At 45.4% G+C, this 144,179-nt stretch overlaps 1 protein-coding gene and 1 pseudogene across 1 annotated transcript; both read right to left on the bottom strand.

Moving 5' to 3' along the window:
- Positions 1-24,112: 24,112 nt before the first annotated feature.
- Gpr156 (G protein-coupled receptor 156) lies at positions 24,113-117,111 on the bottom strand. The gene is made up of 10 exons (XM_032900190.1): positions 117,039-117,111; positions 90,691-91,138; positions 89,793-89,929; positions 55,693-55,822; positions 55,372-55,482; positions 42,062-42,187; positions 41,088-41,183; positions 37,816-38,052; positions 32,177-32,335; positions 24,113-26,278 (listed from the first exon to the last, which is right to left on the bottom strand). Exons 2-10 carry the CDS (start codon positions 90,784-90,786, stop codon positions 24,992-24,994), a joined length of 2,379 nt encoding a protein of 792 aa, XP_032756081.1. The 5' UTR covers positions 90,787-91,138; positions 117,039-117,111; the 3' UTR covers positions 24,113-24,991.
- Positions 117,112-122,021: 4,910 nt separating this feature from the next.
- LOC116897984 lies at positions 122,022-122,454 on the bottom strand (annotated as a pseudogene).
- Positions 122,455-144,179: the final 21,725 nt, after the last annotated feature.

Below are 144,179 nucleotides of genomic sequence, written 5' to 3'. Positions count from 1 at the left end.
ATACCATGAGGGTACCACTGGGTATTGAACCCAAGGTGAGACTCTCTCTCAAGATAGATAGATAGATAGATAGACAGACAGACAGATAGATGGATGGAAGAGGGCCTGGGGTTGTTGCTCAGTGATAGAGAGCTTACCTCATGTGTGAGACCCAATCTCTAGTAAAACAAAGAGACATATTCTTGAGAAGCCCATGCCCACACTTGGATCTATTCAACTTTTCCCTAAGCTTACTCCTATCACACTTAAATCTAAAATCTACTCAACTTTTTCCTAAGCTTACCCCATCATGCTTAAATCTATATTAAATTTTTTGTTTTTTCCTCCTCTCTTTTTTTTTTTTTTTTTTTTTTTTGTTTTGTTTTGTATGTGAGTACACTGTCACTGTCTTCAGACACACCAGAAGAGGGCATCAGATCTCATTACAGATGGTTGTGAGCCACCATGTGGTTGCTGGGAATTGAACTCAGGACCTCTGGAAGAGCAGTCAGTGCTCTTAACCACTGAGCCGTCTCTCCAGCCTCCTCCCCTTTTTTTGTTTTTCAAGACAAGGTTTCTCTGTATAGCCCTGACTGTCCGAGAACTCACTCTGTAGCCCAGGCTGGCCTCGAACTCACAGAGTTCCTGTGTGCTTCCTGTGTGTTGGGATTAAGGACATCCTTTTTATTATTTTACGCATGGTTCGTGAGCTTCTGGGAATGGCCCCTCTGCAAGAGCAGACAGCGAGCTTAATCACCGAGGCTTCTCTCCAGCCCCTAAGGCCTTTCTTAATAAACTCCAGGTTTGCTTCATCCTGACTCATCCTGGAAGTTTTCTTTGTGGTGTAAAGTCAAAGATTTTGGCTTCATTTGAGTACAGTTCCCTGAAGACAACTAAAATTGCCCTCTGCTGATGCTGATGGGAGTCATAGACTGGGTGGAGAGCTGTGCAAGGTGAACCGGACAGCTGTCGGGTACAGTTCTGCGGGGCCCAGGGATAGGTGGGCTCATTCTGTGGCTGAATAAACTTCATTTGGGAAAACACAGGAGACCACGCTCATCCCTACCCCACACTAAAAACTCCCAGAAATAGTGGTGAAGGATTTGAGTGTGGTCAGATTTCCCAGAACTGAAGATGTCAACAGTCAGAGATGCCATTTTTATCGTCACCATGACCCTGTTTTACTCCACAGAGGTATGAACCAAGACAACACGGGTTATATTCAGCCCTGCTTGCTAATTTAAGACACTACGTTAATTGTAAATATTTGCGTTTGAAGAGAATTTGTATTTGGGTAAAAGGTTATGACTAATTTTGGTGGTGACAGTTTTTATAACAAATATGTGGCTTTTATATGATAGAACAGTTACTACAAATTTGAAATGTTACTGAGTTCTTAATCACAAAACTCATATATTAGTTACATATTACATATTTGACACATATACATGTTTATATGCGTAAATTATTGACAGTTTAGGAAAATTTTCTGACAGGACACTTCACAGGCCAGTGGTGACTTCTATGTGACTAAGTGCTGGACTTCTAATATTCTGGCAGTAAGGATCAGTGTACCCGGAGACAGAGGCGGGGGAGGGGCTATTAGGACCTGTTGAGAGAAAAGGGAGATGAAGCGTCAGTTCCTGTATGCCAAGAAAAAATAGAAAAGGGGATGGTGAGATACCGCAAGGGCTGTGCACTTTCGACTATTCTAGAAGACCCGAATTCGGTTCCCAACACTGTGTGGGACAGCTTACAATAGTCAGTAACTCCTGCTGCAGATCTGATACCCTCTTCTGGCCTCTGTGGGCACCCGTATACACAGCATACAGTCACACAGACATATGCATATACACATACACCCAATAAAAATAAGCTGGGTGGGGTGGCGCACACCTTTAATCCCAGCGCTCAGGAGACAGCGGCAGATGGATCTCTGAGTTCAGGGCCAGCATGGTCTACACAGTGAGTACTAGGACAGCCAGAGTTGCATACAGAAACGGTCTTGGGGGAAAAAAAAACTTAAATAAAACTGGAGGGGTGGGGGTGGGGTGATGGTGGCTCACTCTTTTAATCCCAGCACTTAGGCAGAAATGGAACTCTGAGTTGGAGATCAAGCCAAGGGCAGCCTGATCTACATGAGGGAGTTTCAGGACAGCCTGGGCTATACAGAGGAACCCTGCCTTAGAAAAGAAAGAAATAAAAACATATAAATATAATATAATTAATATTATATATATTTCCTTTTCTTATAAAGAAAGGAAATGGTAGAGGAATAAAGTATTCCAAGTTCGATAGACACCAAGTCCTCAGAATAAAAGGAGCTGGGAAACAGGTTTTCCTCTCCAACCCTTTCTTTCATGTCCTTAGACCTCATCTCCCTCCCATTTCTCCTTCATGCTTTCATAAATATTTGCCAAAATGTCTCATCTCTCTAGTTCTAGTTTAGGCACTCGTTCTCTGCCTCTGCGTTCTCCGATCCAGATTTCTCTTCTGTTTTACTTGTTTGGTTTTGTTTTTGTTTGAGACAGGGGGCTCACCGAACCCCTGACCGACCTCTAGTTCCTAGAGATGCCCTGGCCTCTGGTTCCCCAGCAGCACCCCCAAGCCAGGCAGCTTCATTGCAAGGGTTACCTGAAGGATCCTGAACCCCATGCAATGCTCTCAGTCTTAGAAAGTCCTCCATGTTAAGATGGCCTAAAACAGACAGAGAGCTCAACTCTCAGGCTGCCACCAGCTGACTGACTCTGTGGCTGTTCACTGGCCAGGGGTAAGCTTTGCTCGGGACCCTGGCCATCTATTCACAGATGGATTGGCCTGCTTTCCCAGAAGCTCCTCCCGGCCCTTATTCGTCCTAAGAATAGTCTCTGTTCTGGCCCATATCGTCTCTGGTCTTAGGAAGACTTGGGAACGGTGCCCTATCTCATGTAAAGAACTCATTCTTTGGTCAACAGAAGCATTGGGCAACCTTGCTGGACTCCAGCTGTGAGGGTTTCCGAGGTTTATCATGGTAGCCGCAGAGGTCCCTTCCTCCACGATGAGGGGCTGGCTAAGTCTAGGGCTTATCTGATGTGCATTGTTGTACATTGGTTTGTAGCACAGGCTGTCTTTGAACTTGTGCCAATCATTCTGCCTCAGCCCCTAGAGTACCGAGGATTAGAAGTGCAAGCCACCACACCCAGCTTTGTCTGAAGCTTTTAGAAAGCAAACCACACCCAGAGTGCAGCAAGTGTGCAGACTGAGAGATCTTTAATTTGGTTACACGGACATTACATTTCTCCCAGTGACTTTGTGTTTCCACAGCTGGCAGAAGTACAGAACAAGCTCATACCACAGAGGCCCTAATCTAAATGTCTAAGTTTCTGCTAATTAAGGCTTAATGATTAACTCTCAAAAGCTCGAAGAACTGACTGAGCTACTTAATACCCCAGCATCACCATCCAAGCTCTTCCCAACGAACACCTAAAGTATAGCAGTCGACTAATTAGCACGATCAGACCACACACGGAAGAGTTTACAGTAATGCTACCACGCCCATTGTGAAGCGCTCTGGCCTAAAGTAACACTGGAGTTTACACTTCAGCGAACATGCATGTGAGTCACCTGGGAATTTGGGGGAAACGTAGATTTGTATTCAGTAGCTTTGAACGGAACTTGAGAACACAGTTCTAGCAAGATACGAAGTGCTGCTAATCCCATGGGCCCACGGATTGTACTCTGAGCAGCGTGACGCTGAAGAAAGGGCAGTAGATGGAGAATGTGGAAGAGCTTCGATACCATTCTGTCTACACAACTTTCTTACATCAAGCAAAATGGAAATTCCATTTATCAGCCAGACAGTGGTGGTGCGCACCTTTAATTCCAGCACTCAAGTGGCAGGGAGATCTCAGTGAGTTCAAGGGCCAGCTTGGTCTACGGACTGAGTTCCAGGACAGCCGGGGCTACACAGAGAGAAGCCCTGTCTCGAAAAAACAAGAACAAAACAAATGAAAAGAAACTCCATTCAGTCATTTGACCTTGGTCACAAAGCTGCTGCTAGGAAAATGACATTTTTCCCCCCGGAGCTGGAGACCGAACCCAGGGCCTTGCACTTGCTGGGCAGGCGCTCTACCACTGAGCTAAATCCCCAACCCCATGGAAAATGACATTTTTAAAAACTAAGACATCAGAAGAAAAGTATCCCTCCCTTGGCGCCCTAGGAATTATTTTCTTACATTCTCTCTGGGAGGAAACAAAGAAAAGGAGTCAATCAGTGCTCAAGAGGAATTTAGACATCTGTAGGTATTTCATGCGCACACACACACACACACACACACACACACACACACACACACACGCATGCACACACGCAATATTTCTCAGGAGGCAGAGGTAGGTGGATCTCTGAGTTCAAAACCAACCTGGTCTCCAGAGTAAGATCCAGGACAGCCAGGGCTACATAGGGAAACCTTGTCTTGGAAAAACAAAACAAAACAAAGCAAAAAAAAAACAAACAAACAACAAAATACCCACCCAAACAACAACAACAAAAAGAACTGAAACCATGAAATGTTTAAGTTTATGAGCTTCTCTAAGGCCTTTGCACTGGGAAGAGACCAATGTCAGGTCTTGGTGCTCCACAGATAAGCCTGCTGCTATATGGAAACAATTATAAGAGGAGAAAGGGACATAAATGCCACCTAGTAATCCAAACCTCCAGTGTCAGTGCAATTCTTGACGTATACAGTTGAAAAGAACGGGGTTGATACAGGTCACTTGGTAGAGCCTCTTTTGTTCTCTCCCAGTCCCTCAGTTAATTGCTTGGGAACATTGATCTAACTCTGGAAGATATCAGATAGGTACTGTTACATAAGAAGTCAACTCACACTAATGTGTGAAGAATCAGTTTAAAAAAAAAAAAAAGAGTCCGAGGCTAACGTCTCCTTGGTGAGTAGAAGTGATGGAAGATCCACAGAGAGCAGGAAGTCCCGGGGTGGGGTGGGTGAGTGTGTTGTCCCCAAGAGAAGAAACAAATACAGGAAGAGCAGACGGCCCAACAGTCTTTGATTTTGCTTATTTCCTTTCTCCTAGGAAGGGGCGCGCAGAAGTTGCTTGTGACGTTATTTTTAGAACTATTTTCTTTTCAGAATGTTATAATACAATCTCAGGATGAAGATACCTTTAGGCAGAGCGGCAGAGCCCTCACAAGGCAGGTGCAGGTCAGGATTACAAGGAGGCCAGGCCCAATATGATAGAGGGCCAAGCCAGGACTTTCATAACCAGGGAGACCTGGTTCTCATCCTCACTGCTTGCAAACAGTGAGACAAGTTAGGAATGGCAGCCAATCTTCCCAGACCAGATAGATATAGATAGATATAGATATAGATATAGATATAGATATAGATATAGATATAGATATAGATATAGATATATAGATATATATGTCTTCATTGACCACAGCTCTTAAGTCTGGTCAGTGAACTTGGACTGTAGTTTTTATACTGGAAATACTATCATCCTTTCAAAGCCTTACTTACTGTCCTCTAGGAATAATTATGAACAAACTCTTAGATGTTGTTGGGTGTCATCAAGTAAGAGGCCTACCTTAAAATGGTTCCTACAGTCAATTGTTTGAAGAGATCGCCGGAAACCTTCCAGCTGAAAACTTTGAGTTGTCACGACCATGTGACTTTAAACCAAGGACAGATAAAAGAATGAAGGGGTGAAGAGTACAACTGGACCATATTTGAGAAAGGGCTATTTTTGGAAATACTGAAACCATGTTACCTGGATGGACAGCAAAGGAATCTGATCCCTTAAATAAAAATTATTGTCTTCACAATAAAAAAATGTATTTATTCATTTCAGATTTATTATTATCTGCATTGGTGTTTTGCCTTCATGGATGTCCACGTGAGAGTGTCAGATTTTGGAGTTACAGACAGTTGTGAACTGTTTTGTGGTTGCTGGGAATAGAACCTGGGTCCTCTGGAAGAGCAGTCAGTGCTCCTAAACGCTGAGCCATCTCTCCAGCCCCCCTAGGTTAGGTTTCTATCCTATGAAACGGAAATGAAAGCACCTGTTGGGAAGTTCTGAAGGAGATAAGGGATTTGGGGAGGCCGAGGGTAAATAAAGCAGAATCTGGCTGTCTCCAAAATCCCTCTAAACACCCCTTTCCTCCCTTACCACCTCGGTCTCTCACATTGCTCTGAGGTACTCCTCTGCCAGACAGGGGTTCTCACTTGCGGTGGGAGAAAACCACAGTGAAGATGTGGTAAGGATGACAGTTCTGAAGGAGGAGAGTGGTCAGCTCTGCTTTCAGGGGAACTGCTGTCTTCCTTGCTTGAGCCCAGCACCTTTGGAATCACTCCTTTCTTCCTAGAGCAGTTCCTTTTACCAGGAGGAGTTGGGAGAGGTGGCTTGGCCTCTGAGAGAGAAATGTGGTTTTTTTCTGAAGCATCGGTTCTTTGCTTCCCTTTTCCCAGGGGGTTGTTTTCACCACCCCACTTACAATCTCACAGGTTAAGCAGCTAGGCACACAGTGGTTCTCAGACTTCCCAATGCTGTGACCCTTTAATACAGTTCCTCATGCTGTGCTGACCCCTCAACCATACAATTCTTTTGTTGCCACTTCATAACTGTAATTTTGCTATTGTTATGAATTGTAATGTAAATATCTGCTATGCAGGATATGGGATATGTGACCCTACAGGTTGAGAACCTCCCATGCCATAAAAACACAGTTCTAGAAGGATAGAAGGATCCTCAGCTCCTTTGAAATAAAAGCTTTATTATTCATATTTATGTGTAATGTATATGTGTGTGTCTGTATGAATGAAGGCTGTGTGTGTGCATATATATATACATATGTATATATATATGTATATATGTATGTATATATTTATATATGTATATATGTATATATATATATATGAGTGCAGGTGTCCATGGAGACCAGAAGAGGGTGTCAGATCCCCTGGAGCTGAAGCTGGTTGTCAGTTACTTAACAGGGTGCTGGGAAATGAATTCAGGCCTCCGGAAAAGCAGCAAGTACTTGCTCTTAACCACAAGCCATCCCTGCAGCCCCACAGTCAGGATTCAACTTCTAAGCCATCTCTCTAGCCCTGCTTAGCTATTTTTTAACCCAAGTTGAGATTTCTCACATTTGGATCGCTTTGATTATAATAAAATATAGAAAAAACATAGATGCCATAAAATTTTACATTTCGATCCTTTTTTAATGTGTCAATTTCAATGGTGATAAGTGGTTGCAGTAAATCCTATCACACTGCGAATTCTGGGATTGTGTTATTTACAGGAAAAAAGCCTGTTTCCAGTTGGGGTGTGGCTGAGCCTTGGTATATACCTTTAATCCCTATGGCTGAAATACGGACCTGCCCTTAATACATACCTGTAATTCTAAATAATGAAGGAAAAGTTAGTTTATAGAATGAAGCACCCATGTTTGAAAGTGATGGCTAGTTGAGGGGCAGACAAAGTGACAACTCAGAGAAAGATTTGACAGAATAGGATATGTCCAACTCTCACGAGAAGAGAGAGGAAAGGGAAGCTAATTTGGAGGGACAGTGCAGGGAGAGAAGGAAGCAGTTTTGTCAGGAGAGTTTCACAGAGGCAGGCTGGAGAGAGAACAAGCTAGACACAGGTGAAGACAGAATCAGCCAGATCCGGAATGAGAAGGAGCCGGAAGACTGGAACAGATTGCTACAGTTAATTTGAGGTCAAGCAGAGCCATTCAGGAGAAACTTGGATCAGTCAGCCTGGAGAGGAGTTTGCACCGGGACAACTGAGTTGAACCAGCCAGCCAGAGTTCAGAAAGAACTAGAAAGGGTGAGCAGCAAGTTTCAGAGGCTGAAAACATTCTAGGCCTAGATTAGATTATGTGGAGGCTCCAAGCTTCTGGGACTAGACCTAGGTCAGCAGAGGGAAGCAGTAAGCCTCAAAGACTGCAGCTGAGAATAAAAAAATACATTTACAAGAAGTAGACTGCTGTGTTGTGAAACCATCACTGCTCATTTTCTATAAATGTTTGCTGGTCTCATACTTAACCTGTACGCCCATCTACCAATACCTCTCTATCCCTTGATCTCCCGCCATGTTGGTCTCCTCTCCAGTGTGCACTCTCTCTGTGAATTCTAGACTTATCTCTAGGCCATAAGTCATATAAAAGTTGAGGTTTTCCTATGCAGGAGTATTTTAAAGAAAAAGGTCATATTACTCACTGGCTGTACTAAGTATTCTCATGTTATACACACACACACACACACACACACACACACACACGTGTAAAAACCTGAGTTCACAGCTCTGGTCACAGCTTATACAATTAAAAAAACAATTTATCCCATAAAACCTCATACAGTTTAACGAGAGAGATGAAGCATCGCCAAGCGCAACCTCAACGTTATTCAATAATAGAAAAAGCCTTCGTTCTGGTTCTATATTTAATTCGTGTTTGCGTTTTAGCCTCACTTATTTCAGTGCAGAGGGCATCTGCCTGTGTATGTTACAGAAGGTGTCACTAGTAGCATCGACTCACAGCTGTGTCTGACAGCGCGGAATAATCAGCCGTCTCTCTCAACTGTAACACTGCAGGCAAGCAAATATTGAAGGGGGGCGGGTGGGTCAAGCTTAATGAGGTGTTAGTCGCTAATAGCATAAAATGATCTTTTCTTGGCGATAGAATTAAAGCAGTAACTAACGGTGTTATCGAAGCACTGGGAGCATTTAAGCTAATTCCCCTTGGAACTGAGAACTGGAAACACCTGAGTCGTGTTAAGTCAGGACTTACAGAGACCAACCCCGAGCAACAGACCAGGAGCACGAGTTCAGCAGCGAGGGCCAGTTTCTTGTGAGTTTAGCATAGCTGAAAAAGAGTTCTGATTATTCATTACTCTGAAATGAGCATCTCAAAACTTAGGGGCTGAAAGTACTATTTGGCTCACAAGGGGAAGCCAGGAGCTAGCCTTGATGGAGACGCTTTACCTTTGCTCTGCTAGACATCAGGCGAGCTTTTTCTGGAAAGGACCAGAGAGTAAATTTATCTATGTCTTTATGGTCCTCATCATTTCTGTAACTCTCCTGCAAGAACAGCTATAGTCAAACGAGTGACTTTATTGATTAAAAATGGACAATAGGCTGAATTTGGGCCAAAGCCTGCTGCTCTGGAGGGTGGTGGCGGTAGATACCTTTAATCCCAGCACTCAGAGGCACAGGTAATGAACCGGCTGTCCAGCCTAGTCTACACAGTGCAGTGGTTCCCAACATCCCTAATGCTACAACCCTCTAATACAGCTCCTCTTTCCGGGCTGACTGCCAACCAGAAAACTATTTCCACTGCCACTTCATAACTGTAATTTTGCTACTGTTATGAATCATAATGTAAATATCTGTGTTTTCTGATGGTCTTGGGGGGTGGGGGTGGGGTCAAAATCCACAGGTTGAGAACCATTGACAAAGTAAGTTTTAGACTAGTCAGAGGTACATAGTGAGACCCTGTCTCAAAATAATAGTAATAATAGCCAGGTAGTGTGGGACCATGAAAGGTAGCATGGTTCTCAGGTGAACTAAGACTAGAAGCCCCGGGGACCCTAAAGGGATGGTAGGAGCTTTGCCTGCTCCCGGGCAGCAGACCCCTGTCACTAGCTGCAGTGGCCCCCCTCCGACACCCCCCTCCCCTCCATGGATTTGTGGCTATTAATCACACAAGGTCAACATTTCAAGCCTTCCAAAGGTAGATGAGGAAAAGGATGTGACCATAGGTTACCTAGGCTCAAGATAGATCTCCATGCTAATGAGATACCTAGAGGCCTGGAAGGCATAGCCAATAAGCTTTCCTTCCCAGACACTCCTCCCTGCAAAAGATATTAAATCTCAGAGAAGTGGGATATGGTTTTACACATCCACTTCCCACCATAACGATAAATTCCCTAAAACCATGAACTGCCTCTTTTCATCGGGATCTGCCTTGGGGAGCCATGGAGAAGGCCTTCACCTACATAGTCCCCATCTAATCTCCCAAAGAAGGCCTCCCTGTGCTCCCAGCCACGACCAACACCAAGCCCAAGCCCAAGTCCACTAGCATCAAGCCAAGAACGCAGGCCCCGGGGACCCCCAACCAGCTCCGGCTGACTCAGACTACACTTTCCCACCCCTTGGTATCCTGGGGCTTCCCTACAGCCCGACACCCGCCCGGGTGATGGCGTGGAGTAAACACAACCAACCTTCCTGAGTCCCACCTCACCAAGCAACTGAGCCCTGAGGCAGACACGGGACCCACGACCCCACAAGGTAGTGGTGGCGTGCACCTTTAATCACATCACTCAGGAGACAGAGGCAGGCAGATCTGGTCTACAGAGCAAGTTCCAGGACAGCCAGGGCTACGCAATGAAACCCGGTCTTGAAAAAAACCACAAACAAGCAAACAGACGAACTAGCAAAAGATACTAAATTTAAATCCTACCGGCATGAGCCACCACAACCGGCGATACTAAATTTAAAAATAAATAATAAAAAGCAGAATTAAGAAGAGAATCTGCAGCCCTGTTTTGAAGGTTGGGTATTCATATTTTTTTTTTTTTCCGGAGCTGGGGACCGAACCCAGGGCCTTGCGGTTGCTAGGCAAGCGCTCTACCGCTGAGCCAAATCCCCAACCCTGGCTATTCATATTTCTGAGCACTGATGCTGTCTAGGGCTTCATTTGGACCTCTCCATCTTGTCTAAATCTTGTCTAAAAAGTTGACAAGTATTACTTATACTGTATTCTTCGTTTTATATTTTTATTTTCATTTATTATTTAATTGGTGTGTGTACTTACCTCCTGAAGCCAGAAGATGACTTTCTGAAGTCGGGTCGCTCCTCCTGCCAGGTAAGACCCAGGGATTGGTTTTAGATTGTCAGGCTTGGCTACAAGCACCTTTTCCTGTCCCCATTCTTTGGTGAGGCCTTCACCAAGGCCCACTGAGGCCGTGAGGGGAGGAGATGGGGGCTCCTCTTTCTGACAGGATGGTGGCCAAGTTCTAGGAATATTGTTGAGATCGTTAATGAAAAAGACAACCACTTCTACTGACCACGTGCTGTGGGGTGATGGAGTTTCCCAGCTGCATTTTATTTTCTTTTTATATCTTTTACATCAAGTATTTCAAAGTTCTTATGTACACAGCAGCTCTCTGCAAGTAACAACCTCGTTCTGTAATCTCTGGTCTTGGATTCAGGACATAGGCATACACGACCTCTTTATAGTGCCTTGCAAAGCCTGATTTCCAAGAGCAAAAGATCAAAGTCATGTCATCACAGGCTGCTGTGGCTGCAAGAGCCTCCCAGGAACTCCCATGGGAAGGAGTAGCTCAAGACTTGTCCCTGGAGGCCACGGAAAGCCCAGGATTGTTCTGGATGCCAGCATCATGGCAGCTCACGGGCCTGCTGCCTTTCTGCAGCGAGCAGTTGGGGAGGAAGGGTCTTTACTTGTCGTGTGTGACTCTAGTTGATTTGCCTCAGGCTTGGGAAGCATCTTCTAAAAGCCATTCTTGGGTATTTGCTCAGTGCCCACACGGACTCGTGACTTAAGCTGAGGCTGGCAAAGAAGCACGCGGACCAGGACTGCTCTTCACTCTGGGTAGCAGAGCCAGGAGCTCTCACGATTGCTGCTTTGTATGACAGAGTCCCTTTATGTGTCTGAGCAGGTGTGTGTATGTACATGCAGCTGCACTCATGGGGACACCCCAGAACAACTTGGGGCAGTGAGTTCTTTCTTTCTACCATGTGGAGGCCAGAAATCAAATTCAGGTCATCAGGCTTGGTGGCAAAGGCCTTTACCCAGCGAGTTATCCCCACTCGAGTTTGAAGAGATTTTTGTTGAGCGTTCTTAGTGATGGGAGGCACACCTTCCAGGGTCTTTGAATGTCCCATGTAGACTTGTAGGCTGGCTAGATTAAGACACCCTATCTGTCCCTCTAGGGGACCATCCTAGCACACGGTGGAGCCTCCATATATAAATGAAGGTGAAGTCCCATTATGCTACCAGTCCCACTTACCTCTCCTACCCATGGGTGTCTTCGCTCTGGGTTGTTGGGTCCTGAGTTTTTAATTGTTGGTTCAGTGACAACTATTAAGTAGAATGCCAGGTTGATATAGGACTCTGGGTGCCTTTGCTGAAGGGGAATAGTGTATCTTGAAGGTGGAGAGAGACTTGGCTGAAGGTTTTCTCGTTGTTCCTACTTTATTTGGCCACTGAGAGGCTCATCTGGTGGCTCCCCATCTGCCACTGCACCCTGAGGAAAGATCTCAGGCTAAAGATACAGTTCCCTCTTTCCTAGTAGTCCTTCCTCTCCAGAGAGCCAGGCCTTCTCCATGACTCATGGAGCTGCTGTAGAGATAATTCTTAGGTCAGAAGCAGTGGGCCATTGATTAGGGAATAGTAGAGCAATGACTATTCAGAAACAAGTCTCCTCTCATCATGCAAATACCCTTAATTAAGAAACCCAGAGTCAGGCTCTGTGTCAGGGAAACATAATTTCCTTTGAGTCAGAGAGTTCCAGGAACTGCTGCGGGCTATAAACCCTTTTTTAGTGTCCTGGGTTAAAACAGCTTTACCCTTTGCGTTTGTTTTCTTGGACAAACTTGAATTCAGCCTAACATTTAGGAAGCCTCTCCCAAGTGTCATGCACGGCCCTAGTGATTCATTTGTGAGAGGAAAGTCGTGTGAATCAGTGTAGGGAAAAGATGGCCCACTACAGTTCAAGGAGGCAAGGAGATAGGTCTTTTCCTTGTGTCCTTCAGGAGAATCCAACTGGTTTTCTAACCCTTTGGAACCCTAAGACAATAAATTTTGCTTGTTTAACCCACCTAGTCTTTATATACATATATAAATGTATATATAATATATATATATACACATATGTGTGTGTGTGTGTGTGTATTTGTAATAACCATAGCACACTCATAGGACATCTAGTGGCTCTGTAAACTCTAGTTGGGGAAAATTCTGGGTGTATATAACGTAAATTTTATTTGTGTGGCTTTCATTTAATGCAAATTTGATACATTTATCGACCTGTTTATTTGATCATCTACTCTCCTCCCCTTTGACCTGCTTTATTATTATTTTATATTGCACTCGTCACTGTTGGAAATAGTATTTATCTTGTGTTTACTCCTTCATTGTTACTTCGCTAGTTCGATGACAGATGTGGAGGAAGGGATGGTCCAATAAGAATTTAACCTTCCTTGTTTATCCTTCTATTCAATGTCTTCAGCACCTTTCTACTGTGTACACAGCATCCCATACTCCTTAGGTCAGGAGAGGAAAAGGTACAAGGAACGACTCTTGTCTCTGAGGAGTCTGAAATGTCATGCATGTGTGAGGGACTGTGTGTTAGACAGCATTCCCTCACTGTATCATATTCCTGAGATAGTCGATTCAGAAAGCCAGGCATGCTAGCACACACATGCTAGCACACACATGCTGGCACACAGATGCTGGCACACACATGCTGGCACACACATGCTAGCACACACATGCTGGCACACACATGCTGGCACACACATGCTAGCACACACATGCTGGAATTATATACACCTGTAATCGCAGTGCTTGGGGAGTGCGGACGAGAGGATCGGGAGTGAAAAATCATCTTTGACTCTACGAGAAATTTAAGAACAGCTACATGAGACCCATATCCAACCCAAACGAACAGTCACGACCAACAAAACAATGGGCTACAGAGATGGCTCGGTGGTTAAGAGCACTGGCTGCTTTTTCAAAGAACTCCAGTTGGGTTCCTAGAATCCATATCAGGTGCTTCACAACTGCCTGTAACTCCAGCTCCGTGAAATCCAACAGCCTCTTGTGGGTTCCACGGGTACTAGCAAGTACATACAACACACACACACACACACACACACACACACACGCACACACACTAAAAATTAAAGAATAAACTTATCATAACACAAAGTTTTCTTTGTCTCATAGTTTTGGGGTTTGGGTTCATGATTGGTCATGAATTCTTGGCATTTGGTGGGGATCCTAAGATAGAGCGAAACCTGTTGCAAACATGGTCAAGAAGCAAAAAAAAAAAAAAAAAAAGGAAAGTTGAAGAGGAAGTGACAAGGGTCCACTGTTGCTTTCAATGACATGTCACCATGGCCTATTGTCCTTCTGGGTTACCTCCTGTAGGTTCCACCAGCTTCCTACCTTGCCATGTAACACCAGCAAGGCTGCACTACAGCTCAGTAGCCATGGCAAGGCAAGAGTAAGATGGCCTCAGGCCAGGATTTGGCGAAGCCTAGAGCTGGGGATGACAGGCGGAACCCCAGAGATCAGAGGCAGGACTCAGAGGATCTCAACCCTGTCTTCTCATTAACTTGTCCTTGAAAACTTTAATTGTATAATGTCAGGACCCAGGACATCTGAGGATCTATAATCAGAGACAAGAAGTAAAAATACTTTCAGGGCATGATTGATGACTTTGATTCCGGATTAGAATCAGGTTATGAGAGTTAAGATCTGCAGTTCCACGTGAAAATATAATCACAATAAAATAAACATCCAGCTATGTTTTACTGGTATGAACACCCTTTCCTCAGAGTAAAAGTGCCTGTTTGTAACAGGATGCACCATGGGACCTGTGTCCTGTTTCTTCTAGTGTTTTCTGTATCATATGTCAGGACAACCTTCAGGATTAACTTGGTTACCCACTCTCCCTGCCCTTTTAAAATTCTGCTTTCTGTAACTGTTCATAGATAGGAACCCATTTGGGTACGTGTTTAGTTGTCTAAAAATGTTGGAGAAATTGGGTCCAGGATTTTAAGAACTGCTATGGCTTAAATGTGTGTCCTCCCCCATACCCCCGACAGAAGAACCATTAAAACTTATATCAAAGAGGCTTCGTGCTAAGCAAGATGGCTTCTTTCATATAACACTTGGGGGTGTGTGTGTGTGTGTGTGTAAAGGAATTTCTGAGTTCAAGGTTATCCTCCGATACATAGGAAGTTGAGTCTAGCCTGAGGTACACAAGACCCTGTGAACAGAGCTGGAGAGATGGCTCAGCAGCTAAGACTGCTTACTTGCTGTTCTTGCAGAGAATCCAGACTCAGTGCCCAGCACCTACCTACGTGGTGGCTCATTGCTATTCGTGATTCTAGCTTCAGGGGATCTGATACCCTTCGCGACACTCTCTTCTGACCTCTGCAGGCACCCGGCATGCATGTTGTACGCATACATTTAAGCAGGCAAAACTCTCATACACATAAAGGAAGGAAGAGGAGGAGGAGAAAAATAAAAGCAAAACCCCAGGACGGAGCCAGGGAGATGGAGCAGTACTTAAGAGTAATTACTGTTTTCCCAGAGGTCCTCAGTTTGGTTCCCAAGCACCACACTGGGTAGCTCACAGTTGCCTTTAACTCCAGGGCTATTAAATGCTCTCTTCTGGCCTCTATGGGCACCTGCACTCACCTTCATGTATTCACACGGGCGTAGATAATTGCACATAACTTTTTTTTTTTTTTTTTTATGTTTTGATTCTTTTATTTATTTATTTATTTATTTATTTTTTTTTTTATTAACTTGAATATTTTTTATATTCATTTCGCGTTTTATTCCCTTTCCCGGTTTCCGGGCAAACATCCCCTTCCTCCCCTTTCCTTATGGGTGTTCCCCTCCCCACCCTCCCCCATTGCTGCCTCCCCCGACAGTCTAGTTCACTGGGGTTCATTCTTAGCAGGACCCAGGGCTTCCCCTTCCACTGGTGCTCTTACTAGGATATTCATTGCTACACATAACTTTTAAAACCAGACTTTTCACAGATGTTTGGCTACCTTCGACCTTCTGCCATCTCAGGACCAGCCTTCCTCCCCTACAGAAAAGGACAGCACTTACCGGGCCATTTAACATGCTGGAGCCTCCACCTCTGATAGCTCGGCCTCTAGAACCATGAGAAACATATTTTGTAAGTCCCAGTACTGTACCCGGTCCACAGCAGACTCTTAGCAAGTGTTTGGTAGCCTCCTTTTTGAGACAACAGTCAAGGGTCTCTGAAATGCTAAGTTTCAGATACAGTTTGAGAGAAAAACGCCACGGGATCCCTTTCTTTCTGTTCAGGGTGTTCTCTTTACAGACAGATAGTAGTAGCAAAGGGTTGGCTCATCTGCAGAATAAACCTTGAAGGTTTGATCAGGACCACAGGGCATCCAGCATTGTAGAAGACGCTGTGGAAACGCAGGGGTTAAGCAGTGCTTGTCACCCAGCTTCTGATAACATTTGAAGAGGCAAGATATGAGAGACTGAAAAGTTAACAATGAAGGATTTATGTGATAGCCCAGGATCAACAATAGAGCTGCTTTCAGAAGCCTATCAAGAGTAGAAGATTTATTACCTAATAAGTCAAGACAGCTGGCACTCGTTGGAAGGGAAGCTACTTCAGTCTAGGGTAGTTCAATGGAGGAGAGAGGGGCAAAAGGCCTCAGCCAGGCGGGGTGGCTGTGGAAACAGCACACCCAATGGACAGGAACAAGACTTAGTTGAGAATTCTGGGACTCAGTATGGAGAGCCCCAGACTCCAGGTCAGTGAAACGTTGTCCTGAGGGAAATAGAGAGTGAGGAAGGCTTCTCAGCTCTGTAGAGGTGTGAGCTAACATTCGGTTTACGATTTGAGCTGCATGTGGCATATGGGTCCCTTACTCAGCATTTTTTTTTTCTGCTAATCTGCTTAACGGGGGAAATCAGTAGCTTATTGGCTTTCAGTATAACCTGGGCTCAGACTTGAACTCTTGCAGGGGCTGGAGGGACCAGGCAGGTAGCTTCAGAAGACAGCCTTCCAGCTTCAGGGACTGCTCAGTGACTCAGCACCGAGGAGGATTTTGCAACAGGCTGACTGAACCAGACCAGCCAGCTTTTTCTCAGGATACCTCAGGCATGGCCCCTGCCCTGATGTGTTGAAATTCACTCGGTTCCAGAAGCATACCTGTAGCAGGTTCCCTTTAAGCAACGCTGGAGAGTCCAAGAATTGCTTAGAAATCTCCAGCGAGATTTCAGTGCACTCCGGGCTCTGTCTCTAAAGGTTACCTAACCTCTACCCAGGAGAGTCTCCCCCCGGAGCGTCCCCACCCCCCGGAGCTGGGGACCAGAACAGGGCCTTGCACTGCTAGGCAAGCGCTCTACCGCTGAGCTAAATCCCCAACCCCGGGAGAGTTTCTTTTTTTTTTTTTTTTTTTTTTTTTTCAGGAGCTGGGGACTGAACCCAGGGCCTTGGCTTGCTAGGCAAGCGCTCTACCACTGAGCTAAATCCCCAACCCCCCCGGGAGAGTTTCTTAACCACTGAGTTGATATTTACTTTGCAGATGGTAATAAGTATTGAAGAGACAGGATTAAATGGCATGTAGTGGCTATCAGACATGTGGGAGTATCTGGATTAATATGCTGTTAATTCTGAGATTTGAGTGAGGAAAAAAAACCAGCTTCACAATTTTGAGACAAACTTGAAGCAGGTTTTAATTAAATACCGACCAGTGGTCAGGACCACTCCCTCGAATTCCCAGCGGATTGGCCATCAGATATGTTTTGTAGGGACTTTTTAGAGACAAACCCCAGTAGCTACTGTATTTTTTCATGTGGTTTCGTTATTTTCCAAGAACTTTCAATATTCCAGGAAGTTACCTGGTCCTTGGGCAGGCGGGGCTTACAGGTACAACTTTGAGTCTTACAATGCCTATTTCTAGTGCAAATGTAATGTTTCTACAGAGGAAATTGCTCATGTCTCTTGGCTAGGCTTTAAACAAAATCGCTTGCCCTGGCTTTTGTACACTTTTCCCTTGGGCCCCACCCTAGTATCTAGTCTCCGGGTGGGAAAGGCCCTGCACTGAAAAGTTGGCTGCCTGAAAAGTGGGCTGAGCCAAAGGGCCATCCTCACAGCGCTCGTCTGTCACTTCCCACAGGGACAAGCTGAAGACAGTGACTGACAGGGGACTGCAGAGCACTGGGAAGAGGGCTTCTGGACATCAAGGTGTGTGTTCCGAAAACTTTTCTCAGACATTTGTGAACTGGGATGGGGCTTGTAAGTAGAAACTGAGGAGGCCAAAGCCACCACAGTCATGTTAATGGAAGAGCCGCGCGTCCCTTTTGCCAGTAGGAATTATCTTCAAGCCCTTGAGGAAATACCAGTTCTTGTCTAAATGCCAGACTTTGGGGAAAGAAATTCCTTGGGGGACCTGATATTTGTAATGGCACAGTCGGCACATTTTACACATTAGCTAATCGAGCCTTCCTAAATACCTTATAGGGTAGGTGTCGTTGTTCCAGTTTACAGTCTGGAGAACTGAGCCGCAGAGCACAAAGAGGTCACCGCACTCCATGCTGAAGGTCACATGGACACATGGACAGCATTGCAGCAAGGAAATTGCTGTTGTTGTTGTAGTCTGAAAGTTGATGGAAAAGAAGCCCATGCCGTGGGGTTGGGGATTTAGCTCAGTGGTAGAGCGCTTGCCTAGCAAGCGCAAGGCCCTGGGTTCAGTCCCCAGCTCCAAAGAAAATAAAATTAAAAAGAGTTTGCTTTCAGGGGCTGGGGATTTAGCTCAGTGGTAGAGCGCTTACCTAGGAAGCGCAAGGCCCTGGGTTGGGTCCCCAGCTCGAAAAAAAAAGAACCAAAAAAAAAAAAAAAAAAAAAGCCCATGCCATGTCATTTTCTCATTCTTTCTCTTTTTCCTTTTTCTTTTTTTAGGATTCCTCTGTGTAGCCCTTGCTGTCCTAGAACTCGCTCTATATAGACTACTGATTTCAAACTTATAGAAATCCACCTGCCTCTGCCTCCCAAGTGCTGGGGTTAAAGGTACTGCCACCCAGCTTCATTTTAGCATAGCAACTTTTTTTTAAAAAAATTTATTTACTTTATGTATATGAGCACATTGTCACTGTCTTCAGACACACCAGAAGAGGGCATCGGATCCCATTAGAGATGGTTGTGAGCCACCATGTGGTTGCTGGGAATTGAACTTGGGACCTCTGGAAGAGCAGTCAATGCTCTTAACCACTGAGACATCTCTCCAGCCCCTGGCATAGCAACTTTTATTTTTTTAAAAGATTTATTTATTATATATAAGTACACTGTAGCATAGCAACTTTTAAAAAGCGTTTTTTTTTGATAGTATAAAACAATGGGGTTCATAAACTGTCCTCTTTAAATTGTTTCCATTACATTGATTTGTGTGTATATGTGTATAACATGAGAATACACAGTATAGCCTGTCAGTGATATAACTGTGTGACGGTCAAAGGAGCAAACCTGACCTCAGTTGCTTCTCTTCGACCATGTGGATCCTAAGGACTGAACTCAGGTCATCAGACTTGACCACAGTGCCTTTTTCTAGTGAGTCTTCTCCTTAGCACAATTACCTTCTTTTGATGAAGGGCATGGTCATATATCACAAGGGAGAAGACTGAGGTAAGTCAGTGACGCTGTGTCCCCTGTCCCCCAGGTGACCTCTGTGAGCTAACTTGCTGGTGTGTTATTCTGGCTGTGTCCCTTCCTTTCCTTGGTTTATTTCTTTTGACGAATATTTTCGGAGCAGAAACCTTGTGGAAGACATGTAGCTAGGCTCGGGAGCCACCAAGACAACTACAACATGCTTTGGCCTTTGTGGCACTCACAGTCTGGAGGGGAAAGTAGAGAAGTAAACAGATGATTGTATACCCCCTGGGCTGCAGGAAAACAAAACAAAACCAGACAGCCTTACCTCCCAGGTCAGCTCCCCTCCCCCCCCCCCCACCCCTGAAACCGCCCCTCCCTACGCCCCTGTCTCCCCCTCCCCACCCCATGCTGCTTTAGAGGAAGGTGATTGGCAGGAACTATCTGCCTCGCAAGCCACACCTAGTGCTGTTTCCTTTCTTTACACCGTCTCCTGCCTCTCTCGGTTCTTAGGACTTCTCTTCTTTCTTCTTTCCCTTTGCCTTTTTCCCCAGCCCCGTACAGTCCTCCACAGGGCCTTTTCCAAGCACTCACTGTCTGAGAGCCACAAGCCTTGGGAAACGCAGACTCAGATCTGGGAAACTCGCCCCAGGTATTTCTCCTAACACCACTGCCATCTGTATTTCCGGTCTCGCTGTCTCTCCAGGAGTGAACTGATCATGTCTCAAGGTGTTTTCCTTTTCCAATGTGGTTGTCTGAGGATGCTGAGATCAGGAAAACTCCTGAGAGATCTGAGTAGGTGCCCGAGGCTAGGGAAGGCAGGCTTGTGGGCAAGGACAGTGTTGCCTTGCTCTCTGCCTCTGGTGAGGCCCCATGCAGATGCTCCTCGGTCAACAGATGTACTGAAAGTACTGTCTGATGCCCAGGACCCAGGCAAGGAAGCAAGAATCTCCAAGAGAAGACTTTGATCAAAAGAGCCTTCTCGTTTCCTTCCCAGTAACTCCATTATCCGCTTCTGCCCCTCCCTAAGAGACTTAAAAACCGCTGTCATTTTCTGAATTCAGTTACTTCTGGGTCTGGGAGATATGTTATGTCATGCTCTGAATGCACTGGGAGGCAGCGAAGCCAGATGGCCGTCTCCCTTTCTGGTTCTGCTCTTGGCTCAGAACAAGGTCTTTGCCCTTCTGTCTGTGTTTCCCTCATCTCTGTTGTTTGCATCATTGGCCTCCTCAGAAAGCTGTCCGTCAGCCATGTACGGGGTTCTTTTTGGGCAAAGCTCTCTGAGGTCTACCGTCAGATCAGGACAAACAGGAGGAAGATGTGCTCAGCTCTTTTGGGGGGAACTTGTAACCCATGGAGGAAACACATGTAAATGGCGCTGTGTATCACTTTGAAAGTGAAAGTGATACACACAGTTCTTTTAAAAATCGTGTCTTGGGGCTGGAGAGATGGCTCAGTGATTAACAGCTCTTGCCTTTCTTGCAGAGAACCCGGGGCTCTATTCCCAGTACCCTCATAGTGACTTACAACTGTCTGTAACTCCAGTTCCAGGGTGTCTGATGCCCTCTTCTGACCCCCATGGGCACTGCATATATGTAGTATGTAGACATCCATGCACCCAGAAACACTCACAAGCATACAAATTTTTAAAAATTTCAAGTTTTAAAGAGCCACGTCTCTTACACAGGATGCTTGCTTTCTTTCTTGCACCCATTGGATCCAAACTGATCCTTTTAGGAAAGGGGGGCTTGAAACAACCCAGGAGATATGGACAGCTCTTTGTTGTGAAGAAAGGCACCTCCAGTCCCAAGATTTTTCAATCAGCAAAAAACATACTGTGGGGGCGGAGCTGGGCCTGGCACTGGGCCTGGCCTTAGAACCAACAGTTACATAGCGTGGTGACGTCAGCCGAGGGAATGTTTACTTCTGAAGGATTCCTCTGAACATTTTACTGACTTTTCTCAAGAATGTAGCTACAATGTTGCCAAGAGCAACCACAGTGTATTCATCCCTGTAAGGATCTACTGCCTTGGGTAGAAGCACCAGAAAATCTGTGGGTGAGGAGAAGAGGAGATGGACCACAGGCGACTGGTAGGTCTGGAGGCAACGTTTTTGAGTAGTAATGCTTTGTATGTAATATTCGGACCAAATTATAAATAGGGAGCATTGAGCATTGACATTCCCCCCTTTCAGCCAGGTCTAGAATAGTTTACAAAGTCATTGTAGACGAAATGCTGCGTTCTTCACCTAAACCTCGAAAGGCAAACTATTCACACAGTGCATGGAGTTGTAGGAAAGTCTAGAAGGAAAAGGATGGGATTGTGGAAAGGCTGGACTTGTGGAACTGGGGGTCTAGATACAGAATGAGATGGCTGGGCACTTGGTTGTGAACCCTTAGGTTCAGCATTAAGGAACACAGGCCTGCTAGTGGTAGCATTTTGGGAGGAAGGAAACTAAGGGAAGCCTGGCCAGAGGACCTCACTGGTTGGAAGGAGTCTCTGGGGGTCTTCACTATTTCTTCCAACCACTAAAGGGGCTGTTTTGGGGAGAAGAGCCTGTACAAAGACAGAGAGACCATCAGAGAGTCTATTACAAATGGAAGCTTGCTAGGGAAATGGATGGAACTACAAAGTATCATCCTGAGTGAGGTAACTCAGTCATAAAAGAACACATGGTAAGCACTCACTGATAAGTACATACGCCCAACCCAGAACACTATTGCAGAAGTCAAGAAGTGCTTGCTGACAGGATCCTGATATAGCTGCCTCCTGAGGGCCTCTGCCAGAGCCTGACAAATACAGAGGTAGATGCTCACAGCCAACCATCAGACTGAGCACAGGGTCCCCAACGGAAGAGTTAGAGAAAGGACTAAAGGAGCTGAAGGGGTTTGCAGTCCTATAGGAAGAACAACAATACCAACCAACCAGACCCCCCAGAGCTCCTAGGGACTAAACCACCAACCAAAGAGTACACATGGAGAGACCCACGGCTCCAGCCGCATATGTAACAGAGGATGGCCTTATCGGGCATCAGTGGGAAGAGAGGCCCTTGGTCCTGTGAAGGCTCGGTGCCCCAGTGTAGGGGAATGCCAGGGTGGTGAGGTAGGAGTGGGTAGGTGGAGCACTCTCATAGAAGCAGGGGAAGGGGAGAGGATGGATTAGGGGGCTTTTGGAGGGGAAATTGGGAAAGGGAATAACATTGAAATGTAAATAAGTAAAATATGCAATAAAAAAGAATAATTGAGGGTTGGGATTTAGCTCAGTGGTAGAGCGCTTGCCTAGGAAGCATAAGGCCCTGGGTTCGGTCCCCAGCTCCGGAAAAAAAAAAAAAAACAAAAAAAAAAAAAAAAAAAAAGAATAATTGAATAAACTATTTGATGCCTGGGGGTGGGGGTAGGGGATGGAATCTTGCCAAAAGATGTGCTTGGAACTGTCAGAGCCCAACAGCAGTTCTGTATTTTAACCCCTTCTAGGGGCTCGGTCTTCTCCAGGTTCCTCCTTTCCAGCCCAAGACTATGATTTTAGAAGAGACTTATTTTGACAATCATCTCTCTTTTATTAAGATACTTGTGGTCATCATACAAACAACACACACTGAAACTACACTCCCCAGCGCATACACACAGAATAAATTATGAAATTCGTATTGAACAGTAGACGGCAGAAGATGCTGTCCTACCAGCAGGGCCATCATGGCTAAGCACCTGACCCAGGAGGTGTCAGCAGACCCGAGGGTCCGTGAAATGTCTGTGAGGTGTTTAGTGTCAAATGCCTTCTCTGGAACCCAAACTCCTTCGCAAAATCTACACATAGTGCAGATGCGATGTGGGCAGCAGGTGACAAGTTAGGCAATAATTGAAGTGGACCTAATTGTCTGTCCTGCAGCCTTAGTGAGTGTAGGAGGTTTAGTGAGGGAGTTCCTGGAGCTCATACTTCACCAACTCCATGGCTCCCCCTGGGACTGCAGGCGTGCCCCAGCTGTGAGAAGAGGGGTAAAGAACTCGGGTTTTCTCCTCTAGGGACATCTTACCAGCTTGCTCTGCCTTGGTTCAGCTGTCCTATCTCTTTGATCTTGACTGCCACTTCCAGAAGAATGAATAAAGAGATATATTGAAACCAACCTGTTTCAGCAGCGTACGCAAATTCTCCACTGGTCACTTTGCAGTAGTATGGTATTGGGAAATTGGGTACCTCATTTCTTTCTTTCTCTCTTTCTTTCTTTCTTTCTTTCTTCCTTTCTTTCTTCTTTTCTCTTTTTAAAACTTTATTCATTTGTTTATTTTTCTTTTTTAAAGATTTATTCATTTATTTAATGTACATGAGCACTCTATCTGCATGTACTATGATAGAAGGCATTAGATCTCATTACAGATGGTCGTGAGCCACCATGTGGTTGCTGGGATTTGAACTCAGGACCTCTGGAAGAACAGTCAGTGTTCTTAACCACTGAGCCATCTCGTCACCTCATTTCTCCAAGCCCCAAGGTCTCTAGCTGTAGAGCTAAGAGTATCTATTTCAAAGGATTATCATTAGGAACTACCGAAATTTGGTATTGCCAAGTACCAAGCCAGACTCTGGTGAAATGCCCACAACCTGTTTGTTCCTGTTTTCTTTCTTGCTTGATTTTTTTTTTTTTTTTTTTTTTTTGAGACAGGATCTCTCTACATAGTATCCCTGGTTGTCTGGAACTCTATGTAGACCAGGTTGGTCTCAAACTCAGAGAGATCTGCCTGCCTCTGCTCCTGAGTGCTGGGACAGAAGGTGTGTACCACCATGCCTGGCCCTTTATTTCTTCCCAGTTCCCTATCTTCTTTCTAGGTTTAGGGATCTTTAGTGGTCACGTAACCTCAGTAGCACTAAAACTACCTTTGGACCAGTAAGTCTCCCAGCACAGACTTCTGCCGCTACGTGTTCAAACAGAACATTGTATCGCTGGGAGAGAGCAGGGTGGGCGGGCTCCAGTTACTACTGAGCCCAGGAGAACGATCTGAGAAGCTTGTGGGAACGTTAGGAAATTATGTTGAGGCTCACGGCGTGTGAGGTGCCATGACGGTCTGTGGAGAAGAAACGGGGTGGGCAATGCTGGGCCAACTTGAGCCAGAAGCTGAAACCCTGACATAGTGAGGCTCACAAGCCTTCAGCAGAAAGCAAGTCTCCCTTCCTATGAGAGACAAAGGCGTAGGCTCATCTACCTGAAGGTCCGTTCGCTGACAGGCTGGTTTGGTGGGTCACAGTGGTTCTGCAGAAATGTATCTCTCTATCTTTCAGTTCATCTGTCGAGCTAGCACTTGGTACACATCGGAGGTTCGTAAAGAACAGGCTAAGCTGAATGGATAAGCCTATCCGCTCATTTAGAACCCTCAGCTGAAGGAGTTGTTCTTAGCCCTTGCTAGAGTTGTTCACAGTAGTGCTGAGGTAGTAGCAGGGTGGGGAACGCCCTCCTTTCATAGATTAAAAGGTCTTCAGAGTAAGTAAGAACACAGCCAAAACACAGTGGAGGCTGGTCAAGGCACGGTGCTGATCTGGTCCCCAAAGACTAAACTCTAGCTCCCCTCCCATGATCCCTGGTTCTGTGGGGACCCAGACTGACCTCTGTGGTCAGCCCACCTTTGCTGCTTTTCACACTAATGTGGGCTTCAAGTCGTCTTTGAAGTTCACAACAGGCTTTGAGCGGGCCAACAGCTTTTCCCAGGAGGCCAATCCTGACGTCTGCTCAAGGTCACTGTCTGAAGTGTCACTGTCATTGGAGTCCAAAGAGCTCTGGAAGCAGATTTCACAGTAGGGCCTGTGGCAGCGGCAGAAGAACTCATCTGAGCTGCTAGACTCACTGTCAAGGTTGTAGCACCCAGAAGACAAGGAAGGACAGCCAGGGGACAGAAGGGGTAGAGGCTGACGCTGCCTGGGCAGCGCTGGTGAAGAGGATAGGCATGGGGCAGTGGGAGTTTGTGCCTGGGCAGAAGCAGAGGGTTGGCGAGGAAAAGCTACACTGTATCCCCTGGCCTCCTGAGGCTTCGCCTCACATTGTTTGCCGCCCTCCAGGCTACCCCGTCTCTGGTGAGGTTCTGAGATTGGTGATGGTTTTACAGAAGAGGACCTTGGTTCCTTGGACCTTGCATTGTGGTGGTCCAGCCTGGGGCTGTCTCTGTTCTGTACAATAAGCCCATTTTGTGAACCAGAAACAGTACTATTTGCTTGATGCCCCATCTTGAGGCCCACAGAGCCAGGGATGCGGGAGCGAGCCCGCTGGGCTGCCCGTCTCCTTCTCACCACATACGGGCTGAAACCCAGTTTAGATGGGGACAGCTTCTGGGGGCTGCGGGAAGTGTTACTCTTCCAGGGCTGCTGGGGACAAGGCAGTGGGGAAAGGGGAGCCTCGGTGCCCAGGTCCAGCTCTTGTAGAACTTCCTGAAGCTTCTCTCTGACCACGGAACTAACCCGAGGTAGCCTCTCCGGGAGTACCTCTGAGTTCTGCCTGGGCCTATGGGGTTCACGGGCCACTCCATCTGTCATTAAACTCTGGCCGGGGGCCATGGGTTCCTGGTTTCCTCTTTCAGGACCCTCGCTTTGTTCAGCCTTTGGCTTTTGGCTGCAGCCCATGTCCAGATGATCACAAAACTGTTTCACAGGCGTGTTGTACTTTTGGTCTGGAGAGGGACTGGCGTCCCTTCTCGGTGCCCCAGGGCCTTGTATGTGCTGGGAGGCTGCTGAGGCAGGTAGGGAGTCCTCAGCAGCTGCTCCGCTCTCTTTCTCAGAAGCGGCGGGGCATTCTGCAGGTCCACGGGCAGAGGCTGCAGCTGGGATGGCCCACTCTGGGGAGTCCAGGGCGCACTCCGCAGACATCAACTTCACCAGCTTCTCCTTGGCGTTGCTCACTTGCTCTTGCAGGCTTTCGATTACTGCGTTTTTCTGTGGAAGAAAAGCAGGTCCGTTAACAAAAGATGCCGCTAAGGGTCGCCTAAAGCCTTCCATGGTGGGGAGGTGTGGCACTGGAGAGCCTGGCTTAAATCCCAGCTCTTCCAATGTGCTAGTTGGTGGCTTCAGGCTTGGAAGCGGGACTTCTGCCAAGGGAAGTGATGCATTCCACGTGTTTAGCACAGTGACTGATATGCGGTGCCCGGGAAAGGCCCTAGGATGTCCGTACCGTCACTGTGGGCTTCCTCTCCCCTTCCCCATCCTAGACCCTGTACTGCTGTCTGTGAGGACGAAGGTGGTCTAGCCTCAAGGCTTGCTGGTACCAATACCTTATCTCACCTTCCTCAGCCCCAGAAGGGCCAGGTTCTTCTGTGGGACATCAGTCTGAATAGTGTTTGGAATCATCCAACTCTTGTTTCTCACCCGTGGGCAAACCATAAACGAATTGGAAGCACATCTTCCAGGGAGGATAAACAAGAAAACAAACGTTTTGCCTCTTATGAAACAGCTTGGACCGTGGAAAGGGTAGGGAGAAGAAAGGTGGGAATTCCTGGGACAACCATTCATCCTGGACCTAAGAAGAGCTCACGAGAATCCCAAGTTGATTTCAACACTTCCTTGGAAGTGGCAGGGCCTCCTGGTGTGACAGGCCCAAGAGACCAACTGGCTATCGGTTGCTCTTTTTTTTTGGTTCTTTTTTTTTCCAGAGCTGGGGACCGAACCCAGGGCCTTGCACTTCCTAGGCAAGCGCTCTACCACTGAGCTAAATCCCCAACCCCCTATCGGTTGCTCTTAAAGAAGTGCATGCCAGGATTATTGTAGCTTAACACGAAATAAAAGCAAGAACGGAAAGTGGTATTCTATCAACGCACAGTTCTACTGAACAGCATAGAAGACAGTTGACAGCAGAGTGACCAACAGAATCAGAGATTTTTGTTATCGATTCATCTACAGAGGATCAATGTGCAGGATATATAGAGAGCTAAAAAAAAAAAAAACCCTCAACAATATGGAGTTAAGGAATCCAAGTTAAGAATGTGCAGGTCATCTAAATAGGGACTTCTCAAAGAAGACATGCAAGTGGGTGGGAAATGTATGCAAAGATACTTGACATCTTTAGCCATGAGGGAAACTCGAAAGTCAAAATCGCCTGGGAATCTACCTTATCTAGTTAGGACGACTATAACTATAAGTGCTGGTGAGGATGTGGAGAGAGAGAGCACAGAGCCATTCTCCGACGTTGGTGGGGATGGAGTTAGTATAGAGATCAATCAGCATGGAGGACTTTAAAAACGGAACCTACATGAGATCCAGCTATTTCCGTCCTGAGTGGATAGATATCCAACGGAAATGCCATTGGCGTGAAGAGCTATCCCTCAGCCCATGCTTGTTACAGCACTGTCTATGGGACACAAAAGGCAGAGCCAGCCCGGGTGCCCATCAATAGATGACCTATTAAAGAAAGTGCACTGTATATCAATCGAAGATTATTCATCTATGAAGAATGAAATCCTGCCATTTGCAGAAAAATGGGTAGAAGTTTTGGACAGCATGTTAAGTGAAATAAGCCAGTCAAAGATTACATTTTTTTCCTCATGTATAGATTAAAAAAAGAAAACTAGCAATGACCTAAAAGCAGAAAGATGACCGTTAGGAAGTGGGGGATAGTGGGGAGAGACAGAGGTGGAAGAGAGGGTATGGAGAGCTAAGACGGATGCACGCTTTATGCATGTGTGGAAATATCAGTGAGTCCCTTAACTCCCAAATAGGCGATAATACGAAAAAATGATTTTTATAGAAGCTTAAAGCAGATAGTTTGATTAAGTAGCTCTCGAGTGCAGTCCAGAAGATGAAGGAGGCTGGGGCAGTTCTGTTACCGAGATGCTGTCCTTCTGTGCAGAAGTTAGTGGATACACAGGCTGTGCCCCAGAGGGCAGACAGGTGACAGCTGTGGGGCAGGAAGCAGATGTGGGTGAGAGCTGGCCGTGGGTGTCTGGGCATGCCTGCACTCTTGCCTTTGCGGAGTGTGGCAGTGAGCTGCCCAGCCCAGCCTGTGTGTGTGTCTTCCTTTGGAGAGTTCTATGCTCAACTCAGAGGGGCAGTGATAAGAGTCCCACGAGGAATGGATGGTCTGGTGTGGATGGAGTGAACTGTGAAGAAAGTGGTGAGCACTGAGCTCCAGCAGAGGCTTGTCTGGATAGCACAGTGCTGCCCTTGTGGCTGCTGCCTTTCTCTTTTAGGAGGTAATGACCCGTGCTGGGACATCCCTTTACCATGCCGTAGGAAACAGAGGAATGGATGCTGTCTCATAATACTAAACAATCCAGTCTGCCCGTGGGCTGAGCCCCTGCTTACCTGTCAACTTACATATAAAACTTGGCCAGAAATTCTTTCTGGTTTTGAGACAGGGTCTCACACGGTACCCCAGCCAGCCAAAAGCTCCCTATGTAGCACAGGCTGTCCTCGGATTCATGGCAATTCTTCTGCTTCGATATCTCAAGCGTTAACATTATAGACATGTGCCTGGTCAGAAACAATGACTTGAGGGGTATTGAGTAAAACCTTCCAGTAAACTTGCAGTGACCCCGTGAGTCCCCTGTCCCTGTGTAGAGTCAGGAGGTGGCGTCTCCTGGTGCTGGCTCTCCTGCTTTCCCAGATGGTTTAGTCATCTTCATTATCACCAGAAGAGGGGCCAAGCCCTGTGAGAGACTAGGGAAGCAGACAGAGGGGACTTTCAGGGGAGTTCCCAACTTCCAGGTCTCCCTCTGCCGACCTGAGGCATGGGAGGCCTGGCTGTGGTTGGGTGAGTGGTGCCTTGAACAGTCTGGAGTAACAGGGGCATTCGGGTTCCTTTTGCCATGAGGGATGTGTCAGACATCTTTAGGGACCTCACAGGGTAACTAACCGTGATGGCTGCTCAGTGGGAATTTGGCCCCTTTCTTCTTCCCTTGATACCCACTCCGGAAACCCACCCTGTGTGTCTTTATGTCAGCCTCAGGAAGCAGGGGGTGGGGGAGCCTTAGAGATGACCATGCTTTAGGGCAGTGTCTCTCAAACCTCTGAGACCCCCCCCCCCATAAATAACAATTTTGCTACCTCATAACTGTAATTTTGCTACCGTTACAAATCATAGTGAAATATGTGACCCTGTGGGGGTTGCAACCCACAGCTGCTCTAAGGGTAAAACAGGACTTCTGTTTCCTTATGCCTTGTCTACAAAGGGCTTTGAGTATAGGAGAATCGTATGAACTTCCACATGGGACGAATACCTTTCAAGCTAGGCAAACACCTGACGCTGGCTGACTACAGATTTAGAAACATCAACATAAACAGTCAATTTCCCTTCTTTTACAAAAGGAAGCAAGACTCTTTCCACCATGGCTCCGTGTTAATTAGAGGCATGGTGTGAGGTCCTGCCATGGTAGTCTGACCTCCTGGGGCAGCAGCTTTTAAATGAATTTTTTAAAGTCATTATTTTGGTCCCTGGCGGGCAGCAAAATGTCAAAGGTATATTGAAGAGGGCACAGGCCCCGGCGTGCACACCTCCCTTTTCTAGAGCCAGGAGGAAAGAGAGAAGGCAGAACTGTTGCGGACCATCAAAGGAAGAGTCGACGACATGAGGGACAGTCAGTCCACCCACTCTCGTGCGCAGTGGGAGGTCAATGGCAGATCTGTTCTTACCACGGCCAGAGCAAGAGGTCAAGAGCCAGAAAAAGCTGGTTGTGAAGGTGCATGGCTGTTATCCTAGTACTCGGGGAACTGAGGCTGGAGGATCACAGTTTGACGGCAGCCTGGGCTACATAGATACGGTCTCGAAAACAAGAAGAGAAAGAACCATCCACAAAAGCAATGAGAAGCTGGGCTGTGCTGTCAGATCTTGGGAATTGCAAAGGGGGTCCAGTGAGCTCAGCCCATACCCTGGCTGGATAGGGGCTGTCCTGTGTAAGGAAGAGCAGGGCTGGCTCCCAGGATGCAGAGCAAACCAGGACCAGCAGCTGCTCTCAGGCCTGCTCTAAGGCAGACGCTCAGGCCCAGCCCGGGCGGCAGAGGCACCTTTTTGCTTCTTATGTACTTCAGCCTGCTAAGGGCTTTCGCCACGCAGGCTCAAGGTTTCTTTTGGAAAGAGCACATTCAGCCGCAGCGTGGGAAACAGGGTCGCATGGCACAAGTACAATAAGGTGCTCAGATAATTAGCATAAGGCTAAAGAGTCCGTTCCAGTCTGTTCCGCTGTCCCAGTGCTCGGCCGATTGTAAGCGAAAACCATCCTGCTGGTTCTAGCCAAGTTTCGGGCCTTCTGTTTGTTAGGGAAAAAACGTTTCTCTAAAGATTTTACAGAGCACTAGAGGCAGGGCTACTCCCCTGCCAGGTGCGGAGAAATCCAGCTTTGAAACAATGTCCAGAACGTTTAATAAATGGTGAGGAAAAGGAGAGTTTTTTTTCTTTTTCCTCTGATGGATAAAGAAGACCCAGAGAAAGTATATTGTGGGGGGTAGGGTGAGCTGGGGAGGGGAGGGCAGGTAGAAAAGCAAGGTCCAGGGGTGCTGGACAGGTTTTGGCCCTTCATCTGGGTACTTCTAAAGTTTCCTCTCACTGTTCTCTCATAGGGTCATTTGTGCTCAGGACACAGTCACTCTATCATAAAAGTAAAATTAAATAAAATAAATTGGTTTTTCTAATAGCACAAACTCAGGTATGTTCTCTCTCTCTCTCTCTCTCTCTCTCTGTATGTGTATACATATGTGAATATATATATTATATTTATATGTATATATTGATTTAATTCGTGTCAAAACACTTATTAATTCATTCACCTGGGCCCTGTGCTGCCTTCTTGTGGTCCTCAAGTCGAAAAACTTGACTCAAGCCCACATTATGCTTGTTTGGGAGAGGGTCAATTCTGGTTCAAGTACAGAACAAAGAGGGGCTGGGGCACCTGAGGTGCCTTGATACCGTGGTGATATTCAGAGGCCCTTGGTTTACCCCACATCGGTAGCACATCTGGAAGTGCTGAGCAATGAGAAGGTTGAGGTCTCTGGTTAGTACCCAGGGACATCAGAGAGGCCCCTCAGATCTTGGATACAATGGCAAGGCTGTCTGTAAGGAAAGCTCTCCCAGATCCTAATGTCCTTCCCATCCTCCCTTTGCGTGGATTTTTTTTTTTTATCTCCTCACCTGGCTGATTGTTCATCATTTATTACCCTTCAGAGTCTTGTCTCCCTAGTCTGCAACGTTCCCCACCTCCTTCCCTGACCATTATTCTCAGCCACCATCCCGATTGCTTCTTTCCTGATTCCCATCACAATCACATTTCTTCTTTCTAGTTTTTGAGCTAAAGCCCCCATGTACCCCAGACTGGCTTTGAACTCTGTGTAACCAAGGTGACCTTGAACTTCTGATTCTCTCGCTTTCTACTTCCTGCATGCCAGAAGCCTCGGCAGGTGCCACCATTCCCAGTTTAGTAGTTAAGGGAGGAAAAGCCAGGGCTTTGCCCATGCTAGAAAGCATCCTGTGGGTTGACCTGCATCGCCAGCCCTTCCTACCCATCACGGTTTAAATTGAATGTTTACTCAGTCAATAGCTGTTTGTTCCCTTCGACTGTGAACTCCGTAAGGTCAGGGAGCAAGTCTGTCTTGTTCATCAGCATGTAGCGCTGTGACAAGTCTTCGCCTGTCTGTTGCAGGAATAGGGTGGGCAAGGGTCACTGGGGTGTTGGCGAAGTCTCGCTTGCTGTTGGGGAAAGTAGCTGGGCAGAGAATGTTGGCAAAAGGAACATGTGGGGTCACGAGAACATGAGGGGCCATGAGGGAAGGCTGGGCCTTGAGAGCATGTGGGATTGCTCCCACACGGCCGGAGATCCTTGCAGGGAGCCTGCTAGGCAAGGTGTGGCTTACTTCCGTGAGGAGCCTCTCCATGCAGCTCTTCTCATCTCTCAAGTGGCAGCTCTGGTCCTCGTCGAACTTGCTGTGGAAGGTTTTGCTGGGAGTGCTGAAGTATTTGGCCATGTGTCTGATTGTTTGGTTTTCTCCTTCAAATGCCTTCCACTGCTTCAGCTGTTAGTAAAGAAGAACACGTGTTATTTATTTAATTACACACCCAGAAACACTTCCCTTGCTCTTTCTCATAAATACCAAGGAACGACACATCGGTACCGGCTGTTTACCCCTCGGAAATGCCATTCGCTCTGCAGCGTTCATCGGTCGCAGTGACAGAAAAACTCGGAGAGCGTTCAGGTTTCGTGCCTTAAATGTGCCCGAGAATAAGACACAGTATGATCTAGAACAGCCTCTCTGTGCCAACGTGTCAAAGGGAACCAGAGGAAGGGACACGTCTGGAATGAGATCCTAAAGCTCTAGGTTGGGAGTTGGCTAAACATGTGTCTGTGAAGCTGTTTCTGGTTGTAAATAGGTCATCTCAGTCATCTTCTAGTCGTTGAGGAGTGATGTGTTTTTTTATATCGGGAGCCTACTTCGTCATTAGAAGCTTTTCTAAGCCAGACTAATGACCAAATCGCAAATAGAGACCAACGGATGACAATAGGAACAGAACGTCACCTCTGGCACACGGCCATATTTCCGGACAGGGAAAAGGATAGGAGTGTGACTTCTGCAAGGTCACACATCACTTTTGACAGACCCACAGCTGTAACCAGGACGACCACAGCTTGGATTCTCATCTAGCTGGGAAGAGATTGTTGGGGGTCCAGAAACTGTCCTTGGGGAGCAATCCGGGAAGACATGATCTGGCCCACTTTTATAATAACAGAGGTGACCTAGAACATTCTCAGACAGGAGTCTGCTGCAGAGTTGCTGGGACACTGTGCCTACCTAGTGAGTCCCAAGGATGTGAAGAACAGGCACCCGAGTGGTAGGGGTGGAGACCTTCTATCCTCTGTCTCAGCACCCCTGGGGGAGCCATCTTTGCAGGGATGCCAAGGACTGGCTCAACACGGGCATACGGCCTTATCAAGCCTTTGGGTTCAGCACCCCTAAGTTGATGGAGCCACAATGCTCTTTGATCAAAGGTCTCCAATCCCTTTTGGTCCCTCCTTTCTGAAGGTCCAGGTCCTTGAGACTTGACTGTATTTTCTGGGATATCCATTAATCCACCCTCAAGGATCAAGGTAGCTCCTCCAAGGGACCAACACATTTTTGTTTCTGGGCTCTGGGTGATGTGGATGCTGTCTGCTGGGCTGTGTCTCTTTACAGCTCTTCCTTACCTCTGGGTCCTTGGAACTGGCTGACTGTTACCTACGATGGCAAATAGACTTTAGTGATGGTGATGTTAAGGCTTGGGGAATGGAAGGATTTTTTCTGGAGCCAATTTTCATCACGAGAGTTCATAGAAGAGAGGAGGAGGAGCCGGGTGGTGGTGGCGGCACACGCCTTTAATCCCAGCACTTGGGAGGCAGAGGCGGGCAGGTCTCTGTGAGTTCCAGGACAGCCAGGGCTACACAGAGAAACCCTGTCTCACGAAATGAGAGGAGCTGGGGTGGAGAGAGGGAGGAGGGCCAGAGAAGAGGGTAGAGAAAGAGAAGGAGGCACAGCCATCAGGATGTTCCAACGATGGGTCAGAGAGTGAAGGAAGGGCCTTAAAGAGGGCAAGCGGCCCTTAGAAGCTGAAATAGCCAAGAAATGGAGTCCCACCCCCACCCCCACCCCTTGTCTGAAAAAAAAAATTGCAGATCTGTTGATATCTTGGTTTTCGTCAGAAAAGTTAACTTTCGCAAAGAGTGGGCCGGCAAGATGGCACAGTGGGTAAGGATGCTTGCCACTAGGCCTGGTGACCTGGGTTCGATCCCAGAGACACCCATAGTGGAAGGAGAGAACCAACTCCTCCTCTGATTTGTCTTGTGATCTCCGTGGCATGCACACACACATATGCACATGCACACATATATATGCACATGCACACACACATATGCACATGCACACATATATATGCACATGCACACACACATATGCACATGCACACACATATGCACATGCACACATATATATGCATATGCACTTGCACACATACATAGGCATATGAACATACACACAAATAAAATAAATTTTAAAATAATAAAATGAAAAGAGGAAAGTCTGGAGATTCCTCCCTTGGGGAGTTCCTTCTCATTTTTTTATCTTATCCCTTCCCATCTGCTTGCTGCTTTTCTCTCAAGACTGTCCTCTGACGCTCATTTGGTGTGAAGGTGCCACGAGTTTTAGGTAAGTCTGGGGCGGCTTCCAAAGCATTCAAAACACATTATAATTCTTCTTGTGAATGCTCCCTATGAGACTTAAGGAGGAAAAGGACTCTGTGCTTCCCCACCTGCCCATAGTGGCTAAGATGTGACCAAAGAATACCTGCACGGAAGGAAGCTGTCTCCAGTCTTGTGGACACTAGATAAAGGGGACAAGTCCTAAGTGTGTCATGGACGTCAGGCAGGAAGAGAAAATGTCCTTGGAATTTTGCCTTTCGGAATGGAATGGAAGGGTGGGGGTGGGAGTGGGAGTGGGGGGATGGGTCACACTCAGGTCACAGAAGCAGGGGTTGGCTGGTGGCTGGCGATGACCTCAGCGCTTGGCATCAGACACACCCAGGCATTTCCTGACAGCCTGTGTGCAAGCTTCTTGGATCCCTTGTCTTACGCTCATTTCACTCTGCTCTCTAGCGCCGCCTAGAGACCCTTCTGGGTCACAGCAGATCTGATGGCTCTGGCCAGCCTGGGACTCATCTCCCCGCGGCTACAATCCGTTCCTTTCCCAGGTCCCCTTGGACACTCCCCTAATGTGTTCAGCTGTCTCAGGGCCCTGGGGATACAGAGTCTCAAGAGGAAAGAGCCATGCGTCTGCCAAACATCTTTGAGCCAGAGGAGAAATCAATTTAGGGACAGAACTCGGTCTTTTTTTCTCTGATGAAAAGAACTTAGACACTAAATACTATAAGATATGGTTTAGTCTCATACCACGGTCAGTTCAAGAGGAAAGAAAAACTAGAGGGGAAGGAGGGGGGGTGGGGGAGAGAGAGAGAGAAAATCAAGAGGTAAAAAGCAAAGCCCAAGAAAACCAGGAAGGGGTGAGGCAGGGGAGAGACAGGTCGCCCACTCATCCACCACGTGTCACCCACCCACCACATTCCAGGACTCAAAGCAGTTCCCTCCCCACGCCCTTTTCTGCACAGTTGGCAACGTAGGTAAGTTCTGAGAGTCAGAAGTCAATCTGCGATCGCAGCTGCAGGGATTCAAACGCTGCAGAGGAAGCAGGAGGCTTGGTCTGAGGCTCAGGACTAAGGGGTTAGAGTGAGGAGCAGAAGTCCAAACTAGGACGGTCCAGGGAGATTGTGGGTTCCCCCCACTTTCAAAGGGTGTGTTGCTCAAATCAGAAAGCCTTTCCTTTAAATTCTCTTGGTGATAAGTTCTCTCTCCCCTTCTCCCATCCTCTTTCCCTCCCCCTCCCTCAGAGAATGCTATTCCCTATGAACTCCACCCCAGTTTCTTATTTTTATCTGTCTTTTGTTTTCTTAATTTGTTAGCTCAGTGTTTTTTTTTTTTTTTTTTTTTGGTAGCATCCAAATCGCCTATTCAATGCTTCATTTCAACCTAACATCTTTTTTTTTTTTAATCCTTGTTCAATATTTCATCATCTAAGACTAGATTCTTGGCCTTGTGGTTTGCTTTTGTTGAAAAGAGGCAATGTCCTTGGAATCCTATTGACAAAGCGAAATAAATATCTCGGAACATTTTCTACTTTGGAAGAAAGCATCGTCACCAGATCTTCAGATGCTTGTTCTCTTTGGTACCTGTGAGTTTTCCTTAAGAGTCCCCTCCTCGTGAATGTGTACCCCTACATGGAAGGAGCTACAGTCTCCTAGAGTAATAAATAGAGTTTATTGATCATAAGCTGACCTCCATCATACCAGACATACATATATTCCAGCCAGAGGGAAGATAAAAGGGACATGCCGACAGTGTTTATCTTTTTTTTTTTTTCCAGTATAGTACAAAGTCTGTCTCTCAGAAGCCTTCCAGGCAACCTCTAGTGTTCCAAATGACGTTCTGGGGACACCTCTAGCTATAAGGGAGGCTGACAGAGCAAATGCTTAGTTCTTTTCTAGGCAAACAAGAGAGGAAAGGATGGGGGGGGGGGAAGGCTAGGCATCCCAAAAGTTTCTCTTTGCCTCCCATCTCCCAGGAAGGCCCCCACCCCCACCCCCATCCCCGTTCTTCCGGCATCTCAGACAATGAGCCTCTATTCTCAGGGGTGGGGGATGGGAGGTGGAAGGGGGGTAAGAGGGGGTGGGGGAGGAGGGCTCCTTCAGCCCAGTTCCTACCCTGACAAGATGCTGCAGACGTTTCTCTGGTTTGTGACTCAAAGGCTGCAGAGACCGTGTAGGTGCTCAAACTGCCCCCCCTCCCCCCATGTGTATATTTGGTCGAATGTTTTGTTGAGAATTAGTGAGCAGAAAGGAGCCGGAAGTGCCTAGGTGGCCCTAAGTTGACTGTAACCTTCTATGGTCAGCTGTGGAATGAGTCATTAGTTTTTACCCCAGGAAGGGGACCAGAATGGGGGAACCCTGGGGGGGGGGAAGAAAGGAAGAGCAGGAGGGAAAAAGAAAGCATCCAGTGGCTGGATCATTAACATGATGGATGAGGGCCTGCAGCCCATCAGCTCAGATAACCACGGAGCTTTCCCTTGGGCGTAAGGGTTCCTTCCATCTCTCTAGCCCAGACAGTCGTCCCTTCCACCTCTCTAGCCCAGACAGTCGTCTCCACTTCTCTCTCCTTTATTAAGATCTTATTCTTAACCTCTGCAATAGGAAATACATTAAAATCTCTCCCTTTCAGAGAGAGAGAGAGAGAGAGAGAGAGAGAGAGAGAGAGAGAGAGACTATGTTTCTCTCCAAAGGAAAAGCTTACTGTGTAGCCAAGGATGGCCCTGTCTCCTACCTCCATCTCCCAGGCATTGAGATTACAGGGGCATAGGAAAAACATTTCATGTCCAGGAAGTAGACTTTATTTTCCTATGAACCCGAAATCCCAAATTCGAAAGTGAAGAGGTTATACTCTTTGAAGCTAGCCTGGGCTACACAGTAAGTTCCATAGCTATGTAGCGAGTCATTAAAAAAGAAAGTCTTGGGGGTTAGGGATTTGGCTCAGTGGTAGAACGCTTGCCTAGCAAGCGCAAGGCCCTGGGTTTGATCCCCAGCTCTGGAAAAAAAAAAAAAAAAAAAAAAAAAAGAAAGTCTTTTCTCTTAGACTAGTGGGGGGGGGAACTATCCCAAGGACTGAAAGGACACAGAAGAAGGAGGAGCAGAGTGGGAGCTGGGTGGGTAGCAGGGGTGAGGTTACTTCAAAACACAGGTCCCACCATGGTGGCCCTCTTTGGCCTGACTGGGGAGCAGAAGTGTCCTCACCTAGGCACTGAGGAGGTACAGAGGTGGCCCCAGTCCCTTCTTCCGACCACCATAATCACAAGGAAAGGTATCAGCAGAGGGTAAAAACACCCGCCACTCCCAGCAAGAGCCCTTTCCAGCACTCCGAACTTACCTGGGGAAGGAAGACACAGCAGTTCACGGTGGTGGTGCAAACGAAGATACCTCCAGATGTGAGTCCAAAGACCAGATTGGGCCAGGAGTGCAAGTATCTGGTGACCACAAAAAGCAGGCCAGCAGTGAGGAGCAGGAGGTTGACTCCGACCATGATGGTCAAAGACTGGTTCACTGGAGGAGAGCTGACATGGTTGGTCAGGCCAGCCAGGTAAGCACCATACAGCAGCAGCAGCCCCTGCAGGAGGAGCAGGGACCAGAGGCACAGAAAAGGGGGGACCACAGGTCAAAGCGGTACCACGGGGACCAGCGTCCTCATCAGAAACACTGGCTGCGAGCTTCCGCTGACATGTGAACAAGAAACCAGGAGCTAACTCCTTACACCTATGGCTTCTGAATAATGTCACTTCCCGTCCTTTACTGAGGATGGTTTATGAGAGGTTGGCAAGGAGACATCAGATAACGCTAACATTCTCCTGGGCGAAGGTACAGGAGCGTTGTGTATGTGAACAGGAGGAGCTCCACAGCAGGGGCAGTGGGCACTAGGAGGTCAGCGGAGCCAGCTCCTGCTGATGTATGTGTGTGTAGGGGGTGGGCTACAGATCCATGGTGGCTTGGCAGTGAGTGTGGCTGAGTGGCGTGTGAGAACTGAAAGTGACCCGTGAGCTGCTTGTCCAGCCCTGTGCTGCACTAGGGCAGAGCCAGAGGGAGAGGACTTATTTGTTTTCCCGGGTGCTCAAAGGCACCATCTGCTTGCCAGGTTCTGCACCTGCAAGACTGCACGCATCTGCCTGGAAGGATGGACTCTGCTTTCTGTTCCACACAAAGAACTCCATAGGCTGCCCGTGGCTCTGTGCAATGGGGGAAGGGAAGTGTGTTTCTGGGAGATGAAAGAAGGAAAAAGAGGAGAACAAAGGCAGGCTGGGACCCCAGCAACAGTGCGGGGAGGCACAGGCAGCGGGCCCTACATCTGAACTGCTTTGTGACGCCTCTACCACAAGGAGCCGGAGCCCAGCTCTTTCCTCTCCTCACAAACATAAACCCGCCTTCCGGGTTCTCTATTAGGGAGAAAACAACATAGTAGCCAACCAGTGCTGCTTTCCCCAGAGGCAGCTGCGTGCATATGGAGGTCAGAGCTTTCATCTGCAACACTCAGTAAACACATGACGCCACACACACTAGCCTTTCTAATTTGCTCAAAGCACTAAGCTGCAAACCCTAGCTACCAAGGACATTCACAGCGGGGCATGACGGGGGACCAGGCATCCCACAGTGGTGAGGTTAAGGCGGAAGCGTTGCTGTGAGTTTGGAGCCAATTTGGGCTACACAGTGAGACCTTGTGCTGGCTGGCTAGTCATACATGAACCTGACACAGGAGCTAGAATTATCTGAGAGGGAACCTCAATTGATAAGATTCCATCTGGTTTCATAAGAATCAGCTGTCAGGCATTTTCTTAGTTAGTGATGAGTGGGGGAGGGCCCAGCCCATTGTGGATGGTGCTGGAGGTCCTGGGTTCTATGAGAAAACAGGTTGAGCAAGCTATGGGAAGTAGGCAGCACTCGTCCAAGGCTTCTGCATCAGCTCCTGCCTCCAGGTTCCTACCCTGTTTGAGTTCCTGTCCCGACTGACTTCCATCATGAACAGCAATATGGAAGTGTAAACCAAATAAACCCTTTCCTTCCCAACCTGCTTTTTGGTCATGGTGTTTCATCACTGTCTTAGGAACCCTAAGACAGACCCTGACTCAAAACAACACCACCACAGAGCAGGAGGCCTGGCTGATGGGGGAGGGTAGAGGAAGGCAAGCCACACCCTGTTTATAACTGGAATGTGGAGATGCCATTGGGTATGAGGTAAGGCTGAGAGCCAAGGGGATTCCAGAGAACAAGGGAAGTCGGGCCAGGTGTCCTGTTGATTCTGAGATCACATGACCTGGCCAGCACCACCCTCAGGCAGGGGTGACTTTTGAAGCTTTGGCTGTGCTGGACGGTAAGCAGCCAGTGTGGCAGAGGTGTTTCTGACATCCAGTGTTGCAGAGTGATGTGGAGGGTCAAACCCAGTCACCTCAGGATCTTTGCTGAGCAGAAGGACACAAGGAGAGGCCAGTGGGGCCTGACTCCAGGGAAATTGATACCATTAAGCGTGTTTGGTAATTGGATCGTTATTAGTTTTATCAAAGGTGAATAAAGTTAATTCTGTGATTCTGAGAATGTTAAATAATGATTATAATAATATTTTAATCGAATTAGAATTCTTGCCAGAGAGGGAAAGGGAAGTGAGGAAAGCCACGGTGCCCATCTCCCAGTGTCAGCGAGGTCAGGGGTGGGGCTCAGTCCTACTCGGGAGCTCCTTGTTGGCAGGGACCTCGAGGTTGGTTCAGCTAGTTTTCTGATGCTCAACCACTTGTTCTCCTGTATCACTGTAATGGTGGGAAAGGGGGCAATGAGAATGTGCAGAAGGCAGCGGAGGAAAAGGCAGAAGGCTGGGCGCACGCTGGGGCGGGGAGGTGCACCGTGTGCTCTGGGATCTAAGAACTGAGATGACAACCTGATGCTTCAGAACCGTCCAGGGCTAGAGGCGGAACACAGGTCCTAATTTTGAGCCGTTAGTAAGGGCAGGAGTGGCTGGAAACTCTCATGTGAGTTCTGAGCAGCTGAGAAGAGCGGCTCTAAGAGGCTGTCATCACTGTCTCTAGTTGAGAAGGTTATGTGTCTGAGAGGTTAGATGAGGTTGGGGTTCAGCTAGGAAGGGCCCAGGGCAGTGTTCAGTGCCATTCTGTAGCATTAAGAAGCTTCTAACCATTTCTGGAATACAAGTGAATAGCGGCTATTTGCTTCCTGGATTATCCTTTTTAAAAATAATACTCCCAAGCTAGTTACAGTGGCCGATGGTGTGAGTTCCCGGCTAGCCTGGCTTACTCTGGCAATGAGACCAAGGAAGGTTACATAGCAACACCCTCAGAAAACAAACACCCTCTGCATACACACACCCACTCCCCAAACAGAAAAACAGACCATAATATGAGAGAAACTGAATTCCCAGTGATTTGTGGGCAGGTTAAACGCAAGCACACGGGGAGCTGTACATGTAAGCTCTTCGAATATAAACAGTAGAGAAACACAAGGTTCACAGCTTTGGGACTTCTGCAGGAGCCCAGGTTGGCTCTGAGTTCCCCATTCTCTATCGTCACCTCATTAATTCCCCAATTCTCTTTCCAAACCCATTTTGTTGGAGACAGAGTGTAACCCAAGGAGGTGTGTGTAGTTACCAACCTTGCATCCCAAAACCAGGGCAATCCAGACATCAGAGTACCGTGAAGCACAGAAGTGTGTGTTGGTCAAAGAGCAGGATACATCTCTCCCTGTCACCTGCGAGGGACACCGGGTCAGAACCGAGGGCATTCAAATTCCTGGGGCCACACAGCAGAGCTCTGTGAACTTCCCTGGAGTGGGAACTCCCCCACAGCATAGAGTTTCCCTCTTTAGTATGTCAGAACGGAAATGTGTGGGCAACTCTGTTAGAACCTAAAACCAGAGTGCCTGAGCAGGAGCGAAGGGAGTGAGAAGTGGGTGGCTAGCAGATGCTGGGCCGCTTCGGGACTTACTCAAGGGCACGTGCCTTGTCACCACGGTGGTTTCAAAAAGCTGTGCAGCAAAGTTAGCTACGGGAGTTTTCCACACCAGGAACCATTATTAGCAAACACCCAAAGCCTTATTCACTGCCCCTTCTGATATGGACTCCACTGCACTCCTTGGCCTGTCTGAATGGATTATTTCTCTTGTTTCACCTCCAGTGAAAGGGGCAGGGTTGTTATCTCTAACTTACTCCTCTGTCTGGAAAGGAGGCTTAGAGTTGATGTGCAGTCTTCCCCAGGGACATGGCTGATACAGCCTGGGATTTGAACCACGGTCGAACGACCACCAAGGCAACCTCAGAGCATCACTTCCCGACACGGAGGGAAAGGCAACTCCCGAGAGCCGAACGTTCCCCTCCGTGACTGCAAGCAGAGAGAGCTGCCACTCAGATTCCCTGTGCACTGACATCTGGGGACTCCCACGGGGTGATCGATCGGGAGGGGCACAAGGAGCATTGTGGTAGCAGCATAGTTTCCAGACAAGGGGCAGGGTCTTAGGAACTTCTCTTAGGAACAGCCGCTCAGTGGGTTCTACTGAGAGGACGACCCTGTGTATCACGGAAGCCAGCCTAGGTAAGGGATCAGACGGCCGAGGGATAGGCAGCCTCTCACCTTCATGCTGACACCAAGGATCTGGAGGCACTGGATGGGATCCGTCAGCACCCACGTCACGAGCAGAATTACATCAGCCACCACCAGGGCTGCCACCAACCCCAGCAACTGCAGGTCTTTGATAATCTGCAAAACAGCCAAGGTCAAAATGTCTTTTTGCACGCTGGCTGTGTAACACAGACACTAGAGCGTCCTCAGTGTGCGGAGGTACGTAGGAGCCTGGAATGCAGCCATCAAAGGTGAAACGCACACCCTCACACTGACCTACCAAATCCATGTTTAGGATTACAAGATGGAGAGCCTTCTCTGTAAGTCTGTTGAGTTACTGTTACTGTTACCATTAAATGTTTCCACTGGTTTAACTGTTTTGGCTTTTTTATTTGTTTGTTTTGTTTTTGTTTTTTTGTTTTGTTTTTGGTTTGTTTGATTTTTCAAGACAAGGCTTCTCTGTGTAGCCCTGGCTGTCCTGGAACTATCTCTGTAGACCAGGCTGGCCTCAAACTACCTGCCTCTGTCTCTGAGTGCCACTGCCTGGCTTGCTTAATGGTTTGATACTCTACCCTTTCTGGCAAATGTCTTATAATAAAGGAAGTTCGCTTTTATTTCTAGAGGTGTCTCTGTGAGCTCATTAAGAAGTGTAGAGGTTTTTGAGGTTGAAGAGATGGCTCAGCGGTTAAGAGCATTGACTGGTCTTCCAGAGGTCCTGAGTTCAATTCCCAGCAACCACATGGTGGCTCACAATCATCTGTAATGGGATCTGATGCCCTCTTCCGGTGTGTCTGAGGACAGCTACAGTGTATTCATAAACTTAAATAAATAATATTTTTTAAAATAAGGAAGTGTAGAGGTTTTAGTGCCAGGTTTAGCCGTTAACTCAGAGATGGGATTGGCAGATGGAGGAATTATTAATATTTTCTCTATAGTTTGACTGGTGTGAAGAAAATGTTATTTTAGTGACAATCTTAAATTGATTGTGAGAATTAGTAAAAAAAAATGTATAAGACCTTGGCAACAAAAACAAACATACTGTTGGACTCCAGGGAGGGATGATCAAAGGATTCTCCCCTCCAGGTTTTTTATTTTATTAAAGATTTTTTTCATACAATATATTTTGATCATATCCATTCCCCTCCCCAAGTCCTCCCAGATCATTCCTACCTATTCAATGGAGAGCCCAGACCTACTCCATCTTGGGACCGGCCTCCATCGTAAGAGAAACTTGACCTATAGCTGAACCCAGGCTGCACCCAAGTGCCAGGAAGGACCCCATGGCTTGTCCTTGGCCCATACCTCAGAGTTACTCCCTAGCTACTTCCTAGCAACAATCGAAGATAAGTCTGATTGTCTGAGATGTACTTTCAAGCCTGTAGTGATTGCTCATGGCTTTGCTTCAGAGCACCCACCTGTCATCTCACAGTAGTCATACAGTTAGATGCTTGCCAGGCCGAAGTGCCTTGGCTTGCTCGACATTTCCTATAAAGCCTTGTCCCGCTGAGAGCTCTGGGCTTCACCCTCCTGTTCTGCTGCGTCAAAGATGGTGGTGCTGCCCAAGCTCGAGCTTTAAAGACCCTAGGGTGATTGCATCAGAGTTGGCTCCTTGGTGGCCTTTTGGGGTTCACGCACCCTTCCCGGCACAACACAACCTGATGTCTTTTCTTGAAAACAAAACAAAAGCAAAAAACGAAAAGCCAAAACAGATGAAAACAGAGGCAGAAGGTGATACATGCCTTTAGCACCAGCACTTGGAGAGCTCTCTGAGTTCAAGGCCGGCCTGGTTTACAGAGCAGTTTCTAGGACAGCCAGGGCTACACAGAACAACCCTATCCTGGGAAAACAGAACAATACAATAACCCTCCCCGACTCCCCCAAATCCTGATAAGTCAAAAAGCAAAAGCAAAAACAAAACAAAACCAAGAAAAGTGTAAACAATAACATGGAGTCCATTTTGTGTTGGTCTGCCCAGGAGTGTAGCTGATATACCCAGTGACACTCCATTCGTTCAAAAAACCACTGATTTTTCCCTTTCCCAGCAGGTATCTGCTGCAAATAGCTTCTTGGTTGGGGCGGGGACCCTTGATCTATGTTCTCTTCTCTGCGCTGGTATCCTGTCTGCCTTGAACCTGCATGGGTCCTGTGTGCACTAACACGGTCTCTGTGCGTTCCTCCGTGTAGCTGTCCTTTTGTGTCTGGATAACACTCTTTCTGCCACCTCTGGTTCTTACAATCTTTCTACCTCCTTTTCTGAATAGATCCCTGAGCCTTGAGGGGAGGGATTTTATAAAAAGAACTCATTTGGGCTTAAGCGCTCCAAGGTCTCTGACTTTGTGCATCACCCAGGGGTCTCTGTGTCAATTACAATTCACTGTAGGAAGAGGCTGCTTTAGTGAGAGCTGAGCAGTGCTCTGGCCTCTGGGTATAGCAGCAGCCGCTGGACACCGTTTTACCTTGATGTTCTGTTAGCAGGGTAATAGCAGCAGGCCCATGACTGATCTAGGCAACCTCAGCGGCATCAGGGATGGACTGCATCTTACAGAGTAGGCCTTCGATCCAAGTACAAAGCCGTTGGTTGCCCGTAATATCCGTGTCTCTACAGCCTGAGTACATCTCGTAGGCCCGTCTGTTGGAGGTCACAGAATTTGCAGATAGGTGATAACTGATGCTGACTTTGCTTCTCTGGTAGCATGGGGAGCCCCCCAGCATCACGAACACCGGTCAATAGGAGTGAAACTTCCGGTGGGGCACCAGCCTGCTTTCTTCATTGTTCAATGACATAAGTAAGTTGTGTCTTCAGCAATTTCAAGGACTTGCTACCACGTTATGGAGAAGAGCCTTGGCAACAGCCTGTGATTTTCAGGGTGGTAGTGTTCTATAGGACTCCCTTGACCTATAATGTAACAATAAATAACCCATTCTTGGCATTCGAGGGTTTACCTGCTAGCATAAGACATCTTATGGGCATTGTCTCCCCGTTATATAGTGACTTTATTTAGCTTCCGTATATATGTATGGAAGATATATATATATATATATAAGTTTCCACATGGCTCTTCAAAGGCCTTTAGTGCTTCCAGGTTAGTTGTCCCTTCCTATGTTTCTTCTTCTTTTTTTTTTTTTTTTTTTTCTTTTTTTTTTTCAGAGCTGGGACCCAACCAGGGCCTTGCGCTTGCTAGGCAAGCACTCTACCACTGAGCTAAATCCCCAACCCCCCCCCCCCATGTTTCTTCTTTTCACTGATTTTCCACCCTCCTCCTCATTTAATCCTCCTCGGTCTTCCCCCTCATTTTGATTTTCTTTTTTTTGGGGGGGGGGAGTGGCAGGCTCTCACTAGTTCTGGCTATCCTGGAACTCACTGTGGAGACTAGGTTGGCCTCCAAGTCCCAGAGATCGGCCTGTTTCTGCCTCCCGAGTGCTGGGATTACAGGCGTGTGACACCATACCTGGTTTCTAGTTTTCTCTTTATATCTCCATAAGTCCATACTCTATTCCCCTTTCTTTGGAAGATTCCCTCTTTCGTGTTCCCTCACGAGCTGCCCAGCTTCTGAAGTTATATCGAAATGCATATGTCTAAAACTTAAAAGCACGATAAAAGAAAACATGCAGTGTTTGTCCTTTCATGTCTGGGTCACCTCACTCAGGATTTTTTGTTCTAGCTGCATCCCTTTACCTGCAAACTCCATTTTCCTTACCAGCTGAATAACACCCCTTGGGGAAAGGCAAGTCACTTCATTATTCGTTCATCACTGATGGACATCAAGGCTGTTTCCAGGCTCTTATGAATAGAGCAGCACTGAGCACATATGAGCCAGGTCTCTGTAGTAAGATGCACAGTCCTTTGGTACATGCCCAAGAGTGGAAAAGCTGGATCTTGTGGGAGCTCTGTTGTCAGCTTTTGAGGAACCCCCACACTGGTTTCCACAGTGGTTGTACCGGTTTGCACTCCCACCAGCAGTGAATAAGTGTCCCTCCTTCCCCACACCTTTGCCAGTAGGTGCTGTCATTTGTTTTTTATTAATGTTGGCCATTCTTTCTGGGATAAGATGAAATCTCTAAGTATTTTTAATTTGAATTACCCTGGCAGCTAAGGATGTTGAATACTTTTTGAAGTGTTTGCGAGCCATTTTTTTGTTTGTTTGTTTGTTTTATCTTTTGAGAACTCTATTAAGTTCTATACCCCACTTTGAAATTGGGTTATTGTTTTGATACTCATTTTTATAGTTCTTAATATACTCTAGATAACTAACTCTTATCAGATGTATAATTTTTTTTTCTTTTTTCGGAGCTGGGGAATCGAACCCAGGGCCTTGCGCTTCCTAGGCAAGCGCTCTACCACTGAGCTAAATCCCCAACCCCAGATGTATAATTTTTAAAGACTTTTCCATTCTGTAGGCTTCTGTTTTGTCCAAATGATGGTGCCATTTGCTGTACAAAAGCTTTTTAGTTTCATGAAATCCCATTTATTAATTGGCATCAGTGTCTTGTTCAGAAAATCCTTTCCTGTACCAAGGAGTTCAAGCCCAAGCCATATTTCCTTTCTCTTTTTTCTTTTTCTTTTATTTTCTTTCTTTCTTACTTTCTTTTTTCTTTTTCTTTTCTTTCTTTCTTTCATACTTACTTACTTTCTTCTTTTTCTTTTTGTTTTTTGTTTTTTGTTTTTTGTTTTTCCAGACAGGGTTTCTCTGTGTAGCCCTGGAGGTCCTGGAACTCACTCTGTAGACGAGGATAGTTTCAGACTCAGAGATCCACCTGCCTCTGTCTCCTGAGTGCTGGGATTGCCTATTTCCTACTTTCTCTTTACAGATTCATAGTATCTGGTCCTATGTTGAGGTCCTTGATTCATCAGGAGTTGAGTTCTGGACAGGGTGATGGCTATGGTAGATTCATGCTCTTGACAACCACCGAAAGAAAGAAGCAAGTCAGTTAGAACCCATGGTGTTTATGGGAGCAAGATAAACCCATTGCTTAATTAAACTGCTCACATGAGAACCTGATACTGCTAGCAGTCAGGGAGAAGGCACGCTCTGTACTGAGGAGCAAAGACAAAGACAGCGCCAGACCATATAAGGCCAAGTGAGAAGACAGCTGGGGAGAGGCATCAAACATGGAAACAAAGGGGAAACTTTTTGAGACTGGAATACAGCTCAGTGGTAGATCCTTCGACCAGCATGAGACAAGCTCTACACTCCATCTCCAACCCCACACAACAACCACATGGCAATATATCTCTTCAAAACACAGTCAAAATAAAGACTTTTCCAGCTCCACAAAGTTGAAAGAGTTCAGTGCTTGCACACCCATTCTAGAATGTACATAGACTTCAGATAAAAGGGAATAACACCAAATAAAAATAAGGATGTAAGGCTGGTTGAGGCTACCCAAGGCTTTAATTCCAGCACTTGGGAGGTAGGAGGAGGTACCTCTCTGTGAGTTCTAGGTCAATCAGGGCTACACAGTGAGACCCTGTCTCAAAAACAAACAAACAAAACAAAACACAAAAAGTGTGTACAGGAGATTGAGACCATTGGAAAGGGAAATTACACAGGAAAATATGTGGTTTAGTTTTACTAAATACTTTTAGAAGTTAATTGTTTAATGAAACCACGACAACTGAATGGGGTTTGTGGTATATACAAAAATGGAAGTGATAACAGAAAGATTGGGGGCGGGAAGGAGTGGACGTAGTTGCTTCAGAGTGGCTATGCAATGGTTGTGAGAAGCACGTCATGGTTTTACAATCACACTCAACACATTCCAGACACTGAAGAGGAAGGACAGGTCCCAACTCACTCTACAAGATCAGGATTACCCCGATACCCAGACTAGGTAAATATATTATAGGAAGAGAAAACTACAAAGCAATATCTGCTAAAAGCACAAATGCACAAATCCAATCAAAATTCTTATTAAAAGGAATTTAACCAAATACAAAGAGTATAACATAGCGTGAGCAATTCGGGGATATCTCAGGAATGCATGGTTGATTGAGCGTCTTACAGTCATTTAGCACAGTTCACCACATAAGTAGACTAAACAAGGAAATAATATATAATTTCAATGGACGTGGGAAAAATTTTTTTTAACAAAACTCAGCACCGATATTGATAAAAATTCTCAGGAAACTAAGAATAAAACAGAACCTTTTGCAACCGAAAAGCAGTTCCTATGAAACTGCAGCTGAACCATTCTTTTGTTTGTTCTTTAAAATGTTTTTATTGATATACATAAGCTATACATGAGGATGCATAATGAGTTCATTATGGCTTTTTCCTATAAATCTCTCTCTCTCTCTCTCTCTCTCTCTCTCTCTCTCTCTCTCTCTCTCTCCTTCTCTCTCTCTCTTGGTAAGGATAATCATAGATTATCCCACAGCACCCAATTCATGCTTAGGAGAGAAGGGCTGAGTACCTTTCCCATAAGTCAACAATAATTGAAGGAGGCGGGAAAGATGCCTCATCTTTGAGAGCCCTGGCAGAGGTTCAGTTCCCAGCATCCATAGCGGAGGCTAGCAAACATCTCTAACTCAAGTTCTAAGGGCTCTGATGCCCTCTTCTGGCTTCCTTGAGTACCACATACACATGGTACACAGATGTTGCATGTGAACAAGACACACATATTTATATAAAAATGAGAAAGAATAATGGAAGGTTATTTTGCTCTTATCACCTCAACTTGAAGTTGTACTATTTTTTTGAACAAGTTCTACCAGATGAGAATTCTTTATTCATAAGTGACATTTATACAGAGAATCTAATGGAGTCTATTAAAAAAGTTGCTAGTGGCAGTGGTGCCACATGCCTTTAATCCCAGCACTTGGGAGGCAGAGGCAGGTGGATCTCTGAGTTCAAGGCCAGGTTGAGTTCCAGGACATCCAGGGCTACACAGAGAAACCCTGTCTTGAAAAATAAGCAAATAAAAAAGTTGCTAGAAAAATCTGCATACGGTAGAACAACTGTGAGTACAACATTTTGGAAGCTGAGACAGGAAGTTCACCATAAGGCCAGTCTAGACTCCATAGGTCAGCCTGGACTAGATTGTGAGATTGTTTAAAAAAAAATAAAGCTACCAGAACCAACGGACAATCTAGCAAAGTTGCAATATATAAGATCAGCTCCAAACTCCACCATTTGTCTGTATCTGAGTAAAGGCCAACTGTGGTGGTTTGAATAGGTTTGGCCCTCCTAGACTCATGTGTTTGAATGCTTGGCCCATGGGGAGTGGCACTATGAGGTAGAACGGCCTTGTTGGAGAATGTGTCACTGTAGGGGAAATCTTGAGGTTTCCTATGTTTAAGCTTTACCCTGTGTAGAATTCTAGTCTTCTTGCTGCCTTTGGATCTAGAAGTAGAACACTCAGCTCCTTCTCCAACACCATGTCTGCCTGCAGGGCTATGCTTCCCGCCATGATGATAAGGAACAAAACCTCTGAAACTGTGAGCTAGCCCCAACTAAATGTTTGCCTTTATAAGAGTTGCCTTGGTCATGGTGTCTCTTCACAGCCATAAAACCCTAAGACAGAAGTTGGTATCAGGGATTGGGGTATTTTGAAAGGCCTGACCATGTTTTTGTTTGGAGGAATGTAGATTTTGGGGACCAAGAGGTATTACTATAACAGATCTAAAGGGATTTTTTGTCATTGTTATTGTTGTTTTTCTAATTTGGATGAATGTGGAGTTTGGATCTTTGGATTAGAAAGCAGTGGTATAATTTCAGCAGAACTTAATGGGCCGTACTAACAGGAACATGTCAGACAGTGTTACTGAGGGTGATTTGAACTGTGGGAGCCTGGCTTAAGAGGTTTCAGAGGAGGGCTGGAGAGATGGCTCAGCAGTTAAGAGCACTGACTGCTCTTCCAGAGGTCCTGAGTTCAAATCCCAGCAACCACATGGTAGCTCACAACCATCTGCAATGGGATCTGATGCCCTCTTCTGGTGTGTCTGAAGACAGTGACAATGTACTCATATACACAAAATAAATAAATCTTAAAAAAAAAAAAAGAGGTTTCAGAGGAGAAGAATTTTGGTATGTTGCCTAGAGATTGTTCTTGTGATATTTTGGTGAAGAATGTGGCTGCCTTTCACCTTTCCCTGCAGAGTCTGCCTGAGGCTAAGGTGAAGAGACTTAGGTTAATGGCATTGGCAAAGGAAATCTCCAAACAACCTGGTTTAGACGCTGCCCTGTGGTTGGGTCACTCTTATGAGGAGCATTTTGATCCAACATAGCAAGCTTAGAAAGCAAAAATACAAGATGTATGGTTCAAATATTAAAAGGGACCAGGAAGTGGAATGGAGCTACTTCCTGTGTTCAAGGTCCTTAAATCAAATTAAGGGAGTGGTGACTTTGGGGCAAGATCCCGCCCAGCTAAGTTTATTGTTTATGCATTTGCAGTGGAACAAGGGATAGTTATATCCTGTTTGGTGTTATTGTGACTTGGTTATTGTTTTCATTTGGACATAAGGAAATAGGATTGCATGTCAGGTGGATAAAGGATGGATTGTGTTGGCTATTCTCAGTTGGCTGTAATTTTATCTGTAATTAACTGCAATCCAGAAAGGGAGGGCACACCTGTGATCCAGAACTTGAGGCATTGTGGCCGGGCTCATAAAGATCTTGTGAAAAGGAATTAAAGAAAAGCTTAAGTCCAGGTGGTGGTAAATGCTTTTAATCTCAGGATTCAGGAGACAGAGGCATGCAAATCTGAGTTCAAGGTCAGTCTACAGAGCAAGTTCCAGGACAGCCAAGCTTAGGCAGTGAAGGAAATCATTCAAAACAGAAAGGTGGTGATAACGTAATAGAACAAGGGGCCATGTTCTAGCCCCAGCAAGCAACGGAACTCAGCAACTTTGGCCATATGACTCTGGATTTAGAATCAAGCATAGAAGGGGTTACTGGGACAATTGATGCTGGTTAGCTGGAGCTAAGATATTAGTAGTGATTAAGAGGAGACCAGCATTACTGAGGTGAAATCTTCTGGGAAGTATTTTCTGAGAGCACAAAGAAGCTGTGTTCCAGAGATAAATATCATGCTGGCAATCCAGACTTGGTAATGTGTAAGAATCACCCAGGTGGTGCTGGCTTTGAAGACATGAGCACCTGAGGCTTGGCACTGTGGGAGACCAGGGAAAGTCATTGGTGAAAATGTAGCTTCAGTGGTAGCTGAAGGCCCAAGATTGAAGGGGTCATGCAAAGAAGTAGGGGCTTGGCACCATGAAGGGAGCCTGTGAGAGGCTATTGGTGAACGTACAGCCCAGGTGCAGTGGAAGATGCTAGCATATTGAGATGCTAGTACCATGGGATGACCACCAAGAACAGCAGCACCCAGAGCCTACAGGGCTACAGAGGGCAGAGCTGGACAAGTGACCCAAGCCCCTTGGAGGAGCCCAGAAGATCATGTGTGGATCCCAGATATTAGAACAAAAAGCTGTGAAATTTAAGTTGCCTTGGAGACCCCAAGATGCTAGAGATGCCAAAGCTGGGGCATACCTGCTGAGGAAAGCTGCTACCAGGGAGTGGAACCAGCACAAGAGAAAGAATTTCATTGAAATCAATAAAGCTGAAAGGAGTTGGACATCAGACATGGAGACCCAGGGTTTGGAGTTTGCCCAGCGGGTTTTTGGTCTTGCTTTGGTCCAATGTTTCATAACTGTGATGCTTTGGAATGATAATGTATATCCTATGATGTTGGACTATGTGATTTGCTGTTTGATTTTATAGTGGACTACAGTTAAGAGATTACATGAATCTCAGAAGAGACTTTGAACTTTGGACTTTTAAACATCGTTCAGACTATGATAGACTATGGGAACTTTTGAAGTTGGACTAAATGCATGTTGGTTACAAGACTATGGGGGCCAGGGAGTGGAGTGTGGTGGTTTGAATAGGTTTGGCCCGCATAGATTCATGTATTTGAATGGTTGGCCCGTAGAGAGTGGCACTATTAGGAGGTGTGGTCTTGTTGGAGTATTTGTGGGCTTGTAGGAAATGTGCCACTGGAGGTTGGAAGGGAGGTGGCTTTGAGTTCTCCTATACTTAAGCTCTGTCCAGTGTAGAAGTCCAGGTTCCTCCTGGCTGCCTGCCTAAGACGGTTCCCTTCTGCTGCCTTTGGATTAAGATATAGGACTCAGCTCTTCCAGTATCACGTCTGCCTGGACGCTGTTGTGCTTCTCACAATGGTGATAAAGGACCGAACTTTTGAAACTGTAACCCAGCTCGAATTAAATGTTTTCCTTTATAAGAGTTTGCCTTGGTCATGTTATCCCTTCAGAGCAATGAAACCCTAACTAGAACACCAACTTAAAAGTGTAATTCACAAAAACAATAGAATATATAACAACTTAACGGGTAGTACATTTGGTGAGATAGGTGAAAGATCTATGCTGAGATAAGTTAATGAAAATCTAAATACCTGGAGAAATGTACAGTAGTCATTGGTCAACAACCGACATTGTTAACCAGCATTAAGAAATCAAATCATTATTTGACCTTAGATTTAGTACGTCTTCAATCATAATCCCAACATGATTTTGATGCAGATTGAGAAATCAATTTAAGAACTAATTTGAGAGCTGGTGAGATGGCTTGGCAGGTAAAACTGCTTTTCCTCAAATCTGATGACCTGAGCATTGATCCCCAGGTCCCAAATGGTGAAAGGAGAAGACCATACCCATTCTGACACACACACACACACACACACACACACACACACACACACACACACACACACACACACACAACAAAAGCTCTAACATTTCTAGAAGTAAATCCAGGAGAAAAAAAATTGGTACCATTAATTCAGCAACCATTTCTTAGACTTAATATCCAAAGTACAATGCACAAAGAAAAAGTTAGCACAGGACCTCATTACAGATGCTGGACCGCACCTGTAATCCCAGTGCTCAGGACGCAGGGGCAGGAAGAACTGCGAATTCAAGGCCAGCCAGGGAACACATAGTGAGTGCCAAGGCTACATACTGAGACCTTGCCTCGAAAACAAACAAAACGAAGATACACACGCTCACCTTATGAGCCAACCACTCCACACTCAGGCTTTTATCAAAGAGAAGCAGAAAAGCATGGCGCTTTACAAAGATGTGTACAGGAATGTTCACACCATTTTCTCTGTGTTAGTCCCAAACTCCATCAATGGGTGAACAGATAAATGATTAACGTACACAGCAACACGAACAAGTAATTACATTCAATATAATTACATGAATAAAATAAACCACACTAGACAAGAATATCCACTGTCCACTGTATGGTTCCCACCGGGCAATCTTCCTACTGAACTATGTCCCAAGTAACAATTTTTTTCTTTGTTTGATTTTTTTTTTTAAGACAGACTTTCTCTGCAGAGACCTGGCTGTCCTGGAACTTACTCTGTAGACCAGGCTATCTTCAATCTCAAAGGGCCACCTGCCTCTGCCTCCAGAGTGCTAGGATTAAAGGTGTGCATAGCCACTGCTCGGGGGGGGGGGGCACTTTTTTTTTGTTTTAAGATTTATTTTTAGGAGTTGGTTAAGAGCTCAGTGGTTAAGAGCACCTGCTGCTCTTGCAGAGGACAAAGATTTGGTTCCCAGCAACCACAGGGTGGCTCATAACTATCAGTAAACTCCAATTCTGAGGGATCTGATGCCCTGTTCTTACCTCCTTGGTCCCAGGCACTCTTGGAGCACATACAGACCACAGGCCAAACACTCAAACACATAAAAAAAAAATAAAAAATAAGAAAAATATATATGTCTAAAATTTGTTTTTTTAAAGATTTATTTTTAGTTTTAAATTCTGTGTATCTGTGTGTGGGTGCGTGCGCATGTCCAACGTGGGTGCTACAAACCCAGCTCTGTTAACTGCGAGCTCTCTCTCCTGCCCAGGATTCCATTCACGGGAAACTCTGAAAAGACGAAACTAATCTTTAACGGCGGAAAGCAAAACAGTAGTGCTCTTGGAATAGGGAGGGTCTGTGGCGCTGGGCAGGGCAGTAGCTGAGGATGTTGAGCATCTGGGGATGGTGGAGTTTGCTAGGTCTCAGGTTTCATGGGTGCATTTATGCGTCAACATCACACCTCCCTCTTTCTTTTTTCTTCAGGGAAGAGCTTGAATGTAGTCCTCACTAACACCACACTCACGAAGTCAAGCAAGCCCCAAGTGCCCAGGGTAAGCCTCACCCTGGGAAAACCTTCTCCCTGACATTGGTGTCTCCCCTGCCAAGTATCATACTTCTTTGTTGTTCGGGCTTTGGTCTTTGGTTTTCCACACAGGGTTTCTCTGTGTAGCCCTGGCTGTCTTGGAACTCACTCTGTAGACCAGACTGACCTTGAACTCAGAGATCCACCTGCCTCTGCCTCCCAAATGCTGGGATTGAAGTTGCGTGCTACCACACCTGTCTGTGTCACACTTTTAACATGTGGATTTTTTTTTTTTTTTTTTGGTTCTTTTTTTCGGAGCTGGGGACCGAACCCAGTGCCTTGCGCTCCCTAGGCAAGCGCTCTACCACTGAGCTAAATCCCCAACCCAATATGTGGATTTCTTACGTGTCCATTACACCTCGGGAAAAAAAAAAGAGCTATTTTAGAAAAAGAAATTTACGAGGGTAAAAATCTGTCCTTCTAGCCAACTTTCTCCATCTGCGTGGTTACTCACAACTGAACTTTTCACTAAGTATTCATCATGATTCAATACCTTTTGGTTCTTAAAATCCTGTAACTACAGAGAAGGAGCCCGACACATTCGTATATGAGGTCTGGACAGTCAGACCAGGGAGTTTGATACAATGGAGGATGCATGGTTATAATAAATGTTGGATGTCGGGGACATGCAGGTGACTCGGCTGCTGCATGGCCCCCAGAGCCTATTCTACCCACTGAGTTCATTTTTTTGCTCACTGCTTTAGCTATGCCCCTCTTGGTGCAGAGGGTTGTCTGAACTCTAGGGAGGGGATGACTGTGCTTCTTGCTACAGCTTCTCTGTGCTCTCCTCTCACGGCAGCTCCCAGTCTGTGTCAAGAGTCAGTCTCTCTGGGCGTCTCGTTTCCCCTCCCACTGTGTCAGGTATGGGCCAGCTCACAGGTTCCCATGGAGCCTGGGGGTGCGAGTACCTAAAAGCAGTCCGTGTTGAAAGACTTAGGTCACAGCAGCACTCACTCTCGGCCCAGTAAGTCTGGGGCTTTACGAAGCCGTGTCCCTGGAAGGGTTGAAGGAAGGAGCTAGACTCTCAAGCATGCTACAGTCCACTCAGAGATCCCCACTAACTTCCCCAGCTCCCAGCCGCTGTGGAGCTCCTGGTGTGACCCGCACTGTGTTCCGGCTACCAACTTACCACTCTCTTGTCCGGGACTCTCTGGGTAAACACTTTGTAGAGTCGCCAGCTCTTCCCCAGAATAGGGCCGAACACCAGGGTCGTCCCGACGCACAGCAGGGACAGTCTCGTCTGCAAGTGGAAGAGGGCAGAAATGGGAGTCACTAGCCTCAGCCATCGGCAATGTCTCAGGCCCACAGAGGACACGGGGCAGCAAGTGGCCCTCAGGGAATAGGTCCTTAACCTGGATACAGAACTATCAATCTCGAGAAGAGCTGTGAGCACGAAACATTATCAAAATTCAACAGAGTGTCCAAAACAAAACCCCAAAATGTTACCTACCTGAATGAGAGCTTCCACTGAACTCCCCACAAGAGCGTCTTGAATCCCGAAAAGGTAAGCGCTGCTGTAGGTCAGACAACTGCCCAGCAAGGTCACAATGTTCAGATTGGGGCTGGACATCTTCACAATCCTAGGTGGACATAGGAAGAAGGACATAGCCAGGTCACTGCGAGTGCCAGAGTAATATTTCTTTCCCAGGACAATCCCCACTGCAGTCCCGGAACCAGAAGTCAATGGGAAGAGACTCTTTGCTGTCCTCTGAAAAGCTTATGGTTCATTTATATTCATTTAAAATAACTAATTCCAGGCCAGGAGGTGGCGTTGCACGACTTTGATCCCAGCACTCGGGAGGCAGAGGCAAGGGGATTTCTGAGAGTTTGAGGCCAGCCTGACATATAGAGTGAGTTCCAGGATAGCCAAGGTGACGTAGAGAAACCCTGACTTGAAAAACCAAAATAACATATCATACTATAACATAACTAAGTCCTGTTTTGTTTTACACCATTTTGGCTTTTTTGAGATAGGGCCTAACGTAGCCCAGGCTGGCCTTGAACTTTCTGTGACACTCTGGATCTGCTGACCCTTTTACCTTAACCACCCCTGTGTTGGGATTGCAGACATGTGTCAACGTTGCTAATTAAAAAAAAAAAAACCATTTAAGCATTTTATTTAATACGTATGAATGTTTTGCCCACATGTGTATCACATGTTTGCCTAGAGCCCATGGAGGATGAAGGAAGGTGTCGGATTCCTTAGAACTGGAGCTATAGACAATTGTGAGCTGACAATGAGGGCGCTGGAAACTGAACCCCGGTCCTCTCCAAGAGCAGCAAGTGCTCTTAACTGCCGAACTATCTCTCTAGCCCCACTGGTTTTTATTTCTTGAACCCAAATTATTGTACCTCTTGCTTATATAACTCAGAGTTTTAAAGGAAGTCTGACTACTGACACCCAGGTGACACCGGAGAAGTGGTGTCAGTGAACTTTAGGGCTGTTGAGGGTCACGTCAGCGTATGTAAATGTCATGTCAGTGCAGGACACCGGGCGACAGGGTGGGGCTTGCAGAATTGAGCAGTAAGGGAAACTACTATCAGGGGAGCGGTGGGGAGTCTTCACATACACCATTTATTAGACGGGCAAATTGCTTTTCTTTCCTTGTTTGACTGAAAAGAGGACGCAAAGGTCAAGAGCAGGGGATGAAGGTAGCATCTTTCCCAGGAGGAGAGCAAAACGAAGCTAGCGGGCAGCAGAAGACTGGAGGGGAGTGTGGCTAACGGCTCTCAAACTGTGGGCACCAGCTAAGTTCAGGACGCGGATTATTAAACCGAACGGTTGGGTAAACCGGGGTTTCTCTGTGGCATTGCCGGTGGGTTAGCTTCTGCATATCAAGGCTCTTTTCCATTTGCCTCTCCCAGACTCCTACACAGAAGCCGGGACTATCTGATGTCCCTTCTTTACAGTGTACAAGCCAAGGCCTTACAGCCGCGCATTTGTTCTGTCTACATCACTGGTGGGTTGTAGGATGATGTCATTGTGCAGCAAGGCGGGTTCAGCCCATCATTGGATGAGAAGGAAGGGTAGGTGGACTAGGTCAATTTTATCTCGTCTAGGTGGGCGGTTTATATCTTTACTAATTGGCAGTGAATTTATTGTGTGGATGTGTTGTGGGTCGAGAAATTAACACGTAAGTCTAATTGCTAAATTAAAATAAGAAGATAAAACTGACCTAGCCCACCTGGATCTAGACCACCCTGTCTCCATCTTGATTCCTCTCGCTCCTCCTCCTTCTCCTTCTTAGACTTTCCCCGCCTACCCTTTCTTCTCATCCAATGATAGGCTGGACCCGCCTGGCTGCATAATGACATCATCCTACAATGGGTAGCTCTCCGGCTCCACTCTTCACGGCACCTACTTGATTTGAACACCACAACTAGGTCTCATTTGCATGATCCCATATTGCACGAGTCCTGATTTGGAATTCTTCCCCTTTCTGATTTAGTGAAGAAGAGCCCAATATAGTTGTTTTGAGGAAACAGGCGTTTTTCTAGGTGTTCAGATCACAAGCACCGGTGTGAGCCCGTTGTCCACCTAAACATGCTACCGACCCAGATGCATATTTTTTGGTATTTCTCTAGAGAAGTTTTACTGACAATATCTCCATAAAAAATGAATAGGAGGTGATTAGCGGTTTTGTTTGGCCGAGCGCACACCTGGGGAGGCACGTTGATGCCAATCAGCTCCAATCCAGCAGGTGAATGACTTGTCTGGGGACTGTCATTGCCATGGTGGGAGGCATTCAGCCACCGTGTCATCTTACTTTTCTACTGAACTAAATGGTGGAACCTACCATATGGCTTTCATTCACCCACAAACACGCAGAAGTTTTCGCAAAGCCAGGAGATTTCAAATATTTCGATACTTAACTATAGTGATAAGACTTGTGTTCCAAGTATGAAGATTAGAAGTCCAGACTGGGTCACTGGTTTTCTTTTTAATGAAGATTATGTAACAATCTCTCTCTCTCTCTCTCTCTCTCTCTCTCTCTCTCTCTCTCTCTCTCTTTTTTTAAAGGATTATATAAGGATCTCACTTTTCTCTTCCTCTTCATTTACTGACTGGAAATGGGAGGCAAGGGTTTTCTCAATTAACTTCTTCAATTTTTCTGTTCTCCGGTACAGCATCAGTACATGTAAATAAACATCCTCGGAACTTGTTTAATCCTGTATGGTCGCCCCAGGAATCCAACGCTTGTGACATCCTCCAACTCTCACATTGGCCTCTGAGCGAGGATAGGGGACTTGGAGTTACTGGATTTAGAAGCATGGTTTGCAGTTGGGGAGAGCAAGGGGTAGGGGTACATCCTGGTGACCTATGGCCAAGCTAGAAGGAAACGTTCCTTACGGTGTCATGGGACCTGCCTTATAAGTTGCCTCCTGAGTTGATACGATGCCGGCTAGCGTGAAGTAGGTTCGTTCTGTGAGCGTTTGGCCTGCGGATACGTCTCTGCCTGCCTGCTGCCCTCAGAAGGCAGAGACAGATGTTAGATTGCCTGGAACCGGAGTTACAGATGGTTGTGAACCATATGGGTGCTGGGGATTGAACCCAGAGCCTCTGTAATGGTAGCGGGTAGTGCATGACCTTAATCACTGAGCTATCGCTCCAGCCCTGTCCCTGAGGTTTGACACACCTAAACCCAAGTATAGGGGCCATTCACAGCTCCACTGGGAAACAGTAAAGGCTCCGACTTTGAGGACTGGTTGAATTTCCCATTCAGTCCACTGCTTTCGATCTATGCTATAATGGGTTTTTAAACTGCAGCTTTTTCGTACTGGGTGGTTGGGGTGCCACAGATCTGGTCTGTTTGCTGTTCTGGCCCGTTTCTAATGTTCCAGTTAATAAATTCGAATTCTACAGACTTCGAACTAATACTAGTGTGAGCATCTGTGCTTCAGCTCTGCCTTCCCCTGCCTCTTCATCCCGCCCTAGCCTCCTCTGAGGACCACCCAGAGAGATCGATGACCTTTCAACTTCCTGAGCTCAAGATCCTTTAATCACAAGAATTTCACTTTATTTCACTCCAGGGTCTCTGAATCCTGTGTCTCGTCATCTGAAATAGGTCTACCTCCAGGAATCTTAGACATGAATGTGCTCTCCCCACCCCGAACCCCTGACTTTAGGTAGGGACTCACGGTGTATCTCTGACTGTTCCGGAACTTGCTATGTATTCCAGGCTGGAATCGAACTCACAGAGATTCACACGTCTCTGCCTCTGCCTGCCCAGTGCTGGGATCAAAGGTGTTACCACCACCCCTGATTTTTTTTTTTTTAAACTTCAAAGCACAGTCCATTCAAAACTTAACTCCTTGTCTTCCGAAAGCTGTTCCTCCACCATCCGTCTCAGTTCAGCATGAGAACTCCAGGACTGCATCTTTCTGTTTGCTCGAGCCGAAAACCTTGGCATCATTGTTGACTCTTACTTACTTCCCACATTCAATCTGTCATGAAATCTCATTGGTTCTATTCTTGAAAGATAACAGAACTGCTTCTTCTCTACCTCTACTGCCACCAACTGACCAAAGTCTTCCTTGCAGTAGCCTCTCAGTTGCTCTCCCAGCGTCTGCCCTGGAACTTGCTTCTCTAAGGGGACTATAAGCCCCTGCAGGTGATCGTCAAAGTGCCAGAGACCAGAAGGGGTCATGATCTGGCTTAATGACCCTGTGTTAGACAAGGAGATCTGCTGGGTAATAGAACTGTCTTCTGGGTGTCTCTCTGGACTTGTCTGGAATGGCTGAGACTTCCCTGAAGTTACTGCACACAGAAAGACCGGTTAATTTGGAGGCTCCGTGTGCTGTGAGTTTCTGCAGACTATGGGTTTGGACCGAGCTAAGTCCTCACTGAGGAGTCTTGTTGTGTGGGTGAGCTTCTCCTGGGCTTTCCTTCTAACAGGGTGTTTGTGAAGCTCTGTGCTCTCCCGGTCTCTGTTTCTAGGAAACCGCAGGGTCTGTGGGAGTATTCATTCACATATGATTGTGCACATACGTTCACTTGTCTCCAATGAGATCAGGTTGCTCTGAAGGCTCTTTCCCATTGATTAAATCCTTCCCAGAAAGTTCTCCCTAGGAAGTGCTTTTGTCTAACACATCCCAGGTCATGTGACTCAGCACTGTGAAGCAGACCTCATCTTTTGACCACACAGCTTCCTAACTCAGTGGCTGTTAATGATGGAAGGGAACAGCACACAGTGCTCTCCCTGGCTTCAGAAAACCTGCTCGCCTTGGACTGTCCAGCTGTTTGCAGCTGGGCAGGGGATGTGTAACTTCTTTTATATCCTGAAGCCTTGAGTGCTGGGTGGGCCTGGCCTCTCTAAGCTCAACTGCTTTTCTGTAGTCCTCAGTGCTCGCACAGATTTATTTTAATCTGGAGAGAGGAAAATTTCCACCCACCAGCATGTCATTTTGGACCTACAATCACTGGAGCTGTAAAGGACCCAGAAGGACAGGGTTACAGAATAACTAAATGGTTAGCAGTGTTTAAACCCGACTAGACCCAAGATCCCCTCCAGCTCCGTCCCTTTCAAATCATTTGAGCCACGGAGTCTTTCTCCTGCTGCTGGCTTATCAGCAAGCCCGTCACGTGCATTTCTGCCTCACTTCCTTAGCCGGTAAGAACAGACTGACCTGGATTCCAGAGATGTGGATTTTATAGCCCAATCAACTGATCATCCAAACATAAGCTTTAGTTATTAAGCACAAAAGAAAACTTGCCAAATGTCCCGGCCCCAGATTCTCTTTAGCTGATGGTCTCAGTGTCCTACGGCTTCACTTCTCATTAATAGTCATTTTGTGTCAAACAATAAGTCCTGAGTAGGAACCTATCGAAGCATTTAGAAGTGGAAACTGCAAAGCAAATGAGTTAGACCTCTGCCCTCAGCTCGTGAGGCCACCATGTCCCTGGGTTTTAACTTTTTCACTACAAAGATACTTTTCTAATTCCTCTTATAAAATAGAATAACAATTTAATTCAACCCCAACAGCTATTTTTCAGAATCTAGGGCTATTTAACACGCAGGCATATGAGAATATATGGATTTAAATTTTTTGGAATTACATTTCTGAGGGGCTCGAGACCCCATATGTACAACAATGCCAAGCCACCAGAGCTTCCAGGGACTAAGCCACTATCTAAAGACTATACATGGACTGACCCTGGACTCTGACCTCATAGGTAGCAATGAATATCCTAGTAAGAGCACCAGTGGAAGGGGAAGCCCTGGGTCCTGCTAAGACTGAACCCCCAGTGAGGGTGGCAAGGGGGGGAGGATGGGGAGGGGAACACCCATAAAGAAGGGGAGGGGGGAGGTGGATGTTTGCCCGGAAACCAGGAAAGGAAATAACACTCGAAATGTATATAAGAAATACTCAAGTTAATAAAAATAAAAAAAAAGAATTACATTTCTGTATGTGTGTGTTGGCATCCGTGTACCATGTCATACATGTAGAAGAGTTCAGAGGACAACTCCCAGGAATTGATTCTGTCCTTCCACCCCGTTGGTCCTGGGGATTGATTGACCTCAGAGCATCCGGCTTAGTGGCAAGCGCCATTACCCGCTGAGCTATCTAGAATATACGCTGTATAAATTTAATATATTAAAATACAAATAGGTTTGAGGCATCCAGTTTTCAGAATTCATAGCTCTCCTGGGCTACGAACATAACGGAGTATCAATTCAAGGCTGCATCCTTGCGAGCATTTTAAAAGATGGAAACTTAGATTCCCATTCCAGAGCAAATGCCCGTTACCTCATTGTGCCGGCTCAGGCAAAGGACAGTAATGACAGGCGCACTGACGATGTGACACTAATGAGCAGAAAGGAAAAGCAGAAGGATCTCATCAAGGAAGCCTGCTTTACGGAGGAGTATTATGTCTCCTTTGATATTGATTTTTTAAAAAAAAAATGAATCCCTGAGCGTGTATTTCCACGTCTCGCACAACTGAAAAATATTTCCAACAATGTGCTTTTAAACGGCGAGGGGGGACAATAGACACTCGGGAGGGAAAAAAGTCCCCTTTTCTCTCCGAGCCGAGGGTTCCAGTTCCACACGGGTAGCAAATTGCTCAGGTAGAGATTTCAACTTCTGTTCTCCTCCCCACTGCAGCTGTAGAGACTTGTAGCAAGACTCTTGTAGCACTTCCAAAAAAAAAAAAAAAAAAAAAAGCCAGAGCAGCCGCCCTGGCTCTAAGTAGGACAAAAAACACAGACGGCCCAGTTGGCCATCGGAAGTGTCCAATCACAGGGCGCCAGCTCCCAGGTGGCTTGCAAATCCTCCCTTGTTTCTCTCTGTACAGTTTTGAGGTTTATTACGGCAGGAGAATGTTGGGCCGGGGTGTCTGGGAATCTTTGAGCAACGCTGAATTCATGAACACTTGCAAGAATGGCTCTCTATCAAGCCAGACTCTGGGAATTTATGACGGCAGGGCTGAGTCTGGCCTGGCTTTGTACCCATGAGCACCTTCGCTTTGGCTCTTTAAGTAGTCCCTTATAACCTTATTGAATGTCTGTTAAATTAATGAACCATTGGGTTTAGATGGGCATTAGGGGTTCAGGGCTTGGAAAAATGAGAAAGAAGAGAACGGTGGAGCTTGCTCCCCTCTGCTCTGCCCCCACCCGCTGTCCAGGGAAAGATTGGAGTCCCAGGGCCCTGAGGCTCACACCTGGCCCCTACTCTCGTTTCAACAGGAAAAGACTTGCATGTGGACGGACTTCCGCCAGCTGGGGATAATGCTGGCCCAGATTCTGACTCTGGTTTCTTCCCGGAAATGATCCTAGCTTCCCAGGACCCTGCTCAAACATCCCTGATTAATGAACCCTTTGCAGAGGCCTTTCTGACCCTGGTTGCTAACATGCTGTAATAGTGTTAGTAGGTCACGGGTTTTCAGCCGCCTCTCCTAAGGCCCCGTTTGTCTGGCAGGGGCGGCAAGAGCAGCAGAGAGGACCACTCAGCTTCCTGAGGCACACTCAGCCCATGGTGCTCTTTCCAGGGACTCCCCTGACTTCAGAACCCATTGCTGGCTTAGATCTAGGACGATGGCTGGTTTCCCATTATACCTCCTGATTTTACTCACTGGCTTGACTCCAGGCTGAATTCCTGTTGCAGCTGGCTTTCGGTTCTCGGTTTCTGCTATTGTCTCGTGTCTCTAAGCCTTGGCCCCAGTGATGGCCTTGTGGTGTTGGCTCTGCATCGTGACAGAAAGGAATTATACATTCTGTCCTGCAAGCTGACGAAAAAGAAACAACTGATTGTGTGTGTGTGTGTGTGTGTGTGTGCGCGTATGTGTGTATGTGTGTATTTGTGTGCATATGTGTATACATCTGTGTGTATGTGTGCAGTGTGTTTGTGTGTGCTTATGTGTGTATATCTGTGTGTATGTGTGTGTGCATATGTGTGTATGTGTGTATTTGTGTGTATATCTGTGTGTATATGTGTGTATGTGTGTGTTTGTATGTGCATATGTGTGTATATCTGTGTGTGTGTGAATGTTCACGTGTATGGGTGTGGGTAAGCATGTGGAGAGGACAACCACAAATGTCCACTTTCTTCCTCTTCCTTGTCTGAGACAGGTAAAGTGGAAACTTCTGGTTTCTTTGGAGACTCAGTTGTATCATGGGATGTTTCTCTGGACACTGTCTTCTGAGAGGATGTTTTGCAGAGAACAGACACATGGTTTTTTTTCTGAGAGCTGCTCGGAAAAAGGGCACGTGATATTTTACTGGAGCAGATGCTTGAGAGACACACGATGTTTGGAAAGGGTATACGTATAACCCAACAGGCAGTGGACGAGGCCCTGGCATTGGTTTGACTTGCCACTCTTTGCTGGTCTTAGTTGAACTTTGCTGATGCCAGTCTCCCCTGAGGATGCTATGGCGTTGGTTCACCTTGCCTTGTTCCCTGATCATCATTTGTTGTGAAATGCACCAAAGAATGCTCCTTGTGATAGTCCGGCAGCTTCTTGCCATTTCTATAGACTCAGGCAGATTTGGCGGAGTCTCACAGCTCTGGATTGAACTGCCATTGCTAATTTGTGAACAGTGTTGGGTCGAGCTCCTGCTGTCGATTTGAATGAACTGAACTGCTGATATCCTGATGACAAAGATTGGAATTGCCCCAAAATACTATTTCTAAACAGGACCACATTCCCCTTTGTCCTATTAACCTTTCCTTTCCACCACCTCTGATGGATGGTAGACTGGAAGGCAGGTTCAAGCATTTAAGAACCCTTATTAAAGTAGGTTTTGAAAAGTCGAAGTCTACAGACAGATCCTTTTTGTCACTGGCTGCTTTGGGCAGCAGGCTAGTTGACCCCCGGGCTTCTGGGTATTCTCATGACTCTATCTTCCATCTTGCCATAAGATTGTCCTAGAACTACAGCCATGAGAACTGCCATGCATAGCTTAACACGGGTTCTGGAGAGTGAAAGTTCTTAAATGTGTGTAGCACGGACCCAGCAAACACTTTAGTGACTGCACTATTTCCCCAGCCCCTAATACACTTGATTCTTACCAATCACCTTCTTAGTGCTGGGTATTATGGTAGATGTTGAGTACAAACCAGTACCAGACTCAAACATTAGCATGGGCAAGGAGGATACATAGCCTGATTCTGGATTAAAATAAGTATTGTTCAAAGGATATGAAGATTGCTGGAGGGGCTGTGACTCACTGGAGTTGTTCTTACATCAGAGAAGGACGATAAGAATCATGGGAGAGCTTGTTAAGGCGCAGACTGATGGTCCTCATCATGCCCAGAAGTTTGGGATCGAGTAGATTCTGGGGTTGGATCTGAGGTTGGATCTCAGACAAGTCCTGGGTGATTCTGCTGATTTTGGCCTAGGACTTTTATTTTAAGAGACAGGAGTTCATTTTAAAGGATGGATGAATGGAGTGTTGTGTGTGTGCATGTATGTGTGAAAACGTCATAAAACAAGGAAAGAATTGATACAAGCAAGTGATAAATGTACACAGAACACAGCTAGGGAGAATGTGGGAATTGGGTAATACAAACAAAATATAAACATTTAAATGCAAGCTGGGCTCGCATTCAGTCCGAGCTCTCAGGAGAGAGGCAGACAGATCTCCGTGTGTTCAATGCTAGCCTGGTCTACATAGTGAGACCCTATTTCAAACATGAAAACAAGACTACCATAAACCTTGTACTTACCCGAGGAGTTGTGTAGGCAAGCCATAGTCTGTGTTGGAAAACCATGTTGTGTTTCTAAAGTTGTTCTAATGAAAGAGCAGATGCTTATAACTACTGGGGGCCATGGCAACTGCCCAACATAAAAACAAATTAAGACAATGGAGCTGGATGATGAGAGACAGATCTGGGAGACATTCCAGAGGTTAAATGGCTGAGACTTAGCAACTATCTGTATACACGGGAGATGGAGTCTAGAAGTAGGTAGGGATGAATGGCATTATTAATAAACAAAATAGAAAACACATGGCAAGGAAGAGAGCAAGGCCAGTGATTAGATATGTCTGGTTTTAGTCTATTTATATTAACTATAGAAAAATCCTTATAGCAACTGTGAAGTCAGACTGTGGGATTGGAGGACATCCTAGCTGAGGATATGCAGAGGAAGCATTCAAGATTAAAGGTGTAGTGTATGAAGTAAACCAAGACAGGCATAGTGGTGCACGCCTTTAGTCCCAGTACTCGGGAGGTAGAAGCAACACGACTTCTGTGAGTTCGAGGCCAACCTGGTCTACAGAGTGAGTTCCAGGACAGCCAAGCCTACACAGAGGAACCCTGTCTCAAATCCCTCCACCCCCAGAAAAAATGTAAATCAAGATGGAATGAGGGAGGTGGTAGCATCAAAATTAAGTGGGTAGACTGAATTCTAGAATGGTTGGAAGCAGCATAGAGGGAAAGCTGGATTTTTAAAAAATGTTTTATTTTTAGGTGTGTGTGTGTGTGTGTGTGTGTGTGTGTGTGTGTGTGTGTGTGTACATGAGTGTGCTGCCTGTGACAGCCAGAAGAAGGTGTTGGATCTCCTGAAGCTGGAGCTGCAAGGAGCTGTGAATTGCTTGAGGTAGGTATTAGAAACTAAACTTTGGGTCCTCTAGAAGAGCAGCTAAACCACTGAGCCATCTCTCCAGACCACTAGAGCTGGACTTCATAAAAGGTAGAAATTAAGAAGAGAGAATGTTCAGGAGAGAGAATTGTGGCAGTTGGACTATGCTTGGCCCTCGGGAAGTGGCACTATTAGGAGGTGTGGCCTTACAGGAGGAGGTGTGGCCTTGTTAGAGGAAGTCACTGTGTGGGTGGTCTTGGATGCACCTAAGCTTGAGCTCTGCCCAGTGCAGAAAAGTCAGTCTCCTCCTGGCTACCTTTAGATCAAGATGTCGAACTCTTGGCTCCTTCCGCCCCATATCTCCCGGATGCTGCCAGGCTTCCCGCCATGGTGATAATGGACTGAACCTCTGAACCTGTAAGCCAGCCCCGATTGTCCTTTCTAAGAGTTGCCTTGGATATGGTATCTCTTCACAGCAATGGACAGCCTCCCCAAGACAAGAATGAAGCCAGGCACAGTGGCATATGCTTGTCATCTCGAGACGAGGGGGGCAGGAGCAGGGGCATTGTGAGTCCCAGGCTCTCCTGGGCTACATAGTGAGGGCCTGTTTAAAAACAAAACTCCAAAGAAAAAAGAAGGAAAGGGAGAAAAGGGAGATGGCTAATAACGTCAATTCATCTGTAAAAGCTGCAGTGCATGACAGCTAAGCAGCATCTTGACTTAGTAACCTTGGCAAGGAGTCAGACTTAATGACCTTTTGGTAGAGTCAGAGAAATGGGTTGAAGACGGAGAAGAAGATGGAGGTGGCTAATGAGGATGCTCTTTTAAGAGGCTTGGGGGCAAAAGCTTCAGAGAGAGGGACAACTAAGAGAGAAGCTCTTCCAGAAGCTTCTCACAGTTAACCTGTGTTTATTTTGACTCTACCCAGGACTGTTTAAAACCCAGAAGAATACTTGGTGACTGGTACTGGGTCTCTTCAGGGGGCTGCTTAGGTATGGTGGTGACTCTGACGTCATTCTCAGTAAGCTCGAGGGTGTAAACTTAACTTGGCTGCTGCCATTGTAAGCTGAGCATTCCCTATGCCCACCAAAGCACCAAAAGATGCCATTGTCACTCCAGCTTCCGCCTCTAATGGATTCTAAAATGATCCTTTCAAAAGTACGTCTAAATATCTCACACATACCCCTGACGCCCTCTTCCTAAGCTGACATACTTTGCAGGCCTCCGGCTCTCCTCCCCTTTTATATTCCTTGAGAAATGTCATTTTCTTCCAACAGAAACCACTGTGACTGTCACAGTCTTCATGTGCTGACATTTCTGAAAGTTCTCCCTTGCTCACTTTCTATGCCTCCAATAAAGTTCTTAAAAATAGTCTTGGCTTGTCTTGTGACTTTCAAAAACCGCCGTTTGATTTTTTTCCTTACGGTTTTTTTTTTTTTTTCCGTTAGTGGACATCAACTATTGCGATAAGCATTCTGGGTTGAGGGATTTAACTGTGCTGTGCCATTCACATTTACTTCGATCCTCAAGTTCTCATGAGTACCTTGTGAAAGCATCTCCTGGAATGAACCGCAGCTAGATGCAGGAGGATCTCTATGAGCTCAAGGCCAGCCTGGTCTTAGAGCTAGTTCCAGGACAGCCAGGGTACATAGAAAAGGAGGAGGAGGAGGAGGAAGAGGAGGAGAAGGAGGAGGAGAGGAGGAGGAGGAGGAGGAGGAAGAGGAGGAGGAGGAAGAAGAGGAGGAGGAAGAGGAAGAAGAGGAGGGGAGGAGGAGGAAGAGGAGGAAGAGGAGGAGGGAGGAGGAGGAGGAGGAGGAGGAGGAGGAGAGGAGGAGGAGGGAGGAGGAGGAGGAGGAGGAGGAGGAGGAGGAAGAGGAGGAGGAGGAGGAGGGGGAGGGGAGGAGGAGGAGGAGGAGGAGGAGGAGGAGGAGGAGGAGGAGGAGGAGGAGGAGGAGGAAACAGCAGCAGCAGCAGAACCAGGTCATTTTCTCTAGCTGCAGGTGGTTTGAAATATCCTGTCACAGGGTTGCTCATTCTATCAAAAACCCCATATTAAACAGCTAACCACTGCCTTTTGACCCCATAAGCCACTTTACAATTTTCGTTTGAGTCAGAGGAGGAAGAGGAGGAGGAGATTTAAAATGACTTGCAAACTTTCATGTTTCTGTGTGGTTAATGTTTCTGTGCTAGTGTCATAAGTTTGGCCGGCTAGTCTGTAGCAATGGTCTATGAAACTTTAATCACCTGGATAGTTTTGGTTGATTGGTTGGTAACCAGAGCCACCTAGGAGAAGTTAAAAGCTAGCAGGTGGTCTTCCTGAGATGGTTCTGCCATGGATTGTAAATCTATGACAGATTTCCTTCTCTAGGCAAGGCCAAGGAGGTTACATTTAAGGAAAGATCCTCCTATTAATATACTTTATCTGTTATTATTAAATATATAACAATCACTCGGCATTGACCTGCCCTTTTGAGCAGATTTCTGCAGACCTGTGAAGATGTACTGTCTTGTAGTGAAGCTAGGTAGACAAACAGATACAGATTCTATTGACTTCCTGATTTGACTCAAATAATTTTAGGAAGAAAGCCTTTAGAGATGGTCTTAATTGCTAGAAAGATATAACAAAGCTAGAATCAAGAATAGAATGTACCCACTCATATAGTATGCAAAGGCTACATGATAAGAAATACAATGAGCTTCCATATTTACACTCAAAACAGAAATAGATGTGGGACAAACTTCTGTTCAAGGAAAAACATTTAGGTCCAAGGATAAAGTCACAGGTGTGCACTGTGATAAGGCAAGGCCAGGCAAAAACTGTTGCTTTGAACGTATAATGAGCTTATTAGAATGGAACACTGCTTTGAACCTAATATCAACATCCTTCTGTAACTCCCACTCCAGGTAACATTTTATCTCTGGAGAAATTTTCTAAAGAACTTTTGGCCTAGGAAGGTATAAATGACTAGAGAAAAGACAGTGGGTTGGTTGAATGGTTTGACTTGGGGAGCTTTGCCCCATCCATCCATCCACCCATCCACCCATCCATCCATCCATCCATCCATCCATCCATCCATCAATCCATCCATCCAAATGTGTATGTCTGTCTCTATGTTCGTGTGTGGGTATATGTGTATTATGTAAGCATGCATGAATACTTGTGGACTTAATTCTGACAGACAGTTGGGCCTGGCCAGAGTGTGGGTGTATGAATGTTTGAAGGTATATGTGGCTGTGCATATTTGTCTGTATAAAGCATCTTAATTCTATTCCTTTCCTTCCTCTCTGGTTCACAAAGAGTTAACCAGCTTAGCCAGAGAGGCTTCTGGCTGATCGCCAGAGAAAGGAGCACCAGCAACAAATCCTTTTACTTAATCCCTGGCTGTTTACTCTGAGGGGCTAAACCCCAGAGACTTGGAGTTTCTGGCCTCAGAGGAACTCAGGCACGTCAGCTACCACTGCGAAGTTACTTAGATTTAAGACAGGTAGACGTTTTATTATAGAAAAGGCAACCCTAAATATCTCACAGGACCAAGTCTTGCCCTCGACAAGGCTCTTCCCCCTTGGCTACCTTCAAGAGAGAACCTGAAGGAACAGCCAAAGCCAGCCCCCAGCTGTTGGTTTCACTGTGTAGCCCTGGCTGACCTAGAACTCACTCTATAGAGCAGGCTGGCCTCGAACTCAGAAATCTAACTGTCTTTGCTTCCAGAGTGCTGGGATTCAAGGCATGCGCCACTGCTGCCTGGCTCACCTGGATAGTTTTTTAATGGTTGTTTGGTATTCTGATTTAATTGGTCTGGGAGCCAAGCCTAAGCATTATATTTTTAGAAGGTATATTTATTTTATATACATAAGTGTTTTGCCTGAGTGTACATTATATGTACCACATATGTGCAGTACCTACAGAGGCCAGAAGAGGGTGTTGGATTCTCTGGAACTGGAATTCAACGGTTGCGAGCCTCCGCGTCAGTGTTGGGAACTGAACCTAGTCTTCTACAAGAGCAATGAGTGGTCTTAACACCTGAGCCATTCTCTCTAGCTCCCGGCATGAAGACTTTTTAAAAAAGCTTTGTAGGAGAGTCTAATGTAAAACAAACTTGACAACCACTGATTTAAGTATATTCTTAAAGTAATAAAAACTTTTTAGAATTATCAAAAATGTTTAGATAGGCATTTCTCCAGTGAAGATATAGAAACAACCAGTAAGTATTTGAAAGACTCTCAGCATCGTTGGTCATCAAGGAGAGGCAAATGAAAACCACAAGACACCACTTTATAGCCACCTGGATGGCTGAGATTGAACGGGTAGTAACATGGGCATTGGTGAGGGTGTGGAGAAGTAGGAGCCCCTGTAGACTGTTGGTGGGACTGTAGAATAGGGTAGCCATTTTGATAGTTTTAAACTTAGGTCAAACAGTTATCATATGACTCTGTTCCAAGGCAAGCAAAATATATGCTCAGACAAAAACGTGCTCGTGGAGTTTCGGAGCGGCCTTTTATTTATAACAGTTCCAAAGTGGGTGGGGGAATCAAGTATCTATTAACTGATGAATGGATAACACAGCGTGTGCCATCCATGTGATGGGGTGTTACTCAGCCACCGAGAGGAATGGGATGCTTATTGATACACCTCATAGGTGTGCTTAGTAAGCATGCCAATGCTACGCTGAACAAGAAAAGTCAGACATTAAGGGCCTCATTTTGTTTGACTCTATTTATATGAAGTGTCCAGAATAGATAAACCACAGAGATAGAAAGAATAATAGGTTTCCAGGGGCTTGGTATTCGAGAAAGAGAAAGTGCCAAGAGTACATTTTTTGGGTAATGAGAATGTTCTCGCATTCGTGGTTCTCGAGCCTTAGACTTACTGTCAAATGACGGCTTTCCAGCCATGTGATCATACCACACATCACTGAATTGTAAACTTTAGAAAGGCAGAGTTGACGTAAGGTATGTGAATACCATCTACAAAGACGTTCAAAGAGCTTCTGCACTCTTGTGTTCTCCAGGTCCGAGGGGTTCCTGTTTATGCACGGTTAAGAACAGTACTCTTTGCTAAGCCCATTTCTGTTTCACTCGTTTTCCTATCTTAGTCTAGGCATCAGGACAGAACAGAAGGAAGTCATCTAGCTTTGCCTGATGCCTAGGCTGAGGTCTTATAGTAAATCAATGTGGGATATTTGGCATTAGTCACTTCTAGGATAAGAGACAAATAAGAAGGAAACCTTTGAGTGACAGGGTCCCTAATAAATGAGGACACACCAGTCAGGAGCTGAGAAAGGAGAAGATCACAGCAGTATAAAGAGATCCCAAGTGAGTATGGCAGAGAAAAAAATTTTTGAGTACTTGAAAGGTAAACTACCATTTAAAAGTTTAGATACAAGCCCAGTGAGACGGCTCTGTGCAAGGACAAAGGTTTGCCCCTAAGCCTGATAACCTGAATTTGATCGCCAGGATATTCACAGTAGAAGGAGAGAACCGGTTCTCGAAAGCTTTCCTCTGATGATGGCCCACATGCACACTCATGCTCACGGTGCAGACATAGAGAAGCACACGCAACCAAAATAAAAAGGGTTCAGATACAGAAACTTAGGATGTTACAGATAAAATGTCAACCTGTGAAACAGGTGGTAGTGTAGAGAGCTCTTGGTGCCACCTTCTGGGAATTTGGCAGGAATTTGACATTGGGCTAGGACAAGGAAGCAGGCTCAAGATGAGTACAGCTGAAGAATGTGTTCTTTGTATCTTGATGGGTCTTGTCAAGACCCTAAATAGAGTAATCATGGGACCTTCGTTTATGCTTCGCTTGTTCCTTAATTACTGTTTAGGCTGTAGGACTGACCATATTCTTTGCCAGTACCTAGAATGATATAAAAGCAGACTGGAAAAAAATAATAAACCTGCTTCAGCACTGGCTGGAATTATGTTATAGTGTTGTCTAATTGTCTTTTCTTTCTTTAATCCTCACTCCCTCCCTCAAGACCCCATTGACTGACTGAGCTGTCTTGGTCATGGTAGTTTTTAAAACAATCATCCTCCAAGAGACAGTACAGGCAAAACCCCATAGTTTTAAAGGAATGTCTCCATAGCAGACTGTCCAAAATGAGCTACCACTCATAGGTGTTTTTATGCCTCTTGCTCTGAGAGATAGCTCTAATGGTGAAGGCCGATTTTTACCTACTTTCTCATACAAAGGTGAGTGGTGTCACTACCAGAGGTAGAAATATTGTCAGCTTTGAGTTTTATATAGTAGCCGAAGAATTTGAATGAGAATTAGATTCCAGAGTCTGGGCAGACCCACAGCCAGAAGCTGAGAACTTAAAATCATGGGAAGTGGTGAGCAAGGACTGAATACACAAAGACGTGCATGACCAGGAGACACTGGGGGAAAGAAAAGGATGGGTTGAGTCCACCAAAATCAGACTCTGAATATGCGGAAACCCCTCAGGGTGGGGCCAGCTAGGCCCAGACTGGCTGGGACACCTTCCCCAGTTCTAAGACTCTGGGCCAGCAATGGGGCATCAGAAAGGAGTGAACAGACTTTGGCCGGTGTGGTCTGTTCCCTTTAGCCTTTCCTCAGGGTGTGCTGAACTGATTTGGTGGCTGTTGGGACACATTCTGTACCCAAGGAAGTGTTCATTTGGTCAGGCGCTGGAATGAAAACAGACAAAAGCCCAGGCCCACGACGGTACACTAGGTTTTGGGGCCAAGCTCTAACATCCCAAGGGGCATCCAGGCGGGTGCCAGTGCCACTGGGGGTTGATCTTTAGGCACCGTGGGGACATCTGCACAGTAGAAGTGTCTGGGGCCCAGAAAGTGGTAGTTTTAGTTTGAAGGTTGTAGATGACCCTGCTAGAAGATGAAATTTAATGTTAAGCAAATCTAGGTTGTTAATTTTCTCAGCCCCAGAGCCAAGGTAGTTTTCCAGATTCTGGGGGAGGAACTGAAGGGAACTTGGTTCCTTGCAATCCTAGGCTGGAGGCCATGTCACATCCAAAGTGAAAGTTCAGAAGGGAAAGAGTCATCGTGGTGTTCCAGAAACAGTGTGGCCAGTTGGTATTGCGGCCTGCTCTTTCTCCTCCTCTCCCACTTCTTTTAAAGGTCCAGGGTGTGTATTTAAAGATGTGTAAGGGGAAAAAAGGTTTCTAGAAATCTATACTTAACAGATAAGTGACTCCAATTTGCTGGTTCTTTTCTGCTGAGGCATGATTTCCAACAAACAAAACACACTAATAAATCTATCAGGGGCAAGAAAGGCAGTGGGAGACAGCTGCAGCTGCGCCATCCAGGAGTGAGAATGATTAATTCCTACATCTGCTCAGTCAGACCTAAACAAAGGTCATTGTGCATAGATTAGCATGGTAGTCACCACTCCTCCCACCACAGACAGACAGACAGACAGGCACACACACACGCACACACACACAGACACACACAGACACACACAGACACACACACACACAGACACACACACATACACACAGACACACACACAGACACACGCACACACAAACAAACACAGACACACACAGACACACAGACACAGACACACACGACACAGACACAGACACATGCACAGACACACACACACACACACAGACACATGCACAGACACAGACACACAGATACACGCATACACAGACACACAACACGCACACACACATACACACACACACACACAGAGAGAGAGAGAGAGAGAGAGAGAGAGAGAGAGAGAGAGAGAGAGAGAGAGAGAGAGACATGGGGTTGGGGGAGAGTTGCTTGCCATCACACATACACACACAGAGACACATGCACAGACACACACACACAGACACACACACAGAGACACACACAGACACCACACGGGCACACACACATACACACACACACACACACACACAGAGAGAGAGAGAGTCAGAGAGAGGAGAGTGCTTGCTATCACACACACACACACACAGACACACACACACACAGACACACACACACACACACACACACACACAGGACCTAAGGAGAGAGTCACTCGCCATCACACACAGACACAGACACACACACAGACACACACACACACACACACACACACACACACACACACACACACACAGGAGGTTGGGGAGAGTCACTTGCCATCACACACAGACACAGACACAGACACACACAGACACAGACACACACACACACACACACACACACACACACACACACACTACACAGGATGGGGGGAGGGAGGAGAGTCTCTCGCCATTGCCACTGAGAACTGCAAAATTCAAAATGCTTGAAAATATGTTTACTTCTCTGGTGAGTCACACAGATAAAGCAAGCCCCAAGCCTCATGGGAAGAAGGGAAGACCGCACCGGGATCAGTTGTGGATTAATATCAGCTTGTTTTTCGAATCTAGTTAGTACTCCTGTTGAGTAAAATTTGGATATGTGGTTACATTTCCAAAAGCAAAGGAAGAGGGAAACTTTTGACGAGGTCTTGATTTGGTAGTTTGGTCAGAGGAGGAAAGGCAGCTGAGAACGTGCATGGGAGCATATGCCGCACTATTCTGCGCTCACCGCTGTGGCAGAACGCCACAGACGTGATTTTATTTTCTCTAACTCCAGGAGGTTGGAAGTCCAGGAAGCCCAGAATCATGACTGGGCCAAGGTAAAGCACCCCTTCCTGGCTGGCAGACAGCTGCCGGCCTATGGAGTCCTTGACGGCCTTTCTTCTGGAGCAGCGGTTGCTTCTGCAATCTGTGCTCTCTGGACAACAGCCTTGAGGGACTAGTGCTGTGACCTAATTTAACTTCAAACACTGTCTCCAAATACAGTCACACTGGGACACGTACATACAGTCACGCATGAATTCGGGGAGCACAGTGCTCATGGCATCTCTAATTATTTAAATGGGGTGTTTGGAAGTTGACTCTTGGTCCTCATGCTCCACAGTCCCCTGAAGGCGTAGCTACTTCCTGTTTATGACTCCTGTAATTACAGATTCCCGACAGATTGCCTTTAAAAGGTAATGACTGTGGATAAGGAAAACCTTTTCTTTTCTTTTTCCAAGACAGGATTTCTCGGTATAGTCCTGGCTGTCCTTGGAACTCACTCTCTAGTCCAGGCTGGCTTTAAACTCAGAGATCCACCTGCCTTTGCCTCCCAAGTGTTGAGATTAAAGGTGTGCACCGCCACTGCCCAGCCAATAAAGCTATTGTGTGGTTCTATGAGTTACCCTGAAGCGAACACCTATGTGACCATAACCCAAGTCCAAAACAAAAACATAGCTACTTCATAACCTTTCCCTCTTGCTAAAGGCAAGACACTTCATTGACTTCAGGACTATAATTAGTGAGTTCTGACTTCGAACCTTTTATTGAAGGGGAATCGTACTGTGCCTGACACTTTGTGACTGGCATGTCAACACCTGGCTTAGTTATCCCCATTTTGGAGCTGTCAAAAGTAACGCCGTGGACATCTGTTGATAAGTTTTGATGTAGACATATCCTCAGATCTAGGATTTAATCGCTGCCGTTCAACATTCGGGGCAGGGGGCGGGGGGCGGGGAGGGGGAGTCTCAAAGGACATCCATAGCAGCTGAACTGTTTTACGTTCCCACCCGTAGGATGTGAGCACTGTAGCCTCAACAACACTGGTTAACTTTTTAATTACAGCCCTCCCAGTGGGTGTAAAGGGGTGTGTGACTGGGTTTCCTGTGCCGCCTCCTCCCCAGTTCATGATGTGCCTGCTGCACTTCCCGGCCCACTTATACTGCTTTCCAAGACGGTTCAACCAATCTGTAATCTTTATCACAAGGTGAGCTTATGCTCTGCTGGAGCCTGGGACTTGAAGCACAGTGGGCAGAGCTGGGTTTTGCCTTCTGTTATTGAGTTGTAAGCATTCTTCAGATATCCAGGTAGAAATCCTTTACCTGATATACGATTTTACCACGTTTTCTTTTTTATGATTTGTTTGAATTTTATGTGCATTGGTGTTTTTGCCTCTCTCTCTCTCTCTCTCTCTCTCTCTCTCTCTCTCTCTCTCTCTCTGTGTGTGTGTGTGTGTGTGTGTGTCTGTCAGATCCCCTGGAACTGAAGTTACAAATAGCTGTGAGCCGCTATGTGAGCGCCAGGAATTGAACCTGGGTCCTCTGGAACAGCAGAGGGGACTATATCTGGCTCTTAACCACTGGGCTACTCCTCCAGCCCCTTTATTCAATAAGCTTACTTCATTTTCTTCACGATGCTCTTTGGAGGGCAATGCCAAAGCTATTGCTTGTTCTAAGATTGTGTTTTTAATTATGTGGATGTGCAGAGTGAGGCGGCGGGCAGGGAGTCTGAGGTGGGTGCAGTGCCTGAGAGCAGAGGCATTACGTCCCCTGGAACTGTAGCTACAAGCGATCACGAGCCACCTGATCTGGGTGCCGAGAACTGAACTCTGGGCCTTTGCAAGAGCAGTGCATGCTCTTAAGCGATGAGCTGTCTCTCCATCCTGGGGGCGCAGAAGTTTTAGCTTTGCTGATCTCGAACTTTTTTCTTTTGCTGTGGGTACTTTCGTTGCTATTCAATGTTCAATGGAGTCTTTTGATAAACAAGTTCTTGGGGGGTGTTGTTTCTTTTGTTCTTCTGTTTGTTCTACAGTTATTTGGTGCATGTGTGCACATAGCACGAACCACGCCGCATGTGGATGATAAAGTACAAGTGACAGGAGTTGGTGCTGTCTGTCTGTCCTCCCACGTGGGTTCTGGGGATCAAATCCAAGTACCTTTATCTACTGAGCCATCTTGCTGGACCAAGCTCTCTTCCTGCTCTTTTTTTTTTTCTTTCTTTCTTTTTTTTTTTTTTAAATCAGTGGTATATAAATAGTCTTACAATAGTCCACTCTGTATTTACAGTATAACTAATCATTTTAGCTCTCAGTATCCCTAATGTAGACATAAATAAGAATATTTTTTTCCAGAAAAAATAAGTTTTGTTCTTATAACAAACTGACATATATCATTTTTGGAGGTTTTCATCTTGTGGAAAAACCTCACTGATACTTTTAAAAACATGGTGAAGAAAACCACATAGAGTCAGGCATGAGGTGGTCTGGAGTCTGAAATAGGAGGAGTCCCATTGATTCGAGGCCAGACTGAGCTCCACACTCAGTTCCAGGCTACCTAGGGCTACGAATGAGACTGTCTCAAAAACCAAACAAATCCGAACAGAACAGAAAAAACAAACAGATAAATTCACCCGTATAAGTGTGCAATTAAAACACCCACACCAAACACACCTCTTCAGCCAGCATGCAGCTCAAGAAAGGAAGCCGACTTCTTCATGAGAATCCTGCACTTTGCTCTGCTGGTCACCACGCCACCTCCCCTTCTCTCCCTCCTGACCTAGGTTCTGTCCTGACTTCTGAAGGTTAGCTTGTCTGTGGGGTCACGCAGGGTACAATCTCTGTGTCTGGCTTCTCCTTGATCAATACGGTGTTTCTGAGAGGCTTCCGTACTGTGGTAGGAAGTTGTAGACCACGGTCATTTACTGTGTAGTGCGGAGCCATGGGATGTGTCTGAAGGTACTGAAGTGTTAGATCATTGATGGACCTTTCAACTGCCTCCAGTTTCTCCACAGTTCTGCTAGGGCATGAACATGGGCCGTTAAACCAAACCGATATCTCAGTATGGTTCCCAGGGCAACACTGTTGAGAGATGACGGGCATTAGAAGGTGATTTGGGTCATGTAAGCACCAGTCTAGAACGGGTTAATGCCCACCTCATGGCGATAGGCTTGATCCTGGTTGGTTAACATGAAGGCCAACATGGTATAAGATCAAGATGACCCCCCCATTTTTGGCCTCTTTTGGGTATTTTTAGCTCTCTGTTCTTCTGTCACGTGATACAGCCAGAGACCCCTTACCCAATAGTAGCACCGTTTCTGTTTGGGCTTTCCAGCTCCCAGAGTCACGAGGCAAACAAAGCTCTTTTCTTCATCTGTAACCTAGCCTTAGATGTCCCGTTACAGCAATACGAAATGGTCTGAAATAGGTTTGTTATAAATAGCACTGCTAGGGATATTCTAGTAAGTGTATTTTGGTAGCAGCGTGTGTAGTTTTGCTGGGATTTCAGACACACGGGGTATGAATATGTTCAAAGTTTATAGATGTTGCTAGACAGTTTTGCAAAGTGAACGTATCTATATTTACTCTCGGACACCACATGAATATAGCCTGCACATGCAGCGGTGATCTCGAGAGCCTATGTCTGAGGTAGACTATGCTGTCTAAGGCTGTGCAATGCGTTCTGACATTCACACAGTGCCTGAAATCATGAGGTAAGCACCTATACTCCCATAACAATACACCAGGGTCCCTATTGCTCTTCATCTTCTCCAAACTTAATCGTGTCCATTTCTTTTTCCTACTAGACATTGTAGTAAGCCTGTAGGCTATCCACTGTGACTTCAATATGTGTGATTCTGATCGACCTTTATTTGTGTATTGGCTAGCCAGATGTATTTGTTTGGAAAGTGTTACTGCATATCTTTTATCCATTAAAAAATTCCATCATCGTATCGTGTTTTATTTTGCCATGTTTGGTCATTATCTCGGAGAAGTCTGTTCTTTTCTGGTGAGAGACAGAAAGGGAGTGAATCCGGAGGGGGGCAGAAGAGGGAAGGAACTGGGAGGAGTAGAGGGAGGAGAAACTATAATCAGGATATTTCGTACAAGAAAAAGAACACATCTTCAATAAAAAAGACAGTGTATTTTTTTCCTGTTTTTCTTATTGATTTATAGTTCTTTATTATGGATAAAAATCCCTTACTATATATATGTTGTGAATATACTCTCTCACTCTACAGCTTGGCTACCTTTTTTAATTAGCATTTTTAACAAACAAAAACTTTCAGTATCTATCTGTCTATCTATCTATCTATCTATCTATCTATCTATCTATCTATCTATCTATCTACTTATCAACAATATCTCTGTCTGTACTCTTGACTGTCCTGGAGCTTGATATGTGAGCAGGCTGGCCTCAAACTCACAGAAGTCCCCCTGCCTCTGCTTCCTGAGTGCTGGGATTAAAGGTGTGCACTAGTACACTCACCCTTTTAGTTTTAATGTAGAGAAATTTAGCAACCTTTCTCTTCCTGAATAATGGTTTTTATACCGTAGTATAAAACACTATAGTATTTCCTATCTTGATTCAATAATGCCGGAAGCGGATTCTCTTTGTCCCTTTCATTTTTAGCCTGGAGCCCATTCTGTCTTCAAGTGTACACAATGGCACCATCGGAGGGGCTGGAGAGATGGTTTAGTGGTTAGAAGCACGTTCTGTTCTCTCAGGACATGAGTTCAGTTCCTAGTGCACATCAGGTGGCCCATAAGCATCTGTAACTCCAGTTCCAGAGGTATTTGATGCCACTTCAATTACTGTTCTCATTCTCTCTCTCTCTCTCTCTCTCTCTCTCTCTCTCTCTCTCTCTCTCTCTCTCTGCCTCTCTCTCTCTCTCTCCCTCTCTCCCCTCTCCCTCCTTTCTCTCTCCCCTCTTCCCCTCTCCCCTCCACCCTCTCTCTCCCAAACAATAAAAACAAAATTTAAAAAGAATAGTACTATTGAAACTAAGCATTCAACCCTCTCAGTACCAAGCCCTCTTAGCTTAGACAATAAAGGGCCCTGCCCCTCGAGAGCCTCTTCTATGCCCTGACAACCCTCCAGTGGTGGTACAGTACACGAAGCAGAGGAAGGAGTGGATGTGCTCTGCTGGGGACCTCAGCCCAGGCCGGTACCCACTTACTACCCAAAAGTAGAAGATAGCCAAGAGGCACTGTCCAAGCACCCCTAGGAATTTCTACGTTTTACTATTAGGTACCTGGATGAAGGCACCTGGAGCGATGGTTTTATTTAAGGAAGTTCTGCACAGCTCCATTAATTGTTAATAGTCTATTCATAAAACGACAGCTAGACCTCCTACCCAGTGGAAGTCAAGCAATGTTCTTTCACAGCTCCAATTCCTATCGTGGCTGCCGTAACATTCAGGGCACATTAATTACACCGACCTACACAGGTACCCATGGACTGCTTCTCTGACCTCCTCGGCTCCTATCTCAGCTCATTTCCTCTCCACAGACATATCCTTGCTTTGCTTTGAACACTGGGCATGTTCCTACTTCAGGGTCCTTGTACTCTGCTCCTCTGTCTGGGTTGGTCTTTCCTAATGACTCATTTCTCAAGCCAGTCTACTCTCAAGTGTTACCTCTTAGTGAGGTTTTCCCTGGCCACACTATCTAAGTTAGCCTTGCTACCCTGAGAACTCGTGTTCACTATCTCTGTTCACCAAAATCCCATACATTTATGTTTGTTTTCTGACTCATTCTTTGAGAAAACATATTCCATGAAGAATGTGATTTTTGTTGTTGTTATTCTTTGTGTGTATGTGTGTCTGTCTGTCTGACTGTCTGTCTGTCCATCTGTCTAATTTAAAAGACAGGGTCTTTATCTAGTCCCAGCTGACCTAGAACTCCATTTGTATAGCAATCTGGCCTTGAACTCCCAGATCTGCCTGCTCAGAGAGCTGAGAGTAAAGACCTGCTGGCTCCAGTAGAGTTTATAAGCAAAGCCACCCGTGTAAGACCCTGACTGCATGAAGGCCTTCTAAAAGTACAGCCCACCATGACCAATATTGTGCCAAGAGTGATGGGTTTCAGTGGGACGATGGGGCTTGGACGACTGGAGCTTGCCATGTCATGCGTGGGGCCTGGGGCCTGGGGCCTGGGGAGGGAGTAAGCAGTAGGCCAAAGGTTGCAATGAAAGGCAACTGCTTTGCTACATACTCTCTGTGTAGAGCCGAGACTGTCTGTCTTCCAAGAGCTTGTCATTGTACTTGATTTTATTCCAGGCCAGCTAAAGGGTTCCTTTGGGAACCAGCACAAACTGGGTTCAATGGAGAGCAAAGATGAAAACCCCAGGAGCCTGGGTGTGCCATCGGTAGACTAATTGCCAAGGAATTGCAAGGTCCTCGGTTCTGCCCTCAGTACCACTAATAAACAAATACATAAATGCTAACAATTCAGGAAGAGCAGCTGGAGAGATGACTCAGTGGTTAAGGGTACAGGACCAGGGTTCGATTCCCAGCATCTCCGTGGCAGCTCATATCTGCCTGTAATTCCAGTTTTAGGGACCCGTGGGTCCATATCTGGCCTCGGAGGGCACTGCATGCACACGTGGTGCCCAGACATGCATACAGGCAAACCACCAATGAAAATAAAAACAAATTTTAATTTTTTAAAAAAAGTTTCAAGGATCTCATTATTTGGTAAGAGAGTTAAAACTCCCTCCTCCCAATTCAGTAAACCCCACCCACCATCAGCTGTAATGGCACAATGACAGGTGTGTTCAGCTGTTCTTCTCTCTCTCTCTCTCTCTCTCTCTCTCTCTCTCTCTCTCACATCTATCTATCTATCTTTCTATCTATCTATCTTGTATATATATATGTGTATGTATCCATCATATACATATGTATGTATGTATCATGTACATATTTATGAATCTTGTGTATATATATGTAGTATCTATTATGTACATATGTATGTATCAATCATGTACGTATGTATGTATGTATGTATGTATGTATGTATGTATGTATGTATGTATCCATCTATCTAGTGTGCTTGTGTGTTTGCAAGCGGAGGTCTGAGGACAGCTTGTGGGAGACAGCTCTGTCTTTCCACCATATGGGCCCCTGGAGTTGAATTCAGGAGGCCAGGCTTGGTGGCAAGTGCCTTTTCTATTTAATTATCTTGCCAGCCCAGGTGTCTATCTATTTTTATTTTAAGTTGCTTATTTGTTTTTGGTTTACTCAGACAGAACTTTTACTATGTAGACCAGGCTGGTCTTGAACTCATGATCCTCCTGCTTCTGACTTCTAAGGCTTGTGCCACTACGCTTGGCTGGTTATGTGAATCCACGCACATGTACGCATGGTTCATCTAGGCTGAGTATCCATCTAGGCCTGTCTGCCTCGTGGCTAAAGAGCACCAAACCACTGGGCTGACACTGCCCATTTGGATCAACCCTACTGCATCGTTAACCTCCACATACTCACCCATATTCCACCACACACAGGACCCAAGAGAGACCTTCCTTGTGTACTCCCTTACTTTTGATTTGCACCTCTCTTCCTGCCCTGCTCCCACATGCCAGTGACACCCGACCTCATGACACTGCACCTAGTTTTAGCTCGCTGCTTTGGAAATGACAACCCGAATAACAGTTTCCTTCTACGAATCTTAGTTTCTTGTGGTGGGAGAGCCAGGATCTGTTCCTGGTCCCTCTGCCTCATCCAGCCCCTGACCTTGCAGAGTCATCCTAACCTGAGCTACACGGTCAGTGTTCATCCCGGGATGGACTGCTTCTCTCTCTTCAGCAATCACCATGCCAAGGATTACAGCAACGATCCCAGAACTCCAGCGTGCAAGCTTTCCCTCAGCCAGAAGGGATTGGTATTGCTAGCCTGTCCTTCTCCTCACCTTGCTCCCGGCTCCAATGAATCAAACCACAACGATGACAGGCCTAGGACAATCAATATGAAAAACAGCGCAGATCCTACAGGGCAGCCAGGCATTAGGCTGCGGACTGGATTTTAAAATTAATTTCTTAAAAGTCACTTTACAAGGCAATGAATTTCCTTATGGCATTTTCATAATTCTTTGTTTTGTTGACCCTTCCCCAGTCTCCAACCCTTCCTGCTGGTCCTCTCCCTCCCCCACAAGCCCCTCTTATGCTTGAAGGCTTTTCTATTTTTCTAAAACAGAATGTATCTTGATTTGCTCATGTTTCTCTTCCCAGGGGACAGATAAATTTCAAGGTCTCAGAAGCCCATAAATCATATTTTACACAGTACCCCGGGTATCTAAGTATTCAGCTCACTAAACATCCCCTATTGATGGTAATAAGGTCAGCCTCGCTCAGACGATAAAACACTCTGAGAAATGGGACGGATGAAGAGAAGGTGCGTTAAAGACTTCTCCAGAAAGAGTGGAGATGCTAAGGACTCCTGTGGTGAAGAGCGCTGATGTGAAACCGGAAAGGCGGAGAGTCCTGGAAGGGTACAAGGCAGGGTTTGGGAGCCAGGGTGTGGCTCTTCCCAAGGCAGACGAGGTGAACACAGCAATGCACGCTGGAGTGTGAGACTCAGCTCTGCCAGAGGACCCACGTGACGTCTGACAGGGAGGAAGCCGTAGAGGGGTGAGGAGGGCATAGAAAGGGTACGTTCAGTCTGGGCATCCAACTGTCACTCCTGCAGATATGGAAGGTGGCTTTATGCAGAGCTCTGAGGTAGATGCAGAGGTGTGTGGGCCCGGGAACCACCCTGTACTCCCTTGCTGGGTACTCCAAGACACGGGTTCTCTACCCAGGCCCTCCTCAGGACTGTTTGTGTAATACATGGGCAACCTCGGAATTGCATCGGGTTGCATCCTCTTCTCCTCTCTCCTCCCCGCCCCTCACACACCTAACTTATTTATGTCCCACACAGGCTATGCAAGCATCCACCACGCGCCTTCCTTTCCTCGTCCTCTCCGGATGTGAACTGTGTCCACAGGTCGTTCATTTTCCTGGGAGCCATCGAGTCTAACACTTGATGCCTACTGTTACTGTCAAGAGTGTTGACTACTTTGACTCTGAACCAGGGGACTTTTGTCTTTTGCTAACATTCACAAAATAATAACAGGGGTTGGGGATTTGGCTCAGTGGTAGAGCGCTTGCCTAGGAAGCGCAAGGCCCTGGGTTCGGTCCCCAGCTCCGAAAAAAAGAACAAAAAAAAATAATAATAACAGGTTAAGTTGGAGTGTTATAAGTAGAGTCAATATCCACGTTCTACACAATCCTTATAACTCTTATTTCTCAGACAGCAACATTTTACTGAAGATTGTGATGGGAATTCCAGCATCGGCTATGAGATACAACAAGATGTCAATCTATCATCTATAACTATCATCTCTAGTAATAGGAAAATAAAGCCTCAGAGTAAAAGGGCTTATTGAACAAGGTTAGCTTGTCGTAGAACGTACAACGTACACCCTCTTTTGTGCATGTCAGAGTAGGCACCAGGAGAGCTTCCCGTATGGCCTAAAGTATTCAATAGTTTTAACAGTAAAGTTAGTGTGATCCTTATAGTTTAATAAGAATGTTACTAAAGGAATATTCTTATTTATACATTCATACAGAATCTAAGGGAATTTTCTTCTATATTAATTATTAATATCTAGTAAGTTAGCAGATGGTTTTAAGATACTTGACAAGCCCTTTAGAAAAACATATCATATACTTTATTCCACATGAGGGCCTTCTCAGAAACATAAGAAGGTTTGTGTAACATTTATTTTTTTATTGGATATTTTAAAATTTACATTTCAAATGTTATCCCCTTTCCAGTTTCCCGTCTATAAGCCCCCTATCCCATCCCTCCTCCCCCTTCTTCTATGAGGGTGTTTTCCCCACCTATCCACCCACCCCTTCCCGTCTCCCTACCCTGACATTCCCCTACACTGGGGGGGGTCCAGCCTTGGCAGGATTAAGGGCTTCTCCTCCCGTTGGTGTCCAACAAGGCCTTCCTCTTCATTTTGTGTGTATGAGTGTCTGAACATGTAAATCTGAGTACCATGTGTATGCAGTGCCTTTGGGGCCAGTAGAGGGCGCTGATGCCCTGAGGCTGGAAGTGCGAGAAGGCAGGTGCTGGGAATTGAACCAGTCTCTTAGAAGAGCAACCGGTGAGTCAGCCCCAGTACAAGCTCCTTCTCATGCATGTGTCTCTACTAACAAGGTGGAAACACAGAGCTTTCTAAGTTTCCCACGTGACCTTTCATAATTCCTCTTTCCTGTCTCTTTTTGCCAACCTCACCCACTCGCAGTCAACTGCTGACCCTTCTGCTAGTACGAGCTAGCTATCAATGGATTACTTCTCTAGGACTTTGTGTAACTGGAATTATAAAAAATAGTTTTTGCCTTGTCTCTTTTACTCAGTATAATTATTTCCAGATTTATCTATATTTTTCCAAATCAGCAATTCATTCTTTTTACTACTGAATAGAATTCTATCACATGAGCATATAGTGTTTTTTCTGTATTCACTTATTGATGATATAAAATAGTCTATTAAAATATAGTTGTTATGAACTTTGGTTATAAGTCTTTCTATAGACATAGAGTCATTTCTCTTAAGTAAAAACTCAGGAGTAAGATTGCTGGGAAAAGAATTTTGAAAGAAACCAGTGGGCAAGTTTTTCACAATAATTTTACCACAGTACACTCTTACCAGCAGCTTATGCCGACAAAGGGAAGTATTTTATCAGATTTATAAATGTTCCATAGCTTTTTTTAAAAATACTCTCCAGGGGTTGGGGATTTAGCTCAGTGGTAGAGCACTTGCCTAGCAAGTGCAAGGCCCTGGGTTCGGTCCCCAGCTCCGGAAAAAAAAAGAAAAAAGAAAAAAGAAAAAAAATACTCTCCAGATTCTCTTCGGAAGATAAGTTTTATTTCATTCTTAATATTTTATTGAAGTTGAATCTTTCAATATTTTCTTTTATAGATTGTACTTTTGCTATTTTATGTAAGGACTATTTTTCCAGGATCACAGAAATTTCCTATTGTTTCTGAGTAAACATTACAGCTTGGTATTTTAGATTTGAACATGGTACATGGTGTAGGTCAAAGGCACGTCTTTGATGTGGGTATCTAGCTTTCCCAGTGTCCTTTGTTGAAGAGAGTGAACTTTACCTTAAAATGCCTTTGCTCTTGGTCTTCTGTGGGCCACAGAAGTGTGCGTTTACTTCTATGTGTTCTCTGTGTCTATATTTGCCAGTAAAACCTGAGTTTATTACCGTGTCTTTGTGGTAAGTCCTGAAATTGGGTGGGTCCTAGTGACTTTATACTTTTTGAAATCTGAGTTGGGAATTCTAGGCTCTTCAAGTGATCATATATCATATACATATATGTGTATATACACACATATATTATATACACATATTTTCATATATTTGTATACACATATTATATATAATATACATCTATGTATACATATATATACATATATTATATATACATATATTATATTATATATATAATGGGGCATGTAACTATGATTGGGTTTGTTTTAAAAATCTATTCCTTTGGATTTGCTATATAATTAGATTATCTGAGAATAAAGACACCATAGGTTTTTATTTGGTTTTTAGAAGTAGGTCCCTTTGAAGACCCTATTGTTAAAGACATCGTATACCTGAGTCATTGAACATGGAGAAATCTAACTGCTATTCAACTGGACTACCTTTACTGGCTACCTTTCAGTGTTGGAAGGTTCTGTTCATGCTACTGTGGGGAAAAGACAGTTATCAAGCTTACCTAACTCTGAACCCTGTGAGCTCCAGGATTAACCTTTCTGGCAAGACAAACTCACCTGTGCACAGCTGAGGGAACGCTATGGGAGTAACTAGTTTTTTTAAGTGGATTGAGGCCCAGTCCATGAAATGAACCTATCCCCAAGACTGTCAATGGGGCCCAGAACCTAAGGATAGCTAGGTCACGGGCCCCAGGGGGAAATCCACCACTATTATTCTGGGAAATCAACACAGCAGTAAAATGACTCCTACTGACTTATTGCTATATCCATGGATCAATACATCACTCAGCCTTCATCAGAGAAGCTTGCAGATGGCAATTAGTACAGAGCTTCGCAGCTGCTCAGCCTACAGAAAAGGAGAGTGGAGAGCGCTCAGCTTTAAATGGATGTCTCATATATCAAAGCCCTCTCCTCACAGGCCTATGAGGAAGAGGGGTCAGAAAGACTGTAAAAGCCAGGGATAGTAGATGACTTCAGGGAATGTTTCTTAGACATAACAGGGTATGCATACATGCATACACACACACACACACACACACACACACACACTTATGTATGAAGACACACATAGATACACACACACAGACAGACAGACAGACAGACACATATACAAACAGACACACAGCCTCAGAACTGTTTGTTTATTTTTTTAAAGAGTATACTGGGGCTGGAGAGATGGCTCAGCCGTTAAAGGCTAGGCTCACAACCAAAAATATAAGAGTATACTGTAGCTGTCTTCAGACACATCAGAAGAGGGCATCAGATCTCATTTACAGATGGTTGTGAGCCACCATGTGGTTGCTGGGATTTGAACTCAGGACCTCTGGAAGAGAAGTCAGGGCTCTTAACCACGGAGCCATCCTTGTTTTTGAGAAAGGGTTTGTTCGTGCAACCCTGGCTGTCCTAGAATTCACTCTGTAGACTGTGGGACTGTGAGAGGTAACCTGGTCCCCAGGTGAACTAAGGCTAGAAGCCCCTGAGACCCTAAAGGGACAGTAGGAACTTTGCCTGCTCCTGGGCACCGGGCCCCTGTCACTAGCTGCAGTCTTCCACGTAAGGGCAATGCCCCAAGCCCTCCACATGAGGCTTTCCAAATGAGGAAAAGACCTGAGGTCATGTAGGCTCAAGACAGATCTCCACGCTAATGAGGTACACAGAGGCCTGAAGCTTAGCCAATAAGCTTTCCTTCTCATTCATGCCTGCAAAAGGCATTTAATCCCAGGCCCACCCTGAGAAGTGGGGTATGGTTTCACATCTACTTTCCACCACACCCATAAACGATTCAGAACCATAGACTGCCTCTTTTCATCGAGATCCTCAGTGGGGAGCCATAGAGAAGGCCTTTGCCTATAGCTGCCTTGTAATCTCCAGCAGAAGGCCTCTGCACTCCCAGCCACGACTGCCACCAAGTCCAAGCTTGCTGCCTGCCATCAAGCCAGGGACTCTATGCGGGACCGGCTGGACTTCCCTCCCCCGCACCCCTCCCCGTAGATCCAGCCTGCGGGCCCAGATTCCATTCTCAGCTCTTCCACAACTTCCAGCAGCGCCTGGGTGTCCAAGAGCCTGAGAACCCCACTGCTTCAGACCTGAGGACCCCTGAGCCAACTTCAGCTGTCCCATGCCTCAGACTGTGCTCTCTTGCCCCTGAACAACAGCATCAGGTAAGCACAGTCAAACTTTCCACATCCCACCTCATGGAGCAGCCATGCCCTGTGGTGGAGCAAATGCAGAACCCAAAACCCTACTACAGTAGACCAGGGCTGGCCTGGAACTCAGCGACTCGACCTCCTCCATCTTCTGAGTGCCACCAAGCCTAGCTGAATCCTTTGATTGTTAATGTTGCTTCTTTGAACAAATTTCACTGTCTACTACAGCACTTTTTAAAATGGGTTATTTTATCTTTCCTTTCATAAGCTACTTTACCGTATGATGTATTTTGATCCACAGTGTTTCTTTTTTTCTTTTTTTTTTTCTTTTTCGGAGCTGGGGACCGAACCCAGGGCCTTGTGCTTCCTAGGCAAGCGCTCTACTACTGAGCTAAATCCCCAACCCCTCCACAGTGTTTCTTATCATCTTGTTCCTTATAAATATTCTGACTTAATAAATTTCATATATACAGGAGTTATGTTTTTCTAGAAAACCATGACTGACAGAGTAAGTCCCAGGTATTCACACAGCTACAAGCTGGAGAGATCAGATCCTCTACACATGGGCCTCACTGTCGGGCGGCCGACGACACAGCAGTCTAGAGCAATCAAGTGAAGAACAAGGCCCACCCTGGAGGGTATCATTCATACCCTAACAACTAAGGGAGCACGCTCCCTGGCAGTCTCAAATTAAGACTTCCTTTCCTTCTGTGGGAAGGGAGGTTTAAACTTTACTCTCTGGTGTGTGTGTGTGGGGGAGTCAGAGGACAACTTGTAACAGTTAGTTCTTTCTTTCTACCATGTGTCAGGGTGTCAGGGATCAAAATCAGGTCCTCGAGCTTGGCAGAAAGCTCCTTTACCCACTGAACCACCTCACTAGCTGGGAAGGGAGACTGTCTCAATTCCTCTATAGACAAGGATGACCTTGAACTCCTAATCTTCCCACTTCCCCTCCTGAGCTCTGGGATTACAGACGAGCATCACCATCTGGTTATATGTGCCCCATCTGGTTATATGTGATGCTGCGGACTGAACCCAGGGCTTTGTGGATGTTAGGCAGGCACTTTTCCAACTGAGAAGCCTCTCCAGCCCAAAGTTTCTTTTGTTTCAGCAGACAAAACTTGCCCCTGAATGCTTTCAACCACTGGTTTACTGGGAGCAAATTACAAAGGAGACAGGGATATCTTTGTATAATTTGCTGACGGGGTGCTTGTTTACATTATAGAAGTCGTGTAGGTCTCTACCCTACACACATGCTCTTTATGGTTCATTTCTTGGCAGCGCTCACCACTTGGATTTAAGCATCCTTCCTTCCAAGACCACCAAACACACTCGGTGTGCCCATTATGCGACAATCTGTTCTAAGCCTTAGAGGCCCAGTGGGGAACATGACAGACAAGGTCCCTATGGTCACAGGCTTTGCATTGGGGGACCCTGGCTAGGCTAGCTGCTCTTGGTGCCAAGATGATGTCAGCATTCTGGGTTTCACAGCTCTGGTTGCAGGGGACGAGACTCTAGGCAGGAGGCTGCTTACCTGTTCTTCCTGCAACGGATCGTGAAAGCCAGAAAGAAAAGCACCAGAAGTAGCCCACAGCTGAGAAAGGTCCAAATAACACCCAGGAGGGCAGGAGACAGTGGGGAGATGTCCAAACTACCATGCTGGGAGTCGGTCTGGAGGAAGACAAAAAAGAGAAGTGGTTAAGAATGAAGGATCACACCTTTACTCTGAGCACTCACACTCATGCGGCAGAGGCAGGTGGATCGCTGAGATCCAGAGCAGCCCGGTCTACAGAGCGAGTTTCAGGACAGCCAGGGCTACACAGGGGAACAAACCCAAAACCAAATAAAAGAATAAAGGCTCTACAGACAGCACCAAAGCAGGGCAATGTTTGTCCTACGTGGGCAGTTCCTCCTCCTCCTTCTCCTCTTCCTCCTCTTCTCTTCTTCTTCCTCCTCTTCTCTTCTTCTTCTTTCTTCTTCTTCCTCTTCTTCCTCCTCTTCCTCTTCCTCTTCTTCCTCTTCCTCTTCCTCCTCCTCCTCCTCCTTCTCCTCCTCCTCCTCCTCCTTCTCCTTCCTCCTCTTCTTCCTCTTCCTCTTCCTCCTCCTCCTTCTTCTTCTCTCCTCTCTTCCTCTCTCCTCCTCCTCCTTCTTCTTCTTCCTCCTCTTCCTCCTTCTCTTCCTCTCCTCTTCTTCTTCCTCCTCTTCCTCTTCCTCCTTCTCCTCCTCCCCCTCTTCCTCCTCCTCTTCTTCCTCTTCCTCCTCTTCCTCTTCTTTCTCCTCTCCTTCCTTCTCTCCCTCCTCCTCTTCCTCTTCCTTCTCCTCCTCTTCTTCCTTTTCCACCACAACCGCCACCAACACCACTACCACCACCACCACCACCACCACCATGCCCGCCACTGTATACATGTGTTGCACCATGGTTGCTCACTCACAATGGTTGTCTTGCAAAGATCATGAAGGGGTCTCTGATCCAGCTCTTGGCCAGGAAAACTGTCACAGAATTCAGAGCAGTTGATTTCCGGCTCCATGTCACCACATGCCCCTCTCTGGGCATCTACTCAGTCTTAGCTACTCCCGGTCAAGGATGGGACCATTCCCTGAAGCCCAGAAACAACTCCGGTCTTTCTGCCAGAGGCTTCATCTCAGAGCCGCCCGCAGATTCCAAATCCTCCGGGGTTTAAAAAGAAAATGGATCCAAGTAGAAGTGAAGGGTTGTCTCATCAGTCTCCCTCGTCAGACGTACTTGAAGACCAGATGCTCTTCAGCTGCCCTCGCTGCAGTGAGTACCACATGATCAAGAGTGGGCATCTCAGGTCACAGGATAGATCCTGGTTCACCACCAGAGGGCAGTCAGCGCTCCAAGTGCTCCCACACTGGGCCCTGGAGGGAAGCAATTGGACTGGCTAACAAACACGCACACACAGGCTTAAAATAGTTTTACTATCTTAATTTATACAGGGTTATATTCAATCATGTGTAGGTATAAGCTTTTAAATGTCACAATAGTTTAAAACAGAAAATGTTTTAACGCATACATTTAAAACCCATTGCACTAGATACTTTAGGAACCGATAAAGTACATCTCATAATTTCTAGGTAAACATCTCTGCACCTTCTCGAATCTTCTAATGGCCAAGCTCTTTCAAAACCTTATTTTAGATTCCTAAGGCACATCATCCCCTTTTCCCAAAGGGGGAATCTCCAAAATTCACGTCCTAAGATCTCTCCACACAGTTCCTCGCTTAAGCTCTGTTTGACCCTAGGGGTTCTGTGATCAAGAGCCCATATTGTCTCTTGTCTCTCAGAATGAGGAAGAACCTTCCATGTCCAGACAGCCAGGTTTCCCAAAACGTGTACTGGTTTTTATCTAATTATTTATTTTTAAAATTTAATTGATTTTTTCTTACTTATTCACTTTATCTCCTGGTCACACCCTCCCACAATCCTTCCCCGACCCCGTCCTCTTCTCCTCTGACCAGGTGGGACCCCTTGGTATTCCCCCACCCTAACACTTCAAGTCTCTTTGAGTCTAGGTGCTTTCTGTACCATTGAGGCTAAACAAGACAGCCCAGCTAGAAGAACATATCCCACATACAGCTTTCGGAGAGCCGCCGTTCCAGTAGTTTGGGACCCATATGAAGACCAAGTTGGCATTTGTAACATATATGTAGGGAGGCCTAGGTCCAGCCTGGGTATATTCTTTGGTTGGTGGTTCAGTCTCTGAGAGCCCCAGGGGTCCAGGTTAGTTGACTCTGTTGGTCTTCCTGTGGAGTTCCTATCCTCTCCTAGACCCATGTACTGGTTTTTAAATTGTCAGAGTCATGGAGCTTCGATGGGCTAGTCGGATTCAAGGGAGAGGGGCTGGGTAACTGACTGAGGAGATGTTATTCCTGTCAGAAAATATTCATAATATAAATACTGTGATCCGAAGAGAAGCCAAGGCAGACACCTGTAGTCTCGGTGCTTGGAAGGCTGAGCTGGATATGCAGGAGTTGACCAGCCTGGCTACCAAGCAAGATGTGAGGAAGAGAGGGAGGGGAGGAGAGAGAGAAGTGGGTGGGGCCCGTGATCCATGGGTCTCAGACTGGACAGGCCTGAGTCTTATCCCTACTTTTAAAAACCAATCCATCCTTTAATAGAAAAACAAAACAGATTTGGGGTTCATCGAGGGAATGTAAGGGGTTGCCATTTCTGCTTTGTGTTTTTTAAAAGCACCCAGAATAGGGTGTGTGTGTGTGTGTGTGTGTGTGTGTGTGTGTGTCTGTGTCTGTGTGTGTGTGTCTGTGTGCGCGCGCACGTGCAGATACTTGGACAAATAATAATTGCTACTAATCAGTAGTCACTGAACACTAAGCCCATGGTTAAAACAGAGCAATTGTGACAGGTGCCGAGTGTCGTCTGGAGTCTGTACTTAGACTGAACAATATAGCGCCAGGTGTAGCCCAGCCACTGGCCTCTCCCGTGTTCCTGAATTATTTACCAGCTTCGTGACAGAGCAATCACAAGAAATTTAGAGTCTGCTGCCTCCCATCAAGCGTTTGAATTCTTGTGCTGCCTGGACAGATGACTGAATATAAAGTTAGGAAGCAAACAAGGCATGGCTCTCCGTATCCCGACTCCGTTGGAATTCCAACGGGAAGGGCTCTTTCTTTCTCTCTTCCTCTCTTTTCTTTCCAGCCACCCCCTACCTCACTACTGAGTATGCTAGCAGTGAGCGATCTCACAGACCACAGAGCAGACTACATTATGATAGTCTGGAAGGACGCGTGTTTTCATAGTGTCTTCCCCAGCATATTGGTAAACCGAAGATCTAATTTTTGGCTTGATAACTCTTTGTCGTCTGGACCATCCTTTGAAGGGAGGATGTTTGGCAGCGGGCCTGGCACTCTCCAACCAGTTCCAACAGCTACAATCATTGCCAACTGTGCCCGGCGTGTGCCAAATCGAGACTCCCTGGCATAGTGAGAGATTTCGTTCCTTTGAAAACACAGAAATGTTATGAGAATATGTTTTTTGTTTTAATCCCAGGTGTGGGAATATGGGGCTGCTTTGGACTGTCCACAGCAGCTGACTATGATGTGTCTCATGCTCTGACAGGGGCCTTATGTTGCCAGCTGAGGATAGTTTACATTTGGCATTCTGGGGTCTCCTCAGAGGGCGTACAAATGTCAGAGGCTGGAAGCACGGCTACTGCTGCTCCTCTTCCTCCTGTGGCTGGTTGGTTGATGACAAAGGTCAAACTTGCCCCAAGGACTCCCTTAATCAACAGGAAGTAGTCTAGCAAGATCAACACCCCCTTTCCCCTCTAACCTGCTTGCTTTCCTCCTACCTAGTGTTGGAAGGTTGAGAAGGGTGCGAGGAAGAAGAACCCAATCACTTAGCCAAAAGTCTGGTTACACCCTAGTAAAGACACAGGCTACATCATGTACTCAAAGGGACCCAGAGAAGCACAGCTTTGGAAGCTAAATTAAGAAACTCTCTGGTCCATGAATATCCTGTGTGGGAACCTATAGACTATGATATTAGGTTTCCACATGGGGCAGGTATACAGTCCCAAAGACGGCACTCGGTCACAGAAATTCACAAATGAACAATCCCAAGTGCACTGTGCCAGTGTCACAGTGTTGACACACTCCTGAGCTCAAGTTCTGCAAGGGTGAAGGGCTCAGCCATCGAGAACTGCTGCAGGCCTCAGTGCTGACTGACTGGGGCAGGGGCAGTCAGAGAGGGTAATGGAGAAGCATCAGATCATCTGATAGAGTTAGAACCAAGGCTCAAGGAGTAAAGTCTGCCAAGTCTTTCTTAAAGCAAACCCACTCCCATATCTCCACCCATAGACTCCCACCCTGGGGATGCTATGCTAATGTTACACACAGGAGCAGACCCAACACCATGTGCTTACAATGTATTTAACAGACACTACAGACTTATTTTCCAAGACCGTGTTTTATGGGGCTTTTCAATAGTCTTACAGTCTATTTATTAACCTGTTTTAGTTTTTATTATAAATAATCCTATTATTTTCTGGTGGTTACGTGACCACCATCTATTAGCAAGTTATTTTGCAATTCATAGAACTTCTGCTACTGCCCAGGAAGAATTCACTACTATGAGAATTGCTTTACTCCCGTAAATGACTTAAAAACCAGACAAAACATATGAAGCAAAATTTTTTTTCAGACATTGGGCAACAGATCATAGGAGACATTCTGCCTGAGGCAGATTCTGGGGTGGGGCACAAAGAGAAAGAATCAAACCAAACAGAAACTAGATGTCTTGCTGAGGTGGGGGGAGGGAGTTGAGGGGTGCTGGGATGGTGTAATTGGTAAGACAGTGCAATGGAGAAGATGAAGAAAGAGAGAGGGTTTGGGGAATCTGCAGGAAGACCCAGTCTTTTCTGAGCTCAGATCTTTGCATGGGTGCAAGAACTCTCTACTTAGAGCTGAAGAAGGAACCGGTGACAGGCAGCAGCCGGGCAATCCCTAGAGCTGCAAGCACACAGTGTTCCAGCAGCCAGAGTAGAGACTCACGCTGTGCAGAACGCTGAAAGCGTCTTCAGGAAAGTCACACTGTAATAGCTGAACTGAATTAACCGTAGTTGTAAGGGTCCTCGGGCTGGCCCTAACAGTGCTTCAGAAAACACAAAACCCATGAAGGATGGGAACAATTCACAACGAATTCATCTCTTTCAACAACACAACCCAACTCTTCTGGAGCAACACAGCAGGGTCTAACGTCAACCACATAAAATTAGAGGTGTCTATCATCCAGGAGCTGGAGACATGGCTCGGCTGGTAAAATGCTTGCTGCACAAACATAGGACCTGGGTTCAATCCCCAGCACCCACGTTTGTTTGTTTTAAAGCCAAACACGGCAATGTACACTTATTTATTTACGTAATTATTTTATGTGCACTTTTTCGTGTTTGGCCTGCATGTATGTCTGTATGACGGATCCACTAGAACTTGAGTTACAGACAGTTGTGGGCTGTTATACGCATGCTGGGAATTGAACCCCGGTCCTCTGGACGAGCAGCTAAGGCTCTTAGCCACTGACCCACATGTCCAGCCCCCAGCAATGAACTCTTACAATCCCAGCACTGGGGAGGTGGACAGGAAGATCCAGCCAGTGCAGTGGGATTTGTAAGCTTAGGGTTAAGGAGAGACTCTGTCTCAAAGAGTAAATGTAAGAAAATTGAAGGAGACATGCTAGTCAAGCTCTGGCCTCTTCGTGTGCCTGTATACACATTTATACATACGTGCCCCACATGAACATGTGTATACAAATACACACACAAACACATGCAACATCCAATAAACATGCCAAGCATTTAACGATACAAAATAAATATGGCCCGCGGATGTAAAAGTAATAAATATGCCTCACGAATATAAAAGTGTAAAACATAGTTTGATGGAAACAGATAACAGGAGTGACACAGATGGCCCCAAGAGACCTTAAAGCAACCGCTATACACAGACAGGTTTTTCATCACAAAACCTGAGATGGCTCGGGAAACGATACAAAGAAGAGCTGAACAGAACCCCCTCAGATAAAAATAGAATATCTGAAATAAAATATCCTAGGTTAGACACTGTAGAAGGAAATGCTGGTTAACTTAAGGACTTAGCAAGAGAAAATACACACAATGAAGCATGGAAGGGAAACGGTGAGCATCGCGATGTCTGGACACGGGTGAATGCTGTTGCAAGGGGAGAGGGTGGGGACAGTTTGAAAGAAAGAGCCCAGAAACTATGAGAACTAGGTACTGTAAGCAATGGGTAGTTTCTGGATGAGGAGAGACAGTTGTTGGTTTTTTTATTATAAGGTGTGACCCCTTAGATGGTCCTGTGCCCATGTATATATGAGCAGCTGAAATTTGACTCGCTGGGATAGATCTATCTGTCTGTCTGTCTGTCTGTCTGTCTGTCTGTCTGTCTGTCTATCTATCTATCTATCTATCTATCTATCTATTATCTATCTCTATCCTTTTATCTATTTATCATCCATTTATTTATCTCTGTGTGTGCGTGCGCGTGCGTGTGTGTGTGTGCATGCATGTGTGTGTGTGTGTGTGTGTGTGTGTGTGCACGCGCAAGCATATGTGTATACAGAGGACATAAAGTTAGGAATTAGGGTGGATCTGGTAGGAGTTGGAGGAAGGAAGAATTGTGAATGTGACCAAAATGCTTTGAGTGCATATATGAAATTCTCAACAACTAATAATAAAACATATTTTAAAAAAGAAATGCCAAGCTAGGCAGTGGTGGCTCTCCCTTTAATCCCAGCACTCAGGAAGCAGAGGCAGGCGGATCTCTATGAGTTCAAGGCAGGCCCGGTCTACAGAGTGAGTGAGGACAGCCAAGGCTACACGGAGAAACCTTTTCTTGAAAAACAAGAAGTGCCAGAGGGAAGTCTTTGTGCCAAAGTAAAATGGTTCCCGACCGAAATGTGGAATCCAAAGAGATGGACAAGGTAAATTCAACTGTGTGGCTATTTCTTCCAGATTAAAACATGGAGGGGAGGGAGACATATAGGCTCATGAAACTCACAAGAAACCCAGAGTCAGGAGGCTTAAGAAACTTACAAGACTCACTGGAGAGAAAAGACTCCGAAGGCCTGTCTCTAAGGTTCTATGTGCACAGTCATTTGATTGCCTGCAGGCTGGGCAAGGAGCCCAGCAGCAGCGTTCACGAGTTGTCACCCAGGGTGAGGTGGGCTTTGCTTCAGCTCCCCAAGTCACCATGAGCTTAAGGGTAGCCCTTTACTCATGCTCTGTAAGTAATTGATAGGCTCCTTGGTTCCCACACTGGACTTGGATGGAAGTATTAACTTGAACAGTCCATGCCTACCCTTTCTGGGGTAAATAGAAATAGTAACCCCAGAAAAAAGTACCACAGTAATGGGAAAAGGTTATTTTTAAAGATATGCCTACAAGCACATATGTTAGGAAATGTGTGAGTATTGAATTGTCCTTTACATTCAAACCACATATATTTTCTATTTCTCAAACAGTCACCTTGGATCTCATTCTCACTTTCAGTCGAGTATGGTCCTGCCCTACTAATAATACATTGGGATCATGAAGGCCTGGGAACTCAGTTCAGAGGGAAGGAGAGTAGTGGTCTAGTATGTCCTGGGCTGTAGGTTTGATTCTCAGCACCACCCACTAAAGCATAACAAACAAACTTAGATGTTCTCACAGATCTCCATGACAGCGAACTCTCTCCCCCTGTCCCTCCTTTCTCTGTCTGTCTCCTTCTCCATCTCTATCTCTCTTCGTCTCTCCCTTTCCCTCTCCCTCCCCGACACCCCTCAAGATGCCGTTGCTTCCAGAATGCATACAATTCTTTTGAGTTGTAACATGGCAGTCTCTGTCGGAGACACCTGGAAAACAGTGGTGACTAAAAGAAAGACCTCTTTCACCACAGAGCGTCAGTAGGGAAGTTGAACAACGACCAGCAGGTGCAAGACACAGGTGAGACGTTATCTTCAAAACTATCGAGGACGATGGAGGAAAAGGCAGAGCAGGGAAAGAGCATTTGAGACGATTGGAGAGGTTATGGGGAGATCTCAAATGAGGTGGGTCGTATTTTCCTCATGAGTCTAAGTCTGAGCCTAAAAAACAAAATCCAAGTCCAATCCTGCCATGAAAACTATATTATAGCTTTCCACAATAAAAGCTTCTCTGTTGTCACGTGGAACAAGAATGGCACCGGTGAGGACAGAGTCACTGGGACTGGGCAGTGTGAGTCAACAGCAGAACACTCCCTAGTGGGCCTGGAGCCCCGCATTCCATCTCCAGCAAACGCGCACACGCACGCACGGTGGCGCACACACACGCACGCACGCACGGTCACGCACACGCACGCACGCACGCACACTTGCGCGCACACACATTCCACTTGACTGTAAAAAGATCAAGAACTGCTTCTTCCTAAAGTCTGCAGGAATTCTACATCCCACATTCCTGGTTCCTAAACAACCATCCGAGATCCTGCGGACAGAGGTTATGTGGGAATCAGAGGGGAGGGTATTTTAACAGCAAAGCGATTCCGGGGTGGGTGGGACAGGGGAGGGGCTTGACTTAGCCACTGTGGACTGTAGAGGATGCGCGCAAAGGGTTGCGATCTATGACCACATTCGTGAACTTGACCCCTACTCTTTCACCTCCGTGTTTCCAAACCTCTGCCCCTCTGTCCTGGCTCTCTGCCGAGGCTCTCTCTATAGGCTCCAGAACGTTTTTTGCTGGATACCCCAGGATGCCCACTCTGTCTTTTAGTTTCACATTCACAGTAATTTTTCCTGGACTGAACTTTACCCTTTTACTACGCCGCTTAAAATGTTCAGGCTGCTTGGTAGACAGACTTACAGGGTAGCAGACTGAATGGATTGGATTCCCAAAAGTTCCAGTAAAAGTGTTTATAAACAATAGGAGTCTTGGTTTTGTTTTGTTGTTGTTGTTGTTTGTTTGTTTTTTGATTTTTTTTGTGGGGGGGAGGTCTGTTTACTTTCATTTTGTGTATTTTACTTTATTTTATGAGTGTTTTGCCTGGATATATGTATGTTCAACACATGCATGCAGTGTCCAGAGAGACTAGAAGAGAGCATCCGATGCCCACAAGATGATTGTGAGCATTGATGTGAGTGCTGGGAACTGAACCCTGGTCCTCTGCAAGAGCATTGAGTGTTTGCGACATCTGAGTCAGCTTCCCCTCTCCTATGCTGGGCTAATAAGTGACACTGTAGAAGGCAGCCTGGTCTGAATTTAAGCCCCAGCTTCATACGACTCTCATGGTGCTCACTTGGGCCAGGACTTTTCCAACTCTTAGCTGCCAGCTCAGTGACATAGGACTCTGTGCTCCAAGGGATTGTTGGTGTTAAATAATATCACATATAGTGCATGTGCAAAAGTCTCCAATAAATGTCGACCTCTCATTTCCACAGTCTAGAAGCGTCATCTATACAGAGCTCGAGGGAAGACATAACCAAGGTTATCTACCCATCCATATTGTTTCTCTAAACTTCCTAATAGAACCCAGGTTCTGGATCGTTCACATTTCTTCTATCACGAAGAGTAATGATCTTTTCCTGCTGTATTTAAAACCAGCTTTTAGAAGAATAATGGATTGCAGACCCCGGGAGCAGAGATCGCATTGTTTAATTCAATGAGCATTGATTAACATTATCTGCTAGTCGCTGTGCTAAGAAGTAAGCGTGCACCTGGGACCAACCAACAGTGTTGCTCAAGCATCTCACACACTACCTATTAGGCTCCTCCCAGGAACCTAGCAACAGTGACCTAGCAACAGTGACCTAGCAACAGTCTGCATCATCACCTGCCTCCAGGTGCAAGGCAACCTGGCATATGAGAGAGACTGTTGGACTACCCCAGCTCTTTCTCCATCTCCTATTTTCTCTCTTTCCCCGCCTCTTTGTCCTCTCCTCCCTGTTCTCTCCCTCTCCCTCTCCCTCCCCCTCCCTCCCTCTCTCTTTCCATGTGTTTCTGGCTGAGCTCTTTCTCCTCCTCCTCTTCTTCTTCTTCTTCTTCTTCTTCTTCTTCTTCTTCTTCTTCTTCTTCTTCTTCTTCTTCTTCTTCTTCTTCTTCTTCTTCTTCTTCTTCTTCTCCTCCTCTTCCTCCTCCTCCTCCTCCTCCTCCTCCTCCTCTTCCTCCTCCTCCTCCTCCTCCTCCTCCTCCTCCTCCTCCTCCTCCTCCTCCTCTCTCTTTCTGTTCTTCTCTGTCCCCTTTCCTCTGCCTCTACCCCTTTCCAGGTCCCTACTCTTCTCTCTTTCCCAATAAACTTCATTGATACTAGGTCTGCTACATGGCGTGATTGCTCAGCCCTCCAAGTTGTTTCCACCGCTGCTGCATTACGCTGCATTATACTGCTGTTCTACAAAACATAACCCTGCCTATTACACACAGTACCTGCGTGCTGACATGACCCAAAGATTCTTGGGTTGCAATATTGCTTGCAATACTCGGCAGATCTCCTGATTTCAGAGACCAGCAAGCGCAATCATGGAACTGGCCTATAAGTCTCTCCTGCCTGACTTTTTTAGGATCCGGGAGACCCTATCCTATTCCACAAACTCGGGCTCGATGATTGAAAAGGAAAAAGGGCACCATACAAAAGCCAAACTTTTCAGTTGCATTGCTACCTTGAGAAGGCTAGGCAGATTCCATGACAGATTTCAAATTGGCAGTTTAGGAGACTAGGCCTAAAAAGTGGGCAAGTCCAAGCAAGCCCAGGCAAGTCAATTACTAATAGAAAAGAAAACCCAGGCTCCAGCCTTTATGCCCAGGTAATGGAATGCCCCAGCCACCTGGCCTGAGGCAAGGACATGGGGCAGCAGCAGTTTCCAGACTTCCTCAGCTACTTCCTCAGTAACAGTTTCCAGACCCCCCAGCAAGTTTCCAGCCCCTACAATTCTGTTAATGAAATGTCTGATGGACCCAACAGATTAACATAGAGGTCACCTGCCCCGGAATTCCTTAACGTGCTTTAAATTAGGCCTGCAAGTTCACTCCGTTGTCTTTCTCTATCTTGGTAATGGGGCGATCCCAGCACATTGTATTTCTTCAGAATAAAACACTCATTGCCTTTACATGCTATCTGAGTCCAGGCTATATCATTCTTCAGTGAACATGGACCCTTACAACCCAGTAGCATTTTAGATACGATTATGCAAATTATATATGCACGATTTCCAAAACAAAAAGTCAACAAATGTCAATTAGTGCTCATGAACATGTGATAAAATTCTCATTTGGAAACCGTTAAGGGCCACAGATAAATTACACCTGGCTGCCCTCTTTTATGGGAAACCTGCTCTGGGGTACCGAATGCTGTTTCTCTTCAGCTGAACAGTCAGGTGTCCTAACAAATCAGGATTCTGACAGCTGCAGGACCAGAGAGAATGAATGGAGCCGAAGGCTATGGATCTGGGTTTCGGGCAGCTCGGGTTTTGCCTGTTGCAGCAGAGACCCTGGGCCCTCAGTACTCAGATCACAGGCTGAGTGGCTTCATGGAGCTACTGTGCTAATAGACCACAGTGACCCTGGGCCCCTCCCTGGCTAAAGGACACTTGTGAGGATGCCACACAGCTGGGTGAGGGTCACCCTGTTCTGCTACACAAAGTCATGTAAGTGTCAAAGCCTTTGGAACCCAGGGGCTCGGCCCAGAAAGCCTTCTAGCATGAATCTTGCAAGTGAGCTCACATGCTGTCTGTGAATTCCAGTTTGGTCTGTATTTAGGTTTCCCTAAACTGCAGCTCAGTATTGCTCTGTAATACACATCCCCTGTGTGAGCTCCTTGAGGAGAAGATGGAGAATATAAACCATCAACACACCGGCTCTTCTGTAGTCACATCCTTAAACTACACTAAACCTAGCTAGAACTCAGGGATTTCTCCTCTTCTTTGTCCCTCTTGTCCCCTTGTCTGCCTCTTCTCATCATCCTCCTGGTTCTCCTTGTCCTCCTCATCCTCCTCGTACTCCTAGTCCTCATCCTACTCTTCCTCCTCCTCCTGGTCCTCATCAATCTCTTCAGCCTTTTCTTCCTCCTGGTCCTGGCCTTCCTCCTCCTGGTCCTGGTCCTCTTCCTGGTCCTGGTCCTGGTCCTGGCCTTCCTCCTCCTGGTCCTGGTCCTCTTCCTGGTTCTGGTCCTCCTCCTCCTCCTGGTCCTGGTCCTCCTCTTCCTGGTCCTGGTCCTGCTCCTCTTCCTGGTCCTGGTCCTCTTCCTGGTCCTGGCCCTCCTCCTCCTGGTCCTGGTCTTCCTCCTGGTCCTGGTCCTCCTCCTGGACCCCTTCATCCTCCTGGTCCTCCTTATCTTTCTGGTCCTCTCATCCTTTTCCTCATCCTCCTGGTCCCCCTCATCACCCTTGTCCTCATCCTCCTCATCCTCCTTGTCCTCTTTCTCCTCCTGATCCTCCTCATCTTCTTGGTCCTCCTGGTCCACCTCATACCCTTCTTTTCCCTCCTCCTTCCTTTGCCTCCTTCCCCTCCCCCTTTCCTCTTGCTATGTTGACTTGCCTGGCCTTGCATTACAACAAGTTCTAAGTGCTGATGGCTGTCACTGACTGAAACCGTTCTATGAGAACTGAGTTCAGCATAAAAAATACAGGACTCCATCAGTATTCGAGCGGCACAAACCCATGTCATAACTTACTGCAGGCTACTCTGACAAAGCTCATGTACACACACACACATGCATCGAGCCTCTGGAGTTATTCTTGTCAATCAATTCCAGGGAAGTTGATTTAGAAATCCGACAACTAAGCCCTGTTGGTGCACGCCTTTAATCCCAGCACTGGGGAGGCAAGCAGATCTTTGAGTTCAAGTCAGCCTGGCCTAAAGAGTGAGTACCAGGACAGCCAGGACTATGCATAGAAAATCTACCTCAAACCACAAGCCTCCATCCCACACACACAAAGAGAGAAAGAAAGAAAGCAAGCAAGCAAGAAAGAAAGGGAATATTAGACAATTAAGATAGTAAGAGAGCTGGCTCAGTGGTTAAGAGCACCTGGCTGCTCTTCCAGAGGTCCTGAGTTCAATTCCCAGCAACCACATGGTGGCTCACAACCATCTGTAATGGGATTTGGTGCCCTCTGCTGGTGTATAGGCATACATACAGGCAGAATATTATATACCTAATAAATAAATCTTAAAAGAAAAACAAATTTAAGAGAGAGACAGAGAGACAGGGATAGAGAGAGACAGATAGACAGATTCAAAGAATCAGAGGGGGGGGGTTTGGGGATTTAGCTCAGTGGTAGAGCGCTTGCCTAGGAAGCGCAAAGGCCCTGGGTTCAGTCCCCAGCAAAAAAAAAGAACCAAAAAAAAAAAAAAAAAAAAGAATCAGAGGGGATGAAGATTAAGGCACAGTACAACGGACACACATCTGAACTCACGGAGACTGCGGCAGCAGGCACAGGGCCTGCGCTGGTCTGCGGCCTGCGCTGGTCTGCACCTGCCATCAGGCCTAGAGACTTGTTTGTTTCTTTGTCTGTTCTCCTTTCTTAGATGGCTGTTTATTTTCTATGAGAGACAGAAAGGGTGTGGGTCTGAATAGGAGGGGAAGTGGGGAGGAACGGAAACTGTAATCAGATTTTATTATATGAGAAAAATCTATTTTCAATAAAAGAAAAAAATCACCAAATCCATTCATGATTCTTAAATAGTCTCAGCCATACTTAAGAAGGTTCTGAACTCTCTCCTAGAGAAAGCATCACATATACAAAATTAAGGGGAGACCACAGCAGCCCTGAACCTAGTTATTCCAACCGGAGATCCTCATTTCAAAGCACGACTCAGATGAAGCCAGGAGTAAAAACATTTAAATTAAGCAATTTGTTCAGTGTTCTCATGATATGAGTGTATCTTTGTGGCCACCCACAAATCGTGATGCACACAGATGATAAAGCCATGTTACCAATTAGAACAATGTAATGATAATCTTGAATCTGTCTTTTAATTGGAGTATTCTATTTACACACGCACACGTGCTTAACAATCCACTAAGTTATGTGTTTTCTTCGTCCAATCTCATTTATGTTATTTTCTTGTATTTTCAAAAATGTTCCCCATTTCCATATCAGCTTTTAAGGGAAAAAAAAAAGCCCCATTAAAACTGAGCTTGTAACGTATGCATGTAATTTTGGCTAAGGCAGGAGGGTCACAAACTTGAAGTTAGCAAGCTTTCTACCCTGAGCCGCGGTCAAGCCCCAAGGTTGTCTTTGACTGTTTGCAGTATTAGGCACTTTCGCACGAACTTTTCAGGAAATCAATTACTGAAAAAGGCATCTGGAATTACCATGGGACCAAATGGTATCTATTGTCAGTTAGGGGACAAATGACATCGATTTGGTTTATAGTTCTTTGTAGGTCTCACCGAAGCTTTTGTAAAGATGTCGGGTTTATATGGAAAAGCAGTTTTATTGCTTCACTGCCTTGACTGGATGTCTTCCCGCTTCGCTTCTTGCCTTACCCCGGTACCCAGAACCGCCAGCCCAACACCGACATCGACACTGAGCAGAAATAATGAGACTGGACATCCTTGTCTTTCGTTCCTGGTGCTGGTGGGAACTACCAGACCTTCGATGTTAAATAGGGTATCAGATACAGGGTTTGCATAGGTTCTCTTTACCGAGTTAGGGAAGCCCTCTTCTGTTTTCAGTTTGTCCAGACTTTATACATAATAGCCTCAGGCTTTCCCATTGTTGTTGTTGTTTACTTTTTAGAAAGGGTCTTCCTCTGTAGTGCAGGCTAGCTTGAAGCTCACCATGTAGCCCAGGTTATGTTAAAACTCACAACAATCTTCTTGCTTCACATTCTTGAGTTCTGAGACTACTAGTGTATGCCTTGCCTGGAAATGCTCTCACCGGCATTTCCGGCTATAAATTTCCATCTAGATACTGATGTGATGTGTGATTTTCCACATTCATTCATTGAATACAGTTTCCCTTTTGATTTATTCTTACTTTAGTTTGTTTTGTGTTTGAGACAGGGTCTCACTGTGTAGCCCTGGCTGGGCTGGAACTCACGTAGACTAGGCTGTCCTTGAAGTCACAAAGACCTACCTGCTTCTGTCTCCCGAGTGCTGAGATCTCATCCAGCTAGATTGTGCATATGCATGTGTGTATGGGTGTGCATGTGTGTTTGGGTGTGCATGTGTGTTTGGGTGTGCATGTGTGTTTGAGTGTGAGTGTGTATTTGAGTGTGCATGTGTGTTTGAGTGTGCATGTGTGTTTGAGTGTGCATGTGTGTTTGAGTGTGCATGTGCAGGGTGAGGGTCAAGATCAAGTATCTTCCTCAATTATTCTTTGCCTTCTTTTTTGATACACAATAAACTTAGTTCCTGGCTAGAGTGTCTGGCTAGCAAGCTCCAGGGATCTAACAGCACCCCCTACCCCAAAGCTAACCTACCTAGGGTCACAGTGCACACCATCCTGCCTGACTTTCCTGTGGGTCCGAAGCCAGGTCCTCATGCTTGTGTGGTAGTTATGTCACCCCCCTGAGCAATCGCCCAGCTCTTGATCAGTTCTTTGACTCAGGAGTTATTCTGAAGCATGCTATTTTGTTATCAAATGCTTGTAGATTTGTTATTGATTTCTCAATAATGTGTTCAATACCATGTTCTGTATGACCTCACTCTCTTTAAATTTATTGAGTCTTTGCAGTATAATATAATGCAAGATATGGTCTAGCTTAATATATGTCCCATTTATACTTAAAAAGTGTGGTGGTTTAAATGAAAATGATTTCCAGTTAATGGAACTATTTGGGAAGGATTGCAAGGTGTGGCCTTGTTGGAGGAGGTGTGTCACTGATGGTGAGCTTTGAGGTTTCAAAAGATTATTCTACTTCCAGTTAGTGTGCTTCTCTCTCTCTCTCTCTCTCTCTCTCTCTCTCTCTCTCTCTCTCTCTCTCTCTTCCTCTCTCTGACTTGTACATATGGATATGGATCAGGACAACATTTAATTGGGGCTGGCTTACAGTTTTAGAGGTTTAGTCCATTATCATATCAGGAAGCATGGCAGCAAGCAGGCAGATGTGGTCCTGGAGGAGCTGAGAGTTCTACATCTTGCTTCCAAAGCAAATATGAGAAAAACTCACTTTCAGGGAGCTAGGAGTGACACACTTCCTCCAACAAGGCCACACCTCCCAATGGTGCCACTCCCTTGGGCCAAGCATTCAAACACATGAGTGGCCAAACCCATTCCAACCACTACACTTAGTATTAACTATGTCAGTAAGATAATTAATAGAATCTTTAAGGTTTAAAAGTCACACCTGTATGTATTACTTTTATTATCATTGTGATCAAATACATCCTTGAAATTTCAAAGTTCATATGAAATGCATATTAACTTAAAAGCCCGTGTTTATTTGCAGGCTCCTATACGTGCAAACTAACTTTTAGACATTCCTCCTTAGAAATTAGTGACGATTTCTATTCTGTCTCTCTTACTTCAGTGTTCAACCTGGGATAGAAAATCCACTCAGAAGCTGCTAAGTCAAAACTGCGGCCTCCAGAAGCAGGTCAGAGACTGCCTGGGAAGGCATTGAACTTGATAGAATTTGCATTGTAAGTGCAGAATCCCATTGGAGCTCCTGATAGGTTTAGGATCACAAATTCCCATAAAGTGTCTGCTAGCTCACAGGCCCACCCTCCCACTGCCACCATCACGGAGAATTCAAACACATTGTTAGTTAACCAGACGTCGCTTGCCTGTGCTCACCAGCGTACCTCCATGCTCCCGTTGTTATACCCTCTCTAGTGTGGTGGGGACCCCACTTTTCCCTAGCCAGGGGGACTAAGTTTCAAAGACCAACAAGAGCAAAACTAAAACTGAGAGCCAAAAACATTGAAAAGCTCATTCCTAACTCCAGGGTTCACAAAAATCATTTGTTTAAAAGTGTTCACATCTGTTGCTTGGCGCTGATCCGTAAGCCCCAAGACCCCTACCTTTGCATGTAATTATCCTCTCGTTAAATAATGAGTTACGGTTGATTGACTACGTACTTAGAAAGCTCCCCATGTCCTTGAAACGGAAGAAGACAGAGGCAGGAATGGAATGTCCTTTCTCAATGAAACCATTTTTATTTTTTTTTTTTAAAAAAAAGGCACAACAAACACAGCAGATATAGCTTTGCCAGAGAGCAGGGAAACTTGCTATTGGAAGCCCAGCCCTGCTCAGAAAACTGTTCTCACACACCCTCACCCAAGAGGAAGGCTGCGTTTAATTCCACTTCACAGCGTGGAATAAATGAGCAAGGGGAATTATAAACAGTCTGGCCAACCAAACGCAAGACAGATACAATGCAAGCAGATCCTGCAGACTCCCTACCCACTGAGCTGGTATAATCCCTGCTTGGCAGAGAGTCTACTCGTAGGGTAGGCTCTCCTGCTGAAACACACAGGCCTTCCTGCAGGAAGGTAGGGGGAGAAAGACAAAAGGAGGGAGCGAATCACCTCGTTCATGAGGAGAATGACGATTGTGTGTATTCCCTTTGGCCCAGAAATGCCAGGCCTGGGACTCTCCCCAGCAGAAATGGAAATCTAAGTACATGGGGCATATAGCTCAGTGGGCAAGCACTGCATGGCATATATAAGGCCCTAGGTTCAACCGCTAGCCCACTGAAAAATAAATTAATAAACAGAAGCAAACCCCTCAACAGGAATGGTTAAGCAGAAAAAATGGCAACTGTAGCATAGTTTGATGTGTAAAATAAATAAATAAATAAATAAATAAATAAATAGAAATCGGAGGTAAACGTGAATAGCTATCAATGGAAAAAAATCATAAAATTTTTCTATTAATATTAAATTAAGTTATTTAGATCGTTACTCTAGAATAATGTATATAATATGGTGAGTAAAAGAAAACTGCATAGTTACTGACATGTCTACATGAAAAATCAAAAATAATTCCACACCGGCTTGGGATGAATAGGAAAGAAAGCATCCGTACGGAACCTCTGATCCATTTCCCAGAATGAGCGAAACTGAGAAAGTTTAGGCTCGATAGCATTTCCTCATATACACTTCCTTACCTGGCTCGTTATAGTGTGAGGATTAATTTTGTAATTTAAGAATTCAACACGGGAGCTGGAGAGATGGCTTGGCGGTTAAAAGCACTGACCGATCTTCCAGAGGTCCTGAGTTCAATTCCCAGCAACCACATAGTGGCTCACAACCATCTGTAATGGGATCCCGTGTGTCTGAAGATGGCTACAGTGTACTCATATAAATAAATCTTTAAGTAACAGGTAAATAAATAAGTGTATGTCAGTTTATCAAAAAAAGAATTCACCATGATTAAAATTTTTAAAGGATTGGAAATTTTATAATTGCAAGTAAGACCATCCCCCCTCTGCCCCGAGCTCGCTGGGGCCTGTGGTTTTCTGGCGTGCGCTTTTAATTGATCTTAGTGGACAAAGGTAAAGAGGAGCTTCTCCTGGAGAGCGGGCTGGCCTGGTGTCACTCAACAGAAGCCAATTAAATCAAGAATCCACAGTGCCACTGGACAAGCCGAGTGGCGGGAAATGATAATCATATCTACGTCCTCAAAGCCTCTGCTACAGAGCCTCCCAGGAGGCTGCCAGAGGCCTGCGCAGCCGCAGACATGCACGAGAATAGCCCAGGCTTTTGTTTGTGAAAATCCTACCTCTCCAACTACTGAAGCCCTTGCTGGCACCGCTCGCTTTCTCCAGAGATGAGATACACAGAGCTGGCCCAGCCTCTGCAGGAATTCACAGGAAGCTGTGGAGAGACGCGGCTGCCTAGGTTTGAAGTGAGGTCTGTGACTGTTTTTGCGGAAGACAGTTTGAGTATCACTGGAAACCACCCGAGGGCCTTCTAATTGTCATCCCCAGAATGGCACCAGCCAGTGGCACTGGCAGAACTACGGCCCTGCCAATATTGCCAATATGATGCTTGGCTCAGGTTCTGCAACTTGGTTTCATTCTAATGAACGTTTTCAGGATCATCAGCGTGTGTGTGTGTGTGTGTGTGTGTGTGTGTGTGTGTGTGTGTGTGTGTGTGAGAGAGAGAGAGAGAGAGAGAGAGAGAGAGAGAGAATTCAAAAACATTTTTTTCCAGATTCTAGAAATCTGAAGAATTCTCTTTTTAACCACCCATTTTCTATAGTCAAGGGTGTGGAAGAGGGAAAGGACATGCGGGGTAATTCTCTTCTATAGTCACACCCCACAGAACCCAAATGAACGAGTGTTTTGTCTGATTATATGTATACGCACCATATGCATGCCTAGAGATTGTGGCGGCCAGAAGAGGGTGTTGGGTCTGATGAAACTGGAGTTACAGGTGATTGAGAACCATCAAGTGGGTATTGCAAACCAAGCTACAATCCTCTGGAAGAGCAGCCACTTTAACCATATTCCCAGCTCCCTTACTGCTGGCTGACGTCTACTACTTCTCCTCCTCTTTCTCCTCATTCTTCTCTTCCTCATCCTCTTCCTTCTCCCTCTTCTTTTTCCTCCCCCTCCCCTTTTTCTTCCTTCCTTCCTTCCTTCCTTCCTTCCTTCCTTCCTTCCTTCCTTCCTTCCTTCCTTCCTTCCTTCCTTCTCCTTCTTCTTCATAAGGTCTTATTGTGCAGCCCAGGCTAGCTTGAACTCACTGTGTACACCAGGCTGACCTCAAACTCACAAAGATTGGCCTGCCTCCCCAGTGCAAGGATTAAAAGCCACCATGCCTGGCCTCCAAGAAAAGTTTTATTGACCTGGCATTTCAAAAGACTATTTTCAGCCCAGGTCGCGCCTTCACGCTCTCGACATTTCCTAGTTAAGATGTTTACTTCTGCTTCTTCTCTCAAGGCCTTCCCAGTTTTCCCTCAGGAATCCATGATGGAGTTCTGGCAGTGCCCCCGGACAGCCTGTTGTTCTAGCAGAGGTGGGCAGCCATAGGGGGACCCGTTCACACTTGGCCAAATGCTCCCCGTGTCACTCTGGAACCCTGACACCCATCATACCAAGGGAGGAATTATAACCAGCCAGAATGGAAATGTCTGTAGGAGACCTTCCCGTGCCATTTCTGGCCCTCACTCCAGAGGACATTCTCTCTCACACTGCAGAGCTTCTGGCTAATGAACCTAGCATCTCCTACCTTTCGGCTCTGCATCTGCAGATTCCACTGAGCACACTGAAACTCCTGGGGACTTGAACAATAGAACACAGGCTGTTTACATAGTATTTACATTGCAATGGGTATCACAAATAGCCTAGGGATACCCAGGACGAGGCATATGGGCTATATGGAAATATTATGCTGTTTCATATGAGAGACGGTATCTGGAAATTTTGATATGTGCAGGGGTTTCCGAACCAACCTGTCTCCGATACCAGAGGATGGCTGTGTTCAAAGATCCTAACTACCGGTCCCAAGATCGGCTTCCCAGAACCATCACTTGCGCAGTGGCCTTCCCCACCAGAGCACCACACATGGAAGGCTATCATACCTAACGTCCCTCCTGCCAATTTTCATTTCGGGTTGAAAGAATTCAGCATCCCAGTGTGTTAAGAAGGGTGGTCAATTGTGGATTGGAGCCTGCAGCCTGAAAAGAAAACACGTGTATCGGAAGGTGGCCGGCAGTCCTGTCCATGGGCCGTCCATGTGCCTGACTTCAGTTCCACACTGCTAGCTGTCTCTGAAGCCCCCATCTGGTGGTCTGGGAAGATGGTTTGGAAGCGCCCCTGCTTACCGTCTTAAGGTTTTATTGCTGTGAAGAGATGCCAAGACTGCGGCAACTCTTACCAAGGAAAGCATTTAATTGGGACTGGCTTACAGAGGTTTAGACCGCTGTCATCATCGTGGCAGTACACAGGTAGATATGGTGCTGGAGAAGGGGCTGAGAGTTCTACGTCCATGTCGTCAGGCAGCAGGAAGAGAGAGACATGCTGGGCCTGGCTTGAGCATCTGAGACCACAAAGCTCATCCCCAGTGATGAACTTTCTCTAACAAGGCTGTACCTCCAGTAACGCCACTCCCTATGAGCCTAGTTTTATTCAAACTGTCACACTTACTAATCCTCAGCTAAAATATGCTGACCCAGATTTGGGTCCAGGGGATGAAGGGTACTTAGACCCCAGTTACCCCACCGAAGTAAAGGAGTTCTGATAAAGAGATGAGACTCACTACACAGCCTCTAACTTCTGTTTGACTTGGAGCATTTGAGTTTTGTCAGAGGTAGTAAGGTGGGTAGAGAAGCCTATTTGTGGTCATGTCTAGGAACATAGTGAGTCTGACCTCCTGCCGTTACCTCCCTTAGACTTGATTTCACTGAGCCTCTAGACTGGACAGGACATGGTAGGATAATCTAGAAGAACTTTCTAGAACAATATCTCAAGGTTTTGCCTATGTTGGATGTACATCCCAAGAATGGCTCAATATCTGACCCAATCTCTAGCCAAAAGTTACATGGAAACCTATGGCAAACAGATTAAAGTCCAACCAATGCCCTGACCTTTAGCTTTCTAGCTGGCTTGCTGTCTGTGTATTATGTATGTATGTATTATGTATGTATGTATTATGTATGTAAGTATGTATGTATGTATGTATATGTGTATGTATGTATTATGTATGTATGTATATGTGCACGTATGTATTATCTATCTATGTATCTGTCTCTCTATGTATCTATGTATGTATGTATATATTATGTATATATGTATCTATCTATCATCTATATATCTATGTATCTACTTATATATGTGTATCTATCATCTATCTATGTATCTATTTATTTATCTTTGTATCTATGCATGTATGTATGTATGTATGTATGTATGTATGTATGTATCTATCTATCTATCTATCTATCTATCTATCTATCTATCTATCTATCTATCTATGTATCTATCCATCTATCGCAGACAGAGACTCACTATGTAGTCTGGCTGTCCTGGAACTCTGTGTAACTCAGGCTGGCCTTGAACTCACAGAGATCCTCCTGCCTTGTTTCTTGAGTACTGAGATAAAAGGTGGTGCCATCCACCAGCTTTATCTCTTACCTAAAGCTGGCAGCCCACCCCTCATCCTCTTTGTGCTTTGATCAAACTTTCTGGCACGTTTTGGTCCTGTTTATAGTACCTGATCTTGTTATAATTCAAATGACAAATTTGCCTCTGGAAACATCCTTTACACTGTAGCTGTCAGTCAGGGAGGCATCGATCCTTCAGAACTCAACCCCAAAGCCACTTCTTCCTTTGACTTATTCCTCTTATTAAAATACTGGTCTCTACTCCTGCCTGTAGACTCTCACAGAAGGAAATAAAATTCAGTTGTAGCATTGGGCATAGTTAGTTTGTAGGTTCAGTGCAAGACTGGTCCCTTCATTCTTCCATTTGAAATGTAAGCGTCCCACTTTAATTAATCCTTCTTCATTCTAGCACGTTCTTTTCACTGCCCCTCTGGGTCAGGTCTGTGGATGTTCCACATTAACAAGCCTTTCTCTTCCTAAGCCATTTCAACAGCATAGGCTTGATGTAGGCACACTGAAAGCTCGTCTTTTTCTGTGTGCTCATTATCTCCATCCCCAGAAAGGAGGATGCTCTACGGTTGGCCTTGGTAACAGGGGGTTGTCTGAGGCGGCGTCATCTGTCCGTATAGCTTGTGATTATGACAAACAGCTCAGAAAAACGCCTTGAGAAATCTAGATGGAAAGCAAGGCCCCATGGAAACACATAAATATTTTATCAGGCTCTGAACAAGACTCTTTCTCATGAATGTTTTAACACCTCAGAAGCGTAATGTTCAGGGGCTGATTAGAGTCAACTTGTGCTGGGACGGGGAAAGCTGAGAGAGGAGGAGGGGAATATATCAGGGAGGGGAGGAAGCATTCTGCACTGTCTCTTTTAAGGACTTAAAACGCATTTATGAAATACCTGAGGGCTCTCCTGATTTGCATAGGTGTTCGTTTTCCAAGTGCTATCTCCTTCACACCCCAGACTATAAGGTAGATTAGCTCCTAGCAGTGACGTCTTCAGATGGAAACACACTGCCAGTCTCTGAGGCCCTGTCACTTCGCTATACCCCTGTCCACATGGGGACACAAGAGGATTTTCTATTTCAAGTGAAATACTAAGGACTAGAATTAAGCAGACTCTGTAAGCATAGTCATAGCTTGATTCAAAATAGTCCCAGACCAGAAGCAACCTGAGTGTCCATTGATGCAAGCATGAATAAACACAAAGTACTCGCCATACAATGGATACCCCTCGAAGCAAAAAGAAATGACTTCCCGACACACTCAACAGTAACAATGAGTCTCGAAGATGTAGCACGGCAAAACAGAGGCAGACAAAGAGTATATGCTATGTAGATGCATTTATGCAACTGTACAGGAGCCCTTAACATCCAAGTAAGAGGAGTAAATTGCTTCTAGATGGTGGAGGTGGTTAGAAAGAGGCATGAGGAAAAAACTGAGGGAGAGAGGTTTTGTGTATTTTGCTTGGAACATGTGGTCAAAACTGAGCCCACTTCCAGCAGGTGCAGCTTAGAAACACCGCAGAGATAAAAGGCTCACGGATCTCCAGATCATCACGTACCTATAAAATATTGATTGCCTGAGTGGCACTTCTAGTATTTTACCGGTGGTTTCACAAGCCTGGTGGGAGAGAGATTACTCAGTTTGTGTCATTAGTTATCTAATCAATTCAATAATGTCTGTTAATTGCTTATCATTTGCCCACTAGAAACATAACCACAAATACAGTAGCAGCAGCAGCAGCAACATTTCTTGCCCTCATGGGGTGTCCAGTGGAGAACGTGTCCAGTTGACAGAGACAGAGACAGGGCATCAAAAGGTGACAGATGCCCGGGACATTCTCACAAGGATGAGAGGGAGGTGTTCTTAGGCCGAGTGAAAACCATGAAGGACAGTGGGAGACAGATGTGACCAGTGAGGCCAGGCACACTCCGGCACACAGGGCTGTGGTCACCTCTGATGGAGAACTGGGTGTTATTTAAGTGTGAGGGGGTGATACCTGAGGGTTTTACACTGGGGAATGATAAATCCAAATGTTGTCTCAAAAATGAGACATTTGTAATCTCTGTATTGGGGGTTGAGGCAGGAGGATTGGGAATTGGAGGCTACCCTGAACTACAACCTGGTTGCAATGAACGAACAAATGAGTGAGTAAAAGAAAAACATCAGTCTGCCTTTCTCTCTTTTGTCTTTTTACTGAATGCCTGATGTTCTATCTTAAATTTGGAGAGACAGGCAGAGAGAGACAGAGACAGACAGACAGAGACACACAGAGAGACAGGGAGAGATAAAGAGATTTGTTGTCTGTTATTGAAGATTTAGAAGAACAACATTCATATAATTCATAGTTTTCCCCCCAAATATTTCTCTCATATTTATTTCTTAATCAGTTTCTGATTTAGCCTCAGTCCAGGCCTGGATCACATATTCGAACTATTATCATCATCATCATTATTATTATTATTATTATTTTAAGTTTTAAGATAATAATTAATGGCCAGTGGTTAAGAGCACTGGCTGCTCCTGCTGATGTGTTCTGTTCACGGCACCCACATGGTGGCTCACAACTGTCTGCAGCTGTAGCTCCAGAGGGATCTGATGCTGTCTTCTGTTTTCCATGGGTTCAGCATGCAGTGCACAAGCGTGCGTGCAAGCCAAACCACTCATGGGCATAAAATGAAAACAAACAAATATTAAAAAAATAATATAATCAAACGTTTATAAAAAGAAAGGGAGGTAACTTCTTGGCATTTTAAAGTGTCTCATAGTAAGATGGTGGTAGAAAAGTGGAGGGACTTGCATTCTTTGTGAGCATTGCTAGCAAATTCCTTAGAAACTAAACACCAGTCAGTTCTCAGTCCTTTTCGTAAAATAGGGGCTCTGTTTGTTTTCTGTTCAACTACTGAATCCAGTTTCTCTGCCCATGTGATCTGCCCTTCACTACTTGTGTGGCTTACAGGGGCCCTGGCCATTCTTTCCTTCTCTTCTCTGCCCCAAGTTATTCTCTGAAAACATTCAAGGTATGAAATGAAACATGAATTCAGGCCAGGGAGGAAGCTCATTGGGTAAATGCTCGCTGTGCCAGTGTTTGGATCCCCAGACCATATATAAAGCCAGGCGCTGTGCATTCAGGTCTGTGATCCCAGCTCTCTTATCAGGAGGTGAGAGACAGAGACAGGAGACTACTTAGATTCAGGCCAACTAACCTGATGCTCACAGCTAACAAATAAAAGACACCCTGCCTCAAACAAAGTGGAAGCAAGACCCCAACGTGAGGCACTCTGGCTGCATGTGCCTGTACACACGCACGCACACACACACACACACACATACATATACAAAAATACTCATTCACACACACACTCACACACATACACACACTTAAACAGCCACACACAAACACATGCACACGTGTGCACACACACATAGCCATGCAAATACACACTCTCACACACATAAACACAAACACACTCACGAATACTCACACACATACATGCATGCGCACACACACTACACACTATCACACACAAACAAACATGCCTGCATGCACAAGAATATTCTTTTTAAAGGTGAATCTGGGGAGAGAGGGCACTTCTTAGAGGTCCCAGTTTCCTGAAACAAAGCCTTCAGATGCCAGGATGGACAAATAGCAAGAGAGTGTAATAGAGGAGCCCTCTTCAAGAAACAATGTGTCCTTAGGCCTGGCTTTGTGGCGCACACCTTTAATCCCAGCACCCGGGAAGCAGAGGTAGCTGCATCTGTGAGTTTGAGGCTATCTGGTCTACAGATCAAGTTCCAGGTTAGCCAAGGCTACACAAAGAACCCTGAAACCCTGTCCTGAAAGACCAAAGCAAAACAAAATGTCCAAGTGTGTCCAAGAAGTGTCCAAGGCCTCTTCTTTCTAGTTAACCTCTTTCCTCTGTTCATTCTTCCACTCGCTAGGCTAGAAGTTGCCCTTTTCCCTCCTCGTCTCTGTGGGAGAACATTTCCCCAAGACCTCTCTATTCCCATAACTGCTTTGCCTCTGACCAGACCAACCTAGACTTTTAGGGAACAGAGAAAAGGTAAAGCTGGAGGCAAGAGTCAGAGAAACAGAGGAAATACACCAGATATAGTGGTGGTCCGCAGGGAATCAGACAGACAAAATGGGGACCAGGGAGCCCCCTCTCTTTCTGAGAGAGCCCCAATTCAGGGCGAGCCTGCCAAAGCACTTTATATCCCAGAATCAGAGCGTCGTAAGCCCCCATCATTTATCTGGATGCGCCTATCCTGCAGCAGTTAAAGCAATTCTACAAACTTGGAAGCCTGCCTGGTGTTCCAACTGCCGGGAGAATCCAGCTATTGGTGGAGAAAAGGTGTTTTTTGTTTTTTTGTTTTTTTTTGTTTTTCTCCCTTTGGAGGCCTTGCTGCCCAGTTAACACGTCAATAAATATGGCGGTTTTAAGCTACCACCTGAAAACTTCTTTTTCAATTAAGTATGCACACACTTAGCATCTCCCTCTGTATCGTGTTTAAGGGATACACGGGGAAAACAGGTTTATCAGAGGTCAGGACATAATGTACCGGTTTCCCATGCATGCATCCAGAAAACCAACAAACGGGTAAAAGCAGCCACGCCGTCCTCCCTACATAGTTTGATCTTGAAATGTTAGCAGGTAACAGGAAAGCATTAAGGAAGTAGCCCGTGATGCCTAACTTTCTAAGTGGAAGCCTCTAGAACAAGCTTGGAAACGGCTGCGGGTCAGATCCAAGGATGCTCGGGAGCCTGGGGCACTCCTGTACCCAGAAACAAAGCCTCCACACGGAACATAGGCAGGGTAGTAAAACTTTTCTTCTCAGACATCAGAGAGGGGGTGGGGGAACGTCAGCTCACCACCCTGCCCTCTGGGTGAGCTTGCACCTGCAGTGCAGATTTGGGGTCACGCTTGGAAATCACCAGACTGTGGGAAACAGTTCTGAGATCTCCCTTTTCAGCACTTTGTTGCTTATTCAACAAAATAGAGAAGTCACCCTCCGTTCACTCTCCCCTTTCCTCCCCCCACCCCCCAAATTGCCAACGCCATTCCTGATGCGTGGCCACGAGTTCTTCGCTACACTTTTGGATTTCTTAAATCGTTTTTGAACTCCCTGCTCAGGTTTTGAATAGGAGATGGGGCTCCTGTCCTCTCCTTTTCTTACTGGAGAATCAGTTGCCCCGTGTTTTGTGGACACACGGTCCATAGGGAGCTCCTACAAAATCTCGGGTGTGGGGTCTTCAAGGGTTCACTGTGCTCACCTCGCGGGGTCCCCGGCCGCGGAGAAGCGCCGAGCCCGCGGCTGTGGCTGGGACGCGCGTGCTCTCCGGGTCTCTGGTGGGCTCTCGGGGTTGGACGGCGGCGGGAGGGACGCGGACCGCGCCCATCGCCGCGCGGACGGCAGGAGCGGCGGCTGTGCGGTGTGCACGGTGCCCTGCGGGTCGCCTCCTCCCCTGCCTGCCTGCCGTCCCTCCTCTGGCGCCACCCCGCGCCGGGACCCGACCCTGCTCTAGGCTGCAGGCTGCTCCACTCCCGAGTCCCTTACTCCCCGCATCCTCCACTCCTCCGAGGATGTTCACTCCCGTCTCATCTCGTGGTTCCCTGGGCAGCTTCCCACAGCTGTGCTCGAAGAGCTGCTTGCAGCGCCGGCCTGGGGAGCCCTGCGGCCGGAGGATGCTCCAGCTTTCCAGGAGCAGGTCCTGTGCCTGTTTCCTCAGGCTTAGATCCCAAACTGGTTTCTGTTGTTTTAGACGGAGGAGTTATCCATTAGCTTTCCCTTGGCCTTTTGCATTTTTCCTTTCCTCTTCTATCTTTTTCTTACTCTCCTCCTTCCCCCCACCCCCATCTCTTCTTTTTCCCTATTCTTCATTTTTATTTGGGCAGTTTTTGATTCTTTATTTAAGCTTCTGCTTAGTTTAGAAAGGCAAGAATGTTGCTTATAATAGAAGTGTGTGTGTGTGTGTGTGTGTGTGTGTGTGTGTGTGTGTGTGTGTGTGATTGACTTAAGGTAAGGAAAGCCCGGTGGGGAGAGAGAGAGTAGGGAATTTATTTGGAATTTCATATCATTTATTTTATTCTAAAATCACAGATTTAAGTGTCCATATACCGTATGTAGTGACGGCATAAGTAAAGGACTTAGTCAGGGAACCACCTCTTTCTCCCTCTCCCTCTCCCTCTCCCTCTTCCTCTGCCTCTCCCTCTTCCTCCCCCCTTCCTCTCTCCTCCCCCTCTGTATCGGTCCCTCCCCCGGACCACCCCCCTCCGTGTGACAAGGTTTCTCTGTGTAACATCCCTGGCTGTCCTGGAACTCATTATGTAGACCAGGCTGGCCTCGAACTCACAAAGGTCCGACTGCCTCTGTCTCTGGGGTGCTGAGATTTAAGGCTTGCATTTCAAACACTACGGCTTTAAATGTTTTACACCCCTCCCTCACTATTTCACTCAAAGGCTCCCCCCCCCCTTCCCACGAAGGCTTCTTTTCACAGGAAAACACTATTGGAGAAGAAAAGTATGAGGAAAGAAATGAAGCAATGAATGCGAGAAACTCAGCAAAATGTGTTACTGTTCTGCACAGTTAGATGCTGTCTAGGGGTTGGGGAGGCCCCTTTGATTTGGAATTACTCCGTTTAAAAGGCCGGGACAGGGGCGCTGCAACGATGCCTCATCTGGTAAAGCTATCCCTGGAAGCATGTGGGGTTCCCCCTCTAAAGCCTGTGCCTGTAATCCCAAAGCTGGAGGTGGAGAAGGGGAGTAGGCAGATTTCTGGGGTTTGCTGGACGGCCAGTCTAAATTGGTAAGTTTCCGGTTCAGTAGGCATGCCTGTCTCCAAATTAGTGTGGAGAACAACTACCATCAACGTCTGCACTCCACATGTATGCACACGTGCGCGTACACTCATGCACACACACACACTCATGCACACATCACACAAACATGCAAGCGTGTACGCAGGCACACACACACACACGCATATACATGCATGCGCGCGCACACACACACACACACGCATGCGCCCATGCACAGACATACATGCCCGTGCACGCATGTACACACATGCATCACACACATGCACACACACACTCAGTGCCCACACACATGCACGTGCACACACATGTACACACATGCATGCACACATGCACATGCACACGCACACTCACGTTTCTGGGACCCTATTTCTCTGTCACTCTCACTTCAGAGTCCCATTAAGGATTGCCGCTCTGATCTCCTGCCTTGTATCTTACCTCAGACTCCTTCAAAAAGGTAACCAGCTCCTCTCACTGCCCTTCTGTATTGGACTCCTTTTTCCAGCGTGGCCCCCTTCCCCTCCCCCCACTGTCCCTTTTCTTCAGTTACTGCGCGCCAGTTTTCATCTCCCAATCTTCATCTACCATATTTACCTCAGGGGTGTCTCTGGAGACTCTCCTCCTCTGCATTCCCACACTGCTGCCCTTGTTAAGTTTTAATTACCCTGGCTGAATCATTTTAATAGTTTCTTTTAGGTTTTCTTGCCTCCGGTCTCCCCACCATCAGCACAGACTTAAGAACGCCACTTTGATGGTAAAACAAGCAAACCTCACAGCGAGGCTCCAGCTCCCCGTGCAGTGCTCCTGTGCAGTGCTCCTGTGCAGTGCTAACACCGCCTGAGCTTTCACAGCTGGGGCAAGCAGGCTGGTCCTCCAACTCAAGCGCGGTCAACTGCACGGCTCTGAAAACACCCTGGGTCGTCAAGTCAACGCATCTGTTTCTTTTGTGCCTCCGCCCCCTTCCTCATCCACATCTTTACCTGTTGAATTGCCCCTCCCCCAGTCTTCAATGGCGGAAGCAAATGCCTTGTCGTCAGCCTCATTCTTCCGATTTGTATCCATCAGATCTGTGAGATGAGTTAATGTCTCCTTCCTAGCACTCTGTGTCTGTGACAGCACTAAGTTGGTTTGTACGCGCCGATCGGCTGTATCTTCCGGTCACCCTAGTAACTACCAAAGTATTATACATGACAAAGTATGCTTTTGCCTCGTCATAGTTCTCTCAAGGCACTGGCCACACGTGTTTTTATTTTAATTTACTTTCAAAAGGTTTAAATGTATTAAATAATAAATGTATTAATGAATTAAAAATTATTAAATTAATTTATAATGTATTATTATAAATTTAGTTTATTATTATAAATTATAAATTGAAATATACCATATATAGTTTCCTGAAACAGAGTTCATGTGGCATGTATCTCAGGTCGACCTCAAACCTATGGCAGTCCTCCTGCTTCAGCCTTCCAAATACATGATCACAATCTATTTTAAAAATGGGTTTATTTTTATGTAATGTGTGTGTGATTGCCTGCAAGAATGCATTTTTGAAAACGTCCCTTTCTTTTCTGTTTACGGGGACAGTGTATCAGTGTGCTTCCTCAAAAGTCTTACATTATTCACCAGTGAGTCTACCTGGTCCTGGGCTTCTCACTGTCCAGACTGCTTAACTCCCTTTGCCTGTCAGTGATCTGTTTAGTGTTTATGTACTATTGGTTCTGTTTTTAGGTCAAATGTGTCTAGAAGTTTATCCATTTTTTCCCAACATTTTCCAGTTAATGGAAGATATATTTTCAAACTGTTCTCTAGTGATCCTCTGGTTCAGTGGTATCCGCTGGAACTATTTCCCCTTTCACTGCCAATTTTGCTAACTCAAGTCTTCTCTCATCTTTTGATTACTTTGGCTGAGGGTTTGCCAGAGTTTCGAAGAATCACCTCTTTGTCTCCTAGTTCCTTCCCATTATCCTTTTAGTCTGCATTTCATTAATTTCTACCCTAGTTTTATTACTCCTTTCCATCTACGTATTTCGGGTCTCATTTGCTCTTTTTATTTTAAGGACACTGACTTGATCATTAGGTAATCGGTTTGAGACTTCTCTGACTTTTCAGTATCGATTACTGTAGACCTAACCTTCCCTCTCAAGCTTCTTTGGCTATATTCCAAATCTTCTGGTAATTTGTATTTTCATTCAACTCTAGGATTAAAATCTTTTTCTTAAAGATTGCTTCGGTCTTCATTAATTTGTACAGATTTTTAAGGCTCTTTTGGTGCTAATTTATGTTTTTAATTGCATTTGATCTCATGAGATATGTGAAGTTTTTATTTTTTTGTTAAGAAATGCTTTATGAACTACTACTATTTTTAATAAAGTCTCATGGTCTTCTAAGAAGAGCATGCATCCTGTGGCCGTTGAGTGGAATATACTCTCGATGTCTGTTAAGTCCATTTGACCCGCAGAACAGTTCGAATCTTAAATTTGTTGATTTGGGGGGTATATAATTTTATATCTACTGATGGGAGCAGGGTATTGCTATTGTACCTCATTATTGTATCTCTAACAATGTCTCTTTATGTCTAAAGTGAGCACAGTAATAACTTTTTTATATGTAATCAGTTTGTTACACAGATTAATCATTCTTAAGCATACAAGCTCCAGAATGGGTCTTTAAATATACACAAGGGTTTCCATCAAATGAATGTTCACCCTGACATCGAAATAGGCCTAAAGCAGTTTAAAAAAACATAAGAAAGCTAAGAGCTGTTAGCTATATGTTAACTGAGAAACCACATACAAAGCAAAGATTATGGAAAGGGGCTAAAAGGAGGAAGACTGAAAGGGCAGGGAGGTGTGAACGTGTTGGGAACCAAGCCCATCACACTTTATGTACTAACAGCTCCTGTCCATTTAAATGTTGATCAGTTAAACTTAGACCTTAAAATACAGCATGCAGTTTACCCCATGTGGTCGTAACTTTCACCTAAGTTGTAGGTCCTTCAGGATGAAAGGAATACAGAAAAGGCTTCATGTTCTTCACCTTGCGTCTTATGACTGTTTGAGATTAGATGGATTCCACTTAAGGGCCATCTCCTGTGGGCCACTGGAGAGTTTTTCCCTTCCATTAAAGCCCACACTTGTTTACCCACTACCCCTCACATCTTGCCATTATCCAAAGTTAAGTCAAAAAGGAAAGCGTTTTGTCTAGGTTATGCCCGGAGACTTAGCTTCTCTCTCTCACACACACTTCTCTGCTAGGAGCCAATGTTGGTACAGAAGTACAGTATTTCTAGTTTGTTGTTCCAAGCATGTACAACGCGCAGCACCGCTGTGTGAGGTAAACATGTGCACAGGGGAAGAGAGGTGTGGGCTCATAGAAAGCAGTCAAATGGAAATCAAAAGGACTTTCTCTCCTTTTGCAGAGGTTATCCAATAATTTCTTTAGTTATGTCGCATACTTCTGAGTCCATTCCCAAACTGTTCTGTTGTACTTGTGTATGTCTGTTTTGTAGATCCGAGCAATCTCAGACACTAAAGGATCACCTTGATTGGGATCACACAACAGAGACCAGATGGACAGAGTACTTTTGAAATAGTTAGTGCTGGAGAGCACTGTGACTGTAGACTATCAAGACAAATGCTGCCGCTACTATTTGGATGATAAATTCTTGTTGTAAATACAAACTTAGGTGGTGTGAAGGGGTAATCTGTTGGGAAATGAACTGTCAAGATAAACACTCCCCCTGATAAGGGCTGTCATGGCCCCATTATTGTAGCCTGCTAATGAAACGTATCATCTCTAACAGGACCTGCTGAAGTCTGTGCTGGAGGATGTCGAGCCAGGTCATTCAATTCTTGTGGATTCTTTTCAGAGCCATGGTGGGAAATGTGGCAATGGTCCCTGACGATCTGAGGGCCCAGGCCCACACAGCTTCCGGGTCTGCTTCAGCCATCACTGCATCACCCGGTGGTGGACCCTTTATACGCTGCTGTCACAGCTGCCGCACCAGTAATAACTTCTTAATGGATTGTTCCATTTATTAATATCTAATGATCATTTTGATCTCTTCTGACTGCTTTGTCTGATATGAATAAAATGACACCTAACTGATTTCTTTTTTTTTTTTTTTTTTTTTTTTTTTTTTTTTTTTTTTTTTTTTTTTTTTTTTTTTTTTTTTTTTTTTTTTTTTTTTTTTTTTTTTTTTTTTTTTTTTTTTTTTTTTTTTTTCTTTTTTTTTTTTTTTTTTTGGTTCTTTTTTTTTTTTCGGAGTTGGGGACGAACTCAGGGCCTTGCGCTTCCTAGGCAAGCGCTCTAACTGATTTCTGATTCCACGAACTTAGAATATTTTTATCTTTTCATTTCAGTTTGTGTGTCTATTTGTTACCGAGGTGAGTTTCTTGCAGGCAGTGAATAGTAGGATCTTACTTTTAATTTAAAAACAGTCTACATTTTTTCATTGGAGAGTTAAGAATATTTATATGCAGGATTATTACTGAAATTTGTATTTTTCATCTTATATGGTCTATTGCTTACTGAGTTAATAGTTGTGATGATTAATCTTCACTGTCAACGTGAGTAGATTTAGAGACACCTAGGAGATTAATGAGGCACACCACTAGAGGTGTCTGGAAGCACATTTCCAAAGAGGATTATGTGAGGGGGAGGACCCACTATGGTTGCCACCCTCCAGGAACTGGATGGCCAGATGGAATAAAAAGAAAAGGAGAATGCCAGCAGAGTACTTTCCTCCCACCTTAGTCTGTCGTGATGTGAGATCTTCATATCCTTCTGACCGTGATGAACCGAGTCTTCTGAGATTGTCGAGCAAAGTAAATCCTTCCCTCTTTGTCATTCTCTCATATGTTATATAATAAGGTCAGAACTATGCAAAAGTAACTAATATAGTGATGTTTGATTTTTCAACTCTCCTAGTGAGATTCATTCTTTCCCAAGCCCTTCTGATATATTTGTTTTCCTTTTCTGTGTGTAGAATTCTTTTGTGTCTTTCATAACTTGGTCTAGTGATTGCTTTGGTTTATGAGTATCATAGAAAGTCTTACTTCTGTGATTTTCAGAGGTAAATTTTCTCCATAGAATAGTCTCAGGTGGTAACCACATAATTTTCAGCCTGAAATACAATGATTTGTCTCTCTATTCTCTAAAATTTCTGCTAAGAAATTTGCTGTGATTCTCTAGGCTAGCCCTTGTAACTCAGGACTTCCTCCCTTATAACTTCCAGTATTCTTTATTATTTCTGTGTTCTTGATACTCTAACTATAATATAGAGAGATTGTTTCCTGTTATATTTATTTGGTTCCTAAGTTCCTAGTGTACTTGGATGTCCATATCTTTCTCCAGATTTGGGGAGGAGGGTCTGCGATAATTTCACCAGATAGTGTTTCTATGCCTGTGGTCTGCGTATTGGCTCTCCTCTACACATGACAATACATAGATCTGTCTCTTGCACAGATAATCTCTTTAATGCTCCACAACTTAAGTCACCCTTAGTCCTTGTTAGTTCTCAGGCAGTCCAGATATCCAGAAATGATCTCAACTTAGACTGTGGAGGGATTTCTGGTGGTTACACAAAAGCCAGCATTCCTCAAGAACTTGTGGGGGAATAGGGGTGGGGTGGGAAGTGGTATCCCAACATGCTTTGATAGTCTGTCGCATCCCATCCCAGAAACCATAGAACCCGTCAACCATATATTGCAACTAAGAGATCATGAGCCCAAATACATCTTTCCTTCAGTAAGTTGTATTTCTCAGGACACAAATCAAGTAACTTCCTACAAAGTGAGCAGGGGGATCCTGATCTTATATGTGTGTGTCCTGTCTTGTGTGTACCAGACTGAATCACAGTAATTATCAGGGTTTTGTTAGGTTGCCTTTTTCATGCTATAGTCATGCACCGAAGTAACACTTTGGTTACTCCTTTATCAACCAGCAAGCCTTAAAGAGGTAGGAGCCCTCCTTTGTCAGTGCTTGCCTGGATGCACTCGAGGCCATAGATACAGAATACCCCTACAGCTCTAAACAGGGACATGTCTAATAGATCTCACCTGTCAGGCCATGAGTTCCACAGGACAGGCAGGAAGAAGACACACAGGAGAAGACTCATGGAAAACAGAAGCAGACATCATTAATCACAGATAGGCGATTTCTGTCTTAGTGTGCTTAAAAACAATGATTTATCCAGGTGTAGTGGTGCATGCCTTTAATCCCAGCAGTCAGGAGGCAGGGGCAGAGGCAGGTGGATCTCTGTGAGTTCAAGGCCAGCCTGGTCTACATGGTAAGTTCCAGGACAGCCAGAACTATGTAGACTTACATAAGACACTTTAAGGTGTCTTAAAATAAACATAGATTTACCTATTTTTATTTTATATCTATGGATGTTTTGCCTGCATGTATGTTTGTGTTCTCTGTGTATGCAGTGCCCATGGAGGCCAGAGAGAGTGTTGGAGCCCCTGGGACCGGAATTACAGGTGGTTGTGAGTCACCAACTGGGTGCTGGGAAACAAACTTGGGTCTTCTGCAAGAGCAGCCAGTACTCTTAAGTGCTGAGCCATCACTCCAGCTCCTTAAGTAGGTTTCAAGTGTTGTGATAAAACACTATGCCCAAAAGCAAGTTGAGGAGGAAAGGGTTTATTTTACCTTATAGCTTACAGTTCTTCAAAAAGAAAAGTCAGAGGAGAAACTCATGAATGGATCATGGAGGCAGGAACAAAAACAGAGACCATGAAGCAATGCCGCTTTCTGACTTGCTCTCTATAGCTTGCTTTCTTATATAACCCAGGACCACCTATGATGTGTGAACTTCTGGTTTCTTTAACAACTCAGTTGTGTCACGTGATGTTTTTCTGGACGCTGTCTTGTGAGAGGGCTTGTGATGTTTTGCTAGAAACAGACACTCGAGAGGGCACATGATATTTAGAACGAACATAAATGGAACCACACAAACAGTTAAGGGGACACTCTTGGATTGCTTGGCCTCAAAGCTTCACTAGTCTTTGCTGATCTTCTCTGGTCTTTGCTGGTCTTTACTTCATAGAGAGAAATGCACCAACTTCTCTTGGTATTCTGGATAATTGCCTGCTTCCACTGACTTTCATTAATTGGTTGAGCCTAGCTGTTTCTGCTGGATCATGCCACTGCTACTAATTCTTGTTTGGTGTTTGCTATTGAACTGCACTGCCGGTATCCAGACAATGAAGAGTAGAATTGCCCCAGGAACTACTTCTAAACAGATCCACAACACCCTTTTCCTATTAACCTTTTCCCTCTAACTCTGATAGGTGGGTTAGAAGGAAGGTTAAAGTGTTTAAGAACCCTAACTAATGGGGTTGGGGATTTGGCTCAGTGGTAGAGCGCTTGCTTAGGAAGCGCAAGGTCCTGGGTTCAATCCCCAGCCCCTAAGAAAAGAAAGAACCCTAACTAAAGTAGCTTTAAAAAAAAAAATCTTAGCCCACATACCTGCCCAGGGATAGCACTGTGTGTGTGTGTGTGTGTGTGTGTGTGTGTGTGTGTGCGCGCGCGCACGCGCATGCTCTGGGCCTTCCAATATTAATCACTAATCAAGAAAATATGAGCCTGGAGAAGATGGCTCAGCAATTAGGAGTACTAGCTTCTCGTGCAGATGGCTCTGGTTAGATTCCCAGCACCTACACAACTATTTATAACTAAAGTTCCAGAGGATCCACTGCCCAATTCTGGCCTCCATGGATCAGGTCTGCATGTGGCACACAGATAGATATTCACACAAAACATCCATACACATAGAATAAATAAAGGAATTTAAGAGAAAAAATTTTTAAAAATGCTCGCACAGACTTGGCTACAGGCCAGTCTGGTGGATACAATTTCTTGCCTGAGATTCCTTCTCTGCAGGTATGTCTAGATTTGTGTCGAGTTGACAAAAGCTAACCAGCACTGTCTCCATTCTGCTTTCAGGAGCAAATACTATATGCAGGGTGGCACACTACTTTGTTTGTTTTTGTTCTTCCTTTTTTGTCTATTTTGTTTCCCCTTCTGAGTGAAAGTCAAGCATCGTCCCTTGGGGCCTCCTTGTTACTTAGTTTCTTTGGGTCTGTGGATTGTAGCACGATTATCCTGTACTTTATGGCTAATGTCCACTTATTAGTGAGTACATACCATGCTTGTCTTTCTGTGTCTGGGTTACCTCACTCAGGATATCTTCTAGTTCCATCCGTTTGCCTGCAGATTTCATGATGTCATTGTTTTTAATAGCTGAGTAGTATCCTACTGTGGAAATGGACTGCATTTTCCTTATCCATTCTTCAGTGGAGGGACATCTAGGTTGTTTCTAGTTTCTGGCTATTATAAATAAAGCTACTCTAGACATAACTGAGCAAATGCCCTTGTGGTACAGTGGGGGCATCTTTTGGGCATATGCCTAGGAGTGGTATAGCTGGTTTTGAGGTAGAATTATTCCCAGTTTTCTGAGAAACTGCCATATTGATTTCCAATGGCTGTACAAGTTTGCAGTCCCACCAGCGATGGAGGAGTGTTCCCCTTGCTCCCCATCCTCGCCAGCAAGTGCTGTCCCTTGAGTGTTTGATCTTAGCCATTCTGGTGGGTGTAAGGTGGAATCTCAGAGCTGTTTTGGTTTACATCTCCCTGATGACTAAAGCTATTGTACACGGGTGTGTGTGCGTGTGTGTGTGTGTGTGTGTGTGTGTGTCTGTGTGTCTGTGTGTCTGTGTGTCTGTGTGTGTGTATGTGATATTACAGGTGCATGTGGAGGCCAGAGGCGTTAGATTCCCTGGAACTGGAGTTAAAGGTGGTTGGGTGTAGCAGCTTGTGTTCTTGTGCTAATTGTGTTACCCAAAAAACCTGTTCGCAAGGAAGTCTGCCCCCCAGTTGGCTCTGATTGGGAAATAAATCTGTCAATAGCCAAAGGCTGGGCAGGAAGACAGAGGCAGAACTTTTAGATTTCTTAGACAAGGGACAAAGGGGAAGAAGAAGGGATTTTGCCACGAGAGGGCATAAGTTGGACCACACTGGGAAGGAGCAGGAGGGTGAGACAGCTGAAATGTAGGTGCAAGGGGAAAGTGGCCCCATGGGAGGGCTGCCCAGAAGGAAACAGGGCGGCAAAGATAAAATAAAGATTTAGAAAGTGGTAACTCAGGAATACCGGAGGGGAGTGTGTGCTAGCTGCAGGGAGGTTTGGAAACGCCCAGCTATTGAGGAAGAAATATAAAGGTTGAGTGTATGTGTATGTGTATGTGTATGTGTATGTGTATGTGTATGTGTGTGTATGTGTATGTGTATGTGTATGTGTATGTGTATGTGTATGTGATGTGTATGTGTGCGTGTGAGTGTGTGTGTGTGTGTGTGTGTGTATGTTTGAGTATGTGTATGTGTGTGAGTGTGTGTGCGCCTTTTCATTCTCGAATCTAGAGAACTCTGGCAGATGGCAAGAAGTATGATAACCCACAGGGAGCTCAGAGTGGATTAACAATTTACAGCTACAGGGAGTCACCTGACATGGCTTCTGGGAACCAAACCTGGCTCTTCTCCCATGGTAGTGCATGCTCTTAACCACTGGACCATCTCTCTAGCCCCTTAGACCAGCAAACAAAGTAATGGGCTCCACCACAGCATCTTTACACGTAGACACACTGTACTGCGCTCTCATTCATTCCCTCCCTCACTGCTCCCCCGTCCCCTCTCCAGCTGGTTCCGGTAAGTCCTCAATTCTTCTTCCCTAGTACATGTATCCTGTTATTTTCTGTTTCCTACCTCGCTTAAGTTTCTTTCTCCCCTCTCATGATTTGTTGGGAGAGTTTTAACAGGACCCCCACACTCCTGAAGGCCAGATGTCCACAGTCCAGACCCAACCAGTTCTCTGAGGCTAAAAAGAGTAGAAATTGAGAAGGGATTAGTGTTTTTATGAAAACTCACCCCCCTTTGCTTTAAAGCAACAGCTTCATTCATTCATTCATTCATTCATTCATTCATATACAGCTTACATATTTAAAATTTTTGAGGCAAGTACTCAGTGTGTTCATGAATATGCAATCATCATACGGTTCATGAACTCATTATATGCAATTGTAACTAAGTCTATTTTAGGACCATTTAATCCTAGCTCGTGAGAATGTAAAATGGCACAGTGTGGTGATTCCCCAAACAAACAAACAAGCATAGGGTAGCCATATTGCCATATGAGTCATTAGTTCTATCTTGGATGTTGTGATGGTTTGTACATGCTCTGGCCAGGGAGTGGCACTATTAGAAGGTGTGGCCCTGTTGAAGTAGGTGTGTCACTGTGGATGTGGGCTTTAAGACCCTAGTTCTAGCTGCCTGGAAGTCAGTATTCTGCTAGCAGCCTTCAGATGAAGATGTAGGACTCTTAGCTTCTCCTGCACCAGGCCTGCCTGGATGCTACCATGCTCCTGCCTTGATGATAATGGACTGAACTTCTGAACCTGTAAGCCAGCCCCAATTAAATGTTGTCCTTATGAGAGAAAAGGACATGGTCATGGTGTCTGTTCACAGGAATAAAACCCTAACTCAAACAGGAGTATGCTAAAAGAACTGACAGCTGGGGCTTAAAGAACATTATTCACAGGAGCTAAGATTTATAATCAATGTGAGTAGCAATGGATCTCTGGATAAACACATTGTGATATGCAACTGCCATGGAATATGATTCAGCCTTAAAAACGATTCTGACACATGCTACAGCATGTATGAGCTCTGAAGACATGGTGCTAAGTGCAATAAGACAGGTCCTGAAGGGTAAACACTGTGTACTCTTACTTACATGGAATATTATAGAATAGTCAAAATCATAGAGACAGACGGGACAATGGGGGCTGTCACAGGCTGTGGGAAGGGAGTGTAATAATGGGGGATTAAAAGATATAAGACTTCATTGGAGGCAGGAAAACAAAGTGCCGGGAATGGAAAGTAGTGGTGTTTTGAACATTAATGAGAATGTACTAAACACCTTATAACAGTACACTTCAAAATGGTTCAAATGGCTGGCCATGGTGGCAAGCACGTGTTGTCCTTGCACTTGGGAGGCTGATGTGGGAAGAGCATCTGAACCCAGGAGCTGAAGACTAGCCTAGGCATGAATAGCTAGTCTGCAACATGATGATTAAGGGCCCAGAAGCAGTGCAGAGCTGGGGTGGACCACAGAGGAAGGCGGGCTTCCGTTTGCAGGCAATTGAGCACACTGTCTGTCTGAGCCCTCACTTGTTTTCTCATCTGAAAATGCTATTGTTGTGTGACAAAACTTTTCCTGGGGAGATACAACACACATATACCTATTCAGGCACGATAGAGAGCCCATGACAGAGTACACATACCACCAAAGTCCAATTTGCTGAACCATAAGTTTTGTTGGGATTCCTTACAGAAATATGGATGAGGGGTTCTTAAAAGAGCAGAAATGACTCAAAGACAGTTATACCACCAAAGCCAACCTGAGCATGAGTGACAGCTCACAGAAGCTGGAAACCTGGAGCAATAGGTGGGAGGGTGTCTTTTCCAGTTGCCTCAGTTGGTCTAAAGATCTTCCAGGTATCTCTGCTGTTTTCTGCTTCATTAAGGCAGCTAGTCTGGCTTCTGTTTTCTTTACAGCATGGCTTGTCAGAGAGTCTTCTTTGCAGGTTAACTCCTCTTATCTAAGAGGAACATTAGCTTTTTTTCACCTTATTCTTGAAAGTAGGGACCTAGAGGATCTGATCAGTTTCAGGGACTTCCTGAAGCTACTTGAGTTGTTTACTGACCCGTTTAAAGGAGCTTCCTGCAGGATGGAATGTTTTGATCTTAGAGGGAGCTATCACACAACAGGGATGATGAAACTGTGTGACTCTGATAGTATGGAACTTTCTTGAAACCTAACATGCCACCAGACTACTGCAGAATCAACTCTGCATTATAAAATGGCAAGAAGCTTTAGAAGGAATATATTAAAAGGGGGGGGGGACTAGACATCTTGTACCATTCCATCCCATGCCTTCTACTCTTTGGGCTCCCTAAAGTGACTCCCAAGGGAAGATCTCCCTGTTCTACTCTTGTCTCCGGAGTTCCCCAATCCGAAGTTTAGTGGCCTCAGTCTCTTATATACTATATTAATTATATATCATATATTACATACGATATATAATTTATATACAACATACTACATATGATATACTATATGTTACATATGACACACTATATCACCTATCACAGATCATATTTCTCTAACCTGCTTTTGCCTTTGAGAAGCTGCATTTTCATAGTGGAAACCTGGGCACTTCAGCTCCTTAGATATGAGAAGCAAATGGACATTTTAAATTTAAAGCAGTTAGACTGTTTCTCACAAAGGTGATCACATTTGTTATCAAAACCCCAAAGAATGTAGAGCAATGAAAGGAATAAAATAAAAATCACCTCTAATGTCTTAGCGCTTTGCTAAACCTCCTTTCAGAGTACTTGCTGCGCAGAGTACACAGATGCCCTCTCCTGTTCATCATACGATCTTTTCCCTGATAATAAGAGTCATGGATGCTTGAGGTAAAGCCATTGAGACGGCACAGAAGAGTGAGAATGTAATTCATAACACTTTGTACTTGAGAATTGCCGTGGAGTCCGGAGATGTGGCTCCATGATAGAGCATGAGTGAGGTTGTGAGTTCAGGCCTGTCACACACACACACACACACACACACACACACACACACACACACACAGCACATACACATACGACAGACATACTACATATACACACATACCATACACTCATACACACAAATGCACATACACTATCACACACACCATACACCCACACACTACACATATACCATACACACACAAACACACACAGAGACACATGCACACATATACACAACACACACAGACACACATGCACATAGCACACATACAAACACACATACACAGATACATATACATACACATAAACACACACACCACATACACACACATACCATACACACATACACACAAACACACATACCACACACAGACACAGATACATACACACACATTCAGCACGCACACACACCATACACTAACACATCGTGTATTATATGCATGTATTGTATATGCATGCATATATCTATACATCACATATAAAATTACATTTCTATATAGGACATACAGATACATATGTATAAGCCTTTATATGTAGGACATTTTCTACCTAAATCACTCGTTGGGGTTTATTCATGAAGACTTAATTCTTTTGAATGGTTGCTGGACTCCATTTTGATTGTGCCATTATTTGATTCAGCATTCTCCATTGATAAAATTTGGGCAGCTTCTAATATTTTACAACATGACACAATATTTATACTTGGGGTTTTTTTTTTTTGTGTGTGTGTGTGCAAGTATTTCTTAGAACTGGAATGGCTGGGTCAAAGGGTATGAAAATACACTGTTATGCAACTTGACACTTTTAACCTATTACTTAGCATATTATGAAAGCGTTTCCAGATCACTAAATATTCAGTTTAGCTGCAAAATATTACAATCTATGCACATGTTCAAATTTATTTCCTCAATTTCCTCAAGTACTAGAAACTGAGCTCCTCCTGAATGCTCACTTACAAACCGTTTGTAATAGTGTAGCTTAGTCTGTGCTATACATGCTGAAACTTAGAGATGAACCCCAGAAACATGAGAGTTTATTCAAGGAGCTTATTCAATATTAAAAACGATAACTTCTATTGTTTCTCTTTATTACAGAAACAACACATCCTTATCCTTGACCAAGAAACACAGAGATGTGCACTTATCACAGCTGTGCCCACCCTAGCCCCTAGAGGTAACTTCTGCTCTCTCTCTCTCTCTCTCTCTCTCTCTCTCTCTCTCTCTCTCTCTCTCTCTGCTTGCGTACATTTTGAACATATATAAATGTAGCACATGCTACTTAGAGTCACTAATAATAACACCCTTTGATTTATACCCATCACTTAAAATATCTGCATAGTTTTGTCTTAGGCGCACAAATCTTACTTCTGTAAGCCTCATCTCTGGGCATTTTGGTCATCAATGACACTTTTCTGGTGCGTGCAGTGTAAGTGGAAGCAATCCTCTCACTGCTGAGGGGCCTTTAAGAAAGGCCCCTGGGTATTCCTCCAGGGACAAAGAAGGCAGAAACGCCAAGAGTGGAAAGGTACTGGGCCGAAGTACAGAACGTGCTCCAGCTAGGCTTTCAGTAATGAGAAAGTGTGTGTGGGTGGGGCAAATGTATCAGCCAATGCCTAGAGCAGGCCGCTGAATGGACGCCCCTGAGCTTTGAAGATGAATCCATATGTGGGCGTGGCTGGCCGGTGAGGGCAGAGGGAGTCAAATCCTTCACTTCAGCTCAAGTTGCAATTAACCCGCAGCGCCTCAAGTGTGGCATGTGACTGCAGCTTCTCCAGAAGGCCTGCCAAGCAAGCCCACAGTCAGCTTTCAAAGGTCACGGACAGGGTTTTGGCCCGGAGCCAGTCTCCACAACAAAAAACGTATTGCCAAGACTTGTCTGGTGTTCTTTTCTACCCGAATATGCAAGGGTGCTCATGGTATAAGTGGACGTTTGTCAGGATTGGAACAAAACGATGTCCTTTGAGGTATGTCTGACATCCAAGGAGGAGACGAGTTCTGGCATAACTGAGCAACAGAACCTATCTGGATCCTATGCACGTTGGGCCAAGCCTAGCATGATGGGGTTCCCCCCTTTAAAGAATTATTTGTTTTATGTGTATGAGTACACTGTAGCTGTCTTCAGACACACCAGAAGAGGGCATCAGATCTCATTACAGATGGTTGTGAGCCACCATGTGGTTGCTGGGACTTGAACTCAGGACCTCTGGGAGAGCAGTCCGTGCTCTTCACCGCTGAGCCGTCTCTCCGACCCACAGGGTCTTTTAAAGTGAGACTGAGCTAACTCCATCTCTGCTGAGGCTCTTCTGTACCGAGTCCCTAACACGTGCGGGGCGAATGGTTGCCCTGTTGCACAACTTAAGATAGTCATGGGAAAATTCCTCGCGTTTCCGTTTTTCCTTTTAAAAAAAAATCTATTTTGGTCTCTGTTGAGCTTCCTTTAAATTTTTTGATATTTGCAACTTGCTCTGCTTCATTAACTAACGGATCATTAGTCATGTAATATATATATATATATATATATGTATATATATATATATGTGTGTGTGTGTGTGTGTATGTATGTATTATGTGTGCATATATGTATGTGTATGTATGGGTGTATGTATATATATGTATGTGTATGTACGAGTGTTGTATATATGTATGTGTATGTATATATGTATATATGTATGTATATGTATGTATGTGTGTGTATGTATGTATGTGTATATATATATCTCCAGATCTGACCTTTTTCTTATTCTTTGTAACCACAGGATGAATGATTTTCAAGGTCTATGGCCTATGTCACCTGTCCCTGAGTCTGACTGTTTTGCTATCAGTCACAGGAGAGCACTACTTACTGCTCTTGCGGAGTGACACAGGTTTCAGTAAATTCTGTCCCTTATAAATTTCAGGTCTTCTTAGGTTTTAGAGAGAGTTCTTTAGGCCAGATCTTTAGAAGGGAGCCTTCCCTGCCTACCCGAGTGCCTCTGATTTCCCTTCAATCCCTTTGTTCTTTCTTCACAAGAGCTCACGTGTGCCTCGTTGTTCCTAACCCTCTCAGGACTGGGGTCATATACGTGAAGCACTTAATGCCAGGGGTCGAGCCTGGGGCTCCGTGCACGCCTCTGCTGAGTTAGATCCTTTGGTCATGCATTGATTTTAAAGATTTATTTGTTTACATGTGTGTGTGTGTGTGTGTGTGTGTGTGTGTGTGTGTGTGTGAGTGTGTGGTGTGTGGGGGGTGTGTGTGGTGTGTGTGTGTGTGTGTGTGTGTGTGTGAGTGTGTGGTGTGTGTGTGGTGTGTGTGTGGTGTGTGTGTGTGTGAGTGTGTGTGTGTGTGTGTGAGTGTGTGTGTGTGTGAGTGAGTGTATGTGTGTATGTGTGTGTGAGTGTGTGGTGTGTGTGTGTGTGTGTGTGTGTGTGTGTGTGTGTGTGTGTGTGTGTGTGTGAGCCTGTGATGAATTTATGTGTATCACGTGAGCACAGGAGCCTGCAGGGGACAGACAAGCATACTGGAATCCCTTGATTGGAATTACAAGCAGTCATAGGCAGCCACGTGGGTACTAGGACGCAAAACCAGGCCTTCTGAAAGAGCAAGCGTCTTCCCTCCCGAGAACCTTCCGAACCTCTGGCTCACTTACTTATTTACTTTTTAGCGTAGAATGTAAATAAGGAGGTCGCACAGCAACGTAAGGCGGGCGTACTTAATGCTACCGAGCTATGTGATTAAAAATGTTAAGTTGCTAATTCCTGTTACGTCTATTTTCTGTCACAAAGTAAACATGCACGTGCCAACTCACTTTAATAAAAAAAAAAAAAGCCTGTGCAGGGAGAGAGGCCAGCTGGGTGCGTGAGCAGCCCCCAGGTGACATTCAAAAGGAGCTTAATGCCTGGGCCTGCGACTCTCACACAAGGCAATTGAGGTTAACCTTGGCTTTTATGGGGCCCTCACAAAGGAGCCAGGACGTGCATATTTGTCTGGAGTAGGCTGAGAGGGGGAACTTAGTCATTTTAAATTCCCATTTGAGTTGGAATTAGGCTCTGCACTGTTGTGTGAAATTAAAGAGCAGGAGAATTTATTGGGCAGTGTGACCAGTTTTCTTCCTGAGTAACCAAGGGTTTGACTTGTACAGAATCCAGATAAAACCTGGGCTGGATTCTTGTGGCTAAGAATTGGTCCTAGACTCTCAGACTCCTAGCATAGTCACGGAAAGAACCCACATATACCCTACTTTCACATGAAGACAATGAGAACCAGGGAAGGGACTGCATGTGCCAGGGTGCACGATGGTAGGTGACTGAATCAAGACTGTAACTTGGGTCTCCAGTGCTGTTTTTCAATGATGATGATGATAGAATTTAAATGACATCAGTACTCACAGCTTAAACATCTTCCCTCTTTCTCTTCTTGTTAAATGCTCAAATACCGCTTGTAATCCTGGAGGATGATGTTTTGTAATTTCTCTTTTGATATTATATGATCCTAATAACTAATCCATTTCTACAATATTCTTGCCTGCATTCTAACAAGTGAAATTAGCCCAAAGCGCTCTCTTTGCATACTATTGTATCCCCCGATTCTGTAACACATATGGTTTTATGTTTTAATATCTCTGGAATCAGAGTGCAGCAGAAAAGCCGCCATTGGCCTGGCCAGGGCCTTAACCTGATTCATGTATCGCTCCGCCTTTACGGACAGGTCTGAAACAAACGTCCCAATGACAAACTACTGGCAAGATCAAGGAAGTCACCATAATTCAGGAGCCACTATAAATCAGAAGCCACTATAAATCAAAACTTGCCAAGGGCATAGCAGTCACTGGGAGGAGAATCCCAGAAACGTCAAACCTTTCTTTTGGAAAAGGTCACATTACCTGTATTTTGGTAGTATAGGGACTGACACTGTAGAGAAAGCCATTGACAGAAGCTGAGGCGTGAAAAGCCATCAGGATGGAATGGCTTTGAGGACCAAGACAACTCTGTGTGTGTGTGTGTGTGTGTGTGTGTGTGTGCACATGCAAGAGTGTTTGTACATGTGTATGTCTATTCCCGTCTCTCTGTGTCTCTCTCTGACTCTGTCTCTCCTGTCAGTCTTTGAAACTTTAAAAATAGACCCAAAGCATTGCTTTTATTAAATTTAAAACAAAAATCTGAAGTGCGTTTGTAACGGAGTATTAAATGAAGCGAGTTTTACAACCCTTGGCAGCTTCCATCAGATGAAATAAAACCACACAGTGTTGATATTAAACCACGAGAGAGACGGGAGAGAATCCTGTTTTCATTTTCTTCTAGACTGTGACTATTTGCAACGCCATCAGAATTGGTAAGAGGCCTCAGAGGCTCACGCTGCGTGGAACCCTGGGACTGCCTTCAGCACAGAGTGCAGGGTTCGAACGCACTATGCTGAGCTTTTCTACGATTGACGGATCTGTTTTTGTTTCTCAGTTTTCATTTAGGTAATTTTTGTTTCCACTAGGAAATTACCCACTGTCTTCAAAACTCCTTTGTTGACACAGAATCCTTAAGTTTTAATCATGTCCATCTCTCTCTGTGGCTGACGAATGGCTTTCAACCAGGCTCCTCCTGACTGGCCCGTCACAACCCTTTGTAAATGTGAATGTTCACTTAGAGCTGTAAATGTTCACTTAGAGTTTCTTTTCTGATACAACCACTTGCTCTGTCTTCCCTCCTTTGCTGGTTTTTCTTAAATGTAGTTTTGAAAAATAAAATGGTTTTATTTTCTCCCATTTAACATTCAAAACACTCAAGACACACTTTTTATTTTCTGAGTGTAGTTTTTACTGTGACATTTGGATTTTGGTAAAAAAAAAAAGTGCTCTTTTTCTGGTTCATTTATAAGTAATTTATACTTTCAGTTTTTTTCCTCTCCACATAACTTTGATCATTTAAAAATTGTAACTTTGTGTATGTGTGTGTTTCTGCCTGTGCGTAGGTGCATGTCAGTGCAGGGTCCCCCAGAGGACACCCAGCCTTCTGGAGTTGGAGTAACACGGGTTTGTGAGTAGTCCAAGCCGCGTGCTGGGAACTAAACTCCCGTCCTCTCTGAGAGCGGCGCCACATGTGTTCCAAATGTCTGAACCATCGATCTGGCCCTGATTTTGATAACTTTTATATTACCTAACTAAACTATATTTTGGCCGAGATCTGAAAACAGGTCTGAGGACATATTCCACAGAGCAGAGAAAAGCAAGGGCTGAGTGTCAGCGTTGTCAAGCAACTCGACTGGAGAGTGTAGTTGTGAAAACGTGAGGGTTTTTTTTTTTTTTCAGGCAGGCTCTCACTGTGTAGCCATAACTGGCCTCAAACTCATGACCCTCTGCCTCTGGGCTTCCGAATGCTAGTTATAGCCTGCTCACTTCAAGGATTTATCCAGTATGAAATCTGTATCACCTTTGTAAGTATTCCACGGATAACAAAATCTTGTTTTCGTTTTTGTTGAAGAAGTGCTATATTTGTACCTAGGCACCCATTATACCTTGTTATTCAGTTCTCTTACCACACCATGCTCTACCCAACATGTACTCCAGGTTCCCCCAGCTCTGAGATTAGCATATTGGAGTCTTCAGGACAGTTATTTAATTCTTGTGTTTCTCACAGTTTGGGTCTAATAGCCACTGTGCTGTTTATCACGAGTGCTTATACCATCATGATCTAGATCTTCACTGTGTACTTCTATCTCAAGTGTCTTTGCTCTATATCACATCCTCCCATCTTTTTGGTCTTCCTAGCTCTGCGCTGGTTTGTCTGTTTGTTGGTTAAGTCCCCTTTAACGCATTTTCTTCAAGTGAAATATATAGGCATCTGTCTCCAACTTCTGACATATCTGCAAATAGATTTCTTTCTACCTGAATGGCGTTTCGACTGGTCATGGGATTTCACGAGCTGGAGTCTGTTTCTATCAGAAGTCTCTGGATATTACTGCCTTAACTTCCAGAGGACAGATTCTGTTTGTTTTTAAATAAGATTTACTTATTTATGTGTGTGTGTGTGTGTGTGTGTGTGTGTGAGAGAGAGAGAGAGAGAGAGAGAGAGAGAGAGAGAGAGAGAGAGAGAGAGAGACTATCTTGCCTGCATTGCGTACACCATATGCATGCAGTACCTGAGGAGGCCAGAAGGGGGTGTCTTATCTCCTAGAACTGAGGGATAGTTATTAAGTTGCTGCTTGTAGGGTGGGACCCTAACCCTTGCTCTTTGCAAGAATAGCGGGTGCTCTGATTGCTGGGCCATCTTTCCAGTCCCTGGACTTTAATTCCTTTGTGTACTTGCTTGTAACCCCTCATCCCACCTCCATGCAAAGAGTTTCGAATCTTATCAGGAACTTGCTAGCTTGTGTGTTCACAGTCTGGAATAGATTTTCCCGAATGAGCCGTTCAGCACAGTGCCTGGGATTTCTCTGTCTAAGAACTTTACTCCATTGCAAGTTTGTTTCTTTTCCTTTATCTGAGCTTTTTTTGCCTATGCAGATTCCGCAACACAGTCTGCTAAACCTCTTAGACTATGCTCCAGTCTCTGACTTTAATCTTTGCTCTGGGCTTTAAAATATTTTCCACTTGACCTTTTAGCCCATTAATTTGGACCTCAGTCGTGATTATTCCCTCCTTTCATTTAGGTTTAAAATTAGGTGTAAGAAAAACCCTCTCTCTGACTTAAAAAAATCACTTCTACATTTGCTTATTTATCTGTGTGTGTGTGTGTGTGTGTGGGGGTACGTACCGTTGTGGGAGTTGGTTCTCTCCTTCTGCCTTTGCGTTCCCAGAATCAAATTGAGGTCATCAAACTTTGTAGCAAGCGCCTTTACCCTTTGAGTCATCCAGGTAGCGGTCTTTCATTTTAGTTTATATAATCTACTTGGAATCCTTCAGGTTCTGCCCTCTAAACCCTGGGTTACAGGCAAGCCTGGCCTCCTTGTCTCTTTAGATACAATGTAATTTCCTTTGTGGGCTCAGTGGGGTTTGAGGATTGGGGTTTTTGTGAAGTGCGTGCTCTGAGTTACACAGGCAGAGGGAGAGAATGTATTTTCCTTTGTCTAAGCTTCCTGGGAAAGGCAAGCTGTGCAGTGTTCTTCTGACGCAGCAAGAATGACACCTGCTCACTGGTCTTGGCAATTCTCTCAGAGGAGGGAGGGGGAGGAGGGAGGAGGGAGGGGGAGGAGGGAGGAGGGAAGGGGGAGGAGGGGGGGAGAGGAAGAAGGGGGAGGGGGGGGGAGGAAGGAGGAGGAAGGAGGAGGAAGGAGGAGGAGGAAGGAGGGAGGAGGAGGAGGGAGGGTATCATGCACCCTTTAATCCTTCTTGCCACTGTGGGATCCAGAAGTCACATACTCCTGTGGAGGCTGAAATCAACATTATCCTTAGGAGTCACAAGGTCTTTGGGATCCAGGTTTTCCTTGGATTTAGTAGTTCGCCCTTCCTCGGAGGAGTTCCAGTGGTGGGGGATGGGCATTCTGACACGTTTCCTCTATTCTGAGACTCCTGCAGAACCTGCATCTTTTTCATTCATGCATTCAGAGGTCTGGTGCCCGCCGACTGAAGGTGGGCGTCCCTAGTAGGAAAGGACACTGTTCTCAAGTTTTCATGGGATTCTAGCTCTTGACTACTGCTAAGCCCTTGGAAGTTAATACACTCTTCCTTAACATCTAGTTGGGTGACCTATACATTATTATCATAATGCTAGAGGGGGGGGGCAGAGGCAGAGAGAAGAATAGGAAGACAATGAGAGGAAAGAAAGAGAAGGCAAGACAGCATGCCAAAAAAATAAATAAATAAATAAATAAATAAATAAATAAATAAATAAATAAATAAATAAAATCTTCCGTGATGTTGCTCTTTTGACAACTGGTTCTGCGTATCAATAGATTTCTTAAATTAGTGTCTCCTCTGACATCCCCTCAACTTTCTAACTGCTCAGTTTATGGGAATATACACAAATGGGGCCCATATTTCTGAATTTGTTGGTTTTATGTCAGATCAACTGAAATGAACTGTTTTCTTCCCAGCCCCAAGCTCCTGGAATAACAACTCAGACTCCAAATATATTTACAAATACCTAGGCCATATAGCGAGGCTAGTTCCCTGACTAGCTAATAACGTAAAAATAACCCATTCATACTAATCTACATTCTGCCACATAGATGGTTACCTCTGCTCAGGTCCCACCTGTCTGTCCTCTTATTTTCCCCAGTGAGTCCTCTCATGCCTTGCTCTATCCCAGAATTCTTTCTGCTTACCAGATGCCCCACCCCCTCTATTTTACCCTCTCCCATAGGCCACAGGTTTTTTAATTGACACGTGGTGCATCCATAAAATATACAAGATATTCTCTCTACAGCCAACCACTTGTACTTTATTCCAGGATGACTTGATACCTGTATCTCTCAAGGGATAAAATAGAAAAGCTATCTTTTAACATAGCAGTCACGATAGGGCCTCCATGTTACCGTTTACCCTCTCTGAGTCTTGTGGTCCAGTGAAGGCGTCACACGTTCTGCTTTCTGTGTTGTCCCTAAGCTTCCATCTTCAGTGTGCATATGTATGTATTTGCATCTCTCTCTCTCTCTCTCTCTCTCTCTCTCTCTCTCTCTCTCTCTCTCTGTGTGTGTGTGTGTATGTGCATGTGCACACACACTTGCATAAGATTTTGAGCTTGTTAGCCCAACTCAATTGTTTTGTAAACAGAATCTGAAGATACGATCTGATCCAAGACTTCCCAAGGCTACAAAATAATGAGCAAAAGAATCTTTTCTTTGTGATTAGCATATAATTCAAATGCATATAGACTCAGCCATGAAAACAGTTTACCAATGGGGGCTGGAAAGTAGTTGGCTTTAAACAGGCTTGGGACCACCAGTTTGAGAAATGGTGCCACCCACAATGGGCTGGGCCCTCCTACATCAATCGAAGAATAGTATAATCTCTCATCGATGTATCCATCCATCAACCTAACCTAGACAGGCCCTCAGCTGAGGTTTCTTCGGATGATTCCTGGCTGTGTGAATTAACATGCGTGTGAATAAGTATGTACACTCTTTGGTTGGTTTTGTGTCAGCTAGGCACAAGCTAGAGTCATGAGCAGGCAAGGAGGCTCAACTGAGGAAATTCTCCATGAGGTCCAGCTGTAGGTCATTTTTCTTAATTAGTGATCAATGGGGGAGGGCCCAGCCCATTGTGGGTGTTGTCATCTGGTAGTCCTGGACTCTAGAAGAAAGCAGGTTGAGTAAGTCAGGAGGAGCAAGCCAGTAAGCGGCACCCCTCCATGTCCCCTGCTCCTGCCTCCAGGTTCCAGCCCTGCTTGAGTTCCTGGTCTGTCTTTCTCCAATAATGAATTATGATCTGGAAGCGTAAGCCAAATAAACCTTTGCTCCCCAACTTGCTTTTTGAATATGGTGTCTCTTCAAAGCAACAGAACGGTCAAATATTTAATCTCGCTGACATATTTAACCTGGCTGGCACCCACCAGAAGAACCTTAGGAAACATGAAACTCACTGAAGAAGCAACCTCTGAGTTGCTTAACCACAGGTTTTCTTCCTGATGGTTGCTCATTGCACATGTGATGTGCTCACACGCTCTCAGGCTCTCACTGCTAGCCCGTTGGTTCTGTGACTGCTTAGAATTGGAGAGACATTCCTACTGCACACCAGAATAAAAAAAAAATGTATGTAGTATGTATTATAATTACGCCCCTGGCCTCTTGTAACCATCTGGTTTACTCCTAGCCACTGGCCAATTACCACATGCTTTTTATTATGGGATGCAGAAAGAAAAGTGATTGGTTCAAAGCCTTTGCTGCCATCTGCCATCTATTACACTAACTCCTCGGAAGTGGCAGGAAGGGCGGAATTTTAATTACAGATGAGGGTACCATTTTCACTAGCTGACTAACTAGGCCCCTGGCAACATGCACATTGGTTTAGGAGAGAGTAAGGGACCTAAATGGGGACGGCAAAAAGGGGCTTAGTGAGGTCATTTAAGAATGCACAAATATTTGAAAGCTGCAAAAAACCGGGAACTGCACACAAAGGAAACTGTAGATTCTATTAGTTAGGAAGAGCCTCAAACGTCATTGTTAAGGTTACAAGGGTTTTCAAATTAGCAACAAAAAGTTCAAAAATTGTAGAAGCTTTTTTTTTTCTAAGACTTATTTTTACAGACCTCTATTTACTTCAGCTTTAAAACCTATCCGACCAACATTTTACATTTGGTCTTTAGATGAAGGGAAAATACATATCAATAACGACATTTTAAGAATTTTTTTTTGGAGTTCCTATGATATCATGAACCACTTTTCTTTTCCATTTAAACCTTCCGAATATTTACAGAAGCCCTTTTAAAACGAAAACATTAAGAATGTAGCCTATAGCCAGGCATGGTGGCGGTCTTTAATCTCAACACTACAGAGGCAGAGGCAAGGCAGATCTGTAGCTGGATCTGGCCACCTAGTGAGTGCTTCTTTATTCCACCCTTTCAACCCCCTAACGCTTGGTAGGAGAGAAAAAAAAAAAAGCGGGGAAAGGGGGCATTTTTATTATTAGACAACTTCCTGCTGATTAGGGACACTGAGTTCCTTGGAGCAAGTTTGATCTTCGCTGTTAGGATATCTAACGTCCTGTTGTTGTTTCTTGTGCATCACTGCTTAGCAACCAACTAACGATACACCAAAAACAACCCTGCATCTTGGGGCCCTAGCATCCTATATTCTTCCCAGAATTCTTTTTTTTTTTTTAAGCAAATAATGAATTTTTATTAACTTGAATATTTCTTATATACATTTTGAGTGTTATTCCTTTTCCGGTTTCGGGCAAACATCCCCCTCCCCCTCCCCTTCCTTATGGGTGTTCCCTCCCCACCCTCCCCCTATTGCCGCCCTCCCCCCAACTGTCTAGTTCACTGGTCTTCCCAGAATTCTAAACATCACACACTCGCAGAAATTCTGTCACTGGCAAAATCGCGCTTCTGCTAGAGCACAAGGGAAATCACAGTCAGCTGCTGCGGACAACTGAAGCAGCCTCTCACTCCACGCCTGGGATTAAAATGAAAACACATTCTTATCCTACGTTTGTGTTTTTAAAAGAAGCCATAATCCTCACTACACAGATCTCTGAGTTTGAGGCCAGCCTGGTCTACAGAGTGCCAGGAATGTCAGGGCTACACAGAGAAACCCAGTCTTGATGAAAAAATTATATAGTATGTACTAAAATATATATGTTAATATGAATGTGTATGAATTTTTGCCTGCACTTGTGTGCGTGCCTGGTGCTCATGGAGGCCAGAAGAGGGAGCAGGATGCTCTGGGACTGTAATTACAGACAGTTGTGAGCCACCATGTTGATGCTGGGAACCAAACCCAGGTTCTGTGCAAGAGCAGCAAAGGATCTCTGAGCCAGCTCTTCAGCCCCTATTTACACAAGTCTTAAGGTGGTATTACTGTTCTGATTTACACACGTCTTAAGGTGGTATTACTGTTCTGCTTTAAACAGTAGAAGAATCATGTGGCTTCATAGAGCTAAAAGAAACGAAGGCAAAAACTAGGCATACACTTGGAGTAACTTTTCTCACTGTTGCCCTGTCATGGAAATCTGCGTTGATGGGTTAATAACGACAATGTCCTCCAGGCAGATGTACTTCCTGTTTCGTGGAATATTAGATAGCTCCCAATTAGCACATAATTTTTTATCTGCAATCATCGTAACCAGTGCATGACTTGACAAGGTTTTTCCTCACAAGGAAAGGTCACCTGCCTTGTGGTTAGAACCTGGACTTGAACAAATGGTTTCTTGAAAGTTTCTGATCCATTTAATCTGTTTGCTATTTGTTGTATGTTTCCAATATGGCCAGTCCACTTGAATATGCCCTTTTACAACCTGAAAACATTTTCAGTTCAGAAAAAAATGAACAAACAAACAAAAAACTGACTAGAAGTACATAAGGTGGCATCCAATTAAAAAGAAAATTAAAACAAATTTTAGTGTATGAG

This window comes from Rattus rattus, chromosome 4 (genome assembly GCF_011064425.1).
Source record: "Rattus rattus isolate New Zealand chromosome 4, Rrattus_CSIRO_v1, whole genome shotgun sequence".
Taxonomy (NCBI): Eukaryota; Metazoa; Chordata; class Mammalia; order Rodentia; family Muridae; genus Rattus; species Rattus rattus.
The sequence above is the reverse complement of the archived record's forward strand: the minus strand, read 5'-3'. Positions and strand labels throughout refer to the sequence as shown.

Coding starts and splice junctions, on each gene's coding strand:
- Gpr156 (XM_032900190.1), bottom strand. CDS start 90,786: ATGGAGCCGGAAATCAACTGCTCTGAATTCTGTGACAGTTTTCCTGGC. Junction 89,930..90,690: donor ATCTTTGCAAGACAACCATT/GTGAGTGAGCAA, acceptor GTCTTCCTCCAG/ACCGACTCCCAGCATGGTAG. Junction 55,823..89,792: donor ATCCGTTGCAGGAAGAACAG/GTAAGCAGCCTC, acceptor ATGTCCACCTAG/GATTGTGAAGATGTCCAGCC.